This window comes from Oreochromis aureus, unplaced genomic scaffold (assembly GCF_013358895.1).
Source record: "Oreochromis aureus strain Israel breed Guangdong unplaced genomic scaffold, ZZ_aureus HiC_scaffold_358, whole genome shotgun sequence".
Taxonomy (NCBI): domain Eukaryota; kingdom Metazoa; phylum Chordata; class Actinopteri; order Cichliformes; family Cichlidae; genus Oreochromis; species Oreochromis aureus.
The window spans coordinates 171,344-315,522 of record NW_024108906.1 but is presented as its reverse complement, the minus strand read 5'-3'; the positions used below and the strand labels follow the sequence as shown (position 1 = coordinate 315,522).

The 144,179-nt window shown below is 39.5% G+C and overlaps 1 pseudogene; it reads left to right on the top strand.

The window, feature by feature from the left end:
• The first annotated feature begins 26,500 nt into the window (after nucleotides 1-26,500).
• On the top strand, nucleotides 26,501-28,201 carry LOC120436927 (annotated as a pseudogene).
• Nucleotides 28,202-144,179: the final 115,978 nt, after the last annotated feature.

Genomic DNA, 144,179 nt, shown 5'->3' with positions numbered 1-144,179 from the left:
CTGGGTCAGTTAATACCGTGTTCCAGTCATTCTATAACGAGCACCTATCAGACCAAACTATACATTCAGTCAGTGACATATTGGAGATAGAAGGGGCTAATGGTCAGACAGTACCATTTGCAGGTTACGTGCATTTAACTGTGCAGTTTCCTGAAGAGTTCATTTCCTCTCAACCAGAGATTGAGACGTGGTAGTGACTCACTACTCTGCTGATCAGAAAGTTGTCCTGCAAGGTTTTGCAAGTGTCAGTGATGTTAACACTGAAAAGTGGGCATTACTTGAGCCGCCTACGAGTTCATCTCTTCCAGGTGGAATATTCATTGACAGTTGTCTCATTACCATTGCATCTTATGCCCCACGCAAAATCCCGGTTGTACTCAGAAACGAAACCAATCATGATATCATCTTGCCAACTAACTGTGTCATTGCTGAACTCAGTGTTCCACAAGATATACTTCCAATCCAAATAATTTCAAGTAGTCGACTTCAGTCTGCTAGCTGTTTAAGTCAACAACAACCTGCAGATTCCACAAACAAACAGAATAGTGACACAAGCCCAAACCTGAAGTTTGACTTTCGTGATTCTCCACTTTCTGAAGAGTGGAAAGCTAGAATAACCCAAAAACTGAACACCTACTCTGACATCTTTTCCCATCATGAACTTGACTTTGGCCATGCAACAAAAGTAAAACATTGCATCAAACTCAAGGATGAAACACCATTTAAGCATCAACCACGTCCTCTCCACCCACAAGACTATGAGGCTGTAAGACGTCATCTCCAAATGCTTTTGGAGGCTGGCATCATTCGCGAATCGGATTCTCCATTCGCCTCGCCCGTAGTCGTTGTCAAAAAGAAAAATGGTGATGTTCGATTGTGCATGGATTACAGGAAGTTAAACATGCAAACAATCAAAGATGCTTATGCATTATCCAATCTTGAAGAGTCATTCTCCACGCTCAGTGGAGCACAATGGTTCTCAGTAATGGACCTAAAATCTGGATATTACCAGATTGAAATGAAAAAGAGTGACAAGCATAAAACCGCTTTTGTGTGTCCATTAGGTTTTTGGGAGTGGAATCGGATGCCGCAGGGGATCACCAACGCGCCGAGTACATTCCAGCACTTAATGGAAAAGTGCATGGGTGACATAAACCTGCGAGAAGTACTTGTTTTCCTAGACTATATCATCGTCTCTTCCAAAACTTTAGAGGAGCATGAAATGCGGCTTGCTAACGTCCTGAACCGCTTGCGAGAAAATGGCCTCAAGTTGTCACCAGAGAAGTGCCGTTTTTTCCAAACATCAGTGCGCTATCTGGGACACATTGTTACTCAAAATGGTGTTGAAACGGACCCCCAAAAGATTGAAACACTCAAGACCTGGCCAAGACCACAAACTTTAAAGGAACTTAGGTCGTTCCTTGGATTCTCCGGATATTATCGGAGATTTGTGAAGGAGTATTCAAAGATTGTGAAGCCCTTAACAAACCTTACTGCAGGCTACCCACCAGTAAGAAAAGGGGCAAAACTCACTAAACTTGACTCCAAATATCTCAATCCAAAGAAACCATTTGGACAAAGATGGACACCAGTTTGTCAACTTGCATTTGAGCACATCATTGAAAAGCTGACAACTGCTCCAGTCCTGGGATTTGCAAACCCCAAGTTGCCATACATCCTCCATACGGATGCTAGCACAACCGGGCTTAGTGCTGCACTCTATCAGGAGCAAGATGGACAGAGTCGCGTCATTGCTTATGCGAGCAGGGGATTGTCATGTAGTGAGGCCAGATATCCAGCCCATAAGCTGGAATTCTTAGCCTTAAAGTGGGCTATCACTGAAAAGTTCCATGACTACCTGTATGGAAACACTTTTACAGTGATAACAGACAACAATCCACTCCAATACATACTTACCATTGCTAAGCTAGACGCCACCAGCTACCACTGACTAGTTGCTCTATCCACCTATTCCTTTGACATCAAATACCGTGCTGGAAAGCAGAACCAGGATGCAGATGGGTTGTCAAGGAGACCACATGGAGAGTTGACAAATGACATAGATTCTCAAGATGAAAGTTTAAGGATTCAGGAGTTCACCTCGCATCACTTGGCTCCTATGGATGCCATTAAGGCAACTTGTCAGTACCATGCTTTGGTACAGAGTGAATCACCACTCTCTCCTTGTTTCATACAGTCACTTGCAGTCCATCCAGATGCTGTTCCATCTGCCTTTGGGGAAGATGAGGAATTCCTCAATTGCTTCCCCACAGTTCCAAAGTACAGTGATACTGAGTTGGCTGAACTTCAACGAACAGACCCTGCAATTAGCAAAGTATCACCCTGCTTGAATCAGGAAATTCTGCTTCTGCGAGCCTAAAGTCAGAGTCACCAGAAATTATTTTGATGCTAAAAGAAATGACTCGTTTTGAACTGAAAAATAACCTGCTATACAGGAGACGGCAGTGTGACAACAAAACTGTGTATCAGCTAGTCCTTCCCTATGTGTTAAGATCATCTGTACTCAGTTCCCTTCACGATGAAATGGGACACATGGGAATGGAACGCACTCTTGAGTTGGCCAGAGCTAGGTTTTATTGGCCAAAAATGTCATGTGATGTTGAACTAAAAGTCAAAATCTGTTCAAGGTGTGTTAAAAGGAAAAGCCAACCAGAAAAAGCTGCAACCCTTGTCAGTATCAAGACTAGCAGACCTATGGAGTTGGTCTACATGGACTTTCTGTCCTTGGAGCCAGACAGTCATAATACAAAAGACATTCTGGTTATTACAGACCACTTCACTAAGTACGCTGTTGCCATTCCTACAAAAGATCAAAAGGCCACAACTGTTGCTAGATGTCTGTGGGAGCAGTTCCTTGTTCATTACGGGCCCCCAGAGCGTCTTCACAGTGATCAAGGTCGTGATTTTGAATCACAGATTATTAAGGAGCTTTGTACCTTACTTTTGACGTTTTCACAGGAAGTTGTGTGTTCACATTGCGTATTGTTACCAGCCATTTGAGGGAAAAGGGAAAATCCAACGCTATCTTGATTAGCAGCAGGAACTGTCTCGTTTACAGAAGGAAAGCTTCATAAAAGTTGTTAAAAAGTGTTCAGAAGTTATCGGCTAACATTTCAATAGTGAAGTGAATGTTAGACAGAGCTGCCGAAATCAGCAGAGGTGGCGGCTAAGTTAATAGTGTTCCGCGTGTCACGGTAAGCCAACTGATTTACCTTTTATGTCCAATGATTGTAACGATGATGCTAATCATAGTAGTTGATGCATATTTTTCTACTGTATGTGTCATATGAATGATGAGTGTTTGTGTTATGAGGGAACAAATGCAATTTGATAGCTTTTGTGCTGAATTTAGTGTAATGTATGTTCTGAAGAAATTTAAGCTTTAACATTTGTATTTCATTTGTCTAATAATTGTGTTACGTGTCTGTCTATTGCAACTATGTTGGTTAGACAGAAGTTCTAACACGAGTTACAATTTAATCTGTTAACTGAAGAGTACCACACTTTTTCAGGATGTAAGTCATTGTAAATTGCAGTCATTGTTGAGTTTATGATGAATTTGAATGCTGAAATAAGTGATAGATCAGAGACTATAAACCTGTTTCTAAATACAGGTCAGGTCTTTTAGTGAGCTATGAGCTCCACGAGGAAAGACCAGAGATTCCAATTGATGGTGAACCTCCCAGTGTGATTTCCAGGATCCAGATCTGCACAACCAGTCAGACGGCCAATGGTTTATCTAATTTCCGGTAGGATTCCACCAGTTACCCTGACTGGCAACAGTGAACAGATAAAAAGAGTGCACTCTAGACTATAAAAACACTAAGTGTGAAACTTCACTAGACTTTTGCTGACTGATAGATCATTACAGATCATTCCCTCATCTGATCTGTGCTTTGACTTGACTGACCTTCTATAAACTCTGAGGAACAAACTGAACTATAAGGTTGCAACCTAACAAATACTTTCAAAGGGATGATTTCAATGATTAAGGAAATACTCATTCTGCAATGGGAATGAATTTTGATAAAAGCAATTAAATATAGTAAATACTGACAAAAAGCATATAAATATAAGTTCAATTAATGTGTGGATAAATGGAGTGGTGTGGAGGCAGGGATTTGTCATTTAAAGTTAGATACACTGGGCAACCAATCATTGACTGGTCGGATCCAGTGTCCTTCCCCCAACCTGTGCGTGCTGCTCGGACACCTGTGTGTGCCTTCATGTACTAGTCAGATATGCCAGAGACACAGACGGGGAGAGATCAATTACTTGTGTGGTGAAGAAGCTAACGGGATAGTAGCAGTCTTTTTGGTGAAAGTACTCAGAGAGTTATAATGAACTCCGAAGGCTGTGAGCCCAAATGAGCACTGGGAAGCTCCATATAGCATGTGTTGGTGGTAGCATGTGCACTAGCAGAGCATGCTAATTGCTGCTAGCTCCGATGCTAATCTCCACTAGCCATTTTGTAGTGAATGCCCTTTCTGAGGCTAAAGCAAGTAGCAATGAGTCGGTTGCACTTTATACTAAATGTTATTTGGAAGGTCATGCCATATTAGCTCAGGAGGTAGAGCACGTCACCTTCTGATCGGAAGGTTGGTGGTTCGATCCCTTGCTCCTCCAGTCTGCATGCCAAGTATCCTTGGGCAAGATACTAACCCCAAGTTGCTCTCTGATGTATCCATTGGAGTATGAATGTGTGTGAATATGTTTTGACAGCATTAAGTTTAGAGAAAGTGCTTGTGAGAATGGGTGTAACTGGGTGAATGTGGCATGTTGTATAGAATTTGAGAACTCCGGGAGAGCAGAAAAGTGCTATATAAGAATCAGACCATTTACCATTACAATGGTATGGATGTAAAATGTGTTGTTTTGTGTGAAGTTGTTATGTTAGCACATGTTCATTTTTTCTCATGGTGGTTCCGCACACTATATATAAGTAATGTGAAAATCAAGTGCCTTCACCTGCACTTTACCTAATTTGGAACTTTTGATAAATCTATTTCTATCTATAATGTATTTCTAATGGACGTCTGAGCTATTTTGTATTGTTTTGAATGTGAGTTTCCTATGCACTTTGAAAATTTGAATTAACTTGTTGTACAACATGGAATATTTTGAAAGAAATGTAGAAACACTATTAGCAATTAGCAGTAATAAGTTATAGACATCATAGTTCAATGGTTAAACTACAATGTTCTGACCTGATCCTCAGGTCAGGTTTTTTTTCTTCACTTGTTTCACTTGGATTGGTTTTAAGAACCTGAGAAGAATCAAGGATCCCTTTTCCAGTACTGGATGGCGAGCCCCAGCCCAAAGAGCCAGATGAACTGTTAGATTGTAACCCAACTGGTTACAAACACGCAGAACAACTATTGGACACTGACAGACTAAATTGACTTTAAAAGGACACAAAAGACAATGCAACATTGGGTCTGTTTTGTAGGTCTATTTTATTTTATTTTATTTTCAAAATACGCGCCCTAAAACATGGTCTGACCATAGGCTGCCTGCTGCCTATGTCAAATTAGATACAAAAACCCCCCCATTATTAATCGTAATTAAATGTGGACTGCAAAAAGGATGTTTATCATCAGAATCAGAAGACTTTATTTATCCCCAAGGGGCAATTAACAAACAACAGAGCAGCATAACGTTGAAGATAAGGACAATAAGAACAGGCAATAAGAGTGAAATAATAAATACACAGAATATACAGTTTTAAAATTACACAGTTTTAAAATTAAAGTGACTGAAAGGTGAATAAATAACTGTAAGTGACTAAAAGTGACTAAAAGTGAATAAAGTGTCGGTAGTATAAGAAGAGTGTAGTTTATGTTTATGGGTGTAGGAAATGGTCTTATCGGCTGGAGAGTGGCTTTGGGGACAAAGGTGGCTCTCCTCCTCTCAATCCTGCAGGAAATGCAGTGGAGGCGTCGCCCAGAGGGGAGCCATTGAAATGCGGAGTGAAGAATGCGAGAGGGGTCGTTGATGATTTTGGCTGCCTGTCTAAGCCTGTTGGCTGAAAACCTGTGCCAGAGTTCTGACATGCAGGCCAATGATTCTAGAGCACACTGATGCAGTGTGCTGCAGTCTGTTCTTGTTCTGAAGGCCGAGGGAGTGGAACCAGCAGGTGATGGAGAAGGTCATGATGCTTTCCAGGAAGGCATAGTAAAAAGTCATGGGTGTGCTGACTCCAAAGGAGTTGAGTTTCCTAAGGAGGTATAGCCGTTGGTGGCACCTCCTGAGAATCTCCTCTGTGTTGGCAGAGAATTTCAGGAGGTTGTCAAAGATGGTTCCCAGGTATTTGTACTCCTCAACTACCTCCACTGGCTTCCCGTGCATGGTGGTGGTGACTGAAGCAGCCAGATCCCTCTGCCTACTGGAGAAGGTCACCACCATCTCTTTGGTTTTGCTCACGTTCAATTCAAGTTTGGAGCTGTCACACCACTCTACAAACTCCTGAAGAGTGGGCCCGTGGTGTTATGAGGAGCCTGACAGCAGTGACGGGAGAACTGTGTCGTCAGCATATTTAACCAGGTGACAGTTGGGCTGTGTGGATCTGCAGTCATCAGTGTAGAGGATGAAGAGCAGGGGGGACAGCACACAGCCCTGGGGGGAGCCAGTGGAGGTGGAACGGAGACTGGAAAGAGAGTTGTTGACCCAAACTTTCTGAGTCCTGTTGGTCAAAAAGTCCAATAGCCACAGGATTAGCTGATCATCCAGGTGAAATCGGGTGGAAAGTTTAGTGGCCAGGATATGAGGCTGCAGAGTGTTGAACGCTGATGAGAAATCAGCAAACAGAAGTCTGGCGGAGGAGTCAGGGAGCTCCAGATGTTTGTCCAAGATGAAGATTTTTGCATCATCGACACCTCTGCGTGCACGGTAAGCAAACTGGAGTGGGCCCATCAGGGGGTCAGTTGCTCTTACGATGTGCTGTTTTATGATCTTCTCCATGGCCTTCATCACCAGGGAGGTGAGGGGCACAGAACGAAGATCATTCAGAGACTTTGGGTTGTTTCTTTTGGGGACAGGGATGACTGTGGAGTGTTTCCACAGCTGGGGGACAGTGTGACTGTCAGTTGAGTGTTGAAATAGAGTCTGGAACACACTTCCTAGTTGCCCTGAACAGTGCCTCAGAACTCGACTGCTGATGTTGTCAGGGCCGGGTGAGCTCCTCTCCCTGGTCCTCCTGAGGGCTCTCACCACGTCCTCAGTCCTGAAGGTGAGTGCAAACCTGCCAGGTTTGAGTGAGGATCTGGACTCCTCAAGCTGGGCCATGTTGTCCGTCTCAAACCTGGTGTAGAAAGTGTTGAGGTCATCAGGGAGGGAGGAGGGGTTGCTGCGCTCCACCTGGATGGTTCTGGGGGTGGTGACCGCAGTATTCACAGAGGCCATGGTTTTGAGGCCCTGCCAGGCTGAGTGGAGATCCCCTGTGGTGAATTTTTTTCAACTGTGTTTTTATACTCCAGTTTAGCAGTTTTTATGGCCCTCTTGACCTCCGTGTTGACCTCCTTTTTGTGTCCAGTGCAGAGCTGGTGAAGAAAATCCTTTTTTTTTAAAATTAAGGATTTCCTTGAATTCCTTGGTGATCCAGGGTTTGTTGTTGGGGTAGATGGAGACTGTTTTTGAGGGGATAATGTTGTCAACACAGAAGGAGATGTATGATGTCACCGTGTTGACTTGTTCGTCAGTGTCATCAGAGGGAGAAAGAAGGCTGTCCCAGTCAGTGGCTTCGAAACATCCTTGTAGGGTGAGGATACTTTCCTCTGTCCACTGCTTGATGTTTTTGGTGACCTTTTTAATCCTCTTGATGACTTGGGTATAAGCAGGGGCCAGCAGGATGGTGTGGTGGTCTGCTGAGCCGAGAGGAGGGAGGGGTAGGGCTTTAAATGCATCTGGTACAGAGCCATAGCATTTATCCAGAGTCTTCCCCTGACGTGTGCTGCATGTAACATACTGTTGCTATCCTTTAAGCAACTTGTCAGGGGAACAGTGGTTGAAATCACCCAGGATGAACTTGGGAGAGTCCGGTGATAATTGTTCCAGTTTGTACTGAGTATTGGTGATGTACTCTGTGGCTTTAGCTGCATCAGCTCTGGGGTGGATGTACACCAAGATGATGAAAAGCTGTGGGAATTCTCTGGGGAGGTAGTAGGGGCGCAGGGACACAGCCAGAAGCTCGATGTCTGTAGTGCACAGCTTCTCCCTCACAGTGACTGTAGTGCACCTGCTGTTGTTTACATACAGACACACGCCGCCACCATGTTGCTTCCCGGTGCGTTCGCGGTCTCTGTCCAGACAAAGAGGTGGTGAAAAGCCATCAATGTGCATTGTACTGTCGTCGTTGCTGTTGTTTAACCACGATTCCGTGAATGCCAGAACGGAGGCAGTTCTGTACTCATGCAGGTGGTTGACGCAGGCTTGCAGCTCGTCCAGCTTGGAGTGGAGAGACCGCACATTAGCAAGGATAATGGACGGGAGCGTTCGTTGTTTGTGTGTCTCCCTCTTTAGTCTGGCTCTCATGCCACTCTTCTTTAATCCCCTCCTGGTTACCTTGTTATTGTGAGTTTTTCGATTTCCGTGTCCACGGAGTATTTCCTCAGGAAAGTAGTCCGTGGAAGCGGAGCGGAAAAGCCGGAGGCTGGGCTGCAGCTGCGGCCGCAGCTGCATGAGGGAGTCCCTGGTGTAGGTCAACCTTGGGGTCATGTCGAGTGTCGAAAACAAGTTTGAAAAATCACAAAAATGAGGAAAAGGAAAAGAATACAAATATACCGAGTCGACGGCAAAATACAACAATGAAAAGAGCATTAAGGTTAGAAAAAGAACGCAAAAATGCTCAGCTGACTGGCTGGTCGACTGCACGAGCAGCGACCCAGAACCGGATGGATGTGTCCATGTTATTCCTGTACCAGAGAGTAGTGTGTGTGTAAGATTGTCAGTTTGAAGCAGATGGATCTGCTCTACTAGAACATGAATAGAGCCCCCCACTCCACCCCCAACAGATTTCCTGACACCTGCTTGGCTGAGTCCTAGCAATGCATCATTATGATGGCCAATGAGATACATCGACACTGACTTGGGCCCCACGAGGACTTTTAGAGTTAGTTGCATACAGCTAATTTGAGGAGATGTTTCCTTGCTTTGCCTCATCTAGATGTGACTGAACCATAAAGGTAAGAAATGACATGTCATTAATCAAACATTGAGACTTTTTTTTCTAACTTAGAAAACTAAGTGAATTAAAGAAAAATATATCCATTCCTTGGCAAATACACTCTCACTACTCTAAAAAGAGTTCTCTCTCAAAACAGTATTCTGCCATAAATACCTCTTTGAAGGGGCCACAGTGATTGTACTCAGCCTGGTGATACTTCAGCCTCATATTTCACTTCAATTTGACACAGACTCCAATGATCTGCTTGACCTATTTCTGTAACCCTGAGGTTCAAAACAGTGGAAGGAATGGACACGGATGAAGAGGTTATCAATGTTGCCACTGCAGTTAAACTAGGCCAAGCTGAGAAAGTTGAAAGAGCTGAAGGAAATAAGACAGAACAGTGCATATTAAGAAAATTATCTCTGAGTTGAGAGCAACAGCATTTGTGGTCCAGTCTTCATTTGGACTCCCATGTCCAGTGAACCAATATGCATTTCCGTCATGGTCTCTGAAGTCCAAGCCTTGTCTGTTCTCATTGACATGAGCTGATAATGGGGGCATGGTTGGAGCTGATTTATAGCGATGCTGGGCAGATTGCTGTGACAGAATGCCAGAGGTTGTGCCCTGTTATACAGAGGGTTGTAATGAGTGGCCTGTTTGCAGAAAGTAGGAGTTTGGGCCTGGGTCCAGGCTCATAGGTATTGAAATGATATGTAAAATGGGCACTTTCTATGCCTCAGGGCATAAGGACACAATGTGTGGTCAGATGAAAATGAATTTAATAAGATCTAATGTGACTTGGACTCATTGCTTACACCACTGTCTCTCGTGTTTGTGCTGCTATTTTTGTCTTCTCCTTTTCTGTCTTCATTTTTATGCATGCTATCCACACAGAGATGAACAGAGAGGGTTTTAGATATAAGAAGACATTTACTTTTAAAGCCAAATTTATTTGAGTGACGTGGTTTGCACCTATTAACAAAACATGGGAGCAATTTTTAAAAATAACAACCAACTATAATAGTCCTCTGAAAACAGGCTCCAGGTATCAATGCAGATGGCCATTGGTATTCTGACAGTAATGTTGTAGTTTCGTGATGCTGAGGTGTGCTTAAGCAGCATGTGGGACCTAATTATACCCCTTACATATGGAGACTGAAGAACACACTCACCTTGAGCTGCTATTTTACTGCTGAATAGAAAACTGACCTCACCAGCTACTGTGCAGTATACACAGCCAGAAAACAGCTACAGGAGCTGTGGCACCAAAATATACCTTCTTTATTCATGTATATGGTAACCATGTGTCCCACTTTATTAGGCACTGCACAGAGTCTTTACCAATTGTCTCCCTTCACCACAAAGTGAGACAGTGTCCCATAGGCAGTAGCATTTGGAAGAAAAGCCCCTCTGTCAAATAAAAATTAGCTCACAATTTTTAAGAAAAAAAGTTGCTAAACCACAAAATTCCTTTGGCCATCTCTGCCATGCAAATTTGTGCTACTGAACTACATTCTGATATCACAGTGTAGATGTAACAAGGAAAGTCCAAACTAGTACAAAGGGCTTTGGTGTCTGTTTTGTGTCCCTTCAAAAGGGAAAGCTTTAAGCCTAATTTTGAAAATAGAGAAGGTATCTGTCTCTCTTTCTACTTTTAAATAGGAACCAGAAGTAAGCCAGCAGTCTGAGAACGCAGTGCTTGATTGGGGTAATATGGTACTGTGGGGTCTTTAAGATAAGATGGGACCTGAAGACTTCCTATGTATGGAGCAGGATTTTAAAATTAATCCTGGCTTTAACAGGGAGCCACTGAAGAGAAGTCAATATGGGAAAATTGTGGTCTTTCTTTCCAGTCCCTGTCATAATCATCCTGGTGTAAACAGGTTTCTGTAAGGCAGAATAAATCAATTTTTAATTCGTGTGCTAACAGGGATTTAGAAGAAAGAAACCTAATGTTTATAATCCACATTTCACTGTTTTACTTTTTGGTGCAGTTAATTCTTTATTACTACATTGCTCTTTCTTTGTGATTTTTTATGTTTAAATAGTTTTTATGTTTAAACTAATTTTTGATCAGTTTTTTGTTAGTTTGGGATAAGACACCATCTCTACGCGAATGGGGTGTTGGAGAAGAGAAGCTGCAGAGAGGTGTGTGCTTCTAGTTCCCGACTCTGGATTGTCACGTTTTGGAGGGGGGGCGTTATTTGCCATCTCTTCTAACAAGACCAGGTTTTTCCTAGAAAGTTTCCTAATTATCTATAAAGCCCACACCGTTTCATTTGAAACTAAAAAGTCCCATGATTCAAACTGTGTAAACATTAAGTTATACATTCCTTTCCATTATACCTAAAATCCTTTCTATGTCTTATGTAAAAACGTGTCTCAAAACACTACCAAGTTGTAATCACAGATAGACCTTGTCTTTACTGACAAACCTTAGTGATAGTCTGTAAACTGCACTAAATTTACACCAAAAAATGTTAATGTGTATGTGATAGTTGCTGCTAGGAGTGCTTATTTATTTTGTACAAGAGGGCAAGACATTATTCAATTCAATTCAGTTTGATTCAGTTCAATTTTATTTAACAACAGTTGCCTCAAGGGACCTTATATCATCATATATCATCTTATCAAGGTAAAGACACCAAGTTACCTTACTGGCACCGATGGATGGCTGACAAGTAAGTAAGTGTCCTGTAAGTCTTTAGTCTCACCTCACTTAGTGTGCTAAGCTTTTCAATAATACTGACATTTCGTTGAAGCAGAGGAGACCATAACTAAACTTGACATGGAACCTAACTGTGAATACATTCTTAAAATTATGTTATTGGAAACAATCATCTTATTGCAATTGCAGATGGTCCAATGAATAACGGTTGAGTGGGCTGAAATGTGGACATAGCGACTATCAAGTTGACCAGTAGGTCAGGTTCATCCTGAAGGGCCTGGCAGATGGAATACTTGACATCCCAGGAGACGAAACCTACCCTCCAGCCTGGAGGCAAGCTGGTGGGACAGGGTGTCAGGTTTGATGTTCCGAGAAATTAAAGCACCCAAAGAACAGAGACCCATGGGCTTGGCAAGCATTGAGCCTCTTGGCAGTTCTCAGGTGGGTTAGATTCTTGATCAGTCCAAATTGTTCAGCTCCTGCTAAGAGGTGACGCCATTCTTCTAAAGCTAGCTTGACTGCCAACAACTCTTGGTCACCCACATCATAATTTCACTCTGCTGGAATGAGATGACGTGAAAAGAAGGCACAAAGCTCTAGCTTATCTTAGGGCTCTAAACGTTGTGAGACCACAGCCCTAACTCCTGAATCTGAGGCGTTTACCTCTATAATGAATGGCTTGGTTGATTAGGGTGGATTAGCACAGGGTCAGAATTGAATAGGTGGTTGAGCTTGGGATCTTGGTGGAGGTGACGTAGGTAACTCATGTGGCTACCTGGCTGTAATTTCGAATGAAGCGACAGTAGAAATTGGCAAACCCGAGGAACCGCTGTAGTTGTTTCCTTGACGTGGAAGTGGGCCACTCACAATCTTTGCCAGATCGGTCTTGACCTGTCCTTCTGCCAGGAGAGAACTGAGACAGATGACTGAGGAAGAAGAAGAGTGGAACTCACATTTTTCTGCCTTGACATATAACTGGTTTTCCAGGAGAATTTGCAGTACAGAGAGGACATGGACTCCGTGTTCTTGTGGTGACTTGGTAAAAAATCAGAATGTTGTTTAGATAAACAAACACAAAGATATTTAGGAAATCTCTCAATACATCATTTACTGATGCCTGTAAGACTGCAGGGGCATCAGTTAGGGGCATAACAAGATACGCAAAATCTCCTGGCGGTGTGTTGAACGTGATCTTCTGTTCATCCCCCTCCTGAATGCAGACCAGATGGTATGCATTGCGTAAATGAACTTTAGTGAAAATGGTGGCCCCATGATTGGGTTCAAAGGTGGGGTTGCTTACGGGCAGAGGGTACTTGTTTATTACAGTGATCTCATTCAAACCTCTATAGTCTATACAGGGGTGGAGTGTCTTATCCTTCTTGGCAATACAGAAAAACCTTGCACCCAACAGGGAGGAAGACGGACAGATGGTACATGCTGCCAAGCAATGTTGGATATGTTTCTCCATTGCCTCCCTCTCAGGCCGAGACAGTAAACTCTAATAAAAGGCAACGGAGCGCCAGGAAGGATGTCAATTGCACAGTCATAGGGGCTATGGAAGGGACTAGGCCTTATCCTTACTTAAGACCTTCTGAAGGTCATGATATTCCTGGGGAACTGAGGAGAGATCCGGTGGTGAAAAGACTGCAGGTGCTGTTTCTTGGGTTACTGAAGATAGGGCTGAGGTTAGACAGTTTGTGAGGCAAAATAAACTCCAACTGGTAATCTTGTAATCTGACCAATCATCATGAGGATTGTTTTTTCATAGCTATGGATAACCAAAGATTAGGGGTGTGTCAAGGAAGGTGAAGAAGGAGAGTGTTTCCCAATAGTTTCCAGATGTGACCAGGCAGACGGATTTGGTTTGGGGAGTGATTAGTGCAAAAACCTGATCATTGAGTGTGGTGGCAGGTATTGGTGGATTGAGCAGAACAAGCGGCAGGTTTAACTGTTTGGCCAGCCAAATTCGAGTCTGACAACCCACACAGACAATTGGCTAAAATTTAGCAATGTCTTGGTTGGGCTGCCCTCAGAGATAGGGTGAGCAAAAGTCTTTATTTAGTTCCCCCAAAAACTCATCATACGGGCAAGATAAAATTGGGTGAAGGGAAAAATGTGCCTCAGCCCACACCAGCACTTTTCCCCTCAGCATTCCTACCAGGTAGGAGAACTTAGAAGCAGGGGGAAGGAGCACAGCGAGCGGCCAAACACTGGTAGATACTGTAATAGGAAACCCTTGCACCTACCCAGTTCTACACAAGAAGTGTTCAGGCGCTAGAGAAACTGCATCGCGAAACACCGGCATAGCGGGCAGAGAGTTTGCAGCGTCAAAGGATGATACTACACCCTCAGGTTCCAGAAATGGTGTGGGCGTGGACAAGGCAGGTTCTCTGACTGGGACTAATACTGTAGCGAGAATTTCTTTTTGTTTGTCACTTTGCACTGTTCGCCTAAAAATTTTAGAGTCTGTTTATGTTCACCGAGAATCATGCCCTACTTAGAAATCGCAGTCCGTAATGGATCTGCTGGATCTATTTTACACTTGGACAGTTTGTACTGTCAAGGGGCCCAAGGGCCAGTACCAAATACAGACACAGTGGAGACAGCGATAAGTTTTAACAAGCTTTACTGAGTGCACAGGGATTCAAGATAGGGATTCAAGGAGGGGAAGTCACTATATTGGTCAAAGGTAAATACTGAATTTGTGGGCTTACTTGCAGGAGTAGAGTGTGGAACTCTGGGCAGGGTAGCTGAGTTGAGCATCCACGTGGTATGAGATCAAGTGAGGTTCCAACCATTTGTTTCCAGGAATCCAAGAGTGACAGTGGGCAGGAGGACAAGCAGGTGAGAGCGGTGAGTAGTTTAATTTTGAAGAGGCAGGTTGTGGAGCATTACAGTGCATTTTGCCAACAAGACCAGCGTCCAGAGACTTGAACTGCAGGTGAGTAAGGTAGTGTCGTGGTGGAGAAATTGAAGGCACAAGGAGATCAAGGTAAGATAAGAGCATGTCTGTACCCAAAGACATGAGGCCTGATTACCACCATGAGGTAGCTGATGAACTGGTGGAGAAACGATGGCAACGCTGGTCTTTATATACAACCTCGCCGATTACTGTTGATGGATTCCAGGTGAGAAATGAGACACAGGTAAACACACGCAGGCGTGGAAAAACACCAGACGCTCACCCAGATCATGACACAGGTAAGAAAATCCCAGAAAGTTGGTTCTGCTCATCTGGACACACACACATGCGATGCAGTGTGTCCATGAAAAAAAATAGATAAATAAATAAAGGATTACTTAATTAGTGCCAAAAGAAAAGCTTTCTATAGCTTAAATCATCCTTCCACAGCAAGCACATAACCCTTCTATCCCAACTGGCCATCTGTCTATAGCATGAGTAATGCATCTGTAATGTGCAACCAAATGGAGCTGTCATTCTCACCCTCATCACACAAGCACATACACATACAAGTGCGGACATTGTGTGTGTGTGTGTGTGTGTGTGTGTGTGTGTTTGAGCCGGGCCTTATCGAGTGAGTATGCCAGGCGAGTGGGGAGTGTGCTGACAGAGGTGTGGAGGTTGAAGCTGAGGTTTTTTGTTATTCACCTGTGAATCGTGACAGGTGTTTGAGAGGTAAAAAGCCCTTCTAATGAGCAGAGCAGTCTGCTGCTGGCAGGATTGGGATGAGTAGAGGGGGCTGTGTAGTAAAGGTCACCTTCTGCTGTCTTGTAGGACTTGCCACTGAAACGCTAAAACAGAAAGAGAATAGCAAAGGCTGGCATGAACTACTCCCCTGTACATAGCCAGGATGTAAACTAATGAGGAGATTGAAAAAATGATTCCAATATTGAGCTGAGACTCCTGAGTTCTTAGTCATTCTAGTTCATGTATTATTTGTTCATATTCTGGTATAAATGTCAAATAAAGTAATATAAAGTAATATTAGATAGATAGATAGATAGATAGATAGATAGATATGTGTGTGTGTGTGTGTGTGTGTGTGTATTCATTTATATATAATTAAGAGAGAATGCTGGTGATATAAGGGTGGTGTATATAAATGTAATAGACTGTTGAGAAACATCCACTTGTGTGGGCTTTGTTCTGTTGTCCAGATTTCAACTGTGGCTCCTGTCTGTGCACTGGAGTATTTTTCTGTTTTTCAGCAAGGCTGAACTGCTTATGGTTCTAAACCACAAAAACCTGCACATTTTCACAGACAATGATTGGGACTCGATCCCCCAGAGATCTGAAGGAACACGGACTCTAATTTCACTATACCACCGGTGAAGTGGCGTAGGCGATGGAGGCACAGGCAACAGAAAAGAGGGAACAGAGCGGGGCTGAGGGCTAAGCTAAGTGCTAACCCACACAGACCGGCTATTCTGAGTCTCCTCCTCACCAATTCACGGTCACTAAACAACAATATGGATGAGCTACGACTGCAGATCACCTCGCGGTGTTTGGATTTTTGTGTAATGGTTATAACAGAGGCTTGGCTGGACTCTTTTACCCCCAGACACTGTGATTGAGCTACTGGGCCATGCTACATTCAATGCGGACAGGAGTCCGTTAAGAAACGTGGACAAAGACTGTTAGTGTATATGAATAACACGTGGTGTACCAGCACCACAATTAAAATTGTCCACTTCTGTCCAGACATAGAGTATACGATGTATAGAGCATAGACCAGGGGTAGGCAACCTTTTTGATGGCGAGTGCCATTTAAAATTTCCTCAGAAGTCAGTGTGCCATATGATTGCATTAGCAATAAATTTAATAACGCTCTATATGAACAGTTACACATTATATAGAACCACTTTATAGAATTATATTTGTTTGCAGATGTTGGCAGCTATCAGCGAATAGTTATCAGCTATTTTGAAACAAAAAAAGACACTTTTTATTCATAACAAGAACTCCATAACAGCAAATGAACTGTACAACAGAAAATACAAATGCTATTTATGGTCTCCTCACAACAATGATAAGAAAAATAAACTGGGCCAATATGGTATGTTTGTTAATACAGAGACACACATGTTAATGTGATCTCTGGTCTCCCACTCAGAGACACAGGTCTCCGAGTGTCCAGCATTCAGACGGCTACCTGAGGACACTCATGTGAGAGAAAATCTGCTCACACAGATATGTAGAGCCAAATACTGTCAATAAGGCCACTGCAATGTTCTGAAGACAGTTAAACTTGTCAGGTAGTGATGTCCAGCAGGTGAAAAGGCAAGCTCCATGAACACGCACAGCTGTAGATTCCAGCTGCTTGATGTCGCATTAACTGGCATTAACTCAGCCAGTTAATGCGAGACAAATCTAGCTGCTCATTAAAGATTTCTGGTTTGATCAGAAAATAAAACATTGGTCCATACACCTGAAAGTCCCAAAATGCATTGTGTCTCGAGTCTATGGATGCATTTTGACTAAAGACTGGCCCCAGATATTAAAGCCATAAAGCCTTTGAATGAAAACAAACGCTGTTGTGACAGTGATGTACACTGTGTTGTTGGTAAATATATGATTTCTATTCATTTTACGTCAGATAAAAACTTTGGTTGTAAGCTTCAGATAATTATTTAATAACAGCCAGACATTTTAAATGAGAATAAGAAAGTATTTCTTTGTGCCCCCCTTTCCCTGTTAATGCCCTACCTGGCCCCCTGGCAAAACTTTGCTAGATCCGCCCCTGCACAGTTACCAGCTGTCAGCTACATAGAAAAGGATCCTGGTGTTATTTGTCTCTCAGAAACAGTTCATAACTTCCTTCAACTCATTCATGTCACCTAAAAGGTAAACCTGTTTCTCCATCACCTGTTCAGCTCTGATGATTCAGTAAGGACATCTCCTGGTTTCATCTTCATGTTTCCCTCTCACCAGATATACAAACCATCATGACCAGCAGCTTTACAGCTGTGGCTCCAGAAAACATCAGCTGATACTAGAAATTAATATTAAATAAATTCTAACAGCAGCTGATCAAGCTTAAACGTGCTGCTGTTGTTTAGTGCGACATCCGCGGTTTCCTCTTTGTGGCGCAAAGTGAGCGATAAACAAACGAGAGAAAAGCTGATCAGCTGATCATTGATCAGTTTCATGATTGAAGTAGCAACAGGAGAGAGAGGGGGGAGAATGACAGGAGAAGAAGATGCAGCTGTGCAGCAAAGACACAGAATAACTCCAGCTGTGTGTCTTTTTCCATCCTGGCTGAAGTACGGGACAAACTGTGTTCCTTCTAAGCTCAACACGAAACGCGTAATAATTTCTCTGAATGCCGGACGATTCCGTTTGTATGGGACGGTTGGCAACTCTACTAACTAACCTTATGAATAAAATAAAGTTCACTATCAATAAAATCATAGCACCCGCCCAGCTGTATATAAATTCCGTCATGCTAGCTAGCACGCAGTACGAGTTATTGTAACTGACTGTAAAAAGTCAGCACAACAAAAAAAAACTCCACCTAAACTTGGTTTATATCTGACCCAGATAGACTGCAGGTCATAACTTCTTACCTGAAGTTTAGTTCACCTGACGCTCCGACCGGCGGCTTCCTCGGGTCTCTCTTCCTCCTGTCTCCCCTTCTCTCATCCACCTGCTGTCCTCCACCACTTGTTAATTTTACTGAATCTGTGGAAGCTCCGCCATGGCCAACACCAAACAACTGAGTTATTTTTACACACCGACCAGCGTCTGGCCAATCCACCACCAAAAAAAAAAAATAATAAAAAAAATCATCGGGCCACCGAGCAAATGCCCGATGGCCTGTCCAGCTATGGTCGTGCGTGCCATCAGTTAACCCTTCGCGTGCCAACGGTGGCACGCGTGCCTAGGGTTGCTGACCCCTGGCATAGACCTTTGCAGAGAAAGCTCACAGTGGTGACAATAATAGCGGTTTATGTGCTGCCGCAAGCTGATGCTAAGTTAGCCATGGAGCTTCTCCAGCGCTCCATTAATAAACAGCTAACAACACACCCGAACTCTGCTGTGATCGTAACAGGAGATTTTAACCATGGAAACCTGAAATCTGTCCTGTCTGGATTCTTTAAAAACGTGAGCTTTCCAATGATGAAAAATAACACACTGGACCAGGTCTATTCCAACATTCCAGATGCTTACAAAGCCACCCCCCTGCCTCACCTCGGACTCTCTGATCATCTCTCTCTGTCCCTGATCTCTGCTTATAGACCTCTAATTCAAAGGCAAAGGCCATCTGTAAAAACAGTATGAGTGTGGACTGTGGAAGTCACCACAGCCCTACAGGACTTCAATACAGTTCAAACCCACAAACTGGTTAAAAAACTAAGCAAATTTGGACTCAGTGGTTCTTTGTGCACCTGGATATTGGACTTCCTGAGCAACAGACCCCAGAATGTCAGGATGGGAGAGCACACCTTGTCCACCCTCAATCTGAATGTAGGCATTCCACAGGGGTGTGTGGAATTCCTCAGTCCCCTCTTATACTCACTTTTTACCCATGACTGTTCTCCAGTTCACACCAGTAACTCCATTATAAAATTTGCTGATAACACCACCATCATAGGACTGATCAAGTACAACAATGGTTCAGCCTACAGAGAGGAGGTTCAGCATCTGAAGCAATGCTGTGACAACAACAACCACCTACAGCTGAACACGGCCAAGACCAAGGAGATAGTAATCGACTTCAGAAGAACAAAGCGATCTGAGCACTCCGCCCCCCTTATTGATGGGGACGAGGTAGAAAAGGGTGGAAAGCTTTAAGTTCCATAACTTAAAGTTCGAGGTCCATATCTCGGCCGACCTTACCTGGTCCTCAAACATTTCCCACCAGGTAGGAAAAGCACAACAAAGGCTATACATTCTCAGGAAGTTGCATCAGGCCCAATCAGGGGTGGAAGTAACGAATTACAAATACTCACGTTACTGTAATTGCCGTAGTTTTCGGATCATAAGCCGCTACTTTTTCCTTGCACTGTGAACACTGACGTGTTATACTGACGTGCGGCTAATGCATATTTTTTTTCATGCGGCCAAAAACATTTTGCCTGGTAACAGTAGACCAATCAAATTGATAAGTAGTATATATACGGTATATATTTTTATCGGTTGTTAAGAGACGTTGTAATGTTGTTTGTGCACTGTTCTGTAAAAAAACCATAAGCAATGTAATTTGTGTGTTACCGATACGTACATATACTTAAAGGTAGCCGTGTTACAGGCGCTGTTCGAGGAAAAAAAGCATTTGCAGTATGTATTTTTGAATGTTACCATGACGTTTATGTTACCATGTTTATGTTACCTTATGGATTAAATTAAAAGTTAAAAATCCTCACGTGTAATATTTCTGTGTAAATATCTCATATTACAAGTGGAACGCATAGGGCTTAAAATCCGGTGCGGCCTGTACAAGTACAAAATTGATTTTCTTTCTACAATTAGAGCATGCGGCTTTTAATCAGGTGCGCTCTGTAGTCCGGGATTTACGGTAAGTAGATTGTTTGGGTACTTGTACTTTTATGAGTAATTTTTCAAGTGTGTAATTTTACTCATACTTGAGTACAAAAAGAATAAACTCGGTTGCAGCAGCAGGCACAGGTGTCTAGAGGTACTACACGGTGGAGTATAAACTAATTTATAGATGGAAGATTTGGAGACAAAGAAGCCAAAATGGACACAGAAGACAACACTGTCTTTTCTACATCGTTTTCACGGTTGACAGAGGGCGAATGCCTGTGGCCGTACCTGGAGGAATTTTTTATGTACAGGGGGAGAAAAGGAGACAGCGTCCAGATGCAGTGCAAACTTTGTTTGACCTCTACAGTGATATCAGCTTACAAGACTTCAGCGTCTAATCTAAAAAAACACATTGAGGCAGGAGGATTTACAACTATACCTGTACGATATTGTTTCTTTATTTTTCATGTGTGTTGAGATTATTAGTTTGGCTAAGATATTGTCATTGCCATTGGTTAGCCTGATATTAAAATAAGACTGAGCTAGCTAACATGCGTGCGTGCGTGTGTGCATAATTGAGCTACAATTCGAAGGATTAATCTTCCAGCTCTCAGTTGACATTTAGCAAAGCCCGACTAATGGATCAGTTGATCAGTATCATTGGCCTGATATAGGTCTATCATAGTGACATGGCTCTTAATCAGTAGGGTTATGTTTCACCATTTGATATATTTATTTTAAAGAACATAATATGTGTTGTTTTTATTTGTTAGCTCTGCGGGCAGCATTTTTTGTGTATGTGATCCCTTTTTTTTAATTTAGATTTGCTATATACACATATTTTGCTCTCTTAGTATTTTTAGGACCTGACTGATACAGAAAACTTTAGGCTGATACTGATAAAGGAGTTAAAATATTTAGATACTGACACATTGGTCGATACTCTTTTTACTGATAGTATATATACAGATTACAGAACTTAGAATGTATCCAGAAATACATTTTTTTTGCAATGATCGTTCAAAATTGGTTAACACTTGTGAATAAATACAGCAATATATCTGCAAAGTTTAACCAAATTCAGTACTATTTTATAATATGCTAAACAATAAAAGATTAGCTCAAATTGTTACTCTAGTTCAGGGGTGGGCAACTCCAGGCCTCGAGGGCCAGTGTCCTGCAGGTTTTAGATATCACCCTGTGTCAAAACACTTGAATCAAATGATTAGTTCATTATCAGGCCTCTGGAGAACTTCAAGACTTGATGAGGAGGTAATTTAGCAATTTGAATCAGCTGTGTTGGATCAAGGACACATCTAAAACCTGCAGGACACCAGCCCTTGAGGCTTGGAGTTGCCCACCCCTGCTCTAGTTGAATGATTTTTAAAAAATGTGTTTTCCTTTAGTGTTAATCACAGTGATGTTATTAAGTAATTTACGAACCTGATGTATGATAATATTTATCTCTACAGAGGAAACATCCATCGAAGATTGAGCAGTATAATATAACTGTGGCATCAACATCTCGTCAGCGAAAGACCACAGCCACACCAAACAGCTCTCAGCAAATACACAAGCCAAGTTACCAGACCTGATGTTGAGAGCTGCAAACAAACATGTTCCACAAGCAACTGTTGACAAGCTTGTCATCAATTTCATATGTGAGGGTCTACAGCCATTTGCAGAGGTAGAACAGCCATCTTTCAAAGAATTGGTTACCACATTACAACCTCAAGCCAATGTCATCTCCAGACCCACTGTCCGTGCCAGAATCTGTGAAGCTGCTGATCACATGAAGACGACTTTGGTTGCAGCATTGGATAAAGTCAGATTTGTTGCTACCACTACTGATTGTTGGTCAGCTCATCAGAAAAGTTACCTTGGAGTCACATGCCACTGGATAGAGGAAGAGTCCCTGGAAAGAAGATCTGCAGCACAAGCGTGCAAAAGATTGAGAGGGTCTCATACATTTGACATGCTTGCTGGTGCTCTTGATGATATCCATTGCCAATACAAGATTAGAGGCAAAGTTGTAAGAACCACAACTGATAGTGGATCCAACTTTGTCAATGCCTTCCTCATGTTTGGGGCACAAAATGATGCAGATGAAGATGAAGCAGACCCAGATACTCTTGACCTGACTGACCATATTGACTACCATGAGGCAAGTGCGATTCTTGATGAAGACTCTGGTTTGGAGTAGAAACTCCCGCCTCATCAGCGATGTGCATGTCACCTGCTAAACATTGTGGCAACAACCGATGCTGCCCTGGTAGAGAGCATGAATGATACCTACAAGAGGCTCTCCCGTGCAATCTTTGCAAAATGCCAGGCCATTTGGAACAAAACTGGCTGGTCTCATTTGGCAAATGAAGTGGTAGAGGACAAGTGTGAGCTACAGATCATTCATCCCAATGCAACACGGTGGAATTCAACCTACCTTGCCATTGAAAGGATAATATGCGTCACTGATGAGAAGAGGGAAGATGCCATCAGGACCATTTGTGAGGAGTTCAAGGTGAAAATGTGAGTAAAATTGGACACCAATATGGTTGCAAATTTTGTGAATTTTCCTTAATGGATGGTTAAAAACGTGAGCAGACTCTTTATATTTAATCATAAGATCTCTATTATAGTCATGGTGGGTTTTGTTGTTGTGTCTTACAGGTTGAGTCCTGCAGAAGTTGCATTCCTAAGGGAGTACTGTACCACCATGAAGCCACTGGTGAAAGCTTCAAACATCCTTCAGTCTGAGTCCACTTCCTTATGTGATGGCTCCTGCCAGTAATCCAACAACTACTGTCCAAACATAGCAGGCTGGTACATCAAGCAAGACATGCTTGCCACTCATCAGAGCCCTGCAAAATGGCCTTCAAAAGCATTTTGGACCGATGATGGAGGATCCAGAGTTGGCTGCAGCTGCAGTCCTCTTACCCAAGTTCAAGACTTCCTGGACTGACAGAGCAGATGTAATAGAGGCTGGTAAGGCCAGATTTTTTGCAATGATTCATATGATCCGTTGTAAGTTATTCATGGTCTGTCCTGAATACTAAACAATCCTTTTTGAGAATTTGCTGATTTTAAGTTTGTGTGTTCACGAATAATCACTGAAATTTAAATAACAAAATTGGGTTATCTACTTGCAATTACAGCCTTGACATACATCAAATAACATCTTGAAACGATGGAGGATGAGAGTGAGGATCAGCAAAGAGAGTCATCTGATGAAGATGAATTCTTCTCCAGACCAATCTCCAGAAGGCTGCAAAGTGCAGTTGAGCTTGATGGTTATCTTGCTTGTGTCACAGACACCATGGAGCTGCTGCACTCCTCAGCCATCTCTTAAGCTGAACAAAGCTCTGCCTGCTTCTGCTGCGTGTGAACGACTTTTTAACTATGCTGGTCTACTCTTCACAGCCAAACAGATAGCCTCTGTTAATTTAGAAAACCGGCTCTTGCTGAAACTGAACAAAAGGTTCAGAAAGTGAAGCGTGACAGAAATGCTATTATGTCTAACGGTGTGTTCACACCGAACGTGATAGACGCGACCAAAAACGCGCCAGATGCCCCTAACTTGACGCGTGCACATTTGCACCTTTTTGCACCATTTGCACCTCGACGCGTGTCCAAATTGCATATTTTGACACGCGTGAACCGGAAATGTGGGAGGAAGTTGTGCCAGACGGTATCTTTGCAAGATGGCAACTGTCGAGCTAGCACTTGAAGAGAGAGTCTCCCTTCTATATTTACTGTGGAGAGCAGAGCAGCGGCGTAAAGGACGTCCTCATCATACCTCGGTCCATCAGGTCCTCCAGAAGCGTGACCAGTTTGGTGAGTTTCACCACTTGCTCCCGGAGCTGCGCAAGTGGTACCACCGTCGGTACCACCGTCTTTCCCTCGCCCAGTTTGAGGAGCTGCTGTCCCGCGTCGGTCCAAGCATCGCCCGTCTAGACACTGTTAAGGGTTCAATATTGAGAGAAGAATCCATAAAAACCACAGATCCAGGCGTGTGCAATTTAGACGGCATTTTAATGAACACATGTGTGAGTTCAACAACCCAATCAGTGTTGAACTGAACTTACAATCATGAGACAAGGTTTTATATGGGTACAATAACAAAGCCCCCCTCTTTTACAAAAATAGACAATAGTACAGCTTACGTCAATCCAAACCACAAAATGTTCCATGACCTTTAACATTGCTCTAAAAAACATTGTCTTCGGGTCGGTGCTTCCCCTCTTCGCTGTCGCTCGTCGGGTGCACTTCCTCTAAGTACTTCGGCACACTTCTGCATTTCTGCCCTACCAAAATAGATCTGTTATGGTGTGTGTGTGAGTGCGTACACGTGCAAGGGCGCGTGCATGTTGTGTACTGCGTACGTGTCATGACCTCTCACTATTGGTGTCTGTATGTATATGTCTCGCCCTTAAATGCTCTCACATCAGCCCGTTACCCTTCTGACCTTTCACCAGAACAGAGGCTCATCCCTCCCTATAATAACCTTACTGGAACTATATATTTAATCTGCTAATTATGACTGACTAAACACCCTACTCTTTGGCTTGCACTCACTCTGCTTTCGGTTTCACTTCTGCAAAACATGCTCTGCAGACGCGTTTCGTTTCCTGTCTCATTTTAGCACAGAGAGTATTTTCCTGTCTCTGCCCTCTACACAGAGATCATAAAAGCATTAATAACTTTTAAATTATAGATTCAACTCAACCCTTTAAAATGGTTCTTCTTTGGACCTGTAATAAAGATTAATATAATACCAATATATTTGAACATCTGAATGCATCTGAATGCAACATCACATGAAATGGTAATGATGATTATAAAATAGCAGCAAATAATAGCAATAAAATATTTCTATTCCTCTCAACACCAACTACAGGCACTCAATCCCACCTGCAGAGCGCCTGTCCAACTGTCTGCGGTTAGTAAAAGTGTTTAATACGGTAGTCCTTTATTGATACCTGTGCTAATATATGCTAAACTAACCGTTTGTACACTGCTAACATGGATGTGGTATGCTATCAGTGAATGCCGTTGGTGTTTACTGATAGCAAACTGTGGTATGGAGACGACTGTTTATAATATTTCTAGTGATACTCAAAAGGTCTCACCAAGTCCTGATTTCATTCGATTTATGCTATGTTATCAGGGTTTGCAATGATAGCATGGCTGTGGTGTCATATCAATGTATGCTCTCAGTGTTTGCTGATATCAAACTGTGGTATGAGGACCACTGTTGGTAATCTTTGTAGTGATACTCACTCCTTTTTTTTTGTTTTTAGACCTGGTTTAATTCTGGTGTAGAACCAGGTGAATATTTGTATATAATCCCTGCAGCTGTCAGACTCTATAACAGGGGTCACCAGCCTTTCTTAAAACTGAGAGCTAGATAAAATTGTGAACAGTTCATCTTTAGTTATATTATAAAAACAATTCTATCTTGATATGCTGTCTTATCACAGGTTAATTTTTCAAAACAGGCTTGGGTCGTGTAGCAGCCAACAACTCCTCCAGAGAGGCTGTCCTGGTGAGGGAGATGGCCCACTTCTCGGCGGAGGGAGCAGCGTCTTGGCAGCCAAAAGAATAGCCTGTTTGAAGACCCAGTGACTTCCCCACAACGGCTCTGACACACCCACAAACCTGCCTTTTTAAAATTTTCTTAATAAATGGCAGGGGCGATTCTAGGATCAGAGCTTTGGGGGTGCTGAGCACCCAGAGAGCTGCACAGCCAGGCAAAATAAACTTTACACGTCACGATGAGACTTCTTCTTTAATAACTGTACAGTACTCTCTGTATATAGTAACCATTGTCCTTAACCTTCTTGGGTCAATTTGACCCATTCCAGTTTTTGTGTTGACCAAAGTACTGGTCATCCTTTCTTTTTCTTCATGAAACCTTATGACTTTTCCTTATCTGGGGTCATGAACTGGTGTGTAAAATATGGACACTTTGATGTGTCCTGGAATGTCTCTGCAGTGTTTGTATACAAAGATGATGTTGTGGTCATTTTGAACCGCACACTTTTATGTAAGTAAAAGTTGTTCAGATCCAAAATAAACATTTCCCTTTGATGTACTTTGTTTTGACTGCTTCTGAATATACATTCAGACCCAGGTGTGTATGCAAGAAACTTTCTCTCCCTTATTCTTGTCACTGTTCTCATGTCATTTCAACACACCAAAAATGAGCTCCAGGAGGTTGACGACTGAAGAAGCTTTATCACTGCTTTTGAACTGGGATAGTGATGAAGAAGAAGATGTTTCAGAGACTGAGGATCTTTCAGAGGCCGAGGACAATGTTATTGATGATCCAGACTGCCAATTTTCAGACGAGGAGGAGGATTCTGAGGAGGAGTGTGCCGCCATCTCTACATCAAATGAAAACCAAGGAATGCAGCAATCATCATCCACAGAGGAGACATGGACATCTAAAGATGGTAATATAAAATGGTCATTATCACCACACCGAAGTCAAGGCAGGCTGTCATCTTCTAATGTCATCAAAATGACTCCTGGTCCTACAAGATTTGCCATCACTCTTCATATCTCCTCCAATAGAAAGGATCATACTGGACATGACTAACCTGGAAGGGAGGCGTGTATTTCAAGAGAAGTGGAAGCCACTGGATCAGACTGACTTGCATGCTTATATTGGAATTCTGATATTAGCTGGAGTATACAGGTCCAAGGGAGAAGCAACTGCAAGTCTATGGAATGAAGAGAATGGAAGGCCAATCTTTCGAGCAACAATGTCTTTGGAGACATTTCTCAAGATATCTCGTGTGATCAGATCTGACAACCGTGAAACCAGAGCTGGTCGACGTGAAAGAGACAAACTTGCTGCAATCAGAGATGTATGGGATAAATGGGTGGAAATTCTACCTTTGTTGTACAACCCTGGTCCCCACGTTACTGTTGATGAGCGCCTTGTCCCATTCAGGGGTCGCTGTCCTTTCCGACAGTATATGCCCAACAAGCCGGCCAAGTATGGCATCAAAATATGGGCAGCCTGTGATGCAAAATCTAGCTATGCATGGAATATGCAAGTATACACTGGAAAGCTACCTGGAGGAGCATCTGAGAAGAATCAGGGGATGCGTGTGGTGCTGCAGATGAGTGAAGGGCTGCAAGGGCATAACATCACCTGTGACAATTTCTTTACATCCTACTGGCTTGGAGAGGAACTTCAGAAGAGAAAGCTGACTATGTTGGGAACAATCAGAAGAAATAAGCCAGAACTTCCCAGTGAAATTTTGAAGATGCAGGAAGATCTCTGCATTCCTCATTATTTGTTTTCACTGAGAAAGCAACAGTTGTTTCATACTGCCCAAAGAAAACAAGAATGTTCTTGTCATGAGCACAATGCACACAGATGCATCTCTGAGCACAAGAGATGACAAAAAACCACAAATGATCCTAGACTACAACTCCACCAAAGGAGGAGTAGACAATCTTGACAAAGTCACAGCGACATACAGCTGCCAGTGCAAGACAGCTCGTTGGCCCTTGGTAATTTTCTACAATATTTTGGATGTGTCTGCTTACAATGCCTATGTCCTGTGGACTGAAATCAACCAACATTGGAAGAACTGGGAAAAAGTCTTGTCACTCCCAAGATCCAGATGCGAGTCAGACCAGCTTGATCCCCAGCAGCAGCAGCTGTCATTGAAAAGGTCAAGTGTGCACCATCCAACCAATCTGCAGTGGATTCAGTGGAACCAGGTATAAAGAAACGGAAAAGATGCCAGGTCTGTCCCTCACGAGAAGACATTAAAACAAGCACTGTTTGTGAGAAATGCAAAAAGTACATCTGCAGAAAGCACACAGTTACATTCTGTCCATCATGTGGACAAAATTGAAAATGTTGAACACTGAAAAACTGAAAAAATCGGGCAAGTCAAAAAAAGAAATGTGTTTGTAAAGAAGGAAAACTTTTACTAAATTGTTCTTAAAAAGAGTTATGGTAATTCAAACTGTGTTGTATGTCTGTGTTCTAAATGTTTTCTAATGGAAAATAAAGTTGCTATTGTTTTATTGCAGTTTTTGACAATTCTGAGTGGATTTACATTTTGACCATAACATAATCAATGTGATTTTTTTCAACATAATACAAGGGTTAATGTAAATATGTAGGAAAATTTGTGTATGTTTCTGTTCTGTGTCCTGTGTACTGTTTGGTTGTATATGTGTCCTTTTGGCTGCTGTTACAACCAAATTTCCCCTTGTGGGACAATTAAAGGATTGTTCTATTCTATTCTATTCTATTCTATTCTATTCTATTCTATTCTTCCCTGTCTCTGTCAGTCCCTGCATCCTTAAATGTCTCCAGTTGTCCCGAGTTCTCTATGACTGTCTCCTTGGTGCATTTAAACCCCTGTTCCTTCCTGTCCTCGCTGCGTCTGTTGTCTTCGTCTCCATTATCAGTCATCATAATTTTACCATCTCTGTGCAAGTCTGCAAATTTCTTTATTAAATCATAAGATTCTTAAATTCATCAAGTCTCTCTGTGCCTGGGTCCTCGTCTCAAAACATGACATCAATGTTTTGTACATTTTAACACAATTTAATCCCACATCTGTGAAAGAAAAAGAAAACACTTTTTTGAAAAGTTTGTAACAAAATCATCAAATCTGATAAAGTTTATTTAAATGCTGCAAAAGAAGAATGGATTGGAATATAAAAAAATACATATCCTAACCTTAATTACTGGGGGAGAATAATGAATGATGCTCATAGTGAGTAAAAAGTAAACTGAGTGCATTTTTTGGACAGAGATTCACTTTTAATGTTTATGTATAATATAATACAGATACATAAAAATACTCCCAAAACAGAATAAGTTATTACGAATAAATTATTACAAAAATATTAATAAAAAATATAAAAATGGAGGAAACTTTGCCTGTGGTACAGTGTATACAATGTATGTAAAAATCTTTACTGCAGATACTAATTTGACAAATTTACTAATACTAATTTTGTGTTGTAAGATTTTTGAGTTTCATGCTTTCATAGTGGTACTTACGAGAGCTTGACATTTTTATCAGGTGGTACACACTGTAAAAGTTTGAGAAACACTGATAAGGTAAGTGTATGTGTGCTTTTGGAAAACATTTAAAGCTGCAGTACAGAATCTTTGAAACAAGCTAGCTTAAAAATTTTTAGAATATAAACAGAGCACTCTGCTTCTCTTTACAGCTCCTCACTCCACCAGGGCTCTGTTTGGCACTTTCTGATAGTGCGCAAATGTGGTGCACGTATCATGGCAGTCATACAGACAACTGGACGGTTCATAAGTTGGCCTACCTATTACTGGCTGAGGTTTTAGTAGAGTTGTGGCTGAACCACATAAAAATATATCATTAATTTTAATCTCCCCAATCAATGATAATGTTATGTTGGAATGTTGTTAAAGAGGGTCAAAAATGTTTCAACCCAGTTTGTTTTGCAGATTCTGTATAGCAGCTTTAATATAGGGAGAACACAACTTCCTGATTGTGTGAGTAAAATCAGGTTTTTCTTTTGTCAGTTTAACAGTTTCTGTTTTGCCTGTCACTATTCCCTGTCTGTTTTCTTACCTGGTTCTTCCTGACCTTGTACTTTCTCCTCACGTTCCCTCTTTCCTCTCTCCTTCTTTGGACTGACAATCATACACAAATAGATTGGATTCAATTAGATGAAAAATTACATTAATATGAAAAAATACTATTAAGATCACTAATGAAAAGTCCTCTCTCAGTGTACTTTCAACCAAAAAGGCAAATAACCAAACCACATGAACATCTAATAAAAGATATAAATATTGAAACACTGATCCAACATTATCCTTTATTGACGGATCATTTGATCTTACACTTTTACCTGAATGTTGCACCTTTTTTTGATAAAAACTTCCTTATATCCATTATGAACCTGGCTGTCTCTCTGTACACAAACACACACACACACACACCACACAACAGGAGTTATAAGGTTAATGGGCATGCAGTCAGTTAGCTAGTTAGTATCCATTTACAAAAACAGGACAGTGGTAACAACAGAAGCTACGGACAATTTTAAGTTTTAGATTTTAAATAGGCTATATACATTTCAAAGGGAGCAACAGGACGGTCAAATGTCGCTGATTTTACTACAGAGTAGGACGGATTGTAGGGTAGCAAACATCATCGGAAAACAAGTTTTCAACACTGCAGGTTACCTGGGTGTAATGTTTTTCAGCTAAAAAGAAACATGGTCTGACTCCTACCTAAGTATATAAAGAGTAACTGAAGGTTAAATGTAGCTAATATGTCCTGTTTTCAGCCAGTCACTTACACCTCCGCTCCGCTGCGTCTCAGAGTAGGGGAGAGGCAAGCTGGAACAAACCATTTTGGGAGGGGGGGGTTATCTATACTTTTGTTGTTGAAATGTTACGTCTCAACCAAGCACTGTATGCTTTTTATATTTTTAGTAGTGTGTCACAAAAACAGCAAATATTGTCAAAAAACTAGGAAATCTTTGGGGGTGCTTTGATTCATTTTGGGGGTGCTGAAGCACCCCCAAAAATGGGCTAAAATCGCCCCTGATAAATGGAGCTAAACTAACCTCTATTTATTCTCTTAAATAATTGGTCTTCACTATAAATCTTACAACACAAAATTAGTATTAGTAAATTTGTCAAATTAGTATCTGCAGTAAAGATTTTTACATACATTGTATACACTGTACCACAGGCAAAGTTTCCTCCATTTTTATATTTTTTTATTAATATTTTTGTAATAATTTATTCGTAATAACTTATTCTGTTTTGGGAGTATTTTTTATGTATCTGTATTATATTATACATAAACATTAAAAGTGAATCTCTGTCCAAAAAATGCACTCAGTTTACTTTTTACTCACTATGAGTAAAAAGATGACCTAGTCATACTTGTACACTGTAAGGTATTGTACTTTCCATGGAATCATTTTATATCTTTTATATTGCAAATATTGTAGGCATCTTTAAAATATATTGTGAATGACATTAAGTGAAAATTAAAATGAAAGTATTGTGAATGTAATATTACCCATTTGACTCAGTTTATTATAAATTTCTATTCAGAAAAATAGGTTTATCCAATGTTTTTGCATTCAGTCTATTATGTTTTTTTTTTTTTTTTTTTTGTTTGACACCATTTCCCCAGCTTTGGAAAACTCACAGGGACAGATGAAGCTGGGGTACACAAAAAGCTGTAAAGCCAGGTGGAAAAGGTTCTGATAAGATGTCTTCCTATTCCCCCAGTATGTTAAAGGATCCTCTGATCTTGGAATGTTCCTCTCCGACACTCTCCACAATAAAAAGATGACTTCAGTTTTAAACTCCTCACTCCTGTTCTTAATGTTAAAATGTTGGTAATGCACTGAAAAGGAAAAGGACTTCTAAACTTTTAATAATTCTAAAATATTTACTTTTCTATTGTTTTTTTGGGGGCTTGCGGTGTGATAAGTAACACTGGATATGCAGACACAATGTTTATTTATTTTTGGCTACTTTTGATTTTTCTATTTTTTCCAATTTAAATTGTCCCATATGGAAAAGAAATAGAAAAAACTTATATAAGACTTGTATAAGATGTGGCCTACTTCGTATAGTGAATCATATAAGGCTTATATGATTTACTCATGAAAGTGGCCACTTTCTCATTACTTTCATATATTGGTTTAGTAAGTATCCAAAACATACAAGTTTCATTTATACAATTTTTCAAGGGATCTTATATCTGTTTTCACTCTTGTATGCTTTTCATACAAGTTTCACACAAGACAGATACAAACTTTATAAGATTTATATATATCTTTTCCATATGGGGTTAATTTTCTTGTGGGCAGTTTATCAATCTTTTAATTATCTGTTATGTAATTTTTAAGTTTGAGATTAAATTATTCAGACCTGTTTTTGTAATTGATCATTTCACATTTTTTTTAAAGTAGAGTGTTCTTTTCCATCTATTTCACAGATTAAGGATATGCAATGGCCCCGGCAATTCTCAAAGTGATTTTGGGAGACAACAGCAGTCAGAGGCTGACTTTTCACTGTGGACTTCCAGGATCCGTTATTGAACTTATTGAAGAAGTGCAAAGACAGCGTGGCCTCAATAATAGCAACTTCCGGCTTCAGTTTATGGATCCACTATTTGGGAATGAGTTCATGAACCTTACTTCAATGGATGAAATACAAGATAGGGGAACAATCAGAATGACTTCCCTGGCTGAAGGCTTAACTTCACAGTCTGCTGAGGCACATTCCATTTCAGCTGATGCTTCATGCAGTTTTGGTCTGGATGATTCCACCTCCCGGTCCAGTGGATGTGTTGATACAGACATACTCTCATCACCAGAATCTGAGGCATCCTGCTCATCAACCTCTAGGCCATTGTGGCCAAGGGTTTTCTGTGTTCCTGAGTTTTCCTTTGATGCAGAGCTAAAACTTGAGTGAGGCAATGCAGCATACAAAGAAAAGGGCACATTGCTTACTCCAGATCCTAAACTGAAGTCGAAGAAAGTTAGGATGCCCTGAGGTGATTGTCAACTCTGTGACACAGAAACCAGGGGGTAAATCAAGTGCTGCTTTTGCCATTAAAAGACCACGGCGGTCTGAAGTAAACTATTGTCCCCCCTATCCTGTTGGAGAATCTGAAGATAGCCTTGAGACTGTGAGAGTGGAGCTTCTTTCAGATGTGAAGAAGACAAACAACCGGGAGGTGGTGAGAATGAAAATGGAGAAAACATTTGCATATAGGAGACATGAAGTAGTTTGTGACACACCCATGATCAGCGACTTCCAGGCAAGATGGCCAGCACTCTTTGAAGTGAGTGAGGTATGTAATTTGTGAATTCTTTTGTGAAGATCATTGTGTTTTAATGGTATCCTGTAATAGAACATTGACAACATTTACGCTGTCTGCCAGCTTTGTGGAAACTGTCAGAAGTCATTTTGAATTGTAAAGATTTTTTGTTATTGATTGTAGCACCTGAAGCATACACTGTATATAAAAGATAGAAATGGTTTCTAGGTCTGCTGACTTTATCTTTGACCTCAGTAAACATGGTTTATGGTTCCTCAGTGTTTGTGGTCTCAGTTGCTAGTTTCATATTCATTATGACATGGTGTTCATTGCACCCATTAATATGGAAAAGGACAGTGGACTAGTGTATGCTCATTGGCTAACGATTTTTGATTAACTAATGAGGGTACAGTGTCTCTTGGTTCCATAGGCAGATCTACACTGTGCTAATGACGTGCTATTTAAAAGAAAGCTGGAAGGGCAACTGTGGAAACGCACAGCTTAAGACTTCAAAATAGAAATTAACAAGTGGTGACATCATTCTCTTTTTATATACAATCAGTGGTTATAAGCCACTTCTAACTCGAGCAGTTGTGTAACTTTTTCCTCTGAAGCCTGCGAAATTCAGCCCTGCTGATGGAGGGTTGTCAATCTGTGTGGCCTGTGACATTGTTATTGTTGTAGGCTATAGCTCAGGAGGTAGAGCAGGTCATCTACTGATCAGAAGCTTAGTGGTTTGATCCCTGGCTCCTCAAGTCTGCATGCCAAGTATCCTTGGGCTACAAGAGATACTAACCCCAAATTGCTCTCTGATGCGTTCATCGGAGTATGAATGATAGTTAGGAAGCACTAAGAAACTTAGAAGACAGTGTTTGTGTGAATTGGTGTGATTGGATGAATGCGGCATGTTGTATACAGCGCATTGAGTACTCTGGGAGAGTAGAAAAGCGCTATATAAAAATCAGTCCATTTCACAACAAAACAAACTGTAGAGTGGGATGCATAGCTAAAAATTAGTAATATGAGAAAAAATATAACTTTTTGTAAATGTGACCTTGTGAGATTTGAGTTTGTGACTGTATTTTTATGTGTGAAATTCTCTTTTTAGATAAATGCAGAGTTTAAGCGCATTACCACCATGCCACTGCAGTCCTGATTTCTCTCGCAGATAGATGTGCTGTCTGACAAATTTATAAAGGTGTTCAAAAAGCGAGGAGGAGAGATAGGAAGAAGACTGGAGAATATTCTGGATCCCATGGCCCAGGTAAGAAAGAATTTTAATTTGTGTCTACAGTTTAGGGAAAATAATAATTTTAACAAAATGCTGCTTGTCACCCTTTGCCATGATGATGTTGATCTTGTGCATGAATGTATTATCAAGGGGCTCTGCGTGTACTTCAACGAAGACCCCAGCAATTTAGTGACAGAACATGTGGTAAGTGTTATTATAGAAGGTCAGTTTTATTGAAAATAAATGTGGTTGCTTCATGAACTCTCGGATTTTGAAAATGATGTAAGATTTTCAAAATTGTGCCACAGGTGTATCTGCTGGTGACTGGGCACCCAGTTTGTATGTTTCTTTTATTCTAAAATGAATAGACATAACTGAAAATGATTAGACTATTTAGCTATGAAATCTTGTTTTATCTACATGCTGACATGCCACAATTTCACTTTTTAATGGACACATTTAATAAATATTGGGGCCACCTTATTTATTAGACAAAATACTGTATGGCCTGGAAGAGTTTATAAAAAAAAAATATTCATGAAATACTTGGATCCAGCTAATGTCTGGGTTTTGGATCATAGTTTAGCACAGGTCAGATGCTAGTATCTCCACGGTTATTGCTTTTGACAAAATTAACATAATAACCAAAAACCAGACTATCGACAAGCTTGTTTTGTGTCAGTCATTACTTTGTAAAAATACTACTTTATTCAGCATCCTTTCTAAACCATGGCAAAATGTAATTATTAAAATTGCCGTCACCAAAGTCATTTTGAAGCTGGTAACTGCTCTCAGGTCACAAGCCTGAAGTAATTGAAGCAGCTGTTTAGAAGGCAGACAATTTTTAAGTTCATTGGACATGGTTACAGTAATTTTGGTTATGTTGTGATGTCCAACCACTGTTTTGTGTTGTTTGTTAGTATAAGTTATTGTGATATTTTAGTTATAGAAGCAAGCCAAAACGAATCACATTTTAGGGCTCTTGGTTTTGTGCTTGTGGGTGAAAATGTTATTTTCAAGCTTTTCTTCGTCACATTTTAATATTTGCATTCCTGTTGCCATAGTGCCTTAAGGCTCTTACATTTAAAAAAAAAAAACAAAGAAAAAAAACAAAAAACAATTTTACCCAAGGAATTCTCACGTTTTACCTTTGGGCCAGTATTCGTAGAAAATTCAGTGTTAACTTTGTCATAGGCCCTAAAATGTTGAATTCAGGATCCAGCAGATGTTTGTGAGGTACATTTTGGAAGAGATGCATTCAGATGACTCATGTATAATCTAGGCTGCTGTTACAACTTCCAATTGTATACTCTTTTGAAAAATACAGGTCATTGTTCAAAAATGTTTTGCTTGTTGGTTTGATTGAAAGCAAAATGTACAGTACATACAGTGTGTGTGTGTGTGTGTGTGTGTGTGTATATATATATATACACATATAGCATAAAATTATCTTGTCAAACACATGGTACAAGACATGACAAGACTAACACATGGTAGTCAAATACAATTAACATAAAAGAACTCTTTACATTTTACATAACCAGTTAATGTCTGATAAACAAGTAGTTTCTATAAATATTTAACATAAATGAAAAGCATACCAACAACATGAAAAAATCATGTTCATGTTCCAAAAAAATTGTGTGCAATTATAACATAAAAAAATAAGGTTGACAAAACATAACTTAATTGCGTGCAACCGATGTACATGTTTTTTTTATGTTAATCCCACAGGTTATTTTTTTTCAGTGCAGGGACCAAGCAGCCAAGAACATTACAGGCACAGATGTAATCTTAAAAAAAGGTTTTATTATACCCCAAAATGGACAAAATGATTGGGCCCATAAAAGAGGTTAACCTAACAAAACTCTACTCAAAAGCCACTTAACAAAACATAACTCAACAAACTGACCTGCCCAAATGAGAAACAGCTCCAGTTATATAGCAAATGAATAAACCATTGTATACACCTAAAGTGAAAACTACAGCGATAACAGCTAACCATCATTCAAGAACAACCCCATTCCCCCCTGCATGATCACAATAGATGGTTCAGTCCATTTTATTGGCTTCTGCATTTATTTTATTTTATTTTATTTTTTTATTTAGAATTTCCCAGAAACAAAGAAAATACATTTTTTTTAAATAAGGAACGTAATATAAAACAACCTATAAGAACACAAATAAACAAAAATAAACAAGTAATCAAAAATAAACAAGCGGGTGTACCATCTAGTTAATATATATATATACACATATATATATACATATATATACACACACATATACATAAACACACATACATATATACATATACAAAAAACACCCATCTCGCCCCTGCGGGTGGTCTTATCCTTCAAGCTCGGGTCCTCTACCAGAGGCCTGGGAGCTTGAGGGTCCTGCGCAGTATCTTAGCTGTTCCCAGGACTGCGCTCTTCTGGACAGAGATCTCCGATGTTGTTCCCGGGATCTGCTGGAACCACTCACCTAGCTTGGGAGTCACTGCACCTAGTGCTCCGATTACCACGGGGACCACCGTTACCTTCACCCTCCACATCCTCTCGAGCTCTTCTCTGAGCCCTTGGTATTTCTCCAGCTTCTCATGTTCCTTCTTCCTGATATTGCTGTCATTCGAACCGCTACATCGATCACTACAGCCGTCTTCTTCTGTTTGTCTACCACCACTATGTCCGGTTGGTTAGCCACCACCATTTTGTCCGTCTGTATCTGGAAGTCCCACAGGATCTTAGCTCGGTCATTCTCCATCACCCTTGGGGGCATCTCCCATTTTGACCTCGGGACTTCCAGGTTATACTCGGCACAGATGTTCCTGTATACTATGCCGGCCACTTGGTTATGGCGTTCCATGTATGCCTTGCCTGCTAGCATCTTGCACCCTGCTGTTATGTGCTGGATTGTCTCTGGGGCATCTTTACACAGCCTGCACCTGGGGTCTTGCCTGGTGTGATAGACCCCAGCCTCTATGGATCTTGTACTCAGAGCTTGTTCTTGTGCTGCCATGATTAGTGCCTCTGTGCTGTCTTTCAGTCCAGCTTTGTCCAGCCACTGGTAGGATTTCTGGATATCAGCCACCTCCTCTATCTGCCGGTGGTACATACCGTGCAGGGGCCTGTCCTTCCATGATGGTTCCTCGCCTTCCTCCTCTTTCTTGGGTTTCTGCTGCCTGAGGTATTCACTGAGCACGCTGTCAGTTGGGACCATCTTCGTGATGTATTCGTGGATGTTTCTTGTCTCATCCTGGACTGTGGTGCTGACACTCACCAGTCCCTGGCCCCCTTCCTTCCGCTTAGCGTACAGCCTCAGGGTGCTGGACTTGGGGTGAAACCCTCCATGCATGGTCAGGAGCTTTCTTGTCTTTATGTCAGTGGCTTCTATCTCCTCCTTTGGCCAGCCTATTACCCCAGCAGGGTACCTGATCACGGGCAGGGCATAGGTGTTGATGGCCCGGATCTTGTTCTTACCGCTCAGCTGACTCCTCAGGACTTGCCTGACCCTCTGCAGGTACTTGGTGGTTGCAGCTTTCCTAGCGGCCTCTTCATGGTTCCCATTCGCCTGCGGGATCCCCAGGTACTTGTAACTGTCCTCTATGTCTGCAATGTTGCCTTCTGGTAGTTCAATCCCCTCAGTTCTGACTACCTTCCCTCTTTTGTTACCATCCGACTACACTTCTCCAGTCCAAACGACATTCCAATGTCATTGCTGTATATCCTGGTAGTGTGTATCAGTGAATCGATGTCTCGTTCACTCTTGGCATACAGCTTGATGTCATCCATGTACAGGAGGTGGCTGACAACCGCTCCGCTTTAGTAGTCGGTATCCGTAGCCAGTCTTATTAATGATCTCACTGAGGGGTTCAGGCCTATGCAGAACAGCAGTGGGGACAGAGCATCTCCTTGGTAGATCCCGCACTTGATGGTGACTTGTGCTATGGGCTTGAGGTTGGCCTCTAGTGTTTGTACGCCACATCCCCATTGAGTTCCTGATGAAGGCTCTTAGGGTCCTGTTGATCTTGTACAATTCTAGGCATTCCAGTATCCAGCTGTGGGGCATTGAGTCATAGGCCTTCTTGTAATCAATCCAGGCTGTGCACAGGTTGGTCAGTCTGGTCTTGCAGTCTCGGCTGACTGTTCTGTCTACCAGTAGCTGGTGTTTTGCGCCTCTGGTATTCTTGCCAATCCTTTCTGTGCCCCGCTCATGTATTGACCCATGTGCCTGTTCATCTTAGCCGATATGATGCCTGACAGGAGCTTCCATGTAGTACTGAGGCAGGTTATTGGTCGGTAGTTGGATGGGACCGGTTCCTTCTTGGGGTCCTTGGGGATCAGGACCGTCCGACCTTCGGTTAGCCATTCCGGGTGTCTCTCGTCAACTAGCAGCTGGTTCATTTGTGGTGCCAGACGCTCGTGGAGTGCAGTCAGCTTCTTCAGCCAGTAGGCGTGAACCATGTCGGGCCCTGGTGCTGTCCAGCTCTTCATACTGGAGACCCTTTCTCGGATGTCTGCCACTGTGATGGTTACTGGACCCTGTTCAGGGAGGTCGCTATGGTCTGCCCTCAGATCCACTAGCCACTGAGCATTGCCGTTATGGGTTGGGTTGCCACTTTAACAAAAAGGATGGTTGCATAACGGTTGCAAAATAAATAAAAAGATAACATATTTAATCATGAACTCTGCATCTTATAGACCAATAAAATTGCTTTAAAATCGAGTTCAGCCTACAAGAAGAATCTAGGGATACATTTGTTTCTAAGAATTCTTATTTCACACTCATATTCGCAAGAAAACAAAAAACTACACCCTCTTACTCTCTACACAATGTTCCACTAACTGTGACACTGTTTTCCAAAAAAATTATTTTGATCCTGTTCATCTTTTACCTGGACCAGAACCTGGATTTGGGGAGGTCTACAACATAAATTATCATGACAATGTACCCTGGAAAGAAGTGAGACACTTTTGTAATACTGAAAACAGAGATAAATGAGTTTATCTCAATAATCCTTAATCCTGCTTTGTAGTAAAGCTGTCCTGGTGCTGTCCAGCTCTTCATACTGGAGACCCTTTCTCGGATGTCTGCCACTGTGATGGTTACTGGACCCTGTTCAGGGAGGTCGCTATGGTCTGCCCTCAGATCCACTAGCCACTGAGCATTGCCGTTATGGGTTGCGTCCTTCTCCCATATGCTCTTCCAGTATTGCTCCGTCTCCAGCCTTGGTGGTGCCGTTCTCTTATTGTTCCCTTGCCACTGAGAGTAACCTTTGCTGGTTCTGTGGAGTACAGCTGGTTTATTCTCCTGCCTTCTATCTCTCTGGTGTACCTCCTCAAGCGGCTGGCCAAGGCTGTGAGTCTTTGCTTGGCAGTTTCCAAGGCCTCAGGTATCGACAGCTTGCTGTATTTCTTATGCACCTTCTTTGTCGCACCTTTCTGCAACTCCGTTAGTTGGCTAACCTCCCTTCGTGCTACTTTGATCTTGCCCTCTAGCCTCCTTTTCCATGGAGGGTACTGCTCCTTGTGGCTGTTCAACTTGTAGCCAAGCATCTCACTGATCACTGCTGCAGTGATACATATATAAACATATACATATATACACACACACATATATATATATATACATGTATATACACACTTATATGCATACACATATACACACATACACATATATACACATAGCAGTTCAAAAATATGGCGTACAGAATTACAGAGATTCAAACAAAATCGGGTCTTCTTGACAAAATGTAATGTTTCCATTTATCCCAAATCTCAATAAATGTGTCATATTGAAATCTGTTAGAGAAGGTAATTTTTTCCATTTTAAACAACCCATAGACAGTCTCGTGCCAGTCATTTAGTGATGGAATGTTCACACTTAGCCATTTGGCTTCTGCATTTAAACCAGCTCCATCCTCAGCCTCCTTTTCACCCAAACCAGGAAGGACTATAGCAGCAGCCAGGCAACTGAAAAAGAACAGAAAAAGAATTAATATAGCATATACCTATATAAAATAACAAACAATGCAAAACAGATTCTATGCCACTATTCGGACTATAGCTTACTGCTGTTATGCATTACAGATAAACTCAAAGTGTTTAATTGGTTAATTTATGATCACAGAAGCTTTAGAGCACAATGTAAAAATAAGACAAAAAAGTAAACATCAATATTACCCAAGTATTTCAATTGTGTGGTTGCATGCAGCCATGACAATATCCTTGGTGTTTTTTACATAAAAGTCACAACAAACCCAATGATGTCACATTCTGTACTGGCACAAGATGGCACTAAAGATGCTCTAAAACTTAAAACCCTTATTTCTTAAATCCCGCTTTACAAACCGTGTTCAATCTATGATAGTTTTTTAGAGTAGGGCTCCATGGTATAAATTACTTTTTATACATATAGTGTTTTTCATGCCCACTTTAACAAAAAGGATGGTTGCATAACGGTTGCAAAATAAATAAAAAGATAACATATTTAATCATGAACTCTGCATCTTATAGACCAATAAAATTGCTTTAAAATCGAGTTCAGCCTACAAGAAGAATCTAGGGATACATTTGTTTCTAAGAATTCTTATTTCATACTCATATTCGCAAGAAAACAAAAACTACACCCTCTTACTCTCTACACAATGTTCCACTAACTGTGACACTGTTTTCCAAAAAATTATTTTGATCCTGTTCATCTTTTACCTGGACCAGAACCTGGATTTGGGAGGTCTACAACATAAATTATCATGACAATGTACCCTGGAAAGAAGTGAGACACTTTTGTAATACTGAAAACAGAGATAAATGAGTTTATCTCAATAATCCTTAATCCTGCTTTGTAGTAAAGGCCCGTGGAACAAGGTGATACTAATCAAACCATTTACATCAGAAAATTGTGTTGATACAATTACTTTTTACTGTCACAATCCTTTTTTAAATAGAGCAGGACTCTGCAAACATCAAAGAATTTGACAATGAAGGAGAACAGGACAGACAAGGGCAAGAGGGTAGGACAACATTATGGGGGAATTATAAGTATAACCAGTGAGGACGCTGCAGACAGTAAGGAGTGAACAAGAGAAAAGGCTGGTATTAAATGAACATAAAACACCTTCAACATTTACCAGAAAATAACGAAAATAACTCACGTTGATAAACTCAGATGACCTAACATGACAGCTGTGATGGGATTTAGGGCAGGGCCCCATTGAGTTTAGACATTGGTGGTGGTGAGGATGAAGACTAAGGCTTGGATGGCTCCAACGAAGGTCTGTGAGGTGGAGATGGGGAGGAGGTGGGTTGCATGAATGTGATTCTGAAAGGGAGAATGACTGACACAAAGAAAGCAGGCAATGAGGACAGTATTGAGTTTGACAGCGTGGCAAACAGGTAGTGAAGTTGAGAATAGACTAGCAGCTGGACACCCGAGAAAGCAGACAGATGATTGATTATAAATCTTTCTTATTGAACTCATGTATAAGCTTTATTACTATTACTACTAAATCTAGGGAGTGTCATATCTCTGGTTTTGTTTACTCTATATACTAACTCATCTGACATTTTTAATGTAAAATTTTCTGATCATACAGTTATTGGGACAGTGATCAATGGAAAAAACTGACATAGGATTCAAATGCAAAACTTACAAGAAAGAATCACGATTATGCTTGGTCCCTGTACTCTGTGTTATGTGGAAGTTGGGACAGTTTGAAATGGATTGACTGATACTGAATTGACTGATACTGGTTCTGGTTTTTTTGGCATTTTTTTTTTAGTTCTTTTCTATTACTCATTTGTGGAGATTTTTTGTCTTTCTTTTTGTATTGTTCCCTTGGGATGTTTCACTGTCTGTAGTTAATAATAACGAAAAAACACTGTAAATATGGGTAGTAAAATTGCAGGTCAGCAACACTACACTATGATTCAACTTTCTCCTAGGTGGGAGGCTGGAGGAGGTTCATGAGAGCCTTAATGATGTATCACAACATACATGGTAAATACATCTCACTATCAGGATAGAAACACAAGGTACCACCTTTGTACTATCTTTTGTAACTTGACTCTGCTGAACCACATAGCTTGAATTTTATTGTGTCTTCAAGATGGGAGCCTGTGTAGTGTTTTCAGCATTTTTCTTAACCAGGTGATCATTAGAGTACACATTAGTTCCCCATAATTTTATCTGCTCCCGTTATCTCCAGCTTTCTGTGATTTGGTACTCTATAAATAAAACTGAATTGCATTGAATTCATAAACCGATTGCAGATTTCTCATTCTTGCCTTTTTAAGGACGAGTGTGAACATGACTCAATATCATTATGTGCGTAGTTGACAAATAGTCCCTTTACTGTAGAAGAAAGTGATTGGCTGCTGCTTGAAGAAAACTAAGTCAGGCTTTGTAGGTACACTGCCATCAGCCACCACATCATGAGTATAAGACCTGGGTCTCCAGTCCCCAGCCAATTATGTCTTTTATGTCGTACTGCTGTTACAGGTCTGCCACTAAACCAATCTTTTTGTCCTTGTCAACATTTTGTCATAAAGTCAAATGATTTCTTTGTATCCACAGCTTCCTCCTCCAAAAGTATGCATTTCCTCTTTATATACAGGTTTAAACGAAACGAATCAAAGCAGAAAACCATGTTGCAACAGCTGCTTAAAGCCCACATCTACCCAAAATGGCTGGTAGCCTGACTGGTAGCCGCAGGGCCTGGCTCGCCTTGGCCTCAGTCGATCACAGTCTGCTACCACTCAGTAGTCAGCCAAAGTCCACCACACAGTCTGCCGAGATGTGCTTAAATACAATGCAATGCAAAATGCAGTGAAACTATTGCAATGCACCTACAGCTGTTGAACTGTGAATTTTTATAAGTGGTGTCAATTTTATCGTTTAAGAGTGTATGTCATTCTTGTGAGCTCACTTATGTTGTTTTGAGAGTAAATGTCAATTACTCTGTGTGACGTTTTGGCATTAGGATCAGTGGCAAATTAGCCCTGTGATATAAATGAAGATTTTCTAATGATTTTAAACATGGTCAGAAGACAGGGATGCTTCCCTGAGGATAATGAACCGTTATCTCAACCACCTATAAACACCTCTAACAACAAACCATGTTGAATCTGCATCCTACAGCAACATCATCATTATATTCACATATTATGCATGCAGCCAAAATCAGTGTAATCATTGATGTTGTTACAGGAAATATATTTGACTGTTATAACAATGTATTCACCTTTCATGCTTGATTGATATTAATCTCTGGCTCTCTTCCACAGCATGTCTTTTATCCTGGTTTCCTTCTCTCTCCCAGCTGGTCGCAGCAGATGGCTGTTTCTTCTGGTTAAAGGGAGTTTTTCCTTCCACTGTCACCAAAGTGCTTGCTCATAGGGGTCATATGATTGTTGGGTTTTTCTCTGTATGTTTTATTATAGGGTCTACCTTACAATATAAAGCACCTTGAGGCAAGTGCTGTTGTAATTTGGCGCTGTATAAATAAAATTGAATTGAACTGATTGCCCCAAAATTTATAATTTAACTGGCTTGTCCATATTTCTTTTAGAAACACTTCACTTCAGTCACGTGTCAGATCTGTTAAAATGTAATTCAAGCAGAGGCTGTAAAACAGCAAGCAACAACACATGCAAAAAAGTGTGTGTTGATATATCCCCACTCTTCCTCTGCACGCCAACAAATATATATTACATACAGCAACTGAAAAGTCTGCTGCTAATAAAATCTGATTGGACATTAATTGCTGTGTAACTCCCTTGGAAATGCATGTCTTTGCATATAAAGCCTGCATTTGTTTCTTGCGTGTTTGTGTTATGACCATATGGCTATACTAAACTACAGCTGTGGCATTATTTTTTTGATCAATACACCATCCGTGGAGCTCTGCGGCAGCACTCAGAGCACAGTCATTAGTCAGGAGGTCAGCCGTGAACAAGTGGAGATGTAGTAAAATTAGAAACATTTACATGAGATGATTGACAATATTGCCAGTCTTGTTTTGTCTGTGCTGCATATTCATGCAAATTGCCATCATCTGACGGTGGCCTCGATCCATTAACACCTTTGAAACTTCACAAAAGGCCATTACTGTGTGTTATTCCCAGACACTGCAGCACATTTATGGGGATCTTTATATGAGTGCATTTTCCTCAAGGTCCTTGCTATAAATTCATGTAAAGTAACATTTCACTGGAATAATCTGGGTCTTATTGTTGGTGCACAGCATTGAACTGACACTGCATGAAGTGTAGCCAGAACGTGGTATTGCTATCAACCAGAACAGTAGTCAATCTGGAAAATCCATGAGTAGATCCTGCTGAGAATGGGCTGACTAATGATTACAGATCAGCGTTTTCTAATCCAGTGTTAAGTTTCTCATATTATGTTCCTCCTGTAGCTGTCACGATATGCGAGGCAGGTTGTGTGAATTCTTTTTATGTGAGGACCCAAATGTGGACCACAAAAGACAAAGTCGGGAATTAACTGAAAGTGTGCCGTTTATTTAGGCAGATATAACCAACGGGGAAGAAACATAAAAAACAAACTAACAGAGGATCACCTGAACTGAAGAAACAAAGACAACAAGACAAAACCTGGAACATTAGAGAAAACTTGGAAACATGGAAGGGGCACAAGAGAGTCATGGGGGAAAGCAAACACGATGACAAAGGTCGGGGGAAAACTCACACAATATATACAGACAGGAGGTGATCAGGGGAAGTGGAAAAGCATGGGGAACACAGCTGACATGAATGAATCTGATGCCACAGACCACTAGACTGTCAAAATAAAACAGGAAAAAGGCAGACTAAGCCACTCTGACTTAACAAGGGAACGGGAAAGTGACAATGGGAGACATGATGCCGACATAACTATGGAGCACATACTGAGGACAAGACAGGCTGGGAAGAACACACAAGACAGACAGAGGAGGTATGGAATAAATGCACATAAACAGAGACACACAGAGAGGGGCACAGAGGACAAAGACCCAAGGGAACCTAATAAAACAAATAGCTAAATAAGTAAACTCAGCGAGGTAATAAGAACGAACTCAGAACTAACCAGTTAAATGAAAATAATGACTATAATAATTCATAACAGATACCAAAACATAAGAAAAACTCAAAACACAGAGTCAAATGACACAGAACCATGACAGTAGCAGTGGTTCAGATCTAAAAAAAAAAAAGCAACATTCACTTAGTGGAGGTCATTTAACCCACTTTCATGAAGCTCCCAGCAGACTGAATCTGACCAGATTCTACACACAACTGCAAGATTTTACACACACACATGTGAAAATTCTATATAAAGAGAATTCCGTATAAACTCGATCTACAACAACAATACAAATCTGATTCATTTCAATCCAAACGTTTTAAGTAATTTTGGTATCAGACAAGCCAAACAGACCAATCTGTTTGGTTTGGTCTGTTGGTCTGTTCAGTTTTATTTCAATCCATTCTGTATTTCATGAACAAATGCAATAGTGGAAAATGACAACAACAAAACCACACAGCAGAGATTGGAGTTACAGAGGGGAGATTGTGACAAAAACATTCTTTTGGTCTTTTGGTGCGTCTGTCTTTCGTCTCACTCTTCCCCCTTCCACCATTAAACCTCTCTGAACTCTTTACAACCGTTGTCTAGATGATGAGTAATAATCCTCGGATTAGCTCAAATTCACGGGCATACTTCTTGTCCCTGTGGGTGTCCTGTTCCACATTCATCACCACTGGCACTTCTGTTCTTCATCCCTGCAGTGACAAGCAGGTCACTCATCCACTGATCACTCTCTAAACAATGCACTCCTTCTCCACCCAAATGGCGCAATACAAATCCTCGCAAAAGATGTTGACCAGAAGTTCCAGATCAGTGTCTACAATGCAATAAAAATATGAGCCTTTCAGGTATAAAAAGGTCATAAAATAAATGAAAAAAAAAATGCCTTTATGATAGTAAGGATCATACGTGTGGAGATGATCTGGCTCCCATTATGTTCTCCCTTTATATCATGCCACAGAGCAGTGTGAAAACTATGGTAAGCTAAATGGAAGAAAATGACGAGGTTTAAGAAAAGCAGATCATCAAATATTCCACATAAACATTCCAAGAAATATTTTTGTTACATCACAAGCGCATGCCATCAGAATTATCTCCAAAGGTGAGATCTCCAGCTTCTTATTTCAGTCTGCTGAATTGAATAGTGACACTTTGGGGCTTGCTATGAAGGTCATGTGAAGAAATGCTATACGCATACGGCTTATTGGCTTTGCTGCTGTTGGGGCAGCCACACTTTCTGTAACCTGACCATCATTCACTGAATCAATCACATGTGAGAATTTGAATTGTATAATACTACAAACATTACAGAACTAAAGTATCTGAAGTCTCTGTTGATCTCAGCAAGTGAAGCAGGCTTCTACTGGCAAGAAGAAGAAGGCGGGGTATACCCGATCAGCCCTCCCTCCACCAATAGATCACCATACAGGAGTTAGGGCTGTCGGCGTCTAAACGTTTAGGTTGTCACTCACTTTTTTGCAGTGGCTTTGATGGATCCAGGACGGTCTTTCTGCTATTTTGCAGTCAGTAGGTGTGGTGAGTAGCACTTGATAAGGACCTTCCCACCTTGGTGAACTCCAATTTTTCCTTTGGAGTACTTTGATCAGGATCCAATCACCTGGTTTCAACCTGCAAGATACTGGAGAGTTGTTTAGAACAATCTCTTTATTTTCAAGTAATTTCAAGTTGTGAGTTTCTGAGAACTTTGTGTCAGTCTCATCCACATTTTACCAGGCCTATACACTCAGGCCATGGTCTCCTGTTTCTTCCATGCATTTTCTCAGTCTCTGTTTTATTTCCTAGTGCTTCAGAGACCTTACTGATTACTTCATTAACAAAATGTGTCCCATTGTCTGATCTTATCAGAGTGGGGATGCCATATATTGAAATAAAATGGTTGCACAAACATTTTGCTACTGGCATCTGCTTTTTTTACTGGATAGATTTCTGGCCATTTTGAGATCACGTCTATGATCACTAGAGCGTATTCTGAGCCTTGGCATTCATTTAGCTCAATAAATCCCATGTGGATTGTATGAAAAAGATGAGGTGGTGTGCATTATGTGCATTATGTTTTTGGCAAATCATGCATGTTCCGACAAATTTCCGAAATTTTATCTACCACTCCTACCCCCCCTCCTGTTGACAATAATGCTGCTGATTTGTGTAGGGACTTTGGTAGTATTGGTTTGCCATTACAAGTCATCAAACCACTTTCTAGCTGTGCTCCACAGTTTAACCATTTTCCTTTGTTCTGTAGTTGGTGCGGCTTTTTGTCCATTCATAAGCACATCAAGTGGTATTTGCATTGAGGAGTCAGACATTAATGTGTCTGTAGTTTGTTGTGCTGCTGCTTTTGCGGCTTTGGTCTGCGAAGTTATTGCCTTCAGTGACCTCTGAACAAAATGCTAACTGTTTTGGCAATATAAACACTTCCAACAGTGCCTTCAAAAGATTTCCATGTTGCAGCTGGGTTAGGCACGTATGACAGCTGTGAGTTCTGCACTCTGTGCAGAGTGTGAGGAAGTTAGTGCTTTTGCTTCTAAAATTGTGTCTACTGTGGTTACCGCATAACCTACACAGTTCCGCCCAAGGCTACTTTTGGACGCTGAACCGTCTACAAAGATATCAACGACACCAGCCTGTGGGGTGCTGTGAAGGTCAGCGCGTGATACAGCATACAGCAATTCTGATGTGTGACAGTGTAAGCTCATAGCTCACAGCTCTAAAACTAGGCATCAGCAAATCATATGCCCAAATCATTATGTGTCACTGTGATCCACAAGTATGATCACAAATTTGTTTTCCAAACTTACTAAGCAACAAACAAAAACAAAACAAATTGCCTATGGCATCATCAAGGCTTTGCGTTCATATTAATTGAGTGTAAGCTGCTTTCTTCATTGTAAGTATTTATTACAATACGGTTTAATTCATGCATCTTATCACTGAGTTCTAAATTCAACCTATCTCCTCACACACACACGGTTTCCTGTCACCGACAGGCACACATTTCCTGTTTCTGCAGACTCTGTCTTTCATTGTATTTATAGTCTAAAACCCTCTTTAATTCTACTAAAACAGTCTAAATCTCTTGATCTAAAAACGATACACCTTTATTTCACACACTTTTAAATTGAGCTCTTTCAGACATCAGGAATCATCACACACACTGCCTTTTCTCTCAAACTTCCACTTGTTCACTCACTCCACTATGAACCTTTGTAGTGTTATTATTACTTTTATTACTCTTTTTTTTTTTATTATTTTTGTACAAATCACACCCAATCACTCAAAACCTACCACTCACAGCATTTACACAGTTAGAATCACTCAAAATATACTTTCATATTGTAATGAATTCAAACTCCATTGAATTCCATTCCATTTATACAATTGTAGTGAGCAAAACCAGCATGCGCGTCACCGCTCCTCATTAGCTTGGTAGTGTCCACATATTCATTTAATTCAGCTTCTCAATCTTGTAGCTTTAGCTGTTGTATACAGGGTTTGGCTCATTAGTTGTTAGTATAGGTTTGCTCTTCACCTTAACAAAGTCCCATCTAAGATGACAGGTTTACAAGCAGGTCAAGTGTCTCTATGCACCTGATTAGTGTAGTTATTTCCTTACTTTCTTCATCTCATATATCATTGTACTGAGTTTGAGCAAACCTTAAGCTTGAATCAGACTACTTTTAACAATCTTCCACCTCACATCATAACTGACTGAGGTGCCCTTCTTATTAATAGTATGTCATTATTAATGTTATCATTGTATTGTTTTTCCTTTTTATAACAGCAATAGTATATTACAATACACTACTTTACTACTAATATACAATAGTATATTAGTTTATATTTTATTATGTATCCATCACGGGTCTGTGTGAATCTGCAGCTTCACACCTTCCCAAGCTGGAGACATTTGCTTTTCCTTAGCTGAACAATGACACAGCCTTAATATACCTTATGCATCTCTCTTTTTATTTGATATATTTTCGTGTGAATTATCTGGTTTCATGCATTCTATTCATTCTAGGCACGGTCGTCATGCCAACTATGTTTCATTGTTAATACCAGTTTACAGGTTGTTAACCTTCCTATTATCTCCTATTATCATGCTTATCACTAGATAAGCTCTGCTTTAATTTAAGTTAACCCTAATTTAACCTTTTGTTTATTCCACTTCATTCCACTTTCCATGCTTTAAAATATTACAACTCTTGTGTACGCTTTGTTTTCTTTTTAGCTTCCTTTTCAGTATTTATTTCTGCTTGGAGGGTTTCTTATAATTTAGTCAATGCATTTTCCCTCCCACGTGGGACATTTAGGTTTTCTTTGGATTTCTCCATCTATATGCACTAATTTGTCCGGCACCTTCTTTTCTAACCACTGCTCGTCAGCAGTGAGTTTTGAAGCTTCATTACCCATTTTAATCCTTTTAATATGAATACTTTACAACTACACCACTGCGGCACCTTCTCTGGCACGAGAATCGAGAGAGGTAGTTGACACGGCCTTCTACTTTCAAGCTATTCTTGAAAGCGGTGTCACCTTTACGTGATGAAACACGACCTGTTTCTCTCTTTTCACCAGTACTTGGGTGGCCAACAGCAAACAAAATAGTGGAATAGTTCAGCCTCCTTATTGTGCTGTAAAATCAACTTATTCCACCAACAAAAATAAAACAACAATACCTTTTCAACGCGTACTACGTCTTACGGACCAGGTTTATCTAAAATACCTTCCAGCCCCTTCCAGGAGAGCGTTTACTTCTAGAAACCCTTCTAAAATAGCTTCCAGCCCCTTTTTCAGGCGAGCGTTTACATTTAGAAATCCCCCTAAAATAGCTTCCAGCCCCTTTTTCAGGCGAGCGTTTACTTTAGGAATGCCCCTAAAATAGCTTCCAGCCCCTTTTTCAGGCGAGCGCTTACTTTTAGGAATGCTACCAACCCCTCTGGGCGAGCCGAGCCTGGGCGTTTTACGCGAGGTGTCTGAGTGTTAATATTCACCTGGTTGCTGATTCACTGCCGGTCTCTCAGGTTTACCTCATCGACCCCACCGCCGTGGACCACTTATAAAACGCCGGCCAGAACCCGAATTCACGTCTCTGGACTTTATCCTGTACCTGGACAGGAGCTGTCGACAGACTTCAGCGCGGGCTTCTCACGGCGGCAGGACTCGATGAGGCTTTCCTGTGGGGTCACACAAAGTGCTGTATCCCATCCGGCTCGAAGGACCAAGAAATGTCAGGAGTTTTCCTGTATTGCAACTCAGGTCGGAATAAAAATGCTCAGACAGGTTTGACGTGTACACGGGTGAGACTCAGGGAGACTCGCACCGTGCAATAGTTGTCAGCCTTTTTATTCATAGCATTCTCAGAGATATACAGGAAGAGATAAAATAGAACTGTGCAGGCTTCCTGTTGAGTCTGCACTTCCCATTTAAGTGTAACTGAAAGAGCAAACATATTTAGATAAAGAAACGTACTTTTAAGCATAACATAATAAAAATCCCAAAATCCTGAAATCTTTTGACACCTTCCTTACTTATCTGATGAGTTTCAGCAATCTGGGTAAAAGAGGGGCAACATGCTGCACATAACACCCCTGCACCCCCACCCCTCAGAAAACCAGAAAAGTCTGTGATCAACACCTACTCTTTCTATAGTTTGTGATGTAGGAATTATCTGTAGTAAAATATTTGTAGTTCCATAGTGAAAGCGTGGAATTTAATTCTTGGACGTTAAACATTTGCATTGTTGTGCTTGGTTGGCTCACCTGCGTTTGCAAGAGGAAAACACAAGACTTGAGGTATTGTGCTTTACTTTTTAAAATACAGAAAAAAACAAAGACAAGAAACAGACTGAAATTTTGTGTAATATACATGCAGGTTCCACCATGTCTCTTTCACACTTTGAAGAGGTAAAGCTTGAAATGGACATGCATGCAGTAGTTGCAGTACCAGCAGTGGGAGATATGTTAACATGTATTTTATTTCATCCCATATCACAGCAAAGCATGTAATAGACATGCTGGTCTACCATGTCCATTTGAATTAAACAAACATTAAGCATTATTATATGCATTATTATATGCAAGAAGTGAGCAAGAAAGTTATGAAGTACATTCCTTAATGGCCAGAAACAATTAAGCTATGTGGGTAATATGTATTTACATGTAAACGTGTTAATAATGTCTGTTTAAACACTTTCCCGTGATTATTTTCATGTTGGCTTGAAATAAAATATCTGTCTCTTCTGTTACTTATTGTAACTTACTTGGTACTGGGTGCAAACTTCCACTATGGTTCTTTAATTATATTTGTGAAACAAACAAAACAAAACAAAAACTGAACAAGAAAACAAACATCCTGCCCGATCATGGTCTTGGGTCTGGTGACCCAGTGTTTATGTTATTGATGATTAATATTCTTTGATTTAGTGTTTTCCATGGTTTAGTCTCTTGTAGTTCTAGCACCCCAAGTTCTTTTTAATTCAGTGATTTCTTGTTCCCAGGTTTTGTTACTGTGCCTCCTCCTCATGTCTGTTTTTCCCCGGTTCTAGTGTCTAGTCCGCGTTTCTGTCTTTGTCTCATGTTTCCTGTTTTATTTTGATAGTTCCTTGTCTTATGTATGGTGTGTTCAGTTTTGCTTCCTCCCGGTCTGGTGCGTGTGTGTGTGTGATTATCCTTCGTGTAGTTAGTCCTTTGTCTTCTTTTACCTGTTGTCGTTACGTCTGCGTTTCCTCCGTGTTTTTCCCGAGGTTCCTTTTAGTGTTCTGGTTTTTGTGTTTATTTGCTTAGTTTAGGCATTCCTTGGTTTAGTTTTAAATCCATGATTTAAATTTTAGACCCATCTCTAAGCTTCCCTTTCTTAGTAAGATTCTGGGAAGGATTGTTTATACTCAGTTGATGGACTACTTGAATGACTCTAATTTGTCAGAAATCTTTCAGTTCGGCTTTAAGCCATTTCACAGTACGGAGACAGCGCTCGTAAAAGTTATGAATGACATCCTGATAGCGACAGACCATGGTAAATATGCAGTGCTGGTCTTGTTGGACATGACCACTGCATTTGACACAGTGGATCACGATTTGCTGATCTCCCGCTTACAGCGCTGTGTGGGAATTTCTGGTTCGGTACTTTTGTGGTTAAAGTCCTATCTCTTAAATAGGACCTTTTGTGTTAAGTTGGGGTCGGCTTCATCCTCTGTGGCCCCTCTGCTTTGGGGTGTGCCAGAGGGATCTATTCTTGGGCCATTATTGTTTTCACTGTACCTTTTGCCTCTTGGCGCTATTTTCCGAAAACATAAAGTACCATTCCATCTATATGCAGATGACTGCCAGCTTTATTTACCTTTTAGTCATTCTGATAGTCTACCAAGTCGACCTCTGCTTGACTGCCTTACTGATGTTAAAGCATGGATGGCAAAAAACTTTTTAAATTTTAATGATCGGAAGACAGAAGCGATTTTATTTGGCCCAAATCGTTTTTCTCACACTTCAGATGTTGATCTTGCAGCTTTGACTTCCCAACTAAAGAGTTTGATCACAAATCTCGGAGTAAAAATTGATTCTGCACTTACCTTTGATGACCACGTAAACGGGGTGGTAAAATCAGCATTCTATCACCTCAGACATTTAACGAAGGTTAAGCCCTTTCTTTCCAAGCGTGACTTGGAAAGTGTTATTCATGCCTTTATTACTTCACGTTTAGATTATTGCAATTCTCTTTTAATAGGGGTTGGGCAGGGCACTTTGTCACGCTTGCAACTAGTGCAAAATGCTGTGGCACGATTTTTAACTGGCAGAAGGAAATTTGATCACATCACTCCGATTTTGGCCTCTCTACACTGGCTTCCAATTGAATTTAGAATCCGTTTTTGATAGGTTTGTAGCTTGAACCTATTCGCTGGAACGTTGAAGGCAATGTGATTACACAGCAAGCAAGACCCGAGTAGGCAACATTCTTTATGTTTCACGTGCACGGGAGAGAACTGGACAGGCGCCGTTCCTTCGCTTGACCCCAGTTGCTCTCGTCCGCTCGACCCCAGTTGCTCTCGTCCGCTCTCCCGTAACACTGCTCTTTTCTTGTGGTTACATGAATATGCATAGGTTCATTAACATATGACATCTTATAGGTATACATGTGAACAAAGAATACCGTGTGTGTGTGTGTGTGTGTGTATCTGTGTGTGGGGGTCAAACTGTGACCCCAGGAAGACTCCCCAGAGCCGTCCATCTAAACAAAAGGCACTTAGCCTAAAACAGACATAGATACGTTTATCCTACCATAAAACAATAAGACAAGGTACGACCTTTCCCATGCTCCTAAAATGTAGGTGTGAAAGTCAGAGAGCTCTGGAATGCACACAAAGCTTGCAGACTATTAAGGATCAAACCTCCTATCACTACACAATCAATTATATACTTCTAAGCATATATGAGTAAATATTTCTAAGCATAAATGGCAATAAACAATACAAATCTAACATTTCCCCCCTTTTGGCAATTATGCTAGAAAAGTACCCAGTTATGAATACGTCATGTCTGACAGTGTCAATGCAAACATTTTTATACTCAGCATATGTCAATGTATACAGTCTGACAAATATATTAGCAGTTATCCAAGTTCTCATTGATCTCATACAATGGTAAACTGCATCCTACAAGCAAACAGATGAATCGTCAACAGTCAAAAGAGAAATTAACATTTTCAAGATCACTCCAGCTTGGTTGTGCTCCTCTGCAAGACATGTAAATCACACGTCTCTCTGCAGAGTGGTTTAAGTTCTGCAGGATGTCATAAATGTGTCTTCCAGTTGTTTCCATCACTGTCCATAGGACCAGAGTCCAAATGTATGTAGAATAGACATTCAAACATACATTGAGTTTGCCGTTTGTCAACATCGTGAAAGCTGCAGACCTCTTCAGCAGTCTAGTTTTATGGCCTCTGCCAACCCCCATCACCTCACTTCAGGCCTCCTTGTCCTGTGGGGGATATTTATGACTCCTCCATTGTCCATCCTCTACAGGAAAACCCTCTGTGGAAAGGGTGCTGGATCCAGTTATCTTACTGCTGTTATGATCCCAGCAGTCTTCAGTGTGTAATCGTATGCACAGTATAGTGACACAGCATTAGGTGATGTTCATAGGAAACTGCTGTCATCACCACCATAGCTTCTGGCTCCTGTGCTTCTCACAGAATCATGATGCCATCCTTGGACTCCGCCTGCGCTGTCGGTGGAGCTTGGCACGCTCCCCTCATCCTTCAGGTGCCCGTCTGTCGTCCACAATCTCCTCTGTTGGCCTCTGGAAAGCCCCCTTGGCACAGCTCTCATTCCAACGCAGCTTCGTGGTCCTTGCTGTGGCTGTGGAATCTGATCTCCCAATGGGCCCCAAACAGCTCGACCTTTGACCTCAACCACTGCCTGGACGCGGTTATGCCTGGAATGGGTTGCTTCTCACTGGGCCTCAGAAGATTTCTCAGGAGATTCCTTTCAGCAATACTCTGACTGCTGCACCTGTATTTCCTTGCTAGGAGGAAAAACTTGTATTTGGAGAGCATGTAAAGCATCATCAAACCACATTCTTTAGTTCAGTGAGCTTTCATTTATGGACCATCAAAGCCTCATCTGAACATGGATGCACCCTTTGCATAGGTTTAATACCCGTAAATGAACTGTTAATCACACAAAGTACTGCAAAAATCATAGAAAACATTGTTTAATGTTAATTCTGGACCCCTCCTCTTGACGCATGGACACTCCCATGAGTCAACTCATCAAAACCAGATTCTTGTCTTAAAGAAAAAGGTCAGCCAGATCACGTCCCAGGCAACATCAGGGCATCTCCTCTGGAGCAGCTCCGTAACCCTGCAATAAAAGATGTTAGTGTGTTTTGCACAGTAAGTGTGCTCAACATCTGGCTCCGCCTGGAGCCATCCTACACACCATCATGGCCTGGAAACCAAGATCTGGAAGTGAAATCAAACTCCACACTTATAAACAATTGCATCATAAGAGTAATAAAGCAGTCAGCATCAACAGGACAAGTATCATGTGCAGGTTTTCTCAAATCAGTAAACTACAATTATTGCCATAATTTGCCTCAGACATGGATCATCCCATGTACTCAGTTAACATTAATGTAATTGGTGACTTCCCTTAAGCAAAGTCACTCCATGTATTTAACACTAGGAGCTCAGTAGTGGCCAGCTAATGAGCCCCATATCAAACTATTCTACAAACACTGCATCTCTTATTTGCTTTCTCATGTTACTTGTCCGCCTCTGCTGAATCCTCTACATGCACTCTTAGAAAAACAAACATTAGCAACACACATGGACAATCCTGGAGGTCAGGCACAAATTGACAGGGTTCCAGAGGTGCTATAAAAAGACCATAAAGTTAGCCATCCATAGCTGTGGAAAGAAGTGACACTAGTTTCAACACAGGGAATGTCTCACATGTTATTCATATCGTCAAAGTAACCTTCACATTTTCCCCAACAACACAGTGTAACAGCATCACCAACTCATAACCTGTAAGCACAGTTTTCTTCACACATGAACCCAGAAATCCTGTAGTAGAAAACATCAACCAGCTGTCCTGGTATAAATCACATGATCAAATCACATGAAAACTGTAATGCTGTAGAAATGTTAGCGCTGCGCAGGTGTATACACACTTTCTCACAGTTACCTCTGTGAGCAACACAAGGTAGTGAATAACACCCCTGGTAGATGCACAGACACAAAGAGTGGCATTTAAAAGGCTAAATCGTCACGCAACCTCGAATGTTGTTGTCATCTTTCTGCTCCTGTAAAAAGAAACACATAGATTCATCTGCACCTTTGTCAGGTGGGGGTTAACTTCGCACAGTGATGTCAGTCAGTCTGTCAGCTTCTGTCCGCTTTTACCAGTCAGTCAATTTTATTTTCTCTCACTCATTCATTCATGCATTCATTCATTCTTCCTTTGCTGACAGTGGAAATTATTGTCGCATTTTCATTTCCACTTCTCAGCAAAATGACGTCATTTCAAAAAGAAAAGAAGAACTTTATATGGGATTATCTCGCTTAATCCTTTTTTGGGTAGGGACCTATTTTCTAATTGTCCCATATAAGTGGCTTTCTCCAGAGCCCATTGTAATCTTTTGGAGAAACTCACTTGCAACAATTTTCTCGACGACGCGTCGTATAGCGCTTCAGTTCTAATCGTGCAGATCTGCTCAAAAAGAGATCATCAAACAAAACTTTCAGTGCACTATGAAAGTATCAAAATAAAAAGGCCTCGTTAAGTCATGACACATGCTCCTCATCTCAGGAGGGTAAATCATACCATTAGCATGATTTATCATACCATCATACTAATTGGCAGGCTCAACTTCACAACAAAAGAAAAATCATCAGCTAGATAAACTCCAAACCCAACCATCAGCCGCACAACACACAACATAAGCCTCATGTCTCATTAGCTATGAATTTTAATCCCCAGGACTGTACTTTTTACTCATTTAGGCCACAGATTTTATTTAGTTTTCCTTTTTCCCCGTCATCATAAAACATGTGACATGTTGTCATGCATTTCACAAAAGACGTTTGTTCTTATGTATTCAGAGTTGTGTATCTGGGTGCAGGATTCACTCGCACATCACAACAGGAAACTCAGTGTTTTAGAGTCTCCACTCTAACAAACTCCAACACATCCCATTCACTCGTGCTAGAATTCAGTCACCTTTCATTGATCTAAGAACCATCAACCAATTTGCATATCAGCTATTAACCCACTAAGATGACAGGGCAACAGAAATGCATGTTCAAAATATTATCACAAAAATAGAATTTCCCTCATACAGTAAATTACTTGTGCTGCATCAGTCAGGCAGAAAACATCTCCCAATTTACTATATTAACAACTAAATTTATTGTCTGATCACTGGTTGGTCAAACCAGAATCTTTTTTTCCCACAAAAATTAAACTGTTGTCCTGCAACCCAGAGAGTTAACTGTCAGCATTGGATAAATTCAGCATTTGATAGCAAGTGTCTGTTAAATTGACACTATTTTAACACTGATGAGAGATAACAAGCTGATCTTCATTGCATGTATGTTTGTTATTAGGCAGGTTTAATCAATGTGTCTGGAGCTGCATCTCCAGCTGGGCATGTTCTTAAAGCTGCCTTTCCTACACACTTCTCTGCTATTATTTGATCATTTTGTAACTAATGTGCTATGAGTCCACTGGTCTTTGCATCACACGAGGTGATAAACAGACTCACATGCTCAAGATGCTGCCTAATCTTCATGAGCTCTCTTGTGTTTGTGTTTTTAGGGTTAATGCATATTCTGCTTGTGTGTGTGAGATTTTGTATATGTTTCTTTTTGCAGTGTTTCAGACTAGTGATGGTAAATTCGATTCCTTTTAGTGAATCGAGTTTGAATGAGTCACTCACCAAAATGAATCGGGTGTTTTGAGTCATTTGCTAGGAGAGTGCAAAAAAATGTACATTTTCATGCAAACTTAATTTGTTTCTCTTTTCATGTAAACCCTATTGCTAAGATGAGTGATTGAAAAAGAAAAACAACTCTTTTATAGAGCAAAAAAGAGCAAAAATATAAAGATTTGTAAAGGGAACATTTATTTTTATTTCAATAGAATATCAATGAAATGTCTGACAGATAATGAAATGTGAATCAACAAAATCAAAACTATAAATAAAAAAAAATAAAATTCACAGATTAATGTGTTCAAAAGTACTAGTCCACTTCAAAATGAATTGTCCCTTACAAATTGGCATTGAGGAAAATAAGCTCCCGAACTTTTCCAGGGCTGAGACGGTTCCTCCTGTCTGTAATTATTTGTCCTGCCTTTGAAAAGATCCGCTCTGATGGAACGGAAGTTGCCACTATGCTGAGTCTCGTCTTCATAACATCGCAAGTTTTTTTGAAGACAGTGGCACGGGACTTCCACCACTCCAGGGGGTCAGATGTTCGGGGTAGGAGTGGCTCTGACAGGAATCCTTTAATCTCCAGCATTGCTTCTGTGAAGGGGTTTTGGACTCCTGGCCTCAGTGATGCAACCCGCTCCTCAAAATCGGCCCAAATCACAGGCACTGTCTCAGTGGAAGGATTGGCCTGTGGGACACCCTCTCCTTCCTCTGTGCTGGATGTTGCCAGTGGCAGTGGTCTTAAGGACCTCGATGCAGCTCCCACAACTCTCGTAACAGCATCTTCTGCATGTCTATCATGCAAAAATGCATGCTTCTTGAACCTGGGATCCAAAAGTGTAGCATCTGCAAGCAGGCTCACTTGTTCGATCCCCCCCAGCCGTTTGACAATTTCTGCCATGAGGATGTCTACCATGTTGCGGATTGGCTGATAGATGGAAGGACTTCTCTGTCTGTGTGCAGTAACCCTCTGCAGCCCTCTTGCCATTAAAATGGCTTTTGATCCAGTAACAAACCTGTTGAGGAGAAATAAAGGAAAGACTATAGTTCCATGCTTTTAATGCAGTTACAGCCCCTGCAGTGCACTGCATTAAGCATACATTGTCATATAAAACCATTTTACAGTTTACATTTAATTGTAAGCTGTTGTAAGAAACATCTTAAATACTATTATCTGGGAAAGAATTGAAAAATGTGTTTAGGCAAATGTAATGACACAACATGAAATATATACATGTATTATGACACTATTTTAACATACCTTTCGGCACTCAGTTCCACAGTCACTTCCTCAAAAGGCTGCAGGACCTCACAGGTTTCTTTGACCATCTCCCACTCTTCAAGTGACAGGGTTTGCAGCTGTGGATTTACCAAGGCCAGGGTGGAAATGAGGGATCCTTCACTTCTGCAATCCGCTTCAGCATGTAATAAGTGGAATTCCACCTGGTTGGCACATCTTGCTTCAGTCGTAGTTGGGGCTGTCCCATCTGCTGCTGTGTCTCTCTCAGTTTAGCAGAAGCCACTGTGCTGCGGCGTGTATATTCAATTATTGCTTTTACCTTTCTGATAATTTCTTGAATTTGAGACTGCTGGATTCCCTTTCTGACAATTAAATTCAAAATGTGTGCAAAACAATTTAGATGGTTCCAGTGCAGAATGTCACCCACAGCCTTCTTGACATTGGCTGCACTATCACTTACACATGCTACTATCTTTTCCAAAATGGCCCATTCAGTTGCAATCCTTTCCAGCTCCCTAGCCAGGTTTTCAGATGTATGGTTGTCTGTTAATTCAAAACAGTCCAACAAGTTTGACTGCAGCTTAAACTCGGTCACATAGTGGCATGTAACAGACATGTAACTTGTTGATGTGCTGGAGGTCCAGCAGTCAGTTGTTAAGCACACACAGCAGGTGCTGTCTTGATTTTTCCTGAACATCAGCTCTTATCTTCTGAAACAAATCGGGCATCAGCTGTCTGGATACTGTACTTCTACTGGGAAGAACATATGAAGGATCAAGTGCCTTGGTGAATTCCTAAATCCTCTGTCATCAACGATTGAAAAGGGCTGAAAATCTTGGGCAATCATTTTAACCAGAGCCTGGTCAACCTTGCTCTGCTGAAGTGGCATCATGGGCCTTGACACAAATGCTCCCATGTAAGACTGCCTCTGTCTCCTTTTTGCTGATTGTTGTCCTTGCCCTGCTGTGTGTGTGCTTGTATTTTCTTGCTGAGTACTTGTTGAGCTGCTGGAATAAACAGGTGATGTGACTGCTGTTGATAATGCTGCTGTTGAAGATTGTTGCTCCTGCTGCTGGCAGCTAGGTTGTCCAATGGTAGTAGCTGGGTTTTGACTGTGCTGTTGTTGTAGCATGACTGTGGGGTGCTTGCTACTGAGATGTCTTCTCATATTTGATGTGCTTCCCCCTCGAAAAGACAAAACTGCCTTGCAAATGTTGCATTGTGCATGTGTTGCACTTTTCATTTCAAAATGCATCCAAATATCACTTCTTCGACGACTATCCATTTTTCCTCGTATCATTAAGTCGCACTGCCTGCAAACAACACCGTAGTACCGCCCCTTGCCCCATACACGTGGAAAAAAACACAAACACCTTTAGAATTTTCTGTTTTTTATCATTAGTATTTTCCTCAAATGTGTCACATATATATTTTCTTATCTAAATAATTTAGTGAAATAGTGAATTTCTAATTTTTAACTTACATTATTGCAGCAGCAGAATGCGAGTCTGAGTATTTTTTTTTTTTTTAATAGTGGTGGAACTGAGTTTATATATTTTTTCCTTTAGTTTGCTTATAATCTTTGCAAAAAAAATGTGTAGAATGAATGTTATACTGCGTCAGTCAGACTATCGGACTTCATCTTAGGTGAAGGAGCGACTCTTCCACGGTAACACGCTCTGAGTTTCAACAGCTGAGAACCAGGAGGGAGGGGTGAGTATGTCGTATGAAGCTCGAGGATCCACTGAGCTGTGTGCCAGGGGGCGCTAATGCACCTTAACGTTGGTTGCTAACCAAGAAGAAGAAGAAGAAGAAGCTGTGAATCGGGAGGGAGGGGGTGAGTGAGTGAGTGATTCCTCTATGCTACGATTCAGCACAGGAAGGGAGGGGGTGAGTGAGTCAGTGATTCGCTCAACTCGTTTGAGCTGTGAGCCAGGAGGAGGGGGTGAGTGAGTCAGTGAGTGATTCACGTACTCTACGATTCAGCACAGCAAGGGAGGGGGTTAGCGAGTCCTGAGTGATTCACGTACTCTACGATTCAGCACAGCAAGGGAGGGGGTTAGCGAGTCCTGAGTGATTCACGTACTCTACGATTCAGCACAGCAAGGGAGGGGTTAGCGAGTCCTGAGTGATTCACGTACTCACGATTCAGCACAGGAAGGGAGGGGGTGAGTAACTCAAATGTGCTGTTAGCATGTTAGCTGAGCGATGCTACAGTGAACCGAGGAGCTATTTTCTTGATGTGAGGTTTCTACTCAGGGCTTTTTCTTCCAGTTCAGAGCAGAAATGTTTTTGTTAAGAAACTGGCTGTTGTTTTTTCCCCCCATAATTTTAATTATAAGCTAGATATATTTCTACTAATGGAATTAGTTTGCTAACAGCAACAGGGATGAGTCAGTGAGTCAGTTGGGCTTGTGAATCATGATTCACGAGTCAGTAAAGTGATTCTCGAGTATTGAACGATTCGTTCACGAATCGAACATCACTATTTCAGACTCCTTCACAATTATCCACTTAAACAGTCAGTTTTCTTTTCCCCAGGTTTGCTAACCCAAATTTTGATTTCCCACATTAAACAACAGCTTTCCTCTGTGTCCTTACTTACTCTCACTCTGTTGTCCTCTCCCACTTCAACAGTCCAACAGCCGGCAGTTCTTCTTCAGCTTTGTCCTGTGTTCCACTGTCTCTTCTTGCCATTTTCTCCAAAGGTGGCAAATGTCAAACTCCAACAGTCTCCTCAGTTCTCCTCAAAAGTCCTTTTCACAAGCACAGTGACTTTGCAGCTTGCTGGAAACAGTGTCATTCATCCAGTCAGGATGATGGTTTGCTCTTCTTCTCCACCACTGTTTGTCCACACTGCTGCTGCTTGCTGGGTCTCTTTGCTCAGGACTTTGCTGCTGTCTCTTTATCTGCCATGTTATTGCTCTTGGGGCTGCATTCCTTGTCTTCAGGGAGGAGTGAGAGCTCACTTGTGAGGATGAGGGACACATGGAGCTGTAAATAAGTTAGCCAGAAATTGGCCTGAATGTTTCCAATGGTGTTAAACTATAACTTTCTTCCAACTGCTGCATGTGGAAAATGGATCCAGGTCTGCTTTTCATCTGAAAGTGACAAAACTAAGACATTTCCATTATTATTATCACTGCTTAACCAACACACAGAACTCTCCTTTCTTAAAAGCAGAAAATGAGATTGTAGTTGTTCTTGGCTAATAAACACAAAACCTTTTTCCTATTATTTTCCATCTACAATGTAGATTTTGTCTCTGTTTTACTCTTTTTTTCTTTACACTAGCTGGTGACCTGCAGAATCACCGCTCTCACAATTTGTGACAATTACGTTTACACAACGCACACACACACTGCGACGTCAGGCACATTCACACTCACTTTTTCCATCTGCGTAAATAGACCATATGGCTGTTGACATGTGCCATGGTGATCCATAAGTATGATCACAAGTTTATTTAATTATTTTTCAACCCAACAAAGCAAATAAACAAAAACATGATGCTGATGCTATGAACACTCTACACACATGAGTCAAGATGCAGGAAAACTGCTGCGCATCTGAAAGACGAAGCTGAACTCACGGATACGCTACATACTCAAGTTATCATAGTTCTCTTCCCCTTTCTTTGATGAGTTCTCAGCCAGCTCCTGATCTGATAATGTGTAGCTTGCTCATCAGCCCAGAAGAGACAGCAACACAACCTCACACAGTGGTTGCGTGCTTTGCCCACAGTGGCAAAGACTTGCATTTTCATATTCAACTCAGCTTCTCCATCATGTAGTTTTCAGCTGCTTCATACAGGGTTCAGCATATTAGTTGTTTTCACAGGCGTACTCTATATCTCAACAATAGCTCATAATAAGACGACAGTCTTTCAAACAGGTCAAGTGCCTCTATGCACGTAATTAGGTAAAATATTTGCCTATTTTACTTCATCTCATATGTCATTGTACTGAATTTGAGCAACCCTAAGCTTAATGCAGATTGCTTTTAACAGTTGGTTAAATTAATGATCTGGAGCACAGGCTGTTGTTGATCAGGGAAATCTAAAGAATCATCTAAACATTTTGTGTCAAGGGGTGGGGGAAGCCATTCACCAGAGCATAGCTTAACTGCTGCTGATGTGGGCTGGCCTTCTCCACACGCTCTTCAAGGCTGCTGTTTGCCTGAAAACTTCCAACATTTGAATCTCATCCGCGACCAGTTTACGCTCATGACAATTATGAGAATATAAATGGCTCGCGCTGCCGGGAGTGAATTCTTGCATGAATGTGTCATCTCCCTGTGAGGCAGTCTTACTTGCTCGGGAACCCATGATAACAACAACCGTGTCACAGACCATGCCTGCTCCGCAGCATTCACACAAACACAGCAACACTCTTTTGGGACCCTAACCCAGTCGCGCGACTCAAAACCCAGTGAAAGGACGCTCGGGACACAAACCCAGGGCGATTTCAAAACCGGACACTCACCGGACGCTTGGGCCCTTGGGCGATTTCACCAAAACCTCTCTCTCGGGACCCTAACCCAGTTCTGGGACACTAACCCAGTCAACTCTTCCAACTTACTCGGCGTTGCTTAGCGTGTAATATCAGCCTCGGATCCCGCCGATCGTCATTCGTCGGGGAGAGAAAACAGACAGCTAATCCACCGGCCCGATGACAAATTCTCACGTCTCGCTGACGTCAGGGTTCTCTCCTCGGTGAATGTCGACTCCAGGGATCCGGCTCGAAGGACCAATTAATGATAGGTTTGTAGCTTGAACCTATTCGCTGGAACGTTGAAGGCAATGTGATTACACAGCAAGCAAGACCCGAGTAGGCAACATTCTTTATGTTTCACGTGCACGGGAGAGAACTGGACAGGCGCCGTTCCTTCGCTTGACCCCAGTTGCTCTCGTCCGCTCGACCCCAGTTGCTCTCGTCCGCTCTCCCGTAACACTGCTCTTTTCTTGTGGTTACATGAATATGTATAGGTTCATTAACATATGACATCTTATAGGTATACATGTGAACAAAGAATACCGTGTGTGTGTGTGTGTGTGTGTGTGTGTGTGTGTGTGTGTGTGTGTGTGTGTATCTGTGTGTGGGGGTCAAACTGTGACCCCAGGAAGACTCCCCAGAGCCGTCCATCTAAACAAAAGGCACTTAGCCTAAAACAGACATAGATACGTTTATCCTACCATAAAACAATAAGACAAGGTACGACCTTTCCCATGCTCCTAAAATGTAGGTGTGAAAGTCAGAGAGCTCTGGAATGCACACAAAGCTTGCAGACTATTAAGGATCAAACCTCCTATCACTACACAATCAATTATATACTTCTAAGCATATATGAGTAAATATTTCTAAGCATAAATGGCAATAAACAATACAAATCTAACAGTTTTAAAGTTCTTTTATTGGTTTTTAAATCTCTAAATGGTCTGGCACCTGTTCATTTGTCTGACTTGTTGAAGCCCCATGTCCCCACTCGATCCCTTCGGTCAGCTGAGCAGTTGCTGCTTTCGGTCTCAAAGTCACGGCTGAAGCTTAGAGGAGACCGAGCGTTCTCTGTTGCAGCGCTGATGCTTTGGAATAACCTTCCTCTCCATATTAGACAGGCTACATCAGTGCCAGTTTTTAAGTCTTTATTAAAAACCTATTTTTATTCCCTGGCTTTTAACTCTGTGTGTAACTGACATTTTTTTTATTAATTTTATTGCTATGTCTGGTTTCTGCTAAATTTTATTACTATATGCATATTTGTATTGTACAGCACTTTGGTCTACCAGGTGTGTTTTCAAAGTGCTATATAAATAAATGATGATGATGATGATGAATGAAACTTTTTTTTTTTTGCTCTAAGTCTGTCTAACAGACATTCTGTACTTAAGTAGAAGTATAAATACTACTACTGTTAAAAAAAATATTCCAGTAAAAGTTGAAGTACTGATTCAACGTCTTTACTCAAGTAAAAGTAAAAAAGTACAGGCTAGGGATGGGAATTGATAAGAATTTAGCAATTCCAGTTCCATTATCAGTATCACTTATCAGTTTGATTCCTTATTGATTCCCCTATAGATCCTCATTGGCTCCAATTTGAGAGTCACCACCATCTCAGAACAGCATATCAAAGACATTACATTCATGCAAATTAATTACATGCTGTGTGGTCAAATGTTTGTGTGCGTTGGAGATATTTCCCCTCTTTGTTGCGATCACTGTTGGGGTCATTACTTAAAAAAGTAATTATTACACATTACATAGAACACTTTTCTAAAAAGTAATGCAGCAGGTTACTTAATTACATCCAGGAGAAAGACATTTGTTCTACTACTCATTAGGTTACTTTCATGTTACTCTGTCTCATAATTACCACTTACCAGTATAAACTGAGGCTACAGCCCCACACACCAACACAAATCCCTATGCTAATAAGGACACACGTGATCTTTGTCTTAGTATTTAGGTAGGAACACAAAGCTGACAGCACAAATCAAAGATGAAAACCAGCACAAAGAGACTTTAAAGTGATCTACACAGTGATTCTACCACAAAAGCATGAACAGGGAGAAACAAAGGCTTCAGCCTGACTGCTCACCAGTTTGTTACCTGTTGAAGTTCAGCAGTGGCTGGCTTGACAGCAAATGATCGCTCACTTTATCACAGTGCTGGGCTGGGGCCAGAGGTGGGTCGAGTATCCAAAAATTGTACTCAAGTAAGAGTAGGATTAAGATAAAATAAGATAAGATAAGATGGCCTTTATTAGTCCCACAGGTGGGAAATTTGTTTTGTTACAGCAAAGTGCAAAGTTATGTAGCATAAATTAGAAAACACTGGAAAGCAGTAAAATAAAATAAAATAAAATAAAATACCATATACAATAGAATAAAATAGAATAGAATAATATATACAATAGAATAAAATGGAAATACAAATACTATATACAACTGAGTAGGAAGATACAAAAATACAACTTCGTCAGAAGAAGAATTGCACATATAGCAGTCTTATTGCACATGTGTGGGTTTGTGTGTTTGATCAACTGCAAAAGTCTTTATTGTGGAGTCTGACAGCAGTGGGGAGGAAAGACCTGCGAAATCTCTCCATCCCACACCATGGGTGCCGCAGTCTCCCACTGAAGGAGCTGCTCAGTGCTGTCAGAGTCTCTTGCATGGGGTGGGAGATGTTGTCCAACAGGGATGACAGCTTAGCCGCCATTCTCCTGTCACTCACCACCTCCACTGGGTCCAGAGGGCATCCCAGAACAGAGCTGGCCCTTCGGATCAGCCTGTTCAGTCTCTTCCTGTCCCCAGCAGAGATGCTGCCGCCCAGCAGACCACACCATAGAAGATGGCTGAGGCCACCACAGAGTCATAGAAGGTCTTCAGGAGTGGGCCCTCCACTCCAAACGACCTGAGTCTCTCATAGCAGGTACAGCCTGCTCTGCCCTTTCCTGTAGAGAGCGTCTGAGTTATGAGTCCAGTCCAGTTTGTTGTTCAGATGAACACCAAGGTACCTGTAGCTGTCCACAGCCTCGATGTCCATACCTTGGATGTTCAGTGGTTGCAGTGGAGGATGCTTGTCCCTGCGGAAGTCTACCACCAGCTCCTTGGTTTTACTGGCATTGATCTGGAGGTAGTTCAGCTGGCACCAGTCCACAAAGTCTTGAGTCAGTCTTCTGTACTCCTTGTTGTCCCCATCAGTGATGAGTCATCAGAGAACTTCTGCAGGAAGCACTGGGTGGAGTTGTGGGAGAAGTCTGCAGTGCAGATGGTGAAGAGGAACGGAGCCAGAACCGTTCCCTGTGGGGCCCCCGTACTGCAGACGACCCTGTCCGACACACAGCCCTGATTCCTCACATACTGTGGTCGGTTGGTGAGGTAGTCCAAAATCCAGGTAGTGAGGTGATAGTCCACTCCAGAGTTCTCCAGCTTGTCCTTCAGAACCGAGGGAAGAATAGTGTTGAAGGCACTGGAGAAATCAAAGAACATGATTCTCACAGTGCTTCCAGTGGTCTCCAGGTGAGCGAGGGAACGATGTAGGAGGTGAATGCCGGCATCATCCGCTCCAGTGCCAGGTTGGTAGGCAAACTGAAGTGGGTCCAGTGATGAGCTCACCAAGCGCCGAAGCTGAGCCAGGACCAACCGCTCCAGGGTCTTCATCAGATTACTATTAGACTATAGGATTACTAACATATTATTACTGAAGTAAAAGTGAAAAGTAGTGGTCCAAAAATTACTCAAGTAAGAGTAAAAAGTAGTTGGTGAAAAGACTACTAACTGGTTGTCTGATTTAAAATTAAAAATAAATGCTATCATACAAACAAAAATAAATAAATATACACATTTTAGTATTTTCAAATAGAATATATGTAAAAACATTAACAAATTAAGACAACAATTCGAATTTCCAGATTTCAGTTTTTCACAACATTTAACCAGCTTTTAACCAGTATCTACAGTAAATAATATGAATATATGAACAGTGCAAACCATTTCCAGTGACAAGATGAGCTGTATACTTTATATTCACTTTTACTCCAAATGGCACAGCAGCCTCAGAAAAAACATTAGAGCGAGGTATCTTCAACATATGTACATAGAAGGCGCCTCACTTTGCCACAAATTGTATGGGTGTTAGAGATGGACCGATCCAATATTACGTATCGCTCCGATACTGACATAAATTACTGGATCGGATATCGGAGGGAAATAAAAAATGTAATCCGATCAATTAAATATTAAAAAAGCGCCTCAAAAAACTTGGGACATGGTGTAACTCGGCTCATAACCGTAGCACGTCGGAGCAGTATGCGTCACGTGATAGAGTGGCTGTGTGTATTTGTAGCCTCGCTACCAAACTGGCATTTCATCTCTGAGGATGTTCTCCCAGAGAGACGTAAAGCAAGTGTGTAAGTTCATCTCTGAAATGTTTATAAAGCATTCCCGCATTAAGCTTAACAACCGATATATGGAGCGACTGCCTCTCATTCTCTCCCCCTTCCTCTCCTGCTGCTACTTCAATCATGAAACTGATCAATGATCAGCTGATCGGCTTTTCTGTCGCGAGTCCGTCTCTCTTGTTTGTTTATTGCCCACTTCGCGCCAGAAAGAGGAAACCAGCGGCTGAACAACAGCAGCACATTTAAGCTTGATAAGCTGTTGTTAGAATTTATTTAATATTAGTTTCTACACCAGGATCCTTTTCTACGCAGCTGACGGCTGGTAACTGTGCAGGGGCGGGTCTAGCAAAGTTTAGCCAGGGGGGCCGATAGGGCATTAACAGGGAAAAGGGGGGCACAAAGACATACTTTTCTTTCTTATTCTCATTTAAAATGTCTAGCTTTTAATAAATAATTATCCGAATCTTATCTTATATAGTAACTATTAAGTTTAATATACCCTAGTAAGCTATAGTACTTTTTCCTTTGGGAAGGTATGATCTGTGCAGTCTGCAATTCTGTAGAAGAAAAATGTTGAATCTATTTAATTATTCTTGAAAAATAATTGATTTCTGTGCATTTTTTTTCACACTGCATCAAATTAAAGTTGATTACGTTGATTAAGCATCACGAGGCGGAGGGTGGGGGGTGGTTCCCCTTTTTTTTTTTTTTTTCTGCTGGGAGTTTTAGAACCCTATTAGTTAGGTTGCTTACTCTTTAAAATACCACAATAGGGAGGATGGAGTAGGTTTAAGTTTATTAGATTGATCAGTATTGCTGAACTATGAAATATTTTGGGTGCAGTGTACTTTTTGCATACAGGTATAACAGAATAGCTTTAGTATTTTGTTTTTTTTTAACTTGAGTATGAACTTATACAAAAAGCAGCAAGATATTAAAAAAACAGTTTTATTGATTAAAAAACACACTATATCAGATTCATATCGGTATCGGCAGATATCCAAATTTATGATATCGGTATCGGTAGGAATGGGTATTGATAAGATTTTAACGATTCCGATTCCATTTTGGATTCTGTTTAACGATTCGATTCTTTATCGATTCTCTTATCGATTCTTGTTTTTAAAAAGGAGAACACTAAGGTCAATTAGCTTAGAACTGTTTTATATCTTCTTTTCAACAAGATAGAAATTTAGGAGTAACATGGCCTTACAAACCCAACAGTGAGATCTTAAGAGATCCACAGCCTCTGGCTCTTCAATGGGGTGTCACAGGGTCCCCGGGAAAATTGTAAACGTAAAATAATAAAATAAATATTCTTCTGTAGCAATAACAAAGTATAACATAAATTATTCTGTAGCAATTACACAAGAATATCCAGTAATGTCCCTGCCTACAATTAAACACATTCACTTACCATCTGCTGTGGCAAATGGCTGCAAGGTTTTGACCACAAACTAGTCACTGCTCGGTGACATTCGGGCCTGAAAAGAGACGCTACCGGTAGACTGCAGCGACAACTGCCAGCGGCGCCAGCCAGATTCTGTCTGTCTGTCTCATCATGGTCACCTAAATGCACAATGGCAGGTTTTGTAATAAAGCAGATCGCGGTAACATAATATGCACTGTTAGTTGATTATTTACCTGCCGCATTAACGGGAGATGACGTGCAAACGTTACCGCTGCTGCTGCTGGGTTGAGATTCACGAGTCCGGAGCGGAATTAAAGACATTCATTTGCTCACAAAACACGCGATGAACTTAAGTTCATCGCGTGTTTTGTGAGCAAATGCTTTTGCATATTCGTAGTGTTTCCTCCCATAAATGAAATATCTACTTTGCAAGTATTGCAAGTTGCCCTGTTGTCATCCGTTCTCGTAAAGTATAAACAAACTTTTAAGCGTTTGAGCCGCTTAGGCGCCGTGTTTCCTGCCAGGTACGCTCCGACGCTCCGCAACGTGGTGACGTCATTCGGGGCGACTGGAATCGAGAAGGGAATCGTTTGCAAAAATGGCAAACGATTCCAAGGAATTGTAACAGTGGGAACCGGTTCTCAACAAGAACCGGTTTTCGATACCCATCCCTAGGTATCGGTATCGGACATAAAAAAGTGGTATCGTGCCATCTCTAATGGGTGTGCATCAATTTCTGCATATTTAGCAAAAATGCTCCATTTCTTCACTCAGTAAGGTGATGGTTGAGCTTCAGCAGCAGTTTGCTCTCAAGGTTCTTGCTGTGAACAGGAGTCTCGCACAGTCTTTCACAAGCTCCAGATGGAGGAAGAGCTGTATTGATTGTGAGGAAAGCTATGCAATAAGATCAGGGGCCGGCAACCCTGGGCACTCGTGCCACAGCTGGCACGCAAAAGATTAACTGATGGCACGACACACAGTGAATTAATCTGAAAAGGTGCATTAAACAATAAATATCTACGGCCAGCCAAAGGTGCACATTGCAAATTAGCTTGCGTAGACACATTAGTTGTGCCTCTTCTTAATGATGGTATCTTAGCTAACAACCCCGACTACCAGATTTAACTTGTAATTGGCTAAAAATCACCTCGCCTCAACATTACTAGCTGGCAGTTTTTTTCAAGTGATGTTGAAACGTCCACATTCCAACACTCAAATGCTTCAGGTGCTGCCTGCTCAGTGCAGCATCAGCACCACGTAAACACATAGATACATCCGAAGACTCAAGTAAGAATTCACAATGCGTTTTCAGGACTTTTAGGTGTATGGACCAATGTTTTCTTTTCTGATCAAACAAGAAAGATTTAATGAGCAGCTGTTGTCTCTCTTTAACTGTCTGGACACAGAAGACATCGAAATGCAGCTGACTGAACTGAAAAGCTTGACTACCTGACAAGTTTAATTGTCTTAAGAATAGGGCTGGGCGATATGGCCCAAAATTCATATCCTGATATTCTTTAGCTGGATGGCGATATACGATATATATCTCAAAATTTTTTTAAAGCCATAAAGTAAGAACAAAAAGAGAGTTCTTAGTCAAAGCTGTGTCCCAGATCTCACACAGGCACTTTTATTATCATACAGCGTAGATGTATGTATTTATTATCAGCATTTATTAAATAATAAAACAATGTTGTTTTTGTGCATAACAAAAAGCTTACAATTGTGCAGTCAAAATGTAAAGTAAAAGACGCTGAGCATAATAACCAAGACAGACAGATTTCGCAGCTGCTCTGTTCCCATGTTCTACTGCGTGACTGACAGCCTTGAGTTTGAAATCCGCTTCGTAACCATGTCTCTTACAGGTGTCATTTGTGGTCCTTTTACACACATAATACCGTAATATTACGCTGAAGCACACTACCTATTACTTCGCATGGCTTCGTAGCTTACACAAGTTGTACTAAAAAAATCACATAAAATCGTATCACATAAAATCGGTTCGCGGTCAGTAAGCACAACCAGCATTCATATATAATGTGCACTGTCTTTTTTTCAGAAAATGAAAGGATTTTAGTGTAAGGTTATAGTCCGAAAAACACAGTATACGAGTTTTGTAAGGTGGTTTGTTTCGGGGCAGGAGGCTGGGAGACTTTGCGGTCTGGGATACAGCACACAGTTTCACACAGTCTTCATTTTGCACTTTATGGCGCTGTTGTAAATGGTGAAAATACTAGTAGTGCTAGCTGGACAGCGTCAATGCGTTAACGAGCTAACCGCAATGCTAACACGTTGACACCGTGTAGCCCCACGCACGGGGTGATCCGCGGTAACTCGTTAACGGAGATTTGCCCCGTTAATGCAGTTATGGTGTTAACGTCATTTTAACGAGAGTAACGCTGACAGCACTAAAATAGTCATCTTCAAATGTTTTCTTTTTTATCGGCCAGCTCCTCTTTGATAGCTGCATCTTGTCGTTTCCTGCAGGTGAAGCGATGGGGGAAGGGGAGTTGTGTTCAGTGAAGGAGAGAGGCGAGGCAGAGTAACATTGCGTAGAGACAAAAGTGGACGAAAGAGAGGCAAACTTGCGGTTCCACAAGTATAATTATAACATAACATAGACTATATCAATATAAACAATATTGTCACATCTCATATCTCATATAAAAATATATCAGTATATTTTAAAACTCGATATATCGCCCAGTCCTACTTAAGAACATTGCACTGGCATTATTGACAGCATTTGGCTCTACATATTTGTGTGAGCAGATTTTCTCTCACACGAAGAGTCTTCTCAGCACCTCCCGTAGCTGTCTGAATGCTAGAAACTCGGGGACCTGTGTCTCTGAGTGGGAGACCAGAGATCACATTAACATGTGTATCCCTGTATCAACAAACATGCCATATTGACCATTTATTTTTTCTTATCATTGTTGTGAGGAGACCATAAATAGCATTAGCATTTTCTGTTGTGTAGTTCCTTTGCTGTTATGGTGTTCTTGTTATGGATAAAAAGTGTTTTGGGCTTCTATTTATTTATTACTAATGCTATGGTTGATATGGCACATTGACTTCTGAGGAAATTTTAGATGGCACTCGTCATCACAAAGGTTGCCAACCCCTGCAATAGATCCACACCTCCATGAAAGGTACCTCTCCAGCTCCCCTGCTTTTGGCTTTCCAGACCCCAAGGATCCAAAGAAGTCATCTTCGACCGATAGGCTGCTGTTTGTGCTGGCCTCATCCAGCTCTGTGTCTAGGTCAGGGGTCGGCAACCCGCGGCTCTTTAGTCCTTATACTGCGGCTCCGCGTGGTTTGGGAAAATAAATTAGAAGTATTTCGCTGAAGTGTATTTTATTTATGTTAGTTCTTTTAAACTTGTAGTTCTAAATTGGAAGATTATTGTGATATTGAAATATAAATATAAAATTATATTCTATTATTTTTTCCTCGCTCAATATAAGCGTCACACTTCATGGAAGCCGGTATTCCCTTGAAACACCGTGCATTTATCGAGACTTTCAACCCCAGGTAGGCCAATTATGGATCTTCGGATCCACCGTGAACTATGTTAAAGACAAACACTGCTCACGCCTCACAGACGACAGATGACAGCTTACAGTCCTGCGTAAACTGACTTCGCACAGCACCAATTAGCAGACGCTGTGAGCAGAGGTTCGGGAGCAGAAGTCCCATTGTAAACATATCACGGCAGACCCGACGATGTTTGCATGAACGTGCTTTTCAGCATCTCTTTATTGAGCACTTTTCACACACGGTTGCTGTACGTATACAGCCGGCTGTAGCTTCGCAGCTCACAGCCCGACACACACCACCACCAACAACAGCAGAGAGAGCACAGACTTTAAGGCGGTGAGGCGTGATTGCGGGTGCCGCTCAGGTGCGTCCGCCTCCCCTGCAGCGGCGCTGCAGACCACGCCCCCGCCGCACGCATTAACCAGGTAAAATACATATTTAGGCAGAATTTTGCAAATATCTATTTTTAATTTTTCAGCAGCATAGAGCTTTTTTACCAATTATTTTTTAAAAGTCAGGTCAAGGCTCCAAAAGCCCAAAGGAGATATAAGGGTGGCGGCTCACAACAGTTTTTGTTTGCTACATGGATCATTTTAGTTCAGCTGGGTGTCTTTGCTTTTGTTATATTTCTTTAAGAGTTCAAAATGTGTTCATTACATAAATAAAATGTAATTTTCTCTGTAGCACTTCATGAATTTCATAAGCAGCACACCTTAGTTGTTCACACAAAGGTAAAAAACAATATATAGAGTGTTATCTTCATTTTAGATGTCAAAAAGTATTTGCGGCTCCCAGTGTTTTCTTTTGCGTGGAAACCGGGTCCAAGTGGCTCTTTGGGTGTAAAAGGTTGCAGACCCCTGGTCTAGGTGATGCCTGATGAAGCTGAGACCTGTGGGAAGATACATAGTTTTCAAAAGAATCAGATGTGGGCATTATAGTGCTGTATAGACTGCCAAGCTGTCTATAGAGCTTGACAGATGTTTGCCGTGAAAATTTTAATCACACTGGACATGTTTTTTACTAACTCTGTCAAAAAACAAAATCTTGCCATTCATATCCTGCACAAACACTTTGCAATGAATTCCAGATTAAGTTCAAAATAAGAACGCATGCAAGGCAAGAGAACACAAACACCTCAGTCTGCATGGCTGCAAAAAGATGAAACACGCCCCTTCCAACCACAGGGGAGGGAGATGGATGAAGCTAGCCTCCTAACGCAGGCTGTTTAAACTAAACAAGCTGCTGTTTCACATAATAAACCCTGTCAGCCACAGTATTGCCTTCAGATTTAACAGTTAAAGCACTAGAAATGAGCTGTCTTTACATGTGCGTGGAACTCTAGCTTCGTTAACCACGCTAGCTGTTAGCTTATAGCTAACCAGGCGAGAGGTTAAAAGGACAACCGAAGCTGCGGACACAACACCCACAAACTTATCTCACCACAATGTGATTCTAGTTTAGTCAAACTGAGGGCAGGAGGAAAACCGCTCAAATCCTCGAAGCCCAGTGTCCTAAAATTATTAAACATGTCCTCATCGCAACACACCAGAATAAAATCATTAGGTCATTAGCAAGACTCATAGTACTTGACTGCATGCTGAGGTGGCAATTCAGCCATTTAATTCATGTGTGTTGGACTATGTACATATCAAAAAGTTGCAGTACACCGACCTTTGAGTAATCAAGCTTGACACAGCTGCTGTAACATAAAGACTGGCATCCACCTAACCACAGCTAAAAAGAAATTAAGAGTACACTTACCGCGACATGTTTTCCTCATGTTAGAATTGAGTTTTTTCCACGTTGAAATGTCGGTTTGTTTTAGCTCACACTGAAGACACCACATTATATAGCTGTTCTTTCGTACTGCTTTTAAGCAAAACGTGCTTTGTATATGAGGCCAAGGGTGTTCATCCTCTTCAGTTCAGTTTTTCTGTTTCTTCTTTCCATGTGTCTGCTAGTTTGAAAGGCTTGGGCCGATCTGTCCGCCACAGTTCATAACTGGTCATGTGACTGCATGGCTACATCTGATTGGTGAAAGAGTTACAGGAAACTCCACTGGCAGCATGATCTATTATTAGTAGCATTATCTAATGTGTGAAATTAATAATTTAAAAAAAAGTAACGAGTCGAATGTTGACAAATATAGCGGAGTAAAAGTACCGTTTCTTCTTCACAAATGTACTCAAGTACAAGTAAAAAGTATGGTGCAATAAAGGTACTTTAAAAGTACATTTTTTTCAAAAACTTACTCAAGTAAATGTAATGGAGTAAATGTAACTCGTTACTACCCACCTCTGGCTGGGGCCAGCATATACTCAGCTTTATCATCACAACTGTTGTTGGATTTCTTAGTGTTAGCATGCTGTCTGTGTGCAGGTGCTTGCGAAGAGCCAAAGTTGTGCTAACAGTATGATGAAGTTGTTTCTGTCCTGTAACAGTCTCCAATTTACCATCGCGCTCTCTTCGTTTCGTGCAATAAAAATTAAGGTTATGTTCATATCTACGCTGTAAACTGCGCCACTATATTCCTCCTCCAACACAAGAACTGAAATCACAGCTGATCGTAGCGAGCGTGCAAGAACCGTTAAGGGTATTAATAGGTAGGCAGACTAAAGTTTCCAAGGAATTGGACTACTGGGAATGTTTATGATTCCCATCCCTAGTACAGGGTCTGAAATGTACTTTGGATGATGTTTTTATTTTTGTGCAAAGCTAACTGAACCTATATTATATTAACATAATAATAAAATAATATCAGTCGATCGGATACAAACTATAGTCTAATTATAATTATTCAAATTATACTCAGAATGAATCTGAAGGAAAAAAATAAATAATGTAATGGCTCAGTGTGGGGAAAATAATCATAACTCACAATAATTTCTATTGAGACCTCCAGTCGATTTTCTTAGTGTGCAGGCTGTGATCAGCTGACCCGCTGCTCTTGGAGGTACACAACTGAATTCAACCAAATGTCAGCAGATGTTTCATGAATTGTCATTTTTTCATCCTCTACACTGACAGTACACTGTTTATGCTGTCTTTATATTAGACACTATACAGTTGGTATGAAGGTGAAAGCAGCCAATTCCAGCAAACACCAGTATGTGGGCTCCACATGGGCTATGGGGGTTCCAAGTGGGGATGGGCTTACAATGGGCATCCAATCTGGGACCCACCTGGGTTAGCCAAGTAGGACCCACCTGAGCCAGCCCAGATGGGCTATGTTCTATGGGCACCATATGGGTAACATATGGGAAGTAGTATGAACAGGCAACTGAGTTTAACGACCTCAGTTAAGTATAATTATTAGTCATGTGTAAGTATGAACATGAATTAAGATGAAATAACTGATAATAAATTATGCCAGAGGCAGCATATGTATACTTAATTAATAAAAAATATACATATAAAATATATTAATGTAAGTGAAACACAAAGAACAGATATGACTTAAAATTGTAGGACGCTTGAGAAAATAAAATAAATGGTTTTACATTTCAGTGAAAAAATTTTTTCACTCCATGTAGGAGTGCTTTTTGAAATCTCGCATTATTTCAAGAAATATCACGAGGTTTTCTCAAACCCGTCCCCCCATTCTGGAACATTCTTCATTTCGCGCCCTTGGACAAAGCTGACAGTTAAGCTGGCAGTGCATCTTTGAGCTACGTACTTATTTTCTGCACTAAAGGTAAGAACTTTTTGACTTAATTTGAATCCCTAAGTATAAATGAAATGTTTACAAAGTTATGATGCTGCAAAGTAATGTATGTCACAAGTCCTGGTGAACTTATTCCTAGCACTCAAGCAAGGCTAAGCTAGTTGAAATTTTTACCCTAATGTTGGATTTAGCCAATTTTCACAGTTTGAAAGCATTGTCTGGTGTCCTGTATACTGCTTAACTAGCACCAAAATTAATGACTACGTGTACTTAACATTAAGTTGTACTTAAACATTATCTTGGTTTTTCTCTAAGATTAGTATTAATAAAGGACTATATTAGACCAATTTTACTAAGTTCTAATTTTTTTTAAGAGGAATATGGGAGGGTATTTTCACTATCAAAGCAACCAAAATTGCTTCAGTCTGGTCTTTATTAGCTTCATTCCTCACGGCTCAATGAGGGTAGGCCATGGCCATGAGCAAGTAGTCCCCAGCTTTTGCCCCTGTGTCAGGAGCGTGCACAGCAGTCAGAGAGGCAGATCAGTGAGCACTCTATTTCTATAGAAGACATCATCATCATTTTTCTTGTCATTGTTGTTATTTTTCCAGAAAAAGCAAATAAAATGTAGGTGTTCTTGATTTGTTTGGGGTTTTTTTTATACACCCTTTAGTATGTAACTTTATATGTGTAGTTGTTTTACTGAGAACTTCATCAGAAATAGTGTACTGACTCTAGAATCTGCCTCTTGCTGTTGTGCAAGCTCTGTACATAAGGGAAACTGATTATTTAAGCAGAACTGATCGGTCTTGTTAGGGCCACAGTGCCAACTCATTTTACTATGATTGCTGTGGCCCTCCTTTTTTTCCCTTTTTGTAATGTATATTTAGCTAGAATCGACACATCTATTTATTTATAAAAAAGAAAAACAATTGCTCTTTGGATGTGGTTCTAAAGATCTGTGATCTTTAAGTGTTTGTCTGATGCCTGATTTGTGCATGCTCACTGTTATTTTAATTTGTTTCATTATGGCTTAAATTTGTTTGAATTTTGTGCCTGCTCCTTTATCACCCTTCCTGCATGGACAGCTTGTGTGGTTATTGGCCAGGAAGGTTTGCAGTTATCTCAAAACTTGAGATGTTTGTTGTTTTGATTATGACTTGGCTGACTATGGCTACTTATAAATTGCATAGTCACACTATTACATTAATATGTTATTAATATCTGTATATTGGTTTGATTTTGCTGGAGTGAGTAGTAGCAAGGGTTATGTGTGGTTTATTTCTTTATTATTTACAGACTTTGACATAAGAAGCAGTGTATATTTCAAAATTCATTTCTATTCAAAATTTGATGCATACCAGAAATATACTAGTAGGAATCTTTTTTTTTTGAGTTTGTAACAATTAGAATTGTTACTTTATAACGCGATGTCAGGGTCTTTTATTATAATACAACAGCTTTTAAGCCTGGTGTAAGCATCACAGCAGATGTCTTTATGCCAAAGTAACTGAGGATAAAACACAGAAAAACATGAAGGAGATTTTCCTGGCCTGGCTTTTTATAGCAGATAGCCTTAAAAATATTCTGCAGTTGAACAAAAACTGAAGAAAACCATGAATCAATATATGAACATTACCTGATGCTGCTGAAGTAAAGCAGTGCAAAGTTACAGAGGTTTTATTAGAGAACAAGCTGAGCGTTGTGCAATTTGGCATCATTTGTAAAAGTTTAGATTTCTTCGGTAACAGCAGAATTGAGGCTTTCTTGACAGAGGTCATTTTTGAAAAAAATAACAACAACAACCGACGACAGTGCTAAGCACAACGGTACACTGATGTATAATAAGCAAGGGAATAATGTGGAAAACAGAGATTTGAGATGGGGAAACTGTTCTTGAAGTACACTAAGAGAGAGAGAGCTGTACAGGAAGTGTGATTTTTTTTTTTATCGTGGTGGAAACAAAACAGCAAGAGGGAATTCATGACAGTATTTATCAAATGTAAAGCGTAGTTTGGATCTTCTTTTGCTGCTGGTTCAGTTAAGTTTGGTTGGAGAGTGATGAAACCTGGAGCTTCAGAATCTGTGAGCTGTCTTTCAGAAAGCAATGGAGCAATCTGAGAGGACAAAGAGCTCAGAGGAAAATAGCTCAGAATGTTGTTGAACATTTTAGTCTTGTTTCACAGCAAAATGAGTGAGAGCATCATCAGGACTTAATTTTGTACTCTGATTCTTTTGAAAATAAAACACCTGAGGAAGAGCACTAAGATTGCGATGAACATGCTGAAGATTAGTCTCAGGTTTTGTGCTGAACTATATGCACCTTGTGTGTCTGAGGGTAATGCGCAAGCTTATTTATCTTTGGTTAAAAGGTCCCCGAAAATGCAGACAGTCTATGCAAATTCTGATTTCAGCATTCATGTTTTCTGTGAGGCAGTATTTGCCTTAAAGTTTTGCAAGGAAACCAAGGTCTCTCCTTGAAATTAGCATGTGGAAAGCAACTGAACTGAGACAGTTTTTGCTTTACACAAGCCCAGTTGTTCTACTGAATAATATACCAAGCCAAATGTATAGATACTTTATACTGTTATCTGTATCTATAAGAATTCTTCTAAGTCCTGTGTATTGATAACTGTGATTATGCAGAGGATGTTTTGAAGCAGTTTGTGAAAGATTTTGCTTTGATTTATGGTCTTGACTTTGTTGGTTATAATATACATTCTTTAATACACCTAGCTCAAGATGTACGGAAGTTTGGCCCTTCAGACAGCATTTCCTGCTTCCCATTTGAAACCTTCCTGCGTGGAATTTACTTGTTTTCCAATCTGTGTAGACAAATGCATCTTGTATTACTTGAGGAATTAAAACAGAAAATGGTGCTTTTGCCACTGAAGTCTGGATATGTAGCATTGCCACTGCTGTACTAGTTGGCTTCTTTTTGCTTTCCCCCCAGCATGCTACCATTTGCAGTTGTTGAATTTCTGGATGGTGGAGGTGTATCCATAATTCCTTGCAAGTGGTTTACAGGACCGGCAGAAGATTCTTGTTTCTGGCCACCAGGGAGAGTCAATATCAATAAGGCTGTAAAGGATGGAGTTACTCCAGATGCAAACTGGTCACAGTACAGAGTTCGCATCTTGGGGAAAGCTGGTAAGAAGCATTATTGTTTATTGCTACCAAATATTCTATCATTATAGAAAGAACAAGAAATTTTACTGTAATTTCGCTGACAACATTTTGTTGATGTATGTTAAAAATGTACAGAAAACTATGAAAATGCCAGGGTGAAACTGTGGAGATCTGAAACAACCTCTGATCTGCAGACTGAGTCGCATTCTGGAAGCAGATTGGGAAAAGGGAAGCGGAAAAGCAGGTAATTATGTTAAAAACACATTAAAAGCAACAATTTATTATTGAGATTATAAGAAACAAAAACAAACTGACAGTATCTTTAGCAGACCCTTGCTGCTCATCAGGTTCAGATATGATGTCAAAATAGCACTTTCTAGCTTGTTGACTTTTAAAAATCTGTTTTAGACTTTTTTTGATGCCGGACTATACATTAATGTTTTTAGTTTGTAGGACTAACCATTACCTAAATTATGTGTTTGGATTATTATTTATTTGTGTGTGTGTGTGTGTGTGTGTGTGTGTGTGTGTGTGTGTGTTTGTTGTTTTTTGTTTTGTTGTTGTTTTTTTTAAGGCCAGTGATCCTGTCGAGCTCCGATGAGGATTGGGACAACACTGCGGAACAGCCAGAGACCTCACCACCATCATCAATGGAGAATAGACATTCAAGTGAAACTCCCTCCTGAACATCACTCATCCATTTGTTCAGCCGCCACAACCCTCAACTCCTTCACCTGTGGTTTCACAACCAGTTCCAAGACAACTTCTACAAGCCACCAATACCAGCATGTTTGTACGTGTTCTAACCCTCCTGGAAGACATTAAGGACACTCAGATGGTCCACAGTCTCTCCTCAAACAGCATGATGGATCAGTTGCTGCAGTATTACCTGAGGGTGCTGTATTTCCCCTCCGGACAGTAGCAGATGTGGAAGCACTGAGCAAAACTGGCAGACCCTGTCTTCCTAAAATAAGTGGTAAATAATAATGATGTAATAACAATATTCAACGATTAATGCCTCAATCAGCCTGTGTGCCATGCCAAACCCAAAACTTAAGAAATTACTTTTAGTGAATCATTTAGCTCTTTGCATTTGCATCAGACAGTGTTTGACTTTGACACCTAACTCTTTCTCAGTCAAATATCATCAATATTATTGAGCCTAATTACTGCGTAGCTGTGCTTGCTTTCTTTTAGGTGTGACTGGAGGTACTCCTGTCAGTAAAATTATTGTCCTTGCGTGTCCTAAGGTTGCTGTTGTGGCAGAGATCGGAGGGAGCACTATTGATGAAGCCACAAGAAGAATGATGGCTTTCATTATGGACAATGCTCTTTCCAGGCAATATAACGTCGTTGGGTGCCATGGAAAGTGGGAATTTCAAGGGCTTAAAGTTTTTGAAGTGCTATATGGTAAGTTCATTACTTGTAAGATATTTTGTTGATGTTTGAATAACAGATGCTCACTACAACTGTAGTCATTCTTCCAAACAATTTAATCAGTGACTTAACCCTGTGGGGTCCAGGGTATAATTGGCCATTTTGACTACTTCTGATTTGACCTCTATATTTCACCTGTTAAAAATATTTACCTTACCTTGTTTAGTATCATTCTTTTCAGGACAACCTCACGCCTGAATTTATAGTTATTTTGTTCAGTTTGACATACGTTATTAATACAATTGACCTAAATTCAGGTCTAAATTTTTACTGTAACAACAACAAACACGCCTAATGATTCATTTTCAAATCTTGAAATGGAAATAGAAATTGTAAATTATAAAAACCTTTGCACAAGTATAGCAAACAAGGTTATATGCAGCTATTTATCTAAAAATGTAGCATCTATCTATCTACCTAGAACAATCAGGTGCTCTGCATCAAATAAGACACCACACACATTATTTGTGCCACTCCAAAAAAATTGTTTCTGTTCAGTATAATGCAGGGGAGAACAACAGGGAAAAACCCTGCAGGCCTGATAGCAGGGTTTATCCCACTACACTACACACTACACTACACACTAACTACACGCTGCAAACACGCTAAACGTCAAAAATCTCTCACATCTCAAAACTTGCTCGCTCTCTTTCTTTTGCTCACTTGCCGAAGTCACTCTTAAAACGTCCCCCTCTTCCTAAACAACCAAATGCCACGCTACCATATAATTTTTTGATTGGTCGACATAGTACGCTTTAACACTAATAGGGAACGGGTGTTTTTCTTTTTCTCACTCGCAAGCAGAGTGCTTGCTAGCGCTGTCCATAGAAAACGCTCTTTTTACCGTTTCTCCTCGCAGTAAATACAACAGTTTTATTCAGAAATAAAACATTGCATGTATTTTTTTAATCATAACTCTGGTTTTGATTAAAAAATTTAAAATCTGGTATATAAAAGTCCACGCTTTAAACAAAACTTGAAACGGAGACTCGGGGTCGCTACATCTTGTTGTTGCGCCATCTTAAAGTGGTCATGTAATTTAGATCCACCGGCGCGTCCATGAGATTTTATTCAGTGTCACAGTATAAATATAAGTATGGGGAAAAAGATAACAATAAAGCTTTGTCTTTAGATTTAGTAGTATAGTCTCACTTTCCTGTGGTCAATATGTGTACTTTACAGGCAGCTTGAAAAAAAATGCCCTTACCAGCCAGATTACCAGAAAAGAGGCAGAAAAGGCAGCATCCAAGTGGTTTATTGGTGCAAGAGATAGAGGAGGAAACCGCATGGCAAGGGCACAGTGTCGTGTGCACGAGAGGTAAACCTTAGTGACTAGGTTTAGATAGACTGTACAAATTGTGGAGATGAAATCAATTACAAATACTTAATTATTCAACTGAGGGAAATTATGTTTTTTGGGGGGGGGGGGGGGGTTCATCAGCTCATGTTGTTCTGGAGGTTGGTGGCTGCTGGCAGGAATGACCACGTTTCTTTCTGGCTTGCAGCATACTTGAAGAAGTCTCTCACTAAACAGTTTTTTGGTTGCTCACAGAATGTGAATAAGCTCCAGGACCTCCAGAGCCAGCCTGTATTTTTACCAGTGTGTCACCAGTGTGATTGGTGACACACTGGTAAAAAAAAAAAAAAAAAACTTTTATCTGATGGCCCTATTTTTGATTTACATGAAAATCATTGGCGCCCGCCTGGCACACACCTCAAGAAGTGGAATCTGTTTTCTCCTTGGTAGATGTAGCCATTGTTACATTTTAATATTTTGTTTTGTGTTCATTATGAGGTGATGGTTTCTGCACCATGCAAAAAACTGGTTAACCACTTGCCTGTTCTAAGCTCTGTGTCGATCACTGAGACTGCCCACAACACCAGCGTTATCATTGTAACTATGTAGATGTCTTTTAAACAGTTGTCTTCGATTCAGATGGTATAAGGTAAAATATTTCACATTAATTTGATTTTTGAGTGCCTACTTGGTTAATCCTTTTGTAAATAGCTTTTCCGTTGCCATGAATACTCATGGTCTTCAAAGAGTTCAGTGTAGGAGGTCAAACAACTTGAACAGCACAACCTCCAAAACAGCTCTAGTACTATCGCAAATCTGATTTTGTTTGTGAAAATGCACTGATTTTTTATTTTATTTTATTTCTTTCAGGACCAATGGATTGGTGAATGAGTGAGTAGCTGTTGTACAGGTGATTTAAATTATAGCTTACTTTCATTATCCAAAATCCCATCTGGTCAAACAGACTTGGGGCCACCATGGAAGCTGAGGACAAAAATAGCTGGGTCCCAGGTTGGTAACCCAAGTGGGCCCCAAGTATCAGACCCGCTTCTATCCATCTGGGCCCCACACTCATTTGTTGGCTGGGGCTGATTTGGGGCCCATCCGGGTCCCATCATTAATCCATCTGGGCAAACACATTTGGGGCCACCATGGAAACTGAGGACAAAATTAGCTGGGTCCCAGGTGGGTAACCCAAGTGGGCCCCAAATATCAGATCTGCTTCTACACATCTGGGCCCCACATATGTGTGTTGACTGGGAATGAATCTAAGCATCATCAGCTAAAATTCATATGAATCTCTGCTAGACTTGTAACCGAACTCTGACCATTAACCACAGCCACTGTGCACCAGTCACATACTGTTCTTTACTTTAAATACATCACAATACAGCAAACTAACCTGTTTATCCTGCACTAACCTGCAGAGGATTTTCATGCAACCTTTAAGTAACACAGTAAGTCTGCTTCAGTTTGTTTTGCATCTTTCACAGTATGAAAAAACACAACATCACATGTACAGATCCAATATCTGATCTGATTTTTTTTTTTTTTTAAACACGAGGACTTAGATGTTCATGTGTTACTGTTTAGGCTGAAATTGATTTGACATTTGAAAGCCTGCAGTGATGTGAAATAATAACTCCCTCCCTTTAATGCACCAAAGCAAAAATAACAAGCCTGTTTTGAACATGCAAGGAAAAGAAAGTACAGATATTTGTTTCAAAATGTAGGAAGTTAAGGTAAAAAGTTGTCAGAAAAAAAACTACGCAAGTACAGTACAGATTCTACTTAAAATTCTACTTAAGTACAGTAACAAAGTATTTGTACTTGGTTAGTTTGTACTGTGTTGCTTGCTTCCCACCTCTGTCATCCACAGTCCACTATGCTCCACCCAGGCTAGTCCACCTTTGCATTTTCAGACCTGGAACCTATAAGACTGGCACTGTTGACAGAAAACTTGCAGTCTGAATGGTGTTAAACATTGGGTAATTATAAAGTAAAAAAGTTGCCATGTCATCAGAGTGCTTAAATTCTGTGACAAATGGAGACAAGTCAGTCTTTGTAAAAGAGCTGGAAAAATATATTTTAGAACTTAACAGCTAGAAACATGGTTGCCCCCCAAAATCTATGCAACCATGTCCTGTTCCCTAGAACTCTTGTCAATTGCAATTACTGAACTGTTTGGATGAATTGGATATGAATTGGATAAACTGCTTATTCACAGGATTTAATCATTTATGTATATCTATTGGCCTTTAATAGCTCACACCACTTAACTCTGTCACTGCAAATTAAATATCTTTCAGGTACATCATATGACCCCTAAACAAAAATTGAAAATAGTTTTAGGTTATGCTGTCAAATGGAATCTCCTGCTGTGGAACTACTAACTTTGAAATACTATGCGCCACCATCAGGATACAGTGTACAGTGGATGGTGTGTAGAGATTACGAAGATGAGGTGATGGTGACACTGATGACACAAACCATTAAGTTGCCAATGAGGCAGCAGATCTCAGGCTTTTGGGATTCCCTCCCCAGATTCAAATGTTTTTGTTCTACATTTTTCTTCTTCTTGTTTTGAGTCTCTTTTTGAGTCCTCCTCCATCATTTCCATCAGTTGAGGTAGTGTGTATTACCCTAGAAACACATTCTCCGATGTCTGTCCATTGTGGCTTAATGACACAAACAGAGGAGACAAAGTGTTATATGTTATGTTATATGGGTTTTTGTTTCATTTCTTAAAGAATTTTTGTGTTCTGGACAAAATAGACTCTGATCTGTATGATAGCTGTTTTACATATGCAGGAGCACTTCTATAAAAGAATCTATGTAACATCACCTCATTATAATTTTCTAAGAAAATATAGTTGTAAGCTAGTTAAGAATTTCCTTATCTCAGTATAACAGATGATTTTTGTGGTAACAACAGAAACAGCCCAAGAAAACAGAACCTATAAAAACCTATATCTCCTGAGATAACAAGACTTTTAACCCATTATCACAAAAAGGAATCTATCTATAATCACCTTCTCAGTCATTAACTCCTAATCTCAAGGTAATTATTGCTCATATTTAAGATACTGATATATACAAAATTATCTCATAATCTCAATAATTAATTAAATCATTTTTCTAACAGCTCCTTAATGCTGATTAACTAACAAAAATTCTTAATCTCACCCCAACCGGTCGCAGCAGATGGCCGCCCCTCCCTGAGCCTGGTTCCGCCAGAGGTTTCTTCCTGTTAAAAGGGAGTTTTTCCTTCCAGAGTGCTTGCTCATAGGGGGTCATTTGATTGTTGGGTTTTTCTCTGTATCTATTATTGTAGGATCTACTGTACAATATAAAGTGCCTTGAGGCGACTGTTGTTGTGATTTGGCGCTATATAAATAAAATTTAATTGAACTGAATTGAATTAATCTCTGTTACAGGCAACCCTTACCTGCAGTCACCACTTCACACAAGCTGAATAAGCCTGACAATGCAGCTCTGGCATATAAGCACTATCAGTGTTTATATTACCCACCAGTGACAATAAAAATACAATACTATAATAATTCAGAGTGTGGTCAACTCAACCGAGAGCATCTGAGGAAAGATCGCTGCAGGAAGCTTAGGACCCAAATGCAGGACTCCAAAAGTACCAAGTAAAACTCAGAGACAGCTTTATTGTTGAAGCTTAAAAAGTTAATATAACAAAGTCCAGGAACAAATGAAATAACACATGGACTCTAACTAGCAACACATGAAACTAAAAACACAGCCTAGAGGGAGAATGTGACAGAGACTGATATGGTATATACGCAGACGATCACAAGAGAATAGGCAACAGCTGAAACTAATCATGGACTAAGGAGACAGGAGAAGGAAAACTGAACATCACGCACACAGGGCAAAGAAAAAGTAACTGAGCATGAGAACAGAAATGCAGGCTTGACTTAGACAGGAAGGTAAACAAATACAGAGACCCAGACTGAGACATGAGAACTGACAGGTACAGGAGATAAACATGGAGACATGACTGACACTGACAAAGATACAAGAGCTTATTACAGGCAGAAAACAAAATACAGACAAGATAGACTTGCATGCAGAATATGAAACAGATACGAGACTGGGACAGACACTACACAGAAGAGGACTAACATCATAACAAGCACTAGAAACACAAAGAATTAATATATTACTCAATATCAAATAATACAGACTAGAATATAAATAACACCACAACCCCAAAAGAAAGCATAAAGATTCTATCAAACTAAGAACACCCAGGAACCATGGGAGTTCAGGATATTCTTAATGAAAAGAAACTTGCCATCAGGGAAAGGATTCAATTCTAATAAAGAAAAAGGTCAGAGACAAGAACAAGTGGCAGTGCCAAGTGTTTGTGTAAACGGATAATAGATTCAGTTCAAGTGTCATGGCTCGTAGGAGTCTCTGGGGATTTTCCAGCCTGAGTTGGTGCGCGTGTCCACCGTGTCCACCATGTCCACCCTCAGGGACAGAGGTTTTGGTGTCTCACCTGTGTCAGATCCACGATTACTCAGTAGGAGGGTTCTTTAGCCCAGCCCTGCCTCCCACTCATTGCCAGTTTGTCTGCAACATCTCTGTGATACCTAGGACCCCGTTGTGTTTAGCTTAATGCCAGTTTCCTTTGCGTGTAACTTAGTTTCTTTATGCTTCAGCTCCTGGTCACACTCTCCCAGATCCACCCTCTGTCGCCATTCCTATACAGAGCTGGTCCTGCTTGCATTCCGCACCTGCAAATCGCTCTCAGCAACGATCCATTACTCCTACCCTCCTGGCCATCGTGCCTCTCCTGGACCCCTATGGAGATTCTGGGAAATGGACTTAACACCGTTCTCAGTGCTTGTTCCCCACTCTGGATCCTCCCATGGGTACCCTCGCTAAAGCATCTGAGTCTCAGCCTGCAAGTAAGCGAACTCCCCTCAGTCAGTACTCAGCTCCAGTACTCACTTTCCTCTAATCGTGTTCTCCTTTGTTTCAGAGTTCCTGCTCCGCCCGCATTCACCACTAGTTATAATTTGCTCTCCGCTGGTGTTTCTTCATGTGTATTTATGTGTTTAACCAGATTCCCCCAAATATGACTATCCAGAGTTGGGACCAGGAAGCAGAGTTGCAGTCTTACACGCCTCTCTGCAGCTTCTCTCCTCCTGCTACCCCCAAAACCCATCTCCATTGAGACTGTGTCAGCTCCCAAAAAGACAAAAACAAACTAAAAACCAGCAATAAACAACTTAAACATAAAAATCACAAAGAAAGAACAATACAGTATCCACATCTGAACCAAAGAGTAAAACAGTGAAATGTGGATTATTAAATATTAGGTCTCTCTCCTCCAAGTCTCTGTTAGTACATGACTTAATAATTGATCAACAAATCGATTTACTCTGCCTTACAGAAACCTGGTTGCAGCAGGATGAGTATGTTAGTTTAAATGAATCAACACCCCCGAGTCATTCTAACTACCAGAAATCTCGAAGCACAGGCCGAGGGGGCGGTGTGGCAGCAATTTTTCACACCAGTCTATTAATTAACGAAAGACCAAGACAGACTTTTAATTCATTTGAAAGCCTGATGCTTAGCCTTGTCCAACCCAGCTGTGAAACTCAGAAACCAGTCTTACTTGTTATCATCTATCTCCACCTGGGCCTTACACAGAGTTTCTCTCAGATTTCTCAGACTTTTTATCTGATTTAGTGCTCAGCTCAGATAAAATAATTATTGTGGGTGATTTTAACATCCATGTAGATGCTAAAAATGACAGCCTCAACATCGCATTTAATCTGTTATTAGACTCAATTGGCTTCTCTCAAAATGTAAAAGAACCCACCCACCACTTTAATCACACTCTAGATCTTGTTTTAACATATGGCATAGAAACTGAACATTTAACAGTGTTTCCTGAAAACCCTCTGCTGTCTGATCATTTCCTGATAACATTTACATTTACAATAATTGATTACACAGCAGTGGAGAGTAGACTTTATCAAAGTAGATGTCTTTCTGAAAGTGCTGTAACTAAGTTTAAGAATATAATCCACCTACTGTTATCATCTTCAATGCCCTGTACCAACATAGAGCAGAGCAGCTATCTGAAGGCTACTCCAACAGAGGTCGATTATCTTGTTAATAATTTTACCTCCTCACTACGTGCGACTCTGGATACTGTAGCTCCTGTGAAAACTAAGGCCTCAAATCCGAAGTACCTGACTCCGTGGTATAATTCTCAAACACGTAGCCTAAAGCAGATAACTCGTAAGCTGGAGAGGAAATGGCGTGTCACAAATTTAGAGGATCATCATTTAGCCTGGAGAAATAGTTTGCTGCTTTATAAGAAAGCCCTCCATAAAAGCCAGAACATCTTACTATTCGTCACTGATTGAAGAAAATAAGAACAACCCCAGGTTTCTCTTCAGCACTGTAGCCAGGCTGACAAAAGTCAGAGCTCTACTGAGCCAACAATCCCTTTAACGTTAACTAGTAATGACTTCATGAACTTCTTCACAAATAAAATTTTTATCATTAGAGAAAAAATTACCAATAATCATCCCACAGATGTAATATTATCTACAGCTACTTTTAGTACCATCGATGTTAAGTTAGACTCTTTTTCTCCAATTGATCTTTCTGAGTTAACTTCAATAATTAATTCCTCCAAACCATCAACGTGTCTTTTAGACCCCATTCCTACAAAACTGCTCAAAGAAGTCCTGCCATTAATTAATTCTTCGATCTTAAATATGATCAACCTATCTCTAATAATCGGCTATGTACCACAGGCCTTCAAGGTGGCTGTAGTTAAACCTTTACTTAAAAAGCAATCTCTGGACCCAGCTGTCTTAGCTAATTATAGGCCAATCTCCAACCTTCCTTTCATATCAAAAAATCCTTGAAAGAGTAGTTGTCAAACAGCTAACAGATCATCTGCAGAGGAATGGCTTATTTGAAGCATTTCAGTCAGGTTTCAGAGCTCATCACAGCACAGAAACAGCTTTAGTGAAGGTTACAAATGATCTTCTTATGGCCTCTGACAGTGGACTCATCTCTGTGCTTGTCCTGCTAGACCTCAGTGCTGCGTTCGATACTGTTGACCATAATATCCTATTAGAACGATTAGAACATGCTGTAGGTATTACAGGTACTGCACTGCAGTGGTTTGTATCATATCTATCTAATAGACTCCAATTTGTACATGTAAATGGAGAGTCCTCTTCACCCACTAAGGTCAATTATGGTGTTCCACAGGGTTCAGTGCTAGGACCAATTCTATTTACATTATACATGCTTCCCTAGGCAGCATCATTAGAAGACATAGCATAAATTTTCACTGCTATGCAGATGACACGCAGCTCTATCTATCCATGAAGCCAGGTATCACAGACCAATTAGTTAAACTGCAGGAATGCCTTAAAGACATAAAGACCTGGATGGCCGCTAACTTTCTGCTTCTTAATTCAGATAAAACTGAGGTTATTGTACTCAGCCCTGAAAATCTTAGAAATATGGTATCTAAGCAGATTCTTACTCTGGATGGCATTACCTTGGCCTCCAGTAATGCTGTGAGGAACCTTGAGTCATTTTTGACCAGGACATGTCCTTCAATGCACATATTAAACAAATATGTAAGACTGCTTTCTTCCATTTGCGCAACATCTCTAAAATTAGAAATATCCTGTCTCAGAGTGATGCTGAAAACTAGTTCATGCATTTATTACTTCCAGGCTGGACTACTGTAATTCTTTATTATCAGGATGTCCTAAAACTCGCTGAAAAAGCCTTCAGCTGATCCAAAATGCTGCAGCAAGGGTACTGACAGGGACTAGAAAGAGAGAGCATATTTCTCCTGTTTTGGCTTCCTTCATTGGCTTCCTGTTAAATCCAGAATTGAATTCAAAATCCTGCTCCTCACATACAAGGTCTTAAATAATCAGGCCCCATCTTATCTTAATGACCTTGTAGTACCATATCACCCTATTAGAGCACTTCGCCTCGCACTGCAGGCTTACTTGTTGTTCCTAGAGTATTTAAAAGTAGAATGGGAGGCAGAGCCTTCAGTTTTCAGGCCCCTCTTCTGTGGAACCAGCTTCCAGTTTGGATTCAGGAGACAGACACTATCTCTACTTTCAAGATTAGGCTTAAAACTTTCCTTTTGCTAAAGCATATAGTTAGGGGTGGACCAGGTGACCCTGAATCCTCCCTTAGTTATGCTGCAATAGACGAGGCTGCCAGGGATTCACATGATGCATTGAGTTTTTCCCTTCCAGTCACCTTTCTCACTCACTATGTGTTAATAGACCTCTGCATCGAATCATATCTGTTATTAATCTCTGTCTCTCTTCCACAGCATGTCTTTCATCCTGTTTTCCTTCTTTCACCCCAACCGTCGCAGCAGATGGCCGCCTCCCTGAGCCTGGTTCTGCCGGAGGTTTCTTCCTGTTAAAAGGGAGTTTTTCCTTCCCACTGTTGCCAAAGTGCTTGCTCATAGGGGGTCATATGATTGTTGGGTTTTTCTCTGTATTTATTATTGTGCGATCTACTGTACAATATAAAGCGCCTTGAGGCGACTTTTGTTGTGATTTGGTGCTATATAAATAAAATTGAATTGAAAATGAAATTGAATTGAATTGAATTGAATTCCACTCTCTCCATGTAAATAAAGTCTTGTGAAAAGTTACGTTGGTTTTGAGTCTGCTTTTGGGTCTGCATCTTGCTTGAACATCTGGTTCATAACATCAAGCAGACAACAAAAGTCAGGGTCACCAGCCATTCTGGTACAACAGTTGATCTAAAGTGCCAGTCCACAACATTATGGTATATATAGTAATTTCATGACATGAGGAAGGCTGGAGTTCCCTCAGTGCATGTTCCCTGCATTATTATATGTAAATTCATTTTAATGATTTGTGAATGCTTATCATTCTTAGGGTTACATGGATATACAATGAGAGTGTGTGAATAGGATTAATATAAGTTCATATGTTGAACAAAAACCATGTTTCTTCATCTCGGCTTATCTTCATATCCAGTTTACCAACTGGTCTGTACATTCTGCAGTCAGCCTTTTGAATGTTATTCTTCTCCCGTTTTCTTATATCCCTGTCTCTCATCTCAATCCTTTGCTGAGTCGGTCATTTTGTAAGCATAAAATCCCTGATAAAGACAGCTGTAAAAGCCTGACTTGCTTCTGGAGAGAGCTGGAGAAAATATGCTTGCGCTGCTGGTTTGGGATTAAATCTGTTTAGCTCCTCTGAACTTCATCTACTGGCCATTGTATTACAGTGGATTTGATGATGTAAGCACATCATCAAATGCCCTGGCATATCTTTTGCCCGTGTAGCCTCATCACCCTTTGTGGTGAACGCATTTATTTAGATTAAAAAACTACTCTGTGATCAATTTTTGTGTCTGCCTTTTATTTTAGTTTTTTTCTATTGATTCTGACCTAAGCATTTCCTTCTTTCTTCATTATCTTACATCATTATATCTACCACTGTATCTATTCTGTCACAAGCCTTTACAAACTTTTACAAGTGTGCCTTTTACAAACTTGTCACTCTGTCATATACTGTGCTTGCCTACTCATTCGTAGCCATTTTAGCCCTCTTTTTAATATCAACTTTAGTGACACTGAATCTATTCACATTCACATGGCTCACTTTCACCCAAGGTAACCCAACTTTCTCATCAAATCACAAAGATCCCTCTACTCCAGCTGGACTTCAGAAAAATACTGGTATTTTGGAACAGGATCTGGGCTGCACAGATGCAAAATATCCTTTAGAGTAACAGATGCGGCATGATTTTTGCTTGTGCCTGTATGCTTGTCTAGGTACACATTGATGTGATTGTTTAAGCAAAGACATTTGATTCCCTTGTTTCCTGTCCTTTCATTCCTCTGTCACAACAGCTCTTTTGAAGCTCCCAAATCTGCATAGATGAATTGTTTTCACAGAAAAGCAAAGCTTTTCATCGAAAGACACTAGCAATGAATACAGCAGACATTTCTCCCAAAGCCTTTTTAACTAGATATGGCCTTTATTTACCTCTGCTCTGTGAATGAGCCGATCCTTCCATTTGTTTTTTGCTCAACATTCCTCTTATTTATTGATCAAATCATTAACTATACTGTTATCTAAGACCTAAGGTGTAGGAAAGGGTAAAGGTGAGCAACATGATCTGTCCACTGACAATGAAATGTCTGCAAAACATTTCATGCCAATGCATACAAAATGCTCTGAAATATTTCAATTTGGACTTTGGTGACTGGCCAAACAACAAACACTGACTTCTTATCATGCCATACATGTGTAAATATGTCCTTTCATTACTAAAGCACTCTTTAATTACTCATATTCAAAGCTGTTATGTATCCAGAGCTAAACACTGGATCCATGACACTTTGTTTTTTGACATATCAACTAGAGATGACCGATCCGATATTACTTATCGGTATCGGTCCGATACTGACCTGAATTACTGGATCGGATATCGGAGAGAAATAAAAAATGTAATCCGATCCATTAAATATCACGAATATGAATATGAACTTGTACAAAATGCAGCAAGATATTAAAAAAACTGTTTTATTGATTAAAAAATACACTATATCGGATTCATATCGGTATCTGCAGATATCCAAATTTATGATATCAGTATCCTGTATCGGACATAAAAAAGTGGTATCGTGCCATCTCTAATATCAACTGGGGCATAATTTGGACAGTTCAATCAGTTCAATTATAATTATCGTTATGTGCAAATATGAAAGCAAAGGCAATCCAGTAAAGCACTAAACCCTTTGACTGAATGAAAAGTTTGGTTCTGTTCTGAAGCGCTTTCTGTGTAGTTACATTTTCAGCATCATGTATTCACATGAGTTTTCATTCTGATGGTCACAATTAGATGGGACAAGCTTACGTCTTCTGTTTATGATGTGGTTGTCTTAAAATTTAAAATAATTTCCCTCATTCTACACAAATCCTTATGGTCCATTAAGGAAATGCCAGCTGCACCTTAGAGCTGCAGTTTAACATTTTGACAATCGTTGATTACACAGCACTAAGGAAAAAATGTCATCATAGTAGATTTCTTTATGCTTCTTATGGCATATGGCAGTGACCTGTTAGACAGGAGCATGTTATCACAATATTTTACTTAAGTGATTAGAACACACCATCAGGACTTGTATTGTGCAGGTTTGAATCATAGTTACCAATTTGTTCATGCAAAATAAAAATCTTATTTCCTTGAAAAATAGCCAATGAGTTCCACAGTGTTCAAAACATATCAGTTTATACTATAAATAAGGATAACAGGATGGAAATGTTATCACATTGTGAATTACTCCTAAACATGAAAAAAAAAAAAAAGCTTGATTAAATTACGGCATTTATTCTAGATCTTGTAGATTCCCCTCCAAAACAAAACAAACAAAAAAAACTTAGAGTGAGGGGACCTATTTAGAAGGATTTGCATAACAAGGACGTAATGAGTAACAAGGGGACAGACATCTCAGGGAACTTATTTCAAAGGCTATAAGCAATAGAATATGTATAAATAGAAATAAAATAACATTGTGTAAAATATTAAAATATGTATAATAGCTTTCTTCTATGAAAAAGTTTTTCCTTCTCAGTGTTGCTATGGACTCGCTCATAAGGGTCGTCTAATTGTTGGGGTTTTCTCTAACAATGAGATGATTGTAAGGTAAAAACCCTACAACAGTCATTCCACGACAACTGTAGGCTCACTTGTGAATATTGAGGTATCTAAAGGTATCCAGAGTATCTGTATCTGTAAATATCTGAAGGTAGACAGAGACTTACCTACAGTAAGCATACATTTGCACACAACTGCAAAAATGTGCATACTTCCTGTCATTGCTGCAGTTTTGAAGAAAACCTTCTTTTACTAGTGTTGTACTGAAGTGTACAGGTTACATTCTTTTTTTAGTTTTCTCTTACTGTAAAAGGCGATTTCTTTTACTGCAGCAATTGTGGTCTTCGTTTTTTTCCTTTGTGCTCGGCAGCTCCACATTCAGCAGCCTTGTACAGTAGTGATGGGAATTCCGGCTCTTTAAGAGCCGGCTCTTTCGGCTCCCAACCGGCTCTTCAGGTTGTTTTGTTGTTTTAATTAATTTATTAACAACAATATAAAATTATGCACAAAAGGAATTACTAATGTAAAAAATGTGGTTTTATTTATATATGTTTATATATAAATATATACGGTGGCCCCTAGAGACAAAGCATGTACAAACTCCAAAAAGCACGTACAAATTCCAAAGCACGTACAAATTCCAAAGCATGTACAAACTCCAAAACACATTTCTAGCGTTAACTGAACTCTCAAAACAGAGCTACCTAGATCACTTAAATTACACAATTGAAAGCATATGTGTATTGTTTGTGTATTTATACACAAGCACTCATATATATTCAAATAATTTAAAAAATGTTCCTTTACCTGTTACTACCACACACCAAATCCGGTCGTTGGTACTTCCTGGCTTGTGTAGCCACTAGGTAACAAAAGCTCAACACTGCCCCTAGCATCCTGGAGCACTTCTGATGTGTTTTGTACGTGTTTTGGAGTTTGTAGGTAGGTGCTATGGAGTTTGTACATGCTTCGGGGTTTGTACGTGGTATGTTGATTTTGCGTGTTTTCGAGTTTTTTCGTGCTTCATGATTTGTACGTGCTATGGAGTTTTTATGTGTTTTGGAGTTTTTACGTGCTTCGGGGTTTGTACGTGCTTCGGAGTTTGTACATGCTTTGTCTCTAGGGGCCACCGTAAATATACTTTTATTTATTCACTCCACATAAAATGTAATAAATAAATCATATAATACGAAAAACCAACTATTTACATTTCAACTTTAAACTATTTAAATTTTCAGCTTTTTCCTTTTAAACAAATTTAAAGTGAAACAACACAAAACACTGCAAACCACAACACAATTAAATATTAATTAAAATATGAAAACAAAAAGAAGATAGACATTCTCTGTCATATGGGCCTGCATGAATAAACTTTCTGAATCCTTTATCATCCGCAACTGAAAATAGTTGTGGATGATTACTATACCTTTCTAATGTAACGTTGTTGTCCCTGGCTCTCTTTCTCTCTCTTTCCCCCCAGCTCTGTTCCTGTGCTACTGCGAGTGTAACTCATTAACTGTAGAAAACATGGACGACGCGACTCCTACCATTGTGCAAAAATGAAGCCAAAACTAGAAAAATTTGCATTTCCTGCGAAAATGCTGTGTGGATGCCTTAACGCTGAAGTTGCCTGCTGAAAAAGCTGAAAAACTTGAAAACTTGCAAAAAGTTATATGGCGGTGAAGAAACTGAAAATTCTGCTGAAAACAGGTGAAGAAGCAGAATTTTTTTGCTGAAAAGTGGTGAAAAGCCAAAAATTCTACTGAAAGGGGTAAAGACAGAGAAATTTTTGCTGAAAAGTGGTGAAAAAAAAATGTTGCCCTGAGCAGGACTCAAACCTGGCCCTCCTGGTCTTAAGGCGGCTATTCATTTCCCTGAGCCAAAGTCATTCTTACAAAGAAGAGGTGGAGAGACGGACAATTCTGCTGAAATGAGCAGAAGCTGCTGAGAATTGTGCTGATAAGAGGAGAAAAGGCTGAAAATTTTGCAGAAAAGAGGTGAATCAGCAGAATTTCTGCTGAAAAGAGGTAAAGAAGCAGAAAGTTGCGCTGAAAAGAGATGAATCAGCAGAATTTCTGCTCAAAAGAGTTTTTCCTTAAAACAGCTGAGATTTGTGCTAATAAGAGGTGAAAAGGCTGAAAATTTTGCAGAAGAGATGAATAAGCAGAATTTGGGCTGAAAAGAGGTGAAAATTCTGCTGAAAAGAGTTCAATCAGCAGAATTTCTGCTGAAAAGAGTTCTGCAGAACTCTTTTCAGAATTCTGCTGAAAAGATGTTTTTGCTGAAAATAGCTGAAAAACCTGGGATTTGTGCTGAAAAGTGGTGAAAAAACTGAAATTGAGTTAAAAAAGTTTAACTGTTAACTGAAAGAAATGTTGCCATAAGCGGGATTTGAACCCAGGCCTCCCAGTCTAAGAACGGCTGCTTATCTCACTGAGCTAAAACACAGGTCATCCCGGCAAGGAAAATCAGTGATGCCACTGATAATATGGCAGAAATGGGCAAAAAATATTGCAAAAAAAATTCAATATCTCAAAAAGTATAGAAGTTCTGATTACCAAAAGATATAGCAAACATTAGCAGAAAGAGCAGAATTTTTTAAAGTTTGAATGGAGAAAATCGGCTGAAAACTGAGGGAGTAGTTAAGCGGCAAAAAAACGTCACGGAAGCAACTTGAAGAATAACTAGAAAATTTGCATTTCCTGCGAAAAATGCTGTGTGGATGCCTTAACGCTGAAGCTGTCTGCTGAAAAGCTGAAAAAGATGAAAAGTTGCAAAAAGTTGTATGGTGGTGAAGAAAAAACCATTACCCTGAGCAGGATTCGAACCTAGCCCTCCAGGTCTAAAGGCAGCAACTCATCTCACTGAGCCAAAGTCATTCTGACAAAGAAGAGGTGGAGAGACTGACAATTCTGCTTAAATGAGCAGAAGCTGCTGAGAATTGTGCTGATAAGAGGTGAAAAGGCTGAAAATTTTGCAGAAAAGAGGTGAATCAGCAGAATTTCAGCTGAAAAGAGGTAAAGAAGCAAAAAGTTGCGCTGAAAAGAGATGAATCAGCAGAATTTCTGCTCAAAAGAGTTTTTTTCTTAAAAAAGCTGAGATTTGTGCTGATAATAGGGGAAAAGGCTGAAAATTTTGCAGAAGAGGTGAATAAGCAGAATTTGGGCTGAAAAGGGGTGAAAATTCTGCTGAAAAGAGTTCAATCAGCAGAATTTCTGCTGAAAAGAGTTCTGCAGAACTCTTTTCAGAATTCTGCTGAAAAGAGGTTTTGCTGAAAACAGCTGAAAAGCTGGGATTTGTGCTGAAAAGTGGTGAAAAAACTGAAAATTGTGCTGAAAAGGGGTGAAAAGCTTAAATTTGTGTTGAAAAGAGTTAAAAAGTTTAACTGTTAACTGAAAGAAATGTTGCCATGAGCGGGATTTGAACCCGGGCCTCCCAGTCTGAGAACGGCTGCTCATCTCACTGAGCTAAAACACAGGTCTTCCCGGCAAAGAAAATCAGTGAGGCCACTGATAATATGGCAGAAATGGGCAAAAAATATTGCAAAAAAAATTCAATATCTCAAAAAGTATAGAAGTTATGAGCACCAAAAGTCATAGCCGGCATTAGCAGAAAGAGCAGAATTTTTTAAAGTTTGAATGGCGAAAATCGGCTGAAAACTGAAGGAGTAGTTAAGTGCCAAAAAGTGTACGGAAGCAACTAGAATAATATAGTGGAATAAAGAATAAAGAGAAACAGGAACTCAATAGTGTGGAAGCCCTTTAGGGCATCCACACAATAATAATAAAGAATAAAGAGAAACAGGAAAACAATAGTGTGGAAGCCCTTTAAGGGCATCCACACAATAAAGATAAAGAATAAAGAGAAACAGGAACTCAATAGTGTGGAAGCCCTTGAGGGCATCCACACAATTTGCATTTCCTGCGAAAATGCTGTGTGGATGCCTTAACGCTGAAGTTGCCTGCTGAAAATGACTGAAAAAGATGAAAAGCTGCAAAAATTGTATGGCAGTAAAGAAACTGAGAAATTATGCTGAAAACAAGTGAAAAACAGAAACTTTTGCTGAAAAGATGTGAAAAGGCAAAATTCTGTTTCAAAGGGGTACAGAAGTTCAAATTTCTACTGAAAAGAGGTGAAATGGTTTCCTCTGAAATGAGCAGAAGATACTGAGATTTGTATTGATAAGAGGTGAAAGGCTGAAAATTCTGCTTAAAATAGGTGAATCAGCAGAATTTCTACTGAAAAGAGGTAAAGAAGTAGAACGTTGCACTGAAAACAGGTGAATCAGTAGAATGTCTGCTAAAAAGAGATTTCTGTTGAAAACACCTGAAAAAGCTGGGATTTGTGCTGAAAAGGGGTGAAAACACTCACAATTCTGCTGAAACGGGGTGAAGAAGAGGTGTTAGGCTGTTGAGAAGAGTTAAATAAGTTGAACTGATATGTTTGAGTACAAATACTATGATTTGGCAATAATACTGCGTTTTTAGCACAACTCCTGAGATTTGATTAAAATACTATGATTTAGAAGAAATATTATGACTTTGTACAAATACAATGTTTTGGCACAAATACTATGATTTGGCAGAAATACTATTATTTAGTAGAAATACTATGATTTACCAGAAGTACAAGGTTTCTGCAAAATACTATGATTTTGCAGAAATACTATGCATTAGTAGTAATACTATAACATCACAGATATATGATGATTTTGCAGACATTCTGGTTTTACACAAATACTATAATGTGGCAGTATACTATGTTTTAGCACAAATACTATGATTTGCTATAAATACTATGATTTGGCACATATACTATATTCAGCAGATATACTATAACAAAACAGAAAGTCTACGACTTAGTAGTAATACTATAACATAATAGATATACTATGATTTTGCAGACAGTCTATTTTTTTTTCCACAACTAGCACAATATGGCAGAAATACTATGATTTGGCACAAGTACTATGATTTGGTACAAATACGATGATTTGGCAATAATACTGGGTTTTAGCACAACTACTGAGATTTGGGTGAAATACAATGATTTAGAAGAAATACTATGACTTCAGTACAAATACAATGTTTTGGTTCGAATAATATGATTTGCAAAAATTCTATGATTTGGCACAAGTACCATGATTTAGTACAAATACTATGATTTCGCTCAAATACTATGAAATTGCAGTAATACTATGATTTTGAAGAAATGCTATGATTTGGTAGAAGTACTATGATTTAGCAGAAATACTATGTTTTAACATAACTAATATCTTTTGACAGAAATTCCTGCTAAAGGTACTAGTTCTGCTTTTTAGCAGAAATACTGTAAAATACTATGATTCGGGATAAATACTATGATTTGGCAGATATACTGTAATCAGCACGTATACTATAACATGACAGAAATTCCTCCACTTATTAGTAATACTATAGCTTAACAGAAATGTTATGTTTTGGCACAAAACCATGATTTGGCAAAATACTATGATTTAGCAGAAATACTATGATTGAGCAGAAGTACTAAGATGTAGTAGAAGTACTTTGATTTAACAGAAATACTATTATGGAGTAGTAATACTTTCTGCAATCAGAGGTACTGCTTCTGTCTGCTTCATCAGGCTGTGTACTTGTATGTATTTCTGCCATGGAGCGTTAACAAGAATCTGAGGTCCGTATTAGACAAACTGCTAACATCATAAAACTTTGCAGAATTGTAATAAATTAGCAATATAAATTACAGGTCTGTGATAGTGTATAAATTTGTAGTAGTGAAAAAACCATGTGGACCAAGGTGGAATTGAACCCACGACCTTTGGGCTGCAGACCCGTGTCATTACCAAATGCGCCACCGGCAAAGAGAGCCAGCGCCTGGAAAACAGGGAGATGAGCAGTCAGAATTAGATCGCGGTGAGAGGCGTAAAGTGCTGTTTTTGAGTTACAAAATGTCGTGTAACTCAAAAACTAGGTGGGATAGAAGCACAATTCCTTTACTGGGTGAATCAGCCGAATTTCATGAAGTTTGACTGCGATTTTCATAGCTCTTTGTACCTCCGTCGTGGAGATATGACGAGAGAAGAAACGGCTTTATTTTAAGAGTTTGAAAACAAACGTAATTTATGGCTCAACAGTAAGATGACAGTAAAACTGCTCCAACCGTGAGTGTCAGCAGTGTCTGAAGATGAATTGGCACAAGCCTCTCGTCTTAACTTTGCTTTATTTAATTTATTGTGGCATGCAGATGAATCTTGCAAAGAAGCACACAGGGAGAGATTGAGCCTGTATTTCCACCCCAAGCTGGTAGGGGGAGCTTTTTATTGAACATATTTACTTATGCCACAATGTGCTTCAAGGGTCAATAACAGCATAACAGAACTCACTTATGGTACTGCATTCTTCCTTCCTATAAAACAATAACTGTCAGTGACTTTGTACCGTAGTATAAACACAACATTCATGACAACAGTTAAAAAGTAACGTAACCATAAACAATGAAACAAGAACATCTAAAATGCAGCACATGTCCCAAGGCATGATGGGAGAGAACTAGCTGTTCCCCAACACGCCACATTATTTATGATTTATGATTTGGCAGAAACACTGGGACTTGGTATAAGTAGTATGATTTACATGAAATACTTTGACTTAGCAGAAAGTCTATAATCTAGCAAAAAGCACTTCAGCATAGCAGAAATTCTATGATTGAGCAGAATTACTAGGATTTAGCACAAACACTATGATTTGTCTAAAAAAAAAACCCTTTATTTTGCAGTTATATTGTGATTTGGCAGAAATACTATGCTTTGGAACAAATACCAAGATTTGGCAGAAATACTATGAGCAGTAATAATATAACATAGCAGAAATACTGTTATTTTGTGGAAATACTATGCTTTGGCACAAATACCATGATTTGGCCAAAATACTATGATTTAGCAGAAATACTATGATTGAGCAGAAGTACTAAGATGTAGTAGAAGTACTTTGATTTAACAGAAATACTATTATGGAGGAGTAATACTTTAACATGGGAGAAATATTGATACAGACACACAAACATACACATACACAGAGGGTAAAGGAAACAGTGGCTGTTAAGAGTCTGGGCTTGGTATATCTAGGTCAGTTAAATTAGCTGCACCTGCTGTAATCAGCCCTTACACACACAGACACAGAGAGAGGTATAAGTTTTCTGCAGTGTATTTCTTACATTCACATTCAGGATTCCCTCGAACCTCCTGGTCTCAAGGCAGCTACTCATCTCACTGAGCCAAACTCATTCTCACAAAGAAGAGGTAGATAGACTGACAATTGTGCTGAAATTATCAGAAGCTGCTGAGAACTGTGCTGATAAGAGGCAAAAAGGATGAAAATTTTGCAGAAAAGAGGTTAATCAGCAGAATTTCTGCAGAAAAGAGGCAAAGAAGCAGAACGTTGCGCTGAAAAGAGGTGAATCAGCAGAGTTTCTGCTGAAAAGAGGTTTTTTTGAAAACCGCCAAAAAGCTGGAATTTGTGCTGAAAAGGGTGAAAAAAATGAAAATTTTGCTGAAAAGGGGTGAAGAAGCTAAAGTATACCAAATCAAAGTATTTGTGCCAAAACATGGTATTTCTGCCATATTGTGGTATTTGTGCCACAAAAGTTACTACATTACAACATGAATACGGATTAAAGATGAAAGAAACTAACAACAAATTCCTCCACTACAAACCAGTCTGATAAACCAGTGTTCACGTTTACTAAGGCACTACCCAAAAGGCGCCACAAGAGGGGCACTCCAACACAAGAGATGACCTATGTACACTGATGCACTTAGTAACAGTCAGCCTCCTACTTAGCCACTACGTAATACAGCGATATTACAGTGTACAAATTCACATAAATTTGCAGGGGGAACAAACAAAGCAGGAACAAGCCCAAAACAATCAAATAACTGTGCTGCCATAGCTATCGCTAACTAGCACATACGCTAAAGGTAACTAAAAACAATACACACAAGTAGCAGGGTAAACATCTTAAGCATGGAACATTAACTCACGTTTATGTGACACACACCATCCCCAACAAATACAGGATGGGCTATTTGCTCCCCTTCCCAGCAGCTCTCTCTCAATCGTTAGCCCAGGAACGAAGGAAGACCATCTAGCTCAGAAGTCCCATGAATTCCCTCACTGCTCAGAGGCTGCTGGGTAATGTAGCTCACACGAACACAGGTTTTTCTACAAGCACAAATACTATAACATAGCAGAAATACTGTGATTTTGTTGAAATACTATGCTTTAGGACAAATACTATGATTTGGCAGAAATACTATGTTTTAGGACATATACTATGATTTGGCTCAAATACTATGATATAGCAGCAATACTATGTTTTGGTACAAATGCTGCGCTTAGGCACAAATATTATGATTTGGTGGACACTATGATTTAGCAGAGATAATATGATTTGGCAGAAATACTAAACTTTGGCACAAATACTATAATTGAGTGCAAGTACTTTAAGATAACAGAAATTCTACGACTTAGTAGTAATACTATAACATAACAGAAATATTAATTGGGCACAAATACTATATTTTGGCACAAGTACCATGTTTTGGCAAAATCCCATAATTTGGCACAAATACTATGATTTGGCAGACACTATGATTTAGCAGAGATAATATCATTTGGCAGAAATACTAAACTTTGGCACAAATACAATAATTGAGTACTTTAAGATGAGAGAAATACTATGATTTTGCAGAAATACAATGTTTTGCAGAAACACTGTAATTTCACTCAAATACTATGAAATAGCAGTAATACTATGACAAAGCAGAAATACTATGACTTAGAAGTAATACTATAACAAAGGGATTCCTCAAAATACTATGAAATTGCAGTAATTCTATGATTTGGCAGAAATACTGTACTTAGTACAAATACAATGCTTTGGTACAAATACTATATTTTGATTTCAATACTATGATTTGGCACGAGTAGTATGATTTAGTACAAATACTACGAATTGGCAGAAATACTGTGACTTAGTAGTAATACTATAACATAACAGATATACTATGATTTTGCAGACAGTCTATGTTTTTGCACAACTAGCACAATATGGCAGAAATACTATGATTTGGCACAAGTACTATGATTTAGTACAAATACTCTTATTGGCACAAATACTATGTTTCAGTACAAATACTACGATTTGGCAATAATACTGGGTTTTAGCACAACTACTGAGATTTGGGTGAAATACCATGATTTAGAAGAAATACTATGACTTCGTTACAAATACAATGTTTTGGTTCAAATAATATGATTTGCAAAAATACTATGATTTGGCACAAGTACCATGATTTAGTACAAATACTACAGTTTCGCTCAAATACTATGAAATTGCAGTGATACTATGATTTTGAAGGAATACTATGATTTGGTAGAAATACTATGCCTTAGTAGTAATACTATAACATAGCAGATATAATGTGATTTTGCAGACATAGTATGTTTTTGCACAAATACTACGATTTCGCTCAAATACTATGGAATTGCAGTAATACTATGATTTGGAATACTATGATTTGATAGGAATACTATGCCTTAGTAGTAATACTATAACATAACAGATATACTATGATTTTGCAGAAATTCTATGTTTTTGCACAAATACTACAATTTGGCAGAAATACTATGTTTGGGCAGTAATACTATGATTTGCTATAAATACTATGATTTGGCACATATACTATAATCAGCAGATATACTATAACATAACAGAAATTCTACGACTTAGTAGTAACACTATAATATAACAGAAATTTTAACTAGACACAAATAACATGATTTGCCCCAAAACCATGATTTGGCAAAAAAATACCATGATTTGGCACAAATACGATGATATTGCAGAAATACTATGATTGGGTACAAATACTATGATTTGGCACAAGTACCATGAATAAGTACAAATACTATGATTTGGCAGAAATACTATGACTTAGCAGAAATACTATGTTTTAACATAAATAATATCTTTTGACAGAAATTTCTGCTAAAAGGTACTATTTCTGCTTTTAGCAGAAATACTGTAATTTTGCATAAACACTATGATTTGGGATAAATACTATGATTTGGCAGATATACTATATTCAGCAAATATACTATAACATAACAGACATTCCTCCACTTAGTAGTAATCTCATAACATAAAATAAATATTATGGTTCTGCCCCAAAACCATGATTTGGCACAAATACCATGATTTGTCAAAAATACTACGATTTAGCAGAAATACTATGATTGAGCAGAAGTACTAAGATGTAGTAGAAGTACTTTGATTTAGCACAAATACTATTATGGAGGAGTAATACTTTAACATGGGAGAAATATTGATACTCACACACACACACAGAGAGCAAAGTGTACAGGGCTGTTAAGAGTCTGGGCTTGGTATATCTAGGTCAGCTAAATTGGCTGCACCTGCTGTAATCAGCACTTACACACACAGACACAGAGAGAGGTATAAGTTTTCTGCAGTGTATTTCTCACATTCAGGATTCCCCTCGAACAAATGGCCATAATTTCCTAACCGTAGGAGCTAGAACGGTCATTCTGACACCGTTTTGTTCAGAAGAGATGGGGAATCTGCAGGTCTTCATAATTCAGAGATAAAATATAAATTATTGAAGATATATGACTTGTAACACACTGTAACTGAGTAGAGGCAAAGCAAAACTGCCTTGACTTGCCCTCAAACAACGTTTTGTAACTCTAAATCTATATGGAGCATCAAAATCATTCTTTCACCGTAAGAAACAGCAGGCTTTGGTGAACAGTCATGGAAATTTTCAGGTCTCTGTTGAAATCCATCAAAAAGATATGACGAGAAAAAAAGTGCCTCATTTCCAGAGTTTGAAATCTGAAGAGATCTGAGCAAGGCACGAATTTCCTACCCTCAAACAAGTGTAACTCATCTCAAAACGGTAATAGGTGGGAAAAAAATTCTTGAATTGTGAGCATCAGGGATGTCTGAAGATATATGGGCACAAGCCTCATGTCTCAACTTTGTTTCGTTAAGGAGATATGACGATTTGAAAATGCCTCTCATTAGAGAATTCCAGCGCTGATTTTGAAGAAACTCTCCATTGAGTTTCTATGGAGAGTTTTGAGACTTTATGTTACTCTGAGGAGATTTGCAAAAATCTATAAGTCCCACAACAATGATGGTGACATTTTCTGAAAGCCAGCAAAATACCTACGTTTTGATGTATAATTTGTGGGGTTGAGTGGAAATTGAGCGAGTAGCAAGAAGTCGTTCAGACATGAAGAGAAAATTCAGAAAGGACGAGTGCACACTCTGAGTTAATTGCATAGCAACCATAACAACGCATGTATTTTCTGAAAAATCCCAATTTTGCAACTGAAAACTTAAAGAGGTATAAAATTAAAACGGTAGAAGATCTGAAAAGCTGAATCACACAGCAATAGCCCAATAGTCTGAGAACATTTTAAAGTTTGAATGGAGTTTCTAGGTGAAAGTATGACAAAGTAGTTAAGTTTCAAAAACAAGCAAGTTTTAGCAGAATTTCTGAAGATTTCCATTCATTTCAATGGGACAAATTAAAGGAAAAAGTGTAATATTTTAAAAAGTATAACAGTAGTAAACACCAAAAGTCATAGCAAACATTAGCAGAAAGAGCAGAACAGTATAGAGTTTGAACGGAGAAAATCGGCTGAAAACTGAGGCAGTAGTTAAACGGCAAAAAACGTCGGAAGCAACTTGAAGAATAACTAGAAAAATCTGCATTTCCTGCGAAAATGCAGTGTGGATGCTTTAAAGCTGAAGGTGTCTGCTGAAACTAGCTGAAAAAGCTGAAAAGTTGCAGAAATTGTAAAACTTTGCAGAAGCAAAGGAACTTTGCTAAAATGTAGTAACTTAGCAGAACTGTAATATCTTAGAGGAAACATAAGACTTGGCAGAAATACAATAGCATAGCAGAACTTAGCAGAAATATTGTAACTTACCAGAAACACGATAACTTCTCGAAAAATACAAAAATTTAGGAGAAATAGTATAAGATAACAGAAAGAATATATTTAGCCAAACATTCTTAAACATTACAGAAATACTATGATTTAGAGAAACAGTACAACATAGCAGAAATGCTGTAATTTGACAGAAATACTATATTTGGCAGAAATACTATATTTAGCACAAATCTTATAAAATAGCAGAAATAGTATGGTTTAGCAGAAATGCTGTATTTAGCACAAATACTGAAAAGCAGCAGAAATGCTATGACTTAGCACAATACTAATAACTTAAATAGAAAAATTGGAAAAGCAAAATGGACAGCTGAAAAAATCCTGAACATGCTAAGGGTCCCTCAAATGTAATTGTTAAATGAAAAAAAAAAATCAGCAAAAAAAAGTATAACAGTCACACAATCACAAATATGGACACATATTGAAACACACAACCACAGAGAGACACACACAGGATCAAATTCAGTCAACCAGTCTAAATATATTGAATTAAAATCATACAATAAGATGCTCCCATAAAAACTCTCTCTCGCCCTCCCTTTCTCTCTCTCTCTGTCTCACACACACACACACACACACACACACACACACACACAGGGAGAGATAAGCAAGTTTCTAGGTCAGTCAAGCAGCCTGGGACCTGCTAAATTTGAATCCACCAATCAGAGAGGCTGTGTACTTTTTTCCCGCCAAAACAGGTGCACCTGTTTTACACACACACAGCACAGAGACACGATTTGTGCTGACTACTCATTCTCACACCGTTTTGTTCAGAAGAGATGGGGGAATCTTAAAGTGTTGACAATTTATCATTAAAATATGAATTATTGAAGATATTTGACTTCTAATGCATCATAACTGAGTAGAGGCAAAGCAAAAACTGCTTTGACTTGCCCTCAAACAACGCTTTGTAACTCTAAATCTATATGGAGTATCGATATCATTGTTTCACCGTAAGACACAGCAGGCTTTGGTGAACAGTCATGGAAATTTTCAGGTCTCAGGTCTAACATTCTATTGTTCAGAAGACATGGGGGAATCATCAAGTGTTGTCTTTTTAAAAGAAAATATGAATAATTATAGATATATGACATAGATGATTGGTTGTCTTAGAAGCCATGAAAGCCCCAATATGCAAATTTGAATGTCTCAGCCCTCAGATATGATTGGCTGGCTGGGAAGGCATGAAGGCCTCAATATGCAAATCTGAATGTGTAAGCCCTCAGATGGGATTGGCTGGCTGGGAAGGCATGAAGGCCTCAATATGCAAATTTGAATGTCTCAGCCCTCAGATATGATTGGCTGGTTGGGAAGTCGTGCATGACTTGATATATCAATTTGAAAATTACAGTCCTCACAGAGGATTGGCTCCTTAAGGAGCTGGCAGGAATACATAGAAATACTATGATTACCCAGAAACACTGCGTTTAGTAGAAATATTATGTTTTAGCACAAATACTATAAAATAGCAGAAATAGTATGATTTAGCACAAATGCTGTATTTAGCACAAATACTGAAAAGCAGCAGAAATGCTATGACTTAGCACAATAATAATAACTTAAATAGAAAAATTGGAAAAGCAAAATGAACAGCTGAAAAAATGCTGAACATTCTAAGGGTCCCTCAAATGTAATTGTTAAATGAAAAAAAAAAATCAGCAAAAAAAGTATAACAGTCACACAATCAAAAATATGGACACATATGGAAACACACATGCACAGAGAGACACACAGGATCAAATTCAGTCAACCAGTCTAAATATATTGAATTTAAATCATACAATAAGATGCTCCCATAAAAACTCTCTCTCGCCTCTCTTTTTCTCTCTCTGTCACACACACACACACACACACACACACACACACACACACACACACACACACACACACACACACACACACTAGCAGCAGCAGCAGCCAAACAGCCTGGGAGCTGCTGAATTTGAATCCACCAATCCGAGAGGCTGTGTACTTTTTTCCGCCAAAACAGGTGCACCTGTTTTTACACACATGCAGCACAGAGACAGGATTTGTGCTGTCTATTCTTCATAGTGAGGATTCCCCTCAAACAAATGGCTATAATTTCCTAACCGTAGGGGCTAGAACGGTCATTCTTGCACCGTTTTGTTCAGAAGAGATGGGGGGATCTTAAAGTGTTGACAATTTATCTTGAAAATATGAATTAGTGAAGATATTTGACTTCTAATGCACCATAACTGAGTAGAGGCAAAGCGAAAACTGCCTTGACTTGCCCTCAAACAATGCTTTCTAACTCTAAATCTATTTTGAGTATCGATATCATTCTTTCAGTGTAAGAGACAGCAGGCTTTGGTGAACAGTCATGGAAATTTTCAGGTCTGTGTGGAAATCCATCAAAAAGATATGACGAGAGAAAAAAGTGCCTCATTTCCAGAGTTTGAAATCTGAAGAAATCTGAGCGAGGGATGAATTTCCTACCCTCAAACAAATCCAATTCATGGCCAAATGGTAATAGGTGAGAAAGAAATTCTTGAATTGTGAGCGTCAGGAGTGTCTGAAGATATATTGGCACAAGCCTCATGTCTTAACTTTGCTGCGTTGAGATATGACGATTTGAAAATGCCTCTCATTAGAGAAATCCAGTGGTGATTTTGAACAAGCTCTCCATTGACTTTCTATGCAGTTTTCAGACTTTGTGTTGGTGTGAGGAGATTTGCCAAAATTCTATTATACAGAAATACTGTAATCAGCACATATACTGTAACATTTTAGAAATTCCTCCACTTAGTAGTAATACTATAACATAACACAAATGTTATGTTGAGTTGAGCGGCTGGTACTCTGGTGCAGTCAGCACAATCTGGAGCTGAACACTCTTAAAACTGTAGAGATGACAGTGGACTTCAGGAGACATCCCTCAACTCTGCCCCCCTCATCATATCAGACAGCCCTGTGTCGACTGTGGAGATCTTCAAGTTGCTGGGTACCACCATCTCCCAGGACCTGAAGTGGGAGACCAACATCAACTCCATCCTCAAAAGACCCAGCAGAGGATGTACTTCCTGAGACAACTGGGGAAGTACAGTCTTCCACAGGAGCTGCTGATCCAGTTCTACACTGCAGTCATTGAGTCTGTCCTGTGCTCCTCCATCACAGTCTGGTATGGTGCAGCCACTAAACAGGACAGGTGCAGACTGCAGCGGACTGTACGGGCAGCAGAAAGGATCATCGGCAGCCCCCTGCCCTCCATCCAGGATCTGTACCTCTCAAGAACCAGGAAACGGGCAGGAAAATCATCACAGACCCCTCACACCCTGGACACAGACTTTTTGATCTGCTGCCCTCTGGCAGACGGTACAGAAGCCTGCAGACCAGGACCACCCGACACAGGAACAGTTTCTTTCCCCTCGCCATCTCCCTTCTAAACAGTTGAACTGTCACACTGCTCCCACTGCCAGACTGCAACTGCACCTTATGTACATTCTGTAGTATTCATTCCACCTCATTTCATTTCTGTATTTTATGTATATACGTTTAGATTAGTTATTTATAGTTGGTTTACACAGCTTTGTGTATGTATGTGTATGCATGTGTAATGTATATATAGATACGTGTGTGTGTGGGTGCGTGTGTGTGTGTGTGTGTGTGAGATTTACATTGCTGTGCTCGAGAGCCACCATCTACCAGAACCAAATTCCTTGTATTTGTCTGCACATATACTTGGCCAATAAACACGATTCTGATGATTTGGCACAAAACCATGATTTGGCAAAAATACTATGATTTAGCAGAAATACTATGATTGAGCAGAAGTACTAAGATGTAGTAAAAGTACTTTGATTTAACAGAAATACAATTATGGAGGAGTAATACTTTAAAATGGGAGAAATATTGATACACACACACATTCACAGAGCCTAAAGGGAAGAGTATTTGTGCCATGGAGTGTTACTGAAGAATCTGAGGTCCATATTAGAAAAGCTGGTAAAAGTTTTCAGAATTGTAATAAATGATGAATATGAATTAGTGGTCTGTGATAGTGTATTAATTTGTAGGGGAAAAAACATGCTGTCCAAGGTGGAGTTGAACCCACGACCTTTGGGTTGCAGATCTGTGTCATTACCAGCTGCGCCACTGGGAAAGACAGTGAGCTCTTGGGAAACAGGGTGATGAGCAGTCAGAATCAGATCGCGGTGAGAGGCAAAGAGCGCCGTTTTTGGAGTTACAAAACGTCGTGTAACTCAAAACTAGGTGGACTAGAAGCATAATTCTTGTACTGGGTGAATCAGCGGACTTTGGTGTACTTTGACTGCGATTTTCATTGCTCTTTGTACATCCGTCGCTGAGATATGACGAGAGAAGAAACGGCAGACCTCAGATATGATTGGCTGGCTGGGAAGCTGGCAGAAATATATAGTAATAGTGTGATTAAGCATAAATACTACATTTAGCAGAAATACTGTATTAAGCACAAATCCTATAAAAAGCAGAAATACTATATTAAGCACAAATCCTATAAAAAGCAGAAATACTATATTAAGCAATATAAATATCCTATAAAAATGGTATAAAAAGCAAAAATACTTTAATATGATTTGGTAGAAAAACTATAATTAATCAGAAATACTATATTTAGCACAAATCTTATAAAATAGCAGAAATAGTATGATTCAGCACAATAGTAATAACTTAAACAGAAAAATTGGAAAAGCAAAATGGACAGCTGAAAAATGCTGAACATGCTAAGGGTCCTTCAAATGTACTTGTTAAATGAAAAAAACTCAGCAAAAACGTGTAACAGTCACACAATCACAAATATGGAAACATATGGAAACACACATGCACAGAGAGACACACACAGGATCAAATTCAGTCAACCAGTCTAAATATATTGAATTTAAATCATACAATAAGATGCTCCCATAAAACTCTGTCTCGCCTCTCTTTCTCTCTCTCTGTCACACACACACACACACACACACACACACACACACACACACACACAGGAGAGAGGGAGCAACTTGCTAGGTCATTCAAGCAGCCTGGGAGCTGCTAAATTTGAATCCACCAATCAGAGAGGCTGTGTACTTTTTCCCGCCAAAACAGGTGCACGCAGCACAGAGAGACACAGGATTTTTGCAGTCTATTTCTCATAATGACGACTCCCCTCAAACAAATGACCATAATTTCCCAACCGTAGGGGCTAGAACGGTCATTCTTACACCGTTTTGTTCAGAAGAGATGGGGGAATCTTCAAGTGTTGACAATTTATCATTAAAATATGAATTATTGAAGATATTTGACTTGGAATGCACCATAACTGAGGAGAGGCGAAGCAAAAAACTGCCTTGACTTGCCCTCAAACAAAGCTTTGTAACTCTAAATCTATTTGGAGTATCGATATCATTCTTTCACCGTAAGAGACAGCAGGCTTTGGTGAACAGTCATGGAAATTTTCAGGTCTCTCTGGAAATCCATCAAAAAGATATGACGAGAGAAAAAATTGCCTCATTTCCAGAGTTTGAAATCTGAAGAAATCGGAGCGAAGGACGAATTTCCTACCCTCAAACAAACCCAATTCATGGCCAAATGGTAATAGGTGAGAAAGAATTTCTTGAATTGTGAGCGTCAGGAGTGTCTGAAGATATATTGGCACAAGCCTCATGTCTTAACTTCGCTGCGTTCAGGAGATATGACGATTTGAAAATGCCTCTCATTAGAGAAATCCAGCGGTGATTTTGAACAAGCTCTCCATTGACTTTCTATGCAGAGTTTCCAGACTTTGTGTTGGTCTGAGGAGATTTGCCAAAATTCTATTATACAGAAATACTGTAATCAGCACATATACTGTAACATGACAGAAATTCCTCCACTCAGTAGTAATAGTATAACATAACACAAATATCATGATTTGGCACAAAAACCATGATTTGGCAAAATACTATGATTGAGCAGAAGTACTAAGATGTAGTAAAAGTACTTTGATTTAACAGAAATACAATTATGGAGGAGTAATACTTTAAAATGGGAGAAATATTGATACACACACACACACACAGAGCCTAAAGGGAACAGTATTTGTGCCATGGAGTGTTAACAAGAATCTGAGGTCCATATTAGAAAAGCTGCTAAAATCATAAAAGTTTGCAGAATTTTAATAAATGATCAATATGAATTAGTGGTCTGTGATAGTGTAGTAAATTGTAGGTAAAAAAACATGTTGACCAAGGTGGAATTGAACCCACGACCTTTGGGTTGTAGACCTGTGTCATTACAAACTGTGCCACAGGGAAACAGAAGGAGTGCCTGGAAAACAGGGTGATGAGCAGTCAGAATTAGATCGCGGTGAGAGGCAAAGAGTGCCGTTTTTTGGAGTTACAAAACGTCATGTAACTCAAAAACTAGATGGACTAGAACCATAACTCTTATACTGGGTGAATCAGCGGACTTTGGTGTACTTTGACTGTGATTTGCATTGCTCTTTGTACATCTGTCGCTGAGATATGACGAGAGAAGAAAGGGCAGACCTCAGATATGATTGGCTGGCTGGGAAGCCGTGCAGGCCCTGATACGTAAATTTGAATGTCTCAGTCCTCACAGAGGACCTGGCAAAAATATATAGAAATAGTATGATTAAGCATAAATACTACATTTAGCAGAAATAGTATAAAAAGCAAAAATACTATATTAAGCACAAATCCTATAAAAGCAGAAATACTATATTAAGCAATATAAATATCGTATAAAATCCTAAAAAAAGCAAAAATACTGTACTATGATTTGGTAGAAAAACTATAATTAATCAGAAATACTATATTTGGCAGAAATACTATATTTAGCACAAATCCTATAAAAGAGCAGAAATAATATGATTTAGCACAATAGTAATAACTTAAACAGAAAAATTGGAAAAGCAAAATGGACAGCTGAAAAAATGCTGAACATGCTAAGGATCCTTCAAATGTCATTGTTAAATGAAAAAAAATCAGCAAAAAAAAGTATAACAGTCACACAATCACAAATATGGACACATGAAAACACACATGCACAGAGAGACACACACACACGATCCAATTCAGTCAACCAGTCTAAATATATTGAATTTGAATCTTACAATGAGATCATCCCATAAAAAGGCTTTCGCTTTCTCTCTCTCTCTCTCTCTCTGTCACACAAACACACACACACACACACACACACAAGATCCAATTCAGTAAACCATTCTAAATATATTGAATTTGAATCTTACAATGAGATCATCCCATAAAAAGGCTTTCTCTCTCTCTCTCTCTCTCACACACACACACACACACACACACACACACACACACACACACAAGATCCAATTCAGTCAACCAGTCTAAATATATTGAATTTGAATCTTACAATGAGATCATCCCATAAAAAGGCTCTCTCTCTCTCTCTCTCACACACACACACACACACACACACACACACACACACACACACACACAAGATCCAATTCAGTCAACCAGTCTAAATATATTGAATTTGAATCTTACAATGAGATCATCCCATAAAAGGCTCTCTCTCTCTCTCTCTCTCTCTCTCTCTCTCGCTCTCTGTCACACACACACACACACACACACACACACACACACACACACAGACACACACACAGAGAGAAGTAAGTTTCTAGCTCAGTCAAGCAGCCTGGGAGCTGCTGAATTTGAATCCACCAATCAGAGAGCCTGTGCACTTTTTCCCGCCAAAAACAGGTGCACGCAGCACAGAGAGACACAGGATTTTTGCAGTCTATTTCTCATAATGACGACTCCCCTCAAACAAATGACCATAATTTCCTAACCGTAGGGGCTAGAACGGTCATTCTTACACCGCTTTGTTCAGAAGAGATGGGGAATCTTAAAGTGTTGACAATTTATCATTAAAATATGAATTATTAAAGATATTTGACTTGGAATGCACCATAACTGAGTAGAGCAAAGAAAAACTGCCTTGACTTGCCCTCAAACAATGCTTTCTAACTCTAAATCTATTTGGAGTATCAATATCATTCTTTCACCGTAAGAGACAGCAGGCTTTGGTGAACAGTCATGGAAATTTTCAGGTCTTTGTGGAAATCCATGAAAAGATATGACGAGAGAAAAAGTGGTTCATTTCAGAGTTTGAAATCTGAAGAAATCTGAGCGAAGGACGAATTTCCTACCCTCAAACAAGTCTAACTCATTTCAGAACGGTAATAGGTGAGAAAGAAATTCTTGAATTGTGAGCGTCAGGAGTGTCTGAAGATATACTGGGACAAGCCTTATGTTTTAACTTCGCTTCGTTAAGGAGTTATGACGATTCAAAATGCCTCTCATTACAGAAATCAAGCGGTGATTTTGAACAAACTCTCCATTGACTTTCTATGGAGAGTTTTGAGACTTTGTGTTGGTCTGAGGAGATTTGCCAAAATTCTATAAATCCCACAACAATGATAGTGACATTTTCTGAAAGCCAGCAAAAATACCTACGTTTTGATGTATAATTTGTGGGAGTTGAGTGAAAATTAATCAAGTAGCAAGAAGTTGTTCGGACATGAAGAGAAAATTGCCAAAGGTACAGTGGCTCACTTAGAACCAACTGCATAGCAACCATAACAATGCATGTATTTTGTGAAAATCACAATTTTGCAACTCAAAACTTAAAGAGGATAGGATGAAAATGGTAACAGATATGAAAAAGCTGAATCATTAATGAATAGCCCAATAATTTTAGAACATTTTAAAGTTTGAATGGTTGTTCTACGTGAAAGTAGGAAAAAAGTAGTTAAGTTTCAAAAACAAGCAAAATTTAGCAGAATTGCAGAAGTTTCCCATTCATTTCAATGGGACAAATTAAAGGAAAAAAGTGGAATATTTTAAAAGTATAATAGTAATAAACACCAAAAGATATAGCGATCATTAGCAGAAATAGCAGAATAGTTTAAAATTTGAACGGTGAAAATCGGCTGAAAATTGTGGAAGTAGTTAAGTGCCAAAAAAAGTGAAAAAGTGGCAACTAGAATAATAATAATAAAGTATAAAGAATAAAGAGAAACAGGAACTCAATAGTGTGGATGCTTAAAGCATCCACACAACTAGAAAAAATTTGCATTTCCTGCGAAAATGCTGTGTGGATGCTGGAACGCTGAAGCTGTCTGCTGAAAATGACTGAAAAAGATGAAAAGCTGCAAAAATTGTATGGCAGTAAAGAAACTGAAAAATTATGCTGAAAACAAGTGAAAAAACAGAAACTTTTGCTGAAAAGAGGTGAAAAGGCAAAATTCTGCTTCAAAGGGGTACAGAAGTTCAAATTTCTACTGAAAAGAGGAGAGGTGAAAAGGTTTCCTCTGAAATGAGCAGAAGATACTGAGATTTGTATTGATAAGAGGTGAAAGGCTGAAAATTCTGCTTAAAATAGGTGAATCAGCAGAATTTCTACTGAAAAGAGGTAAAGAAGTAGAACGTTGCACTGAAAACAGGTGAATCAGCAGAATGTCTGCTAAAAAAGAGATTTCTGTTGAAAACACCTGAAAAGCTGGAATTTGTGCTGAAAAGGGGTGAAAAAAACTCACAATTGTGCTGAAACGGGGAGAAGAAGAGGTGTTGGGCTGTTGAGAAGAGTTAAATAAGTTGAACTGATATGTTTGGGTACAAATACTATGATTTGGCAATAATACTGCGTTTAGCACAACTCCTGAGATTTGATTGAAATACTATGATTTGGAAGAAATATTATGACTTTGTACAAATACAATATTTTGGCACAAATACTATGATTTGGCAGAAATACTATCATTTAGTAGAAATACTATGATTTACCAGAAGTACAATGTTTCTGCAAAATAGTATAATTTTGAAGAAATACTATGCCTTAGTAGTAATACTATAACATCAGAGATATATGATGATTTTGCAGACATTCTGGTTTTACACAAATACTATAATGTGGCAGTATACTATGTGTTAGCACAAATACTATGATTTGCTATAAATACTATGATTTGGCACATATACTGTATTCAGCAGATATACTATAACAAAATAGAGAGTCTACGACTTAGTAATAATAGTATAACATAATAGATATACTATGATTTTGTAGACAGTCTATGTTTTTGCACAACTAGCACAATGTGGCAGAAATACTATGATTTGGCACAAGTACTATGATTCAGTACAAATACTATGATTTGGCAATAATACTGCGTTTCAGCACAACTACTGAGATTTAATTGAAATACTATGATTTAGAAGAAATACTGTGATTTCGTACAAATACTATGTTTTGGTTCGAATACTATGATTTGCAAAAAATAGTATGATTTGCACAAGTACCATGATTTAGTACAAATACTACGAATTCAGAGAAATACTGTGACTTAGTAGTAACACTTTAACATAAAAGATATACTGTGATTTTGCAGACATAGTATGTTTTGCACAAATACTACGATTTTGCTCAAATACTATGAAATTGCAGTAATACTATGATTTTGAAGGAATACTATGATTTGGTAGAAATACTATGCCTTAGTAGTAATACTATAACATAACAGATATACTGTGATTTTGCATAAGTATGTTTTTGCACAAATACTACAATTGGGCAGAAATACTATGTTTTAGCACAAATACTATGATTTGCTATAAATACTATGATTTGGCACACATACTATATTCAGCAGATATGCTATAACATAACCGAAATTCTACGACTTAGTAGTAATTCTATAACATAATAGAAATTTTAATTGGGCACAAATATTATAATTTGGCAGAAATACCATGATTTGGCAGAAAAATACCATGATTTGACACGAATATGATGATATGGCAGTAATAATACGATTGGGTACAAGTACTATGAATAGCCACAAGTACTATGATTTAGTACAAATACTATGATTTGGCAGAAATACTATGATTTAGCAGAAATACTATGTTTTAACATAACTAATATCTTTTGACAGAAATTTCTGCTAAAGGTACTATTTCTGCTTTTTAGCAGAAATACTGTAATTTGGCATAAATACTATGATTCGAGATAAATACTATGATTTGGCAGATATACTATAATCAGCACATATACTGTAACATGACAGAAATTTCTCCACTTATTAGTAATACTATAACATAACAGAAATGTTATGTTTTGGCACAAAAACCATGATTTGGCAAAAATACTATGATTTAGCAGAAATACTATGATTGAGCAGAAGTACTAAGATGTAGTAGAAGTACTTTGATTTAACAGAAATACTATTATGGAGGAGTAATACTTTAACATGGGAGAAATATTGATACAGACACACAAACATACACATACACAGGCGCCAAAGTGTACAGGGGCTGTTAAGAGTCTGGGCTTGGTATATCTAGGTCAGCTAAATTGGCTGCACCTGCTGTAATCAGCACTTACACACACAGACACAGAGAGAGCTATGGGTTTCCTTCCGTGTATTTCTCACATTCAGGATTCCCCTCGAACAAATGGCCATAATTTCCTAACCGTAGGAGCTAGAACGGTCATTCTGACACCGTTTTGTTCAGAAGAGATGGGGAAATCTGCAGGTCTTCATAATTCAGAGATAAAATATAAATTATTGAAGATATATGACTTGTAATACACTGTAACTGAGTAGAGGCAAAGCAAAACTGCCTTGACCTGCCCTCAAACAACGTTTTGTAACTATAAATCTATATGGAGCATCAAAATCATTCTTTCACCATAAGAAACAACAGGCTTTGGTGAACAGTCATGGAAATTTTCAGGTCTCTGTTGAAATCCATCAAAAAGATCTGACGAGAGAAAAAAGTGCCTCATTTCCAGAGTTTGAAATCTGAACAGATCTGAGCGAGGGACAAATTTCCTATCCTCAAACAAGTGTAATTCATGGCCAAACGGTAATAGGTGAGGAAGAAATTCTTGAATTGTGAGCATCAGGGATGTCTGAAGATATATTGGCACAAACCCTCATGTCTCAACTTTGTTTCGTTAAGGAGATATGACGATTTGAAAATGCCTCTCATTAGAGAAATCCAGCGCTGATTTTGAAGAAACTCTCCATTGACTTTCTATGGAGAGTTTTGAGACTTTGTGTTGCTCTGAGGAGATTTGCAAAACATCTGTAAATCCCACAACAATGATAGTGACATCTTCTGAAAGCCAGCAAAAATACCTACGTTTTGATGTATAATTTGTGGGGGTTGAGTGGAAATTGAGCGAATAGCAAGAAGTTGTTCGGACAAGAAGAGAAAATTCAGAAATTTCCACTGTCCACTCTGAGTTAATTGCATAGCAACCATAACAACGCATGTATTTTCTGAAAAATCACAATTTTGCAACTGAAAACTTAAAGAGGTATAAAATTAAAACGGTAGAAGATCTGAAAAAGCTGAATCACTCAGGAATAGCCCAATAATCTGAGAACATTTTAAAGTTTGAATGGAGTTTCTAGGTGAAAGTATGACAAAAGTAGTTAAGTTTCAAAAACAAGCAAGTTTTAGCAGAATTGTGGAAGTTTTCCATTCATTTCAATGGGACAAATTAAAGGAAAAAAGTGTAATATTTTAAAAAGTATAACAGTAATAAACACTAAAAGTCATAGCAGTCGTTAGCAGAAAGAGCAGAACAGTTTAGAGTTTGAGCGGAGAAAATCGGCTGAAAACTGAAGGAGTAGTTAATCGGTAAAATCACGGAGCAACTAGAAGAATAAAGTAGAAAGATAAAGAATAAAGAGAAACAGGAACTCAATAGTGTGGAAGCCCTTTGAGGCATCCACACAATAATAAGAAGAAAGAGAAACAGGATCTCAATAGTGTGGAAGCCCTTTTAGGGCATCCACACAACTAGAAAAAGTTTGCATTTCCTGCGAAAATGCTGTGTGGATGCCTTAACGCTGAAGCTGTCTGCTGAAAAGCTGAAAAAGCTGAAAAGTTGCAAAAAGTTGTATGGTGGTGAAAAAAAAAGTTGTGCGCTGAGCAGGATTCGAACCTGGCCCTCCTGGACTCAAGGCAGCTACTCATCTCACTGAACTAAACTCATTCTCTCAAAAAAGAGGAGGACAGACTGACAATTCTGCTAAAATGAGCAGAAGCTGCTCATTTTTTGTGCTGAGAAGAGGCAAAAAGGCTGAAAAGTTTGCAGAAAAGAGATAAATCAGCAGAATATCTGCAGAAAAGAGGTAGAACAAAAGAACAAAAGAGAAAACTGAAAACAGGTTTTGCCATGACCGGGATTTGAACCTGGCCGTTCTGGTCTCAAGGCAGCTGCTCATCTCACTGAACCAAACTCATTCTCGCAAAAACAAGAGATGGAGAAAGGGGCAATTTTGCTAAATGAGCAGAAGCTGCTGAGAATTGTGCTGAGAAGAAGTGAAAAGGCTGAAAATTTTGCAGAAAAGAGGTGAATCAGCAGAATTTCTGCAGAAAAGAGGTAAAGAAGCAATAAGTTGCGCAGAAAAGAGATGAATCAGCAGAATTTCTGCAGAAAAGAGGTAAAGAAGCAATAAGTTGCGCAGAAAAGAGATGAATCAGCAGAATTTATGCTCAAAAGAGTTTTTTCTGAAAACAGCTGAGATTTGTGCTGATAAGAGGTGAAAGGGCTGAAAACTTTGCAGAAGAGGTGAATCAGCAGAATTTCTGCTAAAAGAGGTAAAGAAGCAGAAAGTTGCGCTGAAAAGAGATGAATCAGCAGAATTTCTGCTCAAAAGAGTTTTTTTTCTGAAAACAGCTGAGATTTGTGCTGATAAGAGGTGAAAATTCTGAAATTTCTGCTGAAAAGAGTTCAATCAGCAGAATTTCTGCTGAAAAGAGTTCTGCAGAACTCTTTTCAAAATTCTGCTGAAAAGAGGTTTTTTTGCTGAAAACAGCTGAAAAAGCTGGGATTTGTGCTGAAAAGTGGTGAAAAAACTGAGAATTTTGCTGAAAAGGGGTGAAAAAGCTGAAATTGAGTTAAAAAAGTTTAACTGTTAACTGAAAGAAATGTTGCCATAAGCGGGATTTGAACCCGGGCCTCCCAGTCTGAGAACGGCTGCTCATCTCACTGAGCTAAAACACGGCTCAACCGGGCAAGGAAAACTAGTGACCCCACTGATAATGTGCAAAAATGGGCAAAAATATTGCAAAAAAATTCAATATCTCAAAAAGTATAGAAGTTATGAGCACCAAAAGTCATAGCACACATTAGCAGAAAGAGCAGAATTTTTTAAAGTTTGAACTGAGAAAATCGGCTGAAAACTGAGGCAGTAGTTAAGCGGCAAAAAGTGTACGGAAACCCCAAGAATAATAAAGAACTAGAAAAATTTGCATTTCCTGCGAAAATGCTGTGTGGATGCCCTAACACTGAAGCTGTCTGCTGAAAAGCTGAAAAAGCTGAAAAGTTGCAAAAAGTTGTATGGTGGTGAAAAAAAAATGTCACCCTGAGCAGGATTCAAACCCAGCCCTCCTGGTTTCAAGGCAGCCACTCATCTCACTGAGCCAAACTCATTTTGACAAATAATAGGTGGAGAGACTGACAATTTTGCTGAAATGAGCAGAAGCTGCTGAGAATTGTGCTGATAAGAGGTGAAAAGGCTGAAAATTTTGCAGAAAAGAGGTGAATCAGCAGAATTTCTGCTGAAAAGAGGTAAAGAAGCAAAAGTTGCGCTGAAAGAGATGAATCAGCAGAATTTCTGCTCAAAAGAGTTTTTTCTGAAAAAGCTGAGATTTGTGCTGATAAGAGGTGAAAAGGCTGAGAATTTTGCAGAAGACGTGAATAAGCAGAATTTGGGCTGAAAAGAGGTGAAAATTCTGAATATTCTGCTGAAAAGAGTTGAATGAGCAGAATTTCTGCAAAAAAGATGGAAAGAAGCACAACATTGCGCTGAAAAGAGGTGAATGAGCAGAATTTCTGCTGAAGAGACTTTTTTTCTGAAAACAGCAGAAAATAGCTGAAATTTGTGTTGAAAAGAGTTAAAAAAGGTTTAACTGTTAACTGAAAGAAATGTTGCCATAAGCGGGATTTGAACCCGGGCCTCCCAGTCTGAGAACGGCTGCTCATCTCACTGAGCTAAAACACGGCTCAACCGGGCAAGGAAAACTAGTGACCCCACTGATAATGTGCAAAATGGGCAAAAAATATTGCAAAAAAAATTCAATATCTCAAAAGTATAGAAGTTATGAGCACCAAAAGTCATAGCAAACATTAGCAGAAAGAGCAGAATTTTTAAAGTTTGAACTGAGAAAATCGGCTGAAAACTGAGGCAGTAGATGAGACGGCAAAAAAAGCGTCACGGAAGCAACTTGAAGAATAATAAAGAATAAAGAGAAACAGGAACTCAATAGTGTGGAAGCCCTTTGGGGCATCCACACAATAAAGAGAAACAGGAAAACAATTGTGTGGAAGCCCTTTAGGGCATCCACACAACTAGAAAAAAATTGCATTTCCTGCGAAAATGCTGTGTGGATGCCTTTAACGCTGAAGCTGTCTGCTGAAAATGACTGAAAAGATGAAAAGCTGCAAAAATTGTATGGCAGTAAAGAAACTGAAAAATTATGCTAAATACATGTGAAAAAACAGAAACTTTTGCTGAAAAGAGGTGGAAAGGCAATGATTCTGCTTAAAAGGGGTACAAGTTCAAATTTGTACTGAAAAGAGGAGAGGTGAAAAGGTTTCTTCTGAAATGAGCAGAAGATACTGAGATTTGTACTGATAAGAGGTGAAAGGCTGAAAATTCTGCTTAAAATATGTGAATCAGCAGAATTTCTACTGAAAAGAGGTAAAGAAGTAGTTGCACTGAAAAAGGTGAATCAGCAGAATGTCTGCTGAAAAGAGATTTCTGTTGAAAACACCTGAAAAATCTGGGATTTGTGCTGAAAAGGGTGAAAAACTCACAATTCTGCTGAAGCGGGGTGAAGAAGAGGTGTTTGGCTGTTGAGAAGAGTTAAATAAGTTGAACTGACAAATGCGATGATATGGCACAAATACTATGATTGGGTACAAATACTATAATTTGGCACAAGTACTATGATTTAGTACAAATACTATGATTTGGCAGAAATAGTATGACTTGGCAATAATACTGCGTTTTAGCACAACTACTGAGATTTGATTGAAATACTATGATTTAGAAAAGATATTATGACTTTGTACAAATACAATGTTTTGGCACAAATAATATGATTTGGTTCAGATGCTATGATTTGAAACAAATACTATGATTTGTGAGAAATACTATTATTTAGTTGAAATACTATGATTTTCCAGAAATACTATGCCTTAGTAGTAATACTATAACATAACAGATACACTGTAAAATGTAATATTGTGTTTAATTAAAATATTAAATAGGCTGAACTCAATTTTTATCAATTTGTTATTAGAACTCAATTTAAATAAGTTACCAGTACTTTTTATGCAAAAACGCTGATAAACTCCATTTATTTGAGTTGTCTTAACTTAGAAAAACTAAGTAAGCTGGAAGTTTTGCTTCTCAGTGCGGAAGGATGAAAGATGTGGTTTGAAAATGCCACGTGACTACCGTCCTCCTCCCTCTCGGATCAGTCCGCATGTTCACGGTGCATTTTCTATGGAATATGTTGAGCAAACCTGGTGAAGCGTCAGCTCAAGATATTATTGTTGTCATTGCTGTGGATCTTTACCTGATACACTGACTTGGTGAGTAAATGTTTACTCTTATTCAAACTGATTTTGTGGCTTCTCTTAGTTTAGCACCAGGTTTAAAATCTTGCTAGCTAGTTAGTGTTAGCCTAAGCGTTTCTGCTGCCGCTGGGCTCATGTTACTTAAAATTAACACCACAGCCTTAAAAACCTTACATAAAACTATGTGGTGAAATTTTCTGTTGATTGTTTGAAATAAATAAGTGAGATAAGAGCCCAGACAAAATTCTTCGGGAGGTGCAGCCGTTAGGGGTGGGGTAGGTGTGGGATGTGGGGGTGGATAACAGAGCTCTCCAACGTGGAAGCACTTTTGCAAATATGTGATATTTTGATAAATTAAGTAGATATTTGAGCATTACACAGCTACATTCTCGCCTGAAAATATCTTAAAGGTTATTCTGTGACCCAGAAAGGGTAGTCTGGGGAAAAGGAGGATCGCATTTGTCGGCCACGGTTGTCTGAGCCTGTGCGTGCTTTGTAAGCGCGGCAATGGCGGAGGAGCCGCTGAAAAACTTATTACTTTTTCTGGGTCACAAAATAAACTTTTAAGATATTTTCAGGCGACAGTGTAGCTATTTAATGCTCAAATATCTGCTCGATTTATCAAGACATCACATATTTGCAAAATGTCTCCGACGTTTCGGAGACGCCCATTTTTTTTTCATGCTTTGTGGCAGCTTTAGAACATCTGTGGCATCTATTAATGTCAAATCTAGCCTTTATTTAACAACATAAGCAAACTCTATGTTACAATGATTGCACAGACATTAAGGATCAAATCAGTTTCTGAAAATGTTCTGTTTTTTCTCCCTCTGCTTGCTTCTTACTGTCTTTGAGGCTCGGGACCAGCACTCCTGCTGTTGGACAGAAAGACATCAGTAAGTATTTTGGTTTTCCAATATATTAGCAACTGTCAGTGACATTTATATTAATCAGGCTGAACTTTAATCATACTTTAGATCAGCCTGTTTTATTTATTGTTTTATTTGTGCTTTGGTTTGGGGAAGTTTACTGATCTTTTCCTGTCTTCTGTTATTAGACTTGAGATATGACTGCACTATGCTGTTGCTGGTGACCACAGTTAATTCTACAAGACATGCTGTGTAAGTAAACAAACAACAACAGTTTGGTCTGCATTTCTTGAAAGATCACATCCCCAAACTTAGTTTAGAGGGTCCACACTGTATATAGTGAAGTCTGCAAGTTTTCTAACAGCAAAATCTGTTTTGTGCCCAAAATCATTTGCACATCATTAGAATGAAAGTTATTGGCCATGTTTGCATAGCCCTTTTTTAAAATGATGCTTTCATGACATTATTGTGTGTTGCGTGGTGGTCAGGGCTATCCAGACTAACAATTTGGGACATTGAATGTCACCTCTCCAGTGGGGAGGGAGCCTGAGATCGTCTAAATTGGAGTCTGTTTTATACCAAATGCAGAAAAAATGTTTTAAGAAAGCAATTAAGTTCATGTTCCAAAAATATGATTGTTTGCTTGCAGGACAACAGGAGAGATGAGTCCTCCGTCACAGATGGTGTGGTCAGTGAAGATGGTCGCCTGCAGGTTCAAGCTCATTGCATCTCCAACCCACATCCACTGCCACTGTACTTAAGGGAAGTTAAAGACTTTCTTCTGCACCTACATTTGGATCACCTCGATCCATGACAGTCATTCAGGCAGTAATGCCTGGACTGGAAACAAGCATCCTTAAAACATTACAACATTCCAGCTCATGTGTTGGAATGAAAAACAAATGTGTTGTTTAAATTAGAGGCTGCACTTGTGACAGAACAACAAATATTTTATTTTGATTATATAAGTAATGTAAGTACAAAACAAACTTGTGTTAGGCCTAAACTTATTTTCAGAATAATTACATCTGAGACTTTGTTTCATTGTAAGATTATAACAGTGATGGCAATATAATTGTTTGTTGTTCAGCAGAACAGTGTCCAGTATGTTGGCTGTTATACTTTGTTGTGTTTGAAAATAAAAGTTGGGCTCATTTTAACATCATTACAAAAATTGTTGTTAATTATTTTAATCATATTCAGGTTACCACAAATTGTTTTTTCATTTAGTTGAACTTAACATGTTTGTCAGTAGGTAAACAATTAGTATTGTACAGTCAGAAATATCAAGTTATTGTTAATACTGCAGACTTGCAATGTATAAGTTGTCCTAACAGTCATCTTAAGTAAGCTTTACTTAGTTTTTTTTGAGGCAACGAGTTTCCATAATTTTTTGAGTTCTGGGAACTAACAAGGCTGTACAGTGTACTCAAAATGAGTAAGTTGCCCTAACTTGGTCATCTTACGTAAAGTTGATCCAATTTTTTGAGTTCTGGGAACAAATGAGCTTGTACAGAGTACTCAAAGTAAATAAGTTGTCCTAACTTAGTCATTTTAGCTAAGCTTTACTCAATTTTTTTGAGGCAATGAGTTTCCATAATTTTTTTGAGTTCTGGGAACTAATTAGATTTTACAGTGTATATGATGATTTTGCAGACATTCTGGTTTTACACAAATACTATAATGTGGCAGAAATACTATGTTTTAGCACAAATACTATGATTTGCTATAAATACTATGATTTGGCACATATACTGTATTCAGCAGATATACTATAACAAAATAGAGAGTTTACTGACTTAGTAGTAATACTATAACATAATAGATATACTATGATTTTTCAGACAGTCTATGTTTTTGCACAACTAGCACAATATGGCAGAAATACTATGATTTGGCACAAGTACTATGATTTAGTACAAATACTCTTATTGGCACAAATACCATGTTTCAGTACAAATACTATGATTTGGCAATAATACTGCTTTTCAGCACAACTACTGAGATTTGATTGAAATACTATGATTTAGAAGAAATACTATGATTTTGTACAAATACTACTATGTTTTGGTTCGAATACTATGATTTGCAAAAATACTATGATTTGGCACAAGTACCATGATTTACTACAAATACTATGAATTGGCAGAAATACTGTGACTTAGTAGTAATACTTTAACATAACAGATATACTGTTATTTTGCAGATATAGTATGTTTTTGCACATATACTACGATTTTGCTCAAATACTATGAAATTGCAGTAATACTATGATTTTGAAGGAATACCATGATTAGGCAGAAATACTATGCCTTAGTAGTAATACTATGACATAACAGATATACTGTGATTTAACAGACAATATGTTTTTGCACCAATACTACGATTTCGCTCAAATACTATGAAATTGCAGTAATACTATGATTGTGAAGGAATACTATGATTTGGTAAAATACTATGCGTTAGTAGTAATACTGTAACATAACAGATATGCTGTGATTTTGCAGACAGTATGTTTCGACAAATATTACGATTTTGCTCAAATACTATGAAACTGCAGTACTACAATGATTTTGAAGGAATACTATGATTTAGTAGAAATACTACGCCTTAGTACTAATACTATAACATAGCAGTTATAATGTGATTTTGCAGACATGCTGTGTTTTTGCACAAATACTACAATTTGGCAGAAATACTATATTTGGGCACAAATACTATGATTTGCTATAAATACTATTATTTGGCACATATACTATAATCAGCAGATATAGTGTAACATAACAAAATTCTACGACTTAGTAGTAATACTATAACATAAGAGAAATTTTAATTGGACAAAAATACCATGATTTGGCACAAATACCATGATATGGCAGAAATACTATGATTGGGTACAAATACTATGATTTGGCACAAGTACTATGACTTAGTACAAATACTATGATTTGGCACAAATACTATGATTTAGCAGAAATACTATGTTTTAACATAAATAATATCTTTTGACACAAATGTCTGCTAAAGGTACTATTTCTGCTTTTTAGCAGAAATACTGTAATTTTGCACAAATACTATGATTTGGCAGATATACTATATTCAGCAAATATACTATAACATAACACACATTCCTCCACTTAGTAGTAATACTATAACATAAAATAAATATTATGGTTTTGCCCAAAACCATGATTTGGCACAAACAACATGATTTTTCAAAAAAACTATGATTTAGCAGAAATACTATGATTGAGCAGAAGTACTAAGATGTAGTAGAAGTACTTTGATTTAGCACAAATACTATTATGGAGGAGTAATACTTTAACATGGGAGAAATATTGATACTCACACACACATACACAGAGAGCAAAGTGTACAGTAGCTGTTGAGAGTCTGGGCTTGGTATATCTAGGTCAGCTAAATTGGCTGCACCTGCTGTAATCAGCACTTACACACACAGACACAGAGAGAGCTATGGGTTTTCTTCAGTGTATTTCTCACATTCAGGACTCCCCTCGAACAAATGGCCATAATTTCCTAACCGTAGGAGCTAGAACGGTCATTCTGACACCGTTTTGTTCAGAAGAGATGGGGAATCTGCAGGTCTTCATAATTCAGAGATAAAATATAAATTATTGAAGATATATGACTTGTAACACACTGTAACTGAGTAGAGGCAAAGCAAAACTGCCTTGACCTGCCCTCAAACAACATTTTGTAACTCTAAATCTATATGGAGCATCAAAACATTTTTTCACCGTAAGAAACAGCAGGCTTTGGTGAACAGTCATGGAAATTTTCAGGTCTCTGTTGAAATCCATCAAAAGATATGACGAGAGAAAAAAGTGCCTCATTTCCAGAGTTTGAAATCTGAAGAGATCTGAGCAAGGCACGAATTTCCTACCCTCAAACAAATGTAACTCATCTCAAATCGGTAATAGGTGGGAAAAAATTCTTGAATTGTGAGAATCAGCAGAGTCTGAAGGTATATTGGCACAAGCCTCATGTCTCAACTTTCTTTCATTAAGGAGATATGACGATTTAAAAATGAGAGTCATTAGAGAAATCCAGCGCTGATTTTGAACAAGCTCTCTATTGACTGTCTATGGAGAGTTTTCAGACTTTGTGTTATTCTGAGGAGATTTGCAAAAATCTGTAACTCCCACAACAATGATAGTGACATTTACTGGAAGCCAGCAAAAATACCTACGTTTTGATGTATAATTTGTGGGGGTTGAGTGGAAATTGAGCGAGTAGCAAGAAGTTGTTCAGACAAGTGGTGAAAATTCAGAAAGTTTCACTGCCCACTCTGAGTTAATTGCATAGCAACCATAGCAACGCATGTATTTTCTGAAAAATCACAATTTTGCAACTGAAAACTTAAAGAGGATAAGATTAAAACAGTAGAAGATCTGAAAAGGCTGAATCAGACAGGAATAGCTCAATACTTTGAGAACATTTTAAAGTTTGAATGGAGTTTCTAGGTGAAAGTATGAGGATGTAGTTAAGTTTCAAAAACAAGCAAGTTTTAGCAGAATTGTGGAAGTTTTCCATTCATTTCAATGGGACAAATTAAAGGAAAAAAGTCTAATATTTTAAAAAGTATAACAGTAATAAACACCAAAAGTCATAGCAGTCATTAGCAGAAAGAGCAGAACAGTTTAGAGTTTGAATGGAGAAAATCGGCTGAAAACTGAGGGAGTAGTTAAGCAATAAAATACGGAGCAACTAGAAGAATAAAGTATAAAGATAAAGAATAAAGAGAAACAGGAACTCAATAGTGTGGAAGCCCTTTGAGGGCATCCACACAATAAAGAGAAACAGGAACTCAATAGTGTGGAAGCCCTTTTAGGGCATCCACACAATAAAGAGAAACAGGAACTCAATAGTGTGGAAGCCCTTTGAGGGCATCCACACAATAAAGAGAAACAGGAACTCAATAGTGTGGAAGCCCTTTTAGGACATCCACACAATAACCTGCTTGTGGAGGCTGCCATCTTGCAAATTTGGAGCCAGAGGCTGTGTCCCAATTCAGGGTCTGCACGCTTGAAGTATGCATTTCAAGTGCGATTACGTCACCGCCACGCGACGACGGCTGTCCCAATTCAAAGTGCACTTCAAATGCATACTCCAAATGCGCCGTCGATTTCCCCAAATATCAAGCGTGGTCCGTGCACGCTTCATTATTCATATATCCCAAAATCCATAGCGGGCGGTGGGTGTGAATAATTTTGCCGCAAAAATACGGCAGAAGGGAGCGGACAAAAAGAGTGAACTGTCAGAAGTAAGTACTGAATATGATGTCACTTATTTATGTGCGAATGTTTAAGAACATTAAAACATTACTGTTGGCCACATGTCGGCAAAGTTATGTGACATTAGTGATGTTTGTACTTTCAGCGGTAACTTGGTTTTAAAGCCTCTACTTCTAAATATATATATAGTTGACCTTAATCTTACAGAGAATGTGATGATTTTATGCGTAATTAAAGTCAGTCATATATCCACAAACACAACAAGCTGAAAGTCAGTGATGCTGCTCGGTTTGCAGTCCTGAATATGACGGCACAAGCAGGATTCACTGCACTGTTAATGTTAGCTATGTTATATTGCTGCCTCTGTTCGGTGGTGTCGAGCCAAACGGACTTTAACGTGTGTTTGAATGAGCTGACGGTTCACTCGTTAAGCTGAAAGAAAGATGCTTTAATCACAGGAGTCACACATGTGTCCACTGTACCATCTGGGAACTCTTCTTGTTTAGCACTCATAATAACACAAACACTAAATCCTCCTTCTCTTGTGCTGTTTTGTAGCAGTGTATACACCTGAGACTGTCACCTGTCTGTCTGTCCTGCACTCTCTCTGTTTCTTTCTCTCTGATTGTGGAATAAAAGTATGAACATGTATTTATAAGTTACACTTGTGTTTGAATCCTGCAGCTTATCACACATTTGATTTCCATGTGTGACAACTGCAAGTGTCCAGAGTGAGGACAGACTGAGGGACCCACTGCTGCACATCATCTGTTGAGGCTTTGCACCCTGATGATCCACCAGGACAAACTCAGCAGTGTGTGAGGAAGAGGAGGAGGAAGAGCCAGCAGCAGCTGACAGATGGAGAGAATAGACAGACTGTTCCCTGTTTGTGAAGGACTGCTAGGAAAGTTTAAAATAACTAATTGTCTGTCCTGAATCAGTCTTATTAGGTAATGTTCAAATAATGTTATCATCCCAGTGTTTTCAGTGTGGGAGAAAGTACTCAGAGCCTTCAAGTTACACACTATGAAAGGCAGCAACAAGTTTAATATTCAGAAACCTAAAGTATGTATCAGCAGCAGAATGGAGCTAAAAATAAATGTTTGTTTCAGTTCTATGAAGCTTTGAGTATTTTGGATTAGTAGCACTGCTGTGTTTGTTGCATCATATTGCTGTAATTGTTTATATGCTTTATATATTCTGAGGTAAGTTGATCTATAGTGTTACATCATATTCTATAAGGATGTTATGTGTTTGTATACTTTCTGCCCAGTTTGACCCATTTAGCAGAAGTCAGCCTGTTTAAGGCTCTGATATCTATTCTGTATGACTTAAAGCAGTTATGACATGCTCTGATTTTCTCACCCAATAAAGGAATATTTCATATATTAGTCTGATCTTCATTCTATCAGAAACAGTTATCACAGCTCGTACATTTTCTTTTTACACATATATGTAAGCACTGAGCCAAATTTAGTAATGCCAACATATTGAAAGAACAATGTTTGTCTCTTATATATAATGCATCTGTATATACACTGTAAGAGATACTTGTCTTTGAGTGAAGATTTAAGGTGATAGGAAATATAAATAACTGCTACTTGCATCTTTGACCCAGAGTTCAAGCTCATATATATATATATATATATATAATCTGACAATACATATAATATTGTCCATATTATATTAACATTACCACAGTAAGATGACTTTACTCTCTTGAACAACATGAGCTAAGTGTTATTTACTAACTAATCTTGAAATGACTGTTCAGTACAGAAATGAAGCCCAACTATCATGTTTTACAGTCCTGTGGTCTCAACTGATCAAAGTGATGTCATGACAAAAATGAATGACCAACAAAACATTTTTTCTCCTTCATTTCTGTCACACAATGCTGTCTGAAACATTTCTCGCGGTTAGTATCATGGTTGCTAGGCAACCTGAACAGCGCGACAAAGGCTAGACCGTCCCATTTCACAAGCCTCTCACTTCCGCACTTCCCGTACTTGTAGTACGCGTAGTGTGCGTACTTCAAGCGTGCATACCCTGGGCGTTTATCAATATGCGTGCTTAGTGCGTGCTTGCGTTCTCGTGTACTCGTGATACGTCATCAGTCGGAGACCAAGTACTGTTCCAATTGAAGCACGCATCACGCCGAGAACGCGAAAAAGTCCCGGATGTGTTCTCGATCCGCCCATTTTATCGAGCATGCATCGGTGTAGACTTGGGACAGCTATATAGCCCAGAATGCATTTCGTCCAGAACTCAACAGCGGACTCCGGCACATTGTCCGCCCCCCTCCGCGGTCCTCTCACTACTCAGGTTAAAGAAACTCCAGCAGCTGTCTATAGTATTGAGTGTCCACTACAATAGAAATAAAAGCGTTCTAACATCTCACCTGCTTGTTTTTATTAAGGTATGTACACATATCGTTAGCTTCATAGCATAAGTGCCTAAGTGCCTAACACAAAAACATGACTTAGGCAATTATGCTATGAAGCTAACGATATGTACATGTACACTATTTTTATTAATAGAGGTTTCACTACTGAGGTTAAAAATGATATATAAGTCACTTAGATCACTTCTAAATGTTAATGTTTGGTTTATTTCAGTGTTTTATTTGTTCCTGAGTAAACCGGTTTGGCTGTGATTAAAGTTAAGCTTCATAACATGTTACTCACAGTTAAATTAGGAGGGGCGGCAGTAAAAACTCCGGACCTGTGACATCATCACGTGCGCAGGTGTTCCGACTGTACAAATCACGAGTCCGTGCTCGCGTGCCGAGAATTGAGAAGCGCCCACGAGTCCGTGCTCGCGTTCTCGGCGGTGCACGTACTCCCGTGCGTCGGCGAGTACGTACTCACCGAGAACGCGATAGCACGCTCGCTGTTAAGGTTCAAAAATATAGGGAAGGAAACACAGGAGGAATGCAAGTAACCACACTGGTCCAAAGGGTAAAGACGATGATTTTAATGAAATGACACGCGTGGGAGAATGAGCGGACTCCGTAAGCAGACAGCCCCACAATCTCATCCTCCTAACATCAAAATACAGTTTTATATGCATCAGAGTATATTTAGTGACGCCCCCTCATTGCGTCATCACATACATCAGCTTCAAAACCACAAATGTTCTATTTGACAACTTAAGGCACAATTAAAAGTACACTGGCTTCCATCTTCTCCCGGTGGTTTCCGTAAGCCAGCTCAGCTCTCGCATCGTGCATCTACTGCTTCATCAGTCAACTCTCACCTACACCCTAACAGTGTGTGTGTGTATGTGTCTCGCGCTGCATGCGGTAGGGCGTGCATGCTGTGTACTGCGTGCGTGTCATGACCTCTCACTATTTGTCTGTCTGTGCGTGCAGAGTTTGCATCTGCTTTTCTGAACCTTAGTTGACCTTAAACTGAACTTTCCCCTATCAGTGATTCCTCTAACTAAGTGTGCGTGTGGTTACGTGTCTGTCCTAACCAAGACTATATATGTGTACTCTACTGAATTAATGTTTTGATCAAAAGCCTCTACTAAAAGCTTAAATCAAAGATAAATGCATACTAACTCTTTGGCTCTTTCTGCTTTCGGTTTCGCTTCTGCAAAACATGCTCTGCAGACGCGTTTCGTTTCCTGTCTCATTTTAGCACAGAGAGTATTTTCCTGTCTCTGCCCTCTACACAGAGATCATAAAAGCATTAATAACATTTAAATTATAGATTCAACAGAACCATTTAAAATGGTTCTTCTTTGGACCTGTAATAAAGGCTATAACCATATATTTGAACATCTGAATGCATCTAAATGCAACCTCACTATTAATACTGAAATGTTAATGATGATTATAAAAATAGCAGCAACTAATAGCAGGACAATATTTCTATTCCTGACACTCCCTCTCTTGGTGACCCTTAAAAGGGTCACCATACACTTATAACATTACTCTGACCCTCTCTAGAAATGCCAGCTCCCCCTAAGAACACTCCATGGGTAAAGTCAGGTTCGTCCTTGGTCCCTCTCTCGTGGAAATCTTCTCCTGTAAAGGATAGAAAACACTTTCTCCCTACTATGCTCTAAGTTACTCTGTTCCTCGATTGTTCTCAAAACATGAACCTAATTTCGTATTTGGTTTTTGACTTTTATTCCTATATAATCTTAAACATCACTCATCTCAATCTACAGCTTTCTAACAGTCTTACAGCACTGCTGTCATACGTTTCCTGTTTTTCCTTATCTGATCATCAACATCCTGTGCACAAAACTGTCCCTGCTGCTGCAAGTGCCTCTCATCTAAAGTCACCTATCACAAGCAAAATCATCATAAAATCATTATAAGGGCTTATTCTACTAAAAGGATCAAAGAAAAACAATCACTTTAATCACTCAGTGTAAGCACATAGTTAATTGCTCCTAGATAAACTTCATCATAGCTAAAAGCTGAACTCTAACTGTATTTTGAACTCCCATTTCCTGGGTGATAACCTGTTTGAATCTATCCTTTTATTTCATTTTGCTGCTTTTAATGTAATGACTCCCTCTAACTTAAACTTTATCAGACTTAACCAACATATATAAGCTTTCTCCCTTTGCTTCTGTTTTCTGTATTTCTGTAACTGCTATTTATATAAGAGGACTAAGTTAGAGCTGCATCTGTTATCTCAATATTTTATATGTCACTCAGTTTAGTTACAAGCAAAACTCCTATTCAGTTAAATGCTAAATGGATTTCAGGCCTTTTGCCTGGAATCAATACTGTCAGGTCTTAATGAGCTCTATATGTCTGTAAGCGTGTGCAATCCTTCAAAACTCAGGTCATTCTCACAGTAGATTGGCTAATCATAACGTTAACCAAAAGTTTGTGACCCTCAAGAGACGACTCTCTGAGCCACAACTCCGTCAAAGGCACAAAAATGCAATGTGTATGAAAAATCATTTCTACATATATAATCTCCAATATTATTCATTTGAGTCAGCCTACATTATAACAACATTCTAACATTATGTCACTGTGACATCTTATCCTAAAAATCAAAAAGAAATCCCACATTTTCTACTCATAAAATCTTCACTATTTTCCCCAAAGCATATCCTTTATTCCCACAATTTCCCCTTTAAGTTTGGTGTACAACTTCTTATTAACACCAGCAATTTATCTTCTAAACCTAATTCAGTTCATTTTAATCCTTTCTTTTAACAAGTCCTCAGTTTTACTATATCTAGATTATCAAACAACCCCAATCATTATAAAATCCTAGTAAAACCCCTTTCAAATTAAACAAATTAAATCTTAAATCCCTCTCTTTTTTTTGACACATCTCATGTGGCAAAAAACTCAACATGCTTCACCCAAGCTTAACAAATCAAAAGGAAAAAAGGTTAGTCATTTCATTTCTCAGAACAGCTCAGCAATTCTCCTCTCCGGTGTTTTGCTCCAGCCCTGAAAACCTGTGTTTAAAGAACAAAATCAATTTAATCATCATGTCAAATCTCCTCAAAATCGTTGCTCCATGGAAAGTCTGGATCCTTGGAACTTCCTGGAAACAAAACCTGTGCCTTACATTTCATACTCAACTCTCCCTTTATGATCTAGTCTGTGTCATGACACAAAATAAACTTAAACAAAACAGTTATTAATCCTGTGTTACCTCAGTTAATGGTAACTTAAGTTACATCAATGTTTCCCTTTTAGCATTTTATAATGTATTAATATGGTCTAACCCAAATCAATAAAACAGAAATTCACTCAAAGGAACATCAGCATCCCCAGATTTAAGTCTTCCACTTCTCCTGTTTGTCAACCTTTTATTTATTTCCCCCTTGGTCCAACCACTCACATTCACTCCCATGCATTCACACATATATTTTGCTGATCTGCAGCCTTCCGCGCCGCGTCATCAGATGCTCCACATCAGCAAAATGAGCTCAATCATTCGTTTTATTTCGTTTTCCTGTTTAGAAAAATAGTTCTCTATACTTTTGACTGGATTGAATCGATACAATCCATTTTAGACAGAGACTTGCCGCCAATCAATCTCTGATTGTAATCAATTATAATTCTGTAAAGCCCACCTGATTTTCGTACTTGGTAATTTTGTCAACGCCGTCCGTTCACTCTCTTCCAGGCCTGCTTAGAACAAAAATGAAAAAAGAGAGCTGATTATTAGCTCATCAAAGTACAAAACAAAATCACCTGACAGGTTTTTTCCTGAGTGCACTACTACAAAAAATTTTTGGGGCCCCTCTCAGACATATCCATGTCTTAATTAAACACCCTCTCTGGAAATAAAACAACAGCCTCAAAAATCTGAAACAATCTTAAATTTCACCCGTTCAACACACCGAAAACCTCGTCAAAAGATCAAAGACCGTTTGCACAATGTCACCCTTCCTCACTTTACCATGTGTTCATTCAGCACAAGATAAAAACCAATTTCAACCACATATCATCCTTAAATTATAAATTTCCTGTCCAAATCTGCCCCTCTGAACAGACCTGACCACCGTAATCAAATATCCTGATACTTTACCATTATATATTTCTCCCAATACTCTTCATCAGCCCCGATCTCTCTTGAACTGAAAGCCTCCGACACACACGCACACAGGAAGTGTCTTTGTCACTCACTCACTCCAGCTAATTTGCATAAACCCACAGCTCAACAGCCAACTTAACAAGAGGAATACATGTTTAAACCTTATCACATTATTGAATTATTTTCCTTTTCTTTCTATACTAATCACTTACTCTGATCAATCAGTGCAAGAGCACTCCTAAGTAATCACTTCTCTTTTGTTTTGTTTTTTCCATAACTCACTCCCTTGTCATACAGCTTCGTTTGAGTTATTCCACAACTCTATTTTATCCAAGTGTGTTTTAAGTGTATTTTCTTCAACATTCACACCATTTTAACCCTCATGAAATTAGCAGGCTGATTTAATTACATATGTTTGTGTTCTTAGCCAAGTTTTAATCACTATCTATACATTACTCTTCATGAGCTTATCTCTGTAAGGTTAGTGCATTTTCCGTTTGTATGTGTGATTTCTATAAATGTTTCTTTATGATCTTTGTGATCTTGTAAATGTTTCTTTTGCAGTGTTTCAAACTCCTTTGACAGGGTGTATTTTCTCTCTCTGGTTCATCACTGGTCCTTGTTAATGACATTTCCCCTTCGTCTGTGCCCAGTGGCCTTACCTGTTAAATCCCGTCTCCTCCAGTGACTCCACGGTCACTCCGGGACTTAGGTTCGAGCAATCGTGACTGCGCCTTGCCTTAGGTTGTCCCAGGGTTTCGAGGTGGGATCTTACCCGTCATGGGCTGTCCAGCCTTCCATGCCCGCCTACTACAGGAGCCAACTGGGCAAGGGTGTTATCAGGCCTAGGGGACACACTGGTTCTGGAAATTAAAGGAGTGTAAACTGCTTTCTTTCTTAAACTTTCCAACAATAATTTCACATGTAACAGTTTGTGTACGTATGTTTTCAATTCATTAATGTAATTGTTAGTTCCTGTATTTATTTCGCTCAGTCTGTCTCTTTTCTAAAACCTGTAATTAATATAATTTTATTACTTTATTACTTTCTCTTAAAACATGCATCCGCTTCATCTTCTTAGAATTTAACTCTGTCTATTTCTCTGGGTGCTCCCCTGACATCATCAGTCACACACACACACTTCCTCTCACACACTTTTAAATAGAGCTCTTCCAAACATCAGGACAACTAACACTTCTCCACGGACAGGACCATTCTTTAGGTCAGTTTTATAGCATCAGTCACCCAATAATCTCTTAACTGGGTTTCCCAAGTATATATACTTATGTATTTTCAATCGGAAAAATACACTCAACCTGTCATAACATCTCTCATGGATTTCTTGAATTAAAAGCACTTTCAAACTTTAAAACATCCTACTTTTCCTCACACAAGAAATATATTTCACACTCCTTTATTCCATACACACCTTTAAAAGTTCTAACCTCTTTAGTCATTCAGTAATCGTCTCACACACACTTTTTCTCTCTCAAACTTCCATTTTCCACTCACTCAGACAAATCATGCAGAGTCACTCAAATCAAATACTGACAGCATTCACACGGTTAAAATCACACAAAATACGCTTTCATCACGAGTATTTTGGACATGCCTTCCATGATCAGAAAGAGCAAGTCAAAAGAAAAAAGAAAAAGAAAACTGAAACCTCTCATCGTCTCGCAGCTTCTCCCCACACACACACATAACTGAAAATAAAACACACCAACATTTATGGCTCCCGAAATATACATCTATCAAAATTCAGTCATTTACTATGCATCCACACTAATATATTCAAACTGTATTTACACTCTCATAATAAACAAAACCAACCTCTTATATACAGGCATTTAGCAAAGCGCTCAGTCCTCTCGAGAACTGAAACCACCCTCTCTGCGCGTCTCCGCGGCTCATTTGCATTTACACACACCATCCGTGCACATCCGGCTGTGCATTACTGACACAGAGACTGATCTTACTCATAGATCTCATATTTTATATTACAGACGTCTTATTAATTACAACTGCACAGATTTTTAGGCCTTTTCAACTCCTATGTAATTTCGATAATAGAACATAACGGCTCCAACCGATCAGTCCCAGACTTTTGTGCTCAATTCACCAGGGCGGTCCCAGACTGTCCTGTCCAGATTTCTAAACCTAACATAATTTGCCAGCATACCCAATAAGCGCAAAAATAGGAGACTCTAACTCCTAGCAATTTCAGAGGTTCCCAAGTTCTCTCCCGCTGTCGACGGGTACTATCCCTACTCTTCAGGGTAGGCCAAGGGTCAGCGTCCTGCCCAGGTGCAAGCGTTACCAAGGAGAAAATGCGCTTTTAACAGACGCCGCTGTCGTCCTAGAAAAATTTACAATAATTTGAAACAACAATCTACACCGGAGCGGATAAGATTGAGGCAGATCTCCGTTGTGGACATAAGGGACTTGAACCCACAAAAATGACCATCACACGTAGACCAAATGACCAACGGGACTTGAACCCACAAAATGACCAAATTCCCTATCCTTCTAAAAGTTCACTTCGCAGTCCAACTGCTTTAATTCTCTTTTCATTCCTTTATTCTCATTACTCAGTACTGTCACTTATACTTCCTTATCATTATCATTACTTCAACCTTCAACTTTTCACCAAAATCAAAGCAGACATCTACCAGTAGTTTCAGTGAGTAGACTTTCAATTTACACAGCCCAATTTGACACACTTTGGTTCATAAGATCAACAGGTGGTGCCTACCTTTTTGTTATATGCCGGCTTGTCACTCACTTTGACCACTGACCAATGCCTGAGCGCCTGACGCCTCGGACCTTTCTCCGTCCTGTCTCACTTCCCCCTCGGACGAAGCCCCCAAATGTTAAGGTTCAAAAATATAGGAAGGAAACACAGGAGGAATGCAAGTAACCACACTGGTCCAAAGGGTAAAGACGATGATTTTAATGAAATGACACGCGTGGGAGAATGAGCGGACTCGTAAGCAGACAGCCCCACAATCTCATCCTCCTAACATCAAAATACAGTTTTATATGCATCAGAGTATATTTAGTGACGCCCCTCATTGCGTCATCACATACATCAGCTTCAAAACCACAAATGTTCTATTTGACAACTTAAGGCACAATTAAAAGTACACTGGCTTCCATCTTCTCCCGGTGGTTTCCGTAAGCCAGCTCAGCTCTCGCATCGTGCATCTACTGCTTCATCAGTCAACTCTCACCTACACCCTAACAGTGTGTGTGTGTATGTCTCTTGCGCGACACGCGTGCGAGGGCGTGCATGCTGTGTACTGCGTGCGTGTCATGACCTCTCACTATTTGTCTGTCTGTGCGTGCAGAGTTTGCATCTGCTTTTCTGAACCTTAGTTGACCTTAAACTGAACTTTCCCCTATCAGTGATTCCTCTAACTAAGTGTGCGTGTGGTTACGTGTCTGTCCCAACCAAGACTATATATGTGTACTCTACTGAATTAATGTTTTGATCAAAAGCCTCTACTAAAAGCTTAAATCAAAGATAAATGCATACTAACTCTTTGGCTCTTTCTGCTTTCGGTTTCGCTTCTGCAAAACATGCTCTGCAGACGCGCTTCGCTTTCCTGTCTCATTTTAGCACAGAGAGTATTTTCCTGTCTCTGCCCTCTACACAGAGATCATAAAAGCATTAATAACATTTAAATTATAGATTCAACAGAACCATTTAAAATGGTTCTTCTTTGGACCTGTAATAAAGGCTATAACCATATATTTGAACATCTGAATGCATCTAAATGCAACCTCACTATTAATACTGAAATGTTAATGATGATTATAAAAATAGCAGCAACTAATAGCAGGACAATATTTCTATTCCTGACATCGCGTACTTGGGCATTGATAAACGGCCCCTGAATTGGGACACAGCCAGAGTCTGCGCAGTAGTGACTTGAGGTGGAGCGACTGTGTAACGCTCCCGCCCACACACCCGCTGGACGTGACCGTAAACACGCCCCCCTACACTTTTTACGTAGCCCGGCTGCTCGAGTTTTTTTGCTGGTTTACTGCGGCTGACGACTCCTTTAATTAAGGTAAATACAACCATGTCACTGTTATAAAAAAAGACACAGCTTATCATCTTATAGTTCTAAAATCACTCTGTTGTTAATTCATTAGTTAGATTAGCCGCTAGCATACGCACTGTGTTGGAGGCTTGTTGCTAGCTAGTTAGCGATGCTATACACCTAATACTCTTAATAATCTGTGTTATTGAAGGATTCAGCACTTCTTATGTTTGTTATCCATTTTTAGACAGCGATGAGATAAGCTGCACACTCTACAGAGGCCCAGAGTTACTATTAATAACAAAAATATAACGCTGTCCTTTGAGATTTTAACATAAGACTGTGAGTGTAATGGATCTAAAACTGTTTAAATCTTCAGAGCCCTCTACAGCCTGGTAACATGGAAACTTTAAAAACATCAGCAGACGGTTTCAGTAGTGTAGTCTAATTTGTTCTTTTCATTTAATAATAGAGTCCATATTTTATCAACAGCTACATTCACCCTGGGGAGACACTAGGGAGACCATCAGGACCAAGCTGGGTTTCCTGGGTCCAGAGGTTTGGAGAAACTTCTTCCCTTTCTTCATCACAGCTGTCCTGTGCCAGAAGTTCTGTTGACCTACTGAAAGAGGCATCATTTAAGAAACACCAGGAACACTGAAGCCCATCGCATTGATCAAGCAGGATTCATGATCTTCACCAGCAGCTCCCTCACAGGGAAATCTTGAGCACTCCTCTGTAGGCCCGCCCCAGGAGATGGTTAAACCCAGCATTTCATGAACACTGTGATGGAGACCTTTGGTTTGTGTAATGTTATAAATACTCAGATACTCCCCAGAGGCTCCGGACTTTTACATAAAGATATTATATTCAGTCCTGTGGAAAGTTATATATTTAAAAATATATGATCCTCTCTAGTTACTCTGGTATGAACAACTCTGAATCACTTTATGGTAAATAACACACTATGTGCAAAAAACTGTGAAAGAATTCCAGATGACGAGTTTGTAGTTCAACATACAAGTGACGACCTTTGACCTTCATCAGGTTTTATTTAATTGTGAGAAAATCTCATATGCTCTTCATGCAGCTGAGTACATCAAGTGTTTAAAACGGAAGCTGTGCAGGTCTGAGATCAGCAGCTTTGTGAAACACCAAACTGAGGTCCTGTTAATGCTGATATATAGTGACACAGTTACAGGGGTGATTAATCCTTTTGTTTTTTTGTCTTTAACTTTATCAATAAAGCTGCAGCTTTCACTACAGCACGTGTGGTACTTTAACCTTTGCACTGTTTTCATCAGTTCATTTTGCAGTTAACATGTGAACATGTTGGATGATCTGTCTGCTGTCACTGGGTGGTGCTGAGGTCTGAATCTGAGGGCAGCTCCTGTAATCACAAAGAGAACAGAACCATCAAACTCAGATATAAATTTTATCCCTCAAAATTGAAATAAAGCTGATTCTTCTGTCCTCACACCCCCAGGATCTGAAGTTCTTCTCTTAGATTTTTTTCAGTATTACAGTACACTAGAGTACTTTAATCCATAGTTCCTGATTAATGAGGAGTTACTGAAGCTTTTAAAAAAGATGTTACTGTCCTTACAGATGTGGCAAGAGACTGAAAACATGCTGTTGTTTGCACATATTTAATATTCAGCTCTGCACAGGAGCTGCAGCAGGATGCAGCCTGTTGCTTTTACAGTATAATACTTGTAATAAAAGTACAGTAACAGTAATTAGTGACTGAGTAGCCCGGGGCGTTTCTCTTGATTTCTTTAGTAAGTTCATTCACCTGCACAGATTAGCTAAACGAACCCCGACAGCCGAGTGCTCATTTTAGCTAGCTAGGTCTCGGGACATAGCTAAGGACGGTAGTTACGGATTAGCTTACAAACACGTTTAACTTACCGAAAAAGTGCAGCGGGGCCTCGGGTCCTTCTGGTCGGGTAGTCCAGTTTACTGAAGAACACCTCAGGCTGTCAGGTTAAAACACTCGGTCGTGTTTTTCAGTAAGCGTAAACGCTGGCCCTCCTCTCAGAGTCTACGCCCATCTGCTATTCCCGAACAGAGATACGCAAGTTTCTCCGTGACTGCAGCTGCCAGTCAAAGCTGCTATGATGACGTTTCGCCCCAATTTAACATCACCGCGGTAGGAATTAGAATCAAACTTATGGGAAAGGAGACCCCTTGGACATCAATCAGCATGATGAGAACTATTGATAACAAAAGAAAGAATCTTTGGAAAAAAATTATCTGAGGAGAATTAATTTATTTTAGTCTGACCCCAGTCCCATCCGCTAACATGGAGGAGGCGGGGTTTATGACCTATACTGCAGCCAGACACCAGGGGCGATAGAGACGTTTTGGCTTCATTTTTGGGGAGCTGTCGCGTCGTCCATGTTTTCTACAGTCAATGGTGTAACTGGTAAATGGTGCTCTGGGTGCCTTGAAAAGCGCTATATGAAATCCAATCCATTATTATTATTATTACCACCCCTCCCCCATCTTCCCAGCGCAAAGCACAAGGCTCGCGTGCGGAGTGAAGTGGAAAAAAAGTGCGACAGAGAGGGTGAGAGAAAGAAAAAAACCCCCACGGCTCCCAATAAGGAGCCGGCTCGCTTTCTTCACTTCAAAGAGCCGGCTCTAAGAGCCGTTTCATTCGCGACCGACACATCACTATTGTCCAGTGTGTCCACGAGCTGATCTCTGTCCATGTCCATACTAGCTCAACTCTCTAACTTTATCTCTAAATCACCCACATGAACCTTCCCTCTGATGCTGTGTATTTCGTGCTAATTCTTTCCATCCTGGTCACTCCCAAAGAAAATCTTTGAAAATCTTCAACTCTGTGACATTCAGCACTGCCTTCTGCCTTTTTAATAGTGCTACCCATCTCCAAATCACACACCACAGTAGGTCTCATTACATTTTGTAAACTTTTTAACTTCAATTTTGCTGCTCTCCTTTTGTCACAAATCACCCCTGACAGTTGTTTCCACCCACACCACCCTGCCTATACTTGCTTCTTAATAAAGGCATTATAATTTTATATGAAAATAGAGTGCCCTTAAGGGTTTTTTTTTCTGTGCATTCGCTTCACTTGTTAGTGCATTTCCATCTTTGTCCTTAATCACCCTAATCTGCAGCACATGCTTTCTAGCTCAATTTCCATCTAAACAATTGATACAATTCCTTTTCTCTCCCCCTTTTTTTTCTATGCACACCTTTACATAAAACGCAAGCCTCCCAATAATCTGGTCTACTTTAAACTGTTGCGAAATCAGTTTTGCCCCGGTTCTTTTATTCGTCGAGGGATCCAGAGACGGCACCGGAACACAGTAGTTATTTTTACAAAATCTTTATTCATCTTTATTCATCTTCATTTAAGCATGCACTTCTAGAAGGGAAGACGAGGCTGGTGTCCCTCTGAAACAATCTTCACCCCTTTGTTAGTTCCAGCCAGCTTTATAGAAGCGGCCGCATCATAAAACCCCCATGGTGTGCTCCAAACGCTGTCTCTGTGTGTATGCACGAGCCTGTGTGTGCGCGTACCCGCATGTCTGTGTGAGTGCACGTGAGTGACTGTGTGCGCATACCTGGTATGTGTCCCTGGTACGTGACTCCCTAGGGGTCATAAAAACCCCCTCTCCCTTCCAGACCACAGTTATCAAGTTACAAATGTTGAGACCCCCACACAGGTATCCTCTGGGGAATTTCCACTCAGCATTAACTCCTCTTTGTCTTACTTTCACAGTTCAATTGGGGGAGGGTCTCCTAAGATCTACTCCTAAGTTCATGACACAGTCAGGCCTTTATTTATATCCAGGGCAGTGTCAGTGTCTCATAATAATTCTACATTCTATCTAACACATTTCTAAACTTTAAAATAAGCTAAACATTCCTACAATACCCAATCCATTATCCACCCATTTTCTTCTGCTCATCTAATTCAGGGTCGAAGGGGGGTGGAACCTACCCCAGCTCTGTCCAGTACAAATAATTTTTTTTCTTTTTTGCTGAAAAATTTCACAGATTCCGTAATATTACTTTTTTGCACTTACTTTATGGAACTAACAAGTTTTCTTTTAAACCAACATTTTTGTCAATGGATTGCAACCCATACACCTTCTTTATGAATCATTTAATCAAATGAATGTCACTTTCTTTTCAGTTAGTGCCATATATTAGACATTATTAACCAAAACAATAAAATGTCATATTTTCAATTTAGAAAAAAAAATTCAATATAATAGCTATTAAAATAAAATAAAAAAAAACTAAACAAAAAGAACTTGCAGAAATGTATAGATTTTTTTTTATTATTTTATTTAACAGAGTGAATATGTGAAGCAGTTTGGAAAATTCTGGTTTCTGGTACAGACTGGGCAGTAATACCCATAAACCAGTAGTCTTATATTTCAGAAAATCATTTTAAAAGGTTGTATTTGGGTATGTTCAATTACTCTTGCACATTTCTTAATTTGTGAACATTTATGTATATGTCTAACATCCGATTGCCTGTCTATCTCACATCTCACTACAGTAACTGTAGTATTAGTAAATCTAGTAGCACTGACAAAGCTATGATTAAAGTATGATAAAAGACAAA